Consider the following 143,505-nt stretch of genomic DNA (forward strand, 5'->3'; position numbering starts at 1 on the left):
TCCTGCGTCGCTTGTTCCCACATTGCTCAGCACTATAGTGCTCTCATTCGGAACACGCCCCCTCCCCTCTTTGCCTGCAGAGGGGACAAGGCCAGCTCACACCAGGAACTAAAACCCCAAGGATGACAGCATTAGCAGCAACATACACTTAGCCTGAAGGGACTAGCCTAGTTTATGTAGCAAAATTGCAACATAAGAGATTGACTATTTATCCTGCTCCTCTGCTTCAAGATTTTCTATTGTTTACTATCTACCTTCCCATTTCCACAAATGTTGCTCACCTAGGCTATAAGCAAGGAAGACTGCTAGGAGACATATCTTTTCTTCAGCTGAGGAAAGAAGGGTGAAATAGGCTGGAAAAAAAAGGCACCGAGTTAGTTTAGGTGCTGTATGCCTTTTGGAGTCTTACTAGGTCAGCATGAACTGTCATGCATCATTTCATATTTAATCAACAACAAAAAGGCAATCAGATGAAAAGGTATAAATGTCACTTGCATCATCTTTGCTGCTGGGAGGAGGAAGATATCTGAGTTTGCACAACCAACAACTGTACACACAAAAAATGGCTGCTGGTACATTGAAGATAGGAAATGAGAAATAACCTGGAATCTTTCCCTGTCCTGACCTTCTGGATTTTTTTTTCTTACTGTAATCCTTTTTTGAAATGAAACAGTACCAGAAGTCATTATGAAAACACAAGAACATTAAAACAGTCTTTTGAAAGTATTGAAGCTGAGGAAAGCTGCTATTTCTTTCACTGTACATACAAGACAGCACAGATGACAAAACTGTTCGAACTTGTGAAGTAGTATATTTCCAACCAGACTATCAAGCTATAGCTTACTTTCAAATCCCAATATTGCAAAACATAAGATCTAGTCCTGTGACTCAGTGGCCACAACTACTCAAGAAAAAAAAAATACATGAATTAAAGGCTGGCTGTTCAGGATTTTTTTTTTTTTTTTAATAGGCATAAGCATGCTATGAGTCCAGTTCCTTAAGTGCAAAAATCATATTTCATTTGTTTCCACACAAATGTTAGAATACAAGATCTAATACAACACTGAGATTTTTCAATTTAGAAGATTCCAAAATGGAAAGCAAAAATAAACATCAGATGTGTAGTTTGTGACTGAGCTTCTCTGCTTTTTACGGTTGTCTTTAACACCCATGCTACCTTAGTTAGATAACTTGAGGCTTTTAGTTAAGAAGAAACTATGCGAGTTTCTTCACAGTAACCATGTGGCATTAAGACATCTGATTCAAAGCATGTTCAGGTTTTTCTTAGCGAATAACTTGTTTCAGTAGACTTTAGAATAGGTCCTGAACAGACCTTTCAGCATAATCTTGCAGTATTTTCTTCCTGTTACAAAACTCCCAAAACAAAGACAGCAACGCTACAGAACCATCAAGGAAAAAAATATATATATATGAATGGGGGAAAAGCTGCAGAGCACTAGCACTTATAAGCAAATGAAAGCAATTGCAGTACTTTTCTTAAGAAAAAAAAAAACAAAAAACAAAATACACACTTCTCTGATCAGAATTTAAACTACCAAGTAGATGTTTAAAGTAGAATTATACACCCCTGAAAATAGGGGGTATTTTGAAGTGCTTTCATTTACTAACTGTAATAACTAGTCATTGTATACATAGTTGCCACATCTCTTACAACCTTCTAAAATAGATTTCCCTAATGTATAATACATAACAACTGTAGCAACCATAACCATTTTTCAACCTAATATTGCTTGTTCATAGTTAGTGATGAGCTCTAACAATTTCAGAATAGCAAACATCCAATTATTTAACAATATAAATATTGATTACTAAAGTTTTAATCTTAAGTATAAAATCTCTATGTAAAACCACATGCTACAGCCTATCTATACAAAGGCCAGGAAAAAGGTTATTTTTCTCATGTAACAAAGTGCTACTGCAGAATTGACTGACTTTTGTGGCCATTTCTGAAGAAATACAGGTTGTTTGGCTCGGAATATTTCTTAACAAAGAATTTAAGGTCTTCCCAGAAGATTGCAAAGGTAATTTTAGGCTGCCTAATGAAAAATAAACCAAAAAAAAAAAAATCTGTTGAGTTATGGCTATGCAACCAAACAAGTAGGCATATTTTAATTTTATCTAAACTGTTCCCAGATTTCACTGTTACTCTGAAAGTATCCATCTCCATTTAGTTTAGACAGAGCACCATCAGGTAGTGCCAGTGTTACAGCTCAAGCAGTTTATGAAGTCAGTGCTCTACGGTAATGGACTGTTTGATTATTCACAGTCCACTAGGTTTTAACTAATCTGATTTTGTATCAAATGGATCAGGAATGCATGGCCAGTTATCTGGGCTTCTCAACTCAACAGCTTCTTAAACAGCTCCAGCTGAAAAGTGGCAGTAGTCCACAACCCCCTATGAAACCCTATTTTAAATATAGTATTCCTGTCCTCTTCTCCCTTCATCAGAGGCATGGGATGGAATGAAAAGGGGGGAGGGAGGAGTTCTAAGGCAAGAGTCCAAAAGAGGTGCTCAACTCCCACTTGAGCTTTAAAATACCTCTTCTTTTACATTATAAGGCTACCATGTCAGATTTTCCGAGACATCCTTTTCTTTTTTCTTTTCCTTTCCTTTTTTTTTTTTTTTTTTTAACCTAAGTACTTTCAAGTAGAAAGAAGAGAACTTGTCCATTTGTTTGGATTTCCAGATATGAGGCAGTTCAGAGCAAGAGCTGTATTTTACAGGCTTACATACCTGGAAGCCCAGAATGAGTGCACAGACCAACTATATGTTTGGTATATCCCTGCACAGAGAGAAGCATGTCCAAAATGCACTGATTTTACAGCACACATGCTGCAACCTCTGTTCCAGATATCAGGAAGACAAGTCAGAGCAATAACGGAGCTACCTGACATCTGACACCTGCAGGACAGACAGCCACTATAATGTCAGGCACAACCTAGACACACAGAACCATGCTGCATGTGTATACACCCACATTATAATATGAAATACATATATTAAGTAAGTTACAGTTGGGAAAAGAAAAAGACACAGAGAATGTTCCCAAATATGCCTCCATATGCTCCAGGTCAAGCTCCGATATTCTGCATTATATCATGGTAAATATAACATTCACTCTTATACCTTTAATTTTTCCATACAAAATTTAGCTATTCCAATTTGTATGGCAAAGACAGTATTTTCATATTGGTCCATAACACTGAAGTGCATCAAAATCAGATTTTAAGCATTTGTTCAGCAGCTGCTAAATGAATAAGGAAGTTTTCTGTAGCTGGTGGAAATCGTTTTTGCTTCAGAGCCTCAGAGTTAAGGGTTGGTTTTTCATTGCCATCAGAAACTTCTGTGAGTGATGCTAAAGTAGTCAAGATTTCTTTTGTCTTCAGTGAGATATCCTTGAAGAACAGAAAAACAAGCAAGCATGAATATAGTATTAAGTATTATAATGTTTTAACATCTACTTATTTTTAACATTTAAGAACAAAAAGAAAATAATGGTAAATAATTAGTTCAAGTTATGAGTGCATTTATTTTAAGGAAAATTTGCAATAGCTTTTTAGTTTGAATAAAGATGCAGCTGAGAGAGCACAGCCACTGTAGAGGTCCCTGTCAGTTGCTTAACTGAGCTCTTTGGCCAAGCTGTTCAGTTGTGAAATGTTGTGAAACAGAATCTATTAGCTGCGGGATGAAGTGAAGAAGCAGCATTGTAAAAAAACATCAGACCTTATAGCTGAGAAGTCCTAGCTCAGTAGGACTTTTTCCAAGGCATTCACAGTACTATTGAGAGGGTATTGAGCAACATACATGAAATATAGAATAAAACTAGGAAACTAATTTTACAGGAATTTTTAAATTCAAGACAATTCCTGAAATTTATTCAGCAGTGTGATTATCCAGGAGATTATATAATCCTAATATCCTTAAAAACTATGTGAAGAATAAAAATGCTGATTCGTAATAGGGCAGAAATCAGGAGAAATCAACTGATCTCAGAGACAACATTCCTTATGCTTCCTCCCCGCCTTAAGTTTTCCTGATAAAACTAATTTAAGTAAATAAAAAAAATAAAAATGACCTTAATGACTTGGCTGTCCGATTTATCTGGGTCTTCTGCTGACTGAACAATTAGTTGTCCTATTTCTTTGTGAAGTTTTCCCATTGTCATTGCCTCTGAATAGGAAAAAACAAAAACAACACACACATTCATACTCATACATCTATCTTTATTTCAGATATAGAGAATCTAATATTTAAAACCTGTAGCATCTTTCTTCCAAAAGCAGGATACTCATTTTTACAAAAAAATACCCCTAACTCATCTACTTTCCTTAATGAAGTTCTTTGAAACTATTCCCTTAAAAGGATTAAGGCTGCTTGTCTTACTGACTGTAATGGATGATACTAATTTGATGTTCTTACATACTCTCAATCTTTATTGTTCTTGTTGGGCAAAAGCCAATATTTGAAATGATATAAAAAGATTTAACATCTTACAACAGCAATATATAACTGGTTTATAGCCAGAATCCAGAAGCAATGCCAAAACGTGTTCTGTAGAGATCTTTGCATAAAAGAGAAATGAAGTTTAATAAAAATGAAGCTTTTTTTAAATGCTGTAAAAGGATTATTCTTGTGATATCTAGAAACACAGAAACACACATGAATAGCAAGCCAAAATGAGGAGGCACTTGATAGTCAGAGGCAGTAACCTGACATATGAACAGCCATGCCAGCACAGGCCAACAGTTGATCTCACAGTCTACCTCTAAAGCGGCCCTAAGCAGATACCCAAGGAACAGCAAGACAAGTATATACACAAGATTTCCCATGAAGTAGTCTCCAAGTATTGTTAGTGTAATGCTTTTCCTCAAGATTCTCGTGATATCTGTGCATTCAGTAGTCCTCCGCTGACTGTCTATTCCGCATAATAGACAAAAGCAAATGAATGCTTTGAAATATCACTCGTACATTTGTTGAATGTGAAGGCATGTCTTTCCAAATGCCAAGTTTCACTGGTCTTTACAGGTCTCAATGAAATTGAAAGACAGAAGCTTATACCTTGCCTTTGCAGAACCAGGTTCTAGATTGTTCAACTTAGCGCAAGGTTCAGTCCTTGCCATATCTCTAGAATAAACATCCCCAAATCCTAAATATTAAAGGCAACAAACCTTTCACTCCAGGGGAAATAGTGATCTCGCTATCTGCCAAATTCACATATACATCATAGAGGTCTGGTCTACTGCTCACTTCAGAATCTGTAAATCCAGCAACATAACCTGGAGAGTAAGGTTTTGGCAAGATTATCAGGCAACAACAAGGTTTTCATAGTCAAAAAATCAAAACAAAACCAAGAGATCATGGAAAACTACAGTCCTAAAGTCTGGTTTTAGAATATTTGACTGAACACAAACTGTATCCAAGAGGTTGTTCTCTTGATATCATCAGACATTTGATGAGAAACTCATTAACTCTCTTTGCTGGAATTCTTTATCTCTGAGGAGCTTAAAAATCAGCTTCTGAAGTTGCTCTGAACATCAAAGAATCCCTAACATTACATATAATACAGAAGATTATCACTCTGAAATTTGAAACACTCTTGCCACTTAAACTATACTTTTGCAAGTAAATAATCTAATGAATTTCTTTTTTAAAAGAAGCTCCACTCAGGAGCCCTTTGTTCCAAGTCAGCATTAGATTGACAGCAGAGCAATAATATGAGCAAATTTTCTTATCTATACCATGCCAATTGAGCACATTTAGAGCAGCTCTCCTCTGTGGAAGATGTTTGATGAAACAAGTACCATTGGTAATTTAGCAGAAATACTGAAGACAGCTTCAGTATGAAGCCTTCTTCCTCATTATGCTGTATAGAGGAACCTTGGTCCTTGGTTTTGTGTTAAATACTGTGTGTACACAGTGATGTCACACACGGAAATCACACTCCTATAGCTGACGAAGTCTACCTTTAATTAGGAGCCAAAGATTTCACTCACAGCAGTCAGAACAAAAACTTTGAAGTTCAGAGTTAGGAACAGAAAAAAAATCCTAAAAATAACATTATTAACCACATAAAAGGTTGAAAACAAATCTTATCTAAAGTGAGTTTCTTCTGTATAACAGTAAGGCTTTCAATCCATCTGATCACTACAATCAGATGCTTGTGTCCAAGATGCTTTCCATACTGTAACAACTATATCTGCAATTAAGGGTAGACTGGTGATAATCCACTCAGAACCACTAGATTAGGTATTAATCTTCCAATGCTTTTTTTTTTTTAGTTTGTTTTTTCCAAAGAAAAATTAGTGGTTAATTTTTAAGCGATGGCATTAATGGTAAAATAACCATTTTTTCCAAAGTGTGCTGATGCAAGACATTGCGTCAATAAAAACTAAAGTCAGATTTTCTTTGTATTTTTATGAATAAATTATCACTACCTGTGCAGGCTTTTAAGGCTTCTATTTCCTCTTCATTTAGATGAACATATGAATGAAGAATTGACCAGTCTTGTCGATGCCACACTAAAGCAGGTAGAGTCCTAGGGAAATAAGATTGGCATTTGATACATAGTAGATTTTTATCTGTACAAATTAGAAGTTTCACAGTATGAAATGCGTGTCATAAGGAAGAACAGATATGATTGAATCTCACTCAGTACATGTATTCATAAGCTACATAGAGATTTCTGCTATCTGTTCAAGCAGTTTATCATTCATTCTACTCTTAAATTTCTAAGTTTTTCAATAAATTTCAATACAGGCACAAAATTAATATTGTACTATTTTTCCCCCAAAACATAGATATCTCTCTCAATGAAGGTTCAACATTTATTGGACTTTTGCAGGTGGACAAGGAGGTAGGGATTGAAGGAGTTATTCTGTACCTGGTAAACTCCTGGATAGCTTCTATTCTAGGATGGTATACTACAATTCTTTTCTTTAACATCAGTGCTGTATAAAGGATAACTGCTTCCATTCCAAATTGAGACACTACATCTAGAAAAGAGGGGGGGAAATTATTTTATATAAGATATACATGGTGATATTCTGATCAGTTTTTGAAGAAGCTTAGTAATAATAATATTGATACTACCATTCATACTATTTACTTGAACAATACATCAATACTGGATGTTATTTTATATGATTGGATACACATACTTCATACAAATGAAATCAGGATATAAATTTCTTGTATTAGTTAACCTTTGATAGAACCAGCAAGGTAAGCCTTCCGAGCATCAAAATCTTTACTGAGGAAAGATCCATTTTCTTCACTTTGGCAGATCCCCTTTGTAAGGACTGCAATGTAACTCTCCATCATTTTAACTGGAGTCCCATGCTTCATGTAGATTCTATACAAAAAGAAAGAGTCTAGTATTTTGACTGCAACTAGTATCAACAAATACATGAAAAGATCACAATATCACCCATAAAATACCTTTGGGAAGAACCCTTATTTTGAACACCCAGTTGAGCTTTAAATACTAAACTGGAAGTTTTCCAACATGCACACAAAAACTTTCCATTTTAGCTATGGTACAAAGCTTTGTCACATTTGAGGCTCAGCTATTGTTTTTAATTTAGAAATCCATCTTGGATTTGAAAAAAAAACAAAAAAAAAAAAAAAACAAAAAAAAAAAAAAAAAAAAAAAAACCACCACCACCAACAACAAAAAAACTGTCAGTATTAAAGTAAGCCACAGCCAACCTAAATATTTTAATATCAGTGGAACAGAACAGTCTCAGTTTTTCAATACCCCACAAAACTTCTGTTCAGCTTCTGCTTGGGATAGCCTTCCCAAGTCTGTGATACAATAATCTGACAATCATCTCAAATTAGCTCCAAAATTTTAGGGAATGAACTAGGTATCAAGAGCCAGACCCCCATCTGATTTGAAGGGAAAGCAGAGAAAGATGCAGAAAGAGATCATGAGAATAGGGACATGAAGGAAAGTGAGCAAATGGGGTAAGGAAAAGCAGAGTGGAAGATGGTAGCCTGGCTGGAAGAAGGGAGAAAACAGAGCCATTGATCTGGAAAAGTAAAAGACCCTCTTTTTCATGGAAGAAAAGTAAAAAGTTCATGGGTGTTGCGTCTAGTTCAGAGGAGCTGCAGGAGATGTTTGTAATAGCGGTGGTGTGGAGGGGTATAAGCTGTCCACCATACAAAGCATTGACCTACAGAGCACTGACCTCTTCCCAAATGTTAGTTTTTTAAAAAACGTGTCCTTGAAGAAAACGTGCATGTGTGGTAGAGGGAAGAGCTTCATGATAAAACATACTGGGCATCTGGCATTCTTCCAATACTTACTAAATGAACTCAAGACAACTATATCAAATCAATAACCAATTTAGAATTCATATAGTTTGATTCACAGGTTGTAGGACAGAATTTCCAGCAGATTGTAAGACTAAATGAAAACAATAGGTTACATTAGTCTTTTGGCATGACAAGATCAAAATACATATACAGTAATATTCAAAGACAGCTTTTATACAGACCTACACAGTATCCTACTAAAGGCTGCGTATTTCTCTGGGTTGAAGTCTTTGGCCACCAGAACAACAGAGAAGTGGGTCACCTGAGCAAGACACAAACACAGAAAACCCACACAGCTTGTTTTATATGATCCCATATTAACAGAGATGTTTACATTATTGAATTTATTGCAGTATTCAGACAAGACGTCTCAATGCTAAAAGAAAAAAAGTGAGCTGTAATGGCAGATCCAAGATATTAACTGCAGAAAAATCTAGGTAATGAATTTCTGATGCGACTCACTTTCACTGAGTCAGATCCAGTATACACTGTATTTGTTTAATTTATTATGTAAGATGTATTTTTCCTTTAGTGTCATGAGATCGATTCAAAACAGATATATCCCTCCCCCCCAAAATGGGTAGCAAATTTCTGCCCAAGGATGTTGTGGAGGCACACAGAATTGACAGATTCAAGAAGAGATTAGACTAATCCATGGCTACCAGGCCCATAAACAGACATATCCTTTAACTTCCTTATTTGTGAACTGTGAATACTTGGAGAGTATGAAACTAGAAGTCTGCAGATGATGACCAGGCTCACATGTCCTCCTTAAATAGCATCTCCCACTGTCACGGTCTGAGACAGCACTGGGCCACACCTATCACTGATATGACCCTCAAGGGCATTTTTTACACTTTTAAACTTAGGAGACATAAAATTTCAATGAGGAAAGTCAAACGACATGCTTCTGTGGGCACATAAAATTACCAAATTATATTTCTACTTAACCGTATAACATGGAATATGAACATTGAATAAACTTAACTGACAATGATCTTCCTCACAAAGAAAGTATAAAGGATACAAGCATATTCAATTTTCCAGTTATCAATGCAGTGGAAAAGAAGGTATATATGCAAGTATAATTTAGCCATTTGGAAAAAAAAAAGAAAAAGAAAAAAAAAGAAAGAAAAAAAAAGTTCTACAGCAATAAGAGTTCAGATGCTAGACCCTCTACAGAGATTGTTTGACCAAACAAAACCAACCAGTCAGGAAAACCTGTTAGACTTAAAATGCAAAGTAATTAGAAATAATGGTGTGAGAAAACCATTAATCTGTTTAGTCTGTTTTTATACTCAGTATTCAGTTAGGATCCTATGCATCTGAATCTCCCTACAACTCTGACCAGCATGTATCTTCAAGAAAACTGAAATAAATGGACTAGGTAAGAGTAACAGCTCCATGAATGTACCATGGATCCATGAATGTACAAAACTTTCAATTGCTTCACTTCCTCACAGCATATAATGATGAATTTAACGCTGCTTAGATTACAAAAGAAAAAAAGGGGAAAAAGGAGGGGAAAAAAAAGCCCTAGAAAACTATACAAAAATATTCCTTGTATGCTGCTGAAATACAAACAGGAGGTATGACTGCAAAGTCCTACCTTTTTCAAGGCTGGAGAATCTTGTACTTCCACAGTTGTGATGTAGAACCATGACCTTTTGTACTGGCCAAACACAAAGGTATGAAGCAATTTATTTTCATCTGTAAGGCAGCATTTTCTCAGCAACAGATCCCTTAGTTCAGCTGTTATGGATGGATAACACCAAACCCACAAAGCATCTCCATTGGTGTCTTTTTCTATGGTGGAAAGATGTTCACTGTGAGAATGCCAAACAGCAGCAAGGAAGTAAATTGTTTGGTTAATCAGACTTGTTTCCTGGAATCAGATTAAAATTCCACTTTACACTGACCCTAGACATCCAGTTACGCCACCACTGCTTAAGCTGCGGGCAGTGTTTACGCTATGAGTTTATTTTTCAAGTGCTTATGAAAAATCCACTTTCGGCCTGCCTTGTGAGGGCCAAAACCGACTCGAGGAGTCTGAACACACATGTGCACAAACAAGGCGCGTAGGAAGCAGATCAGCATATTTACCGCGTTTCCTGTTTTTCCTACTTCTGTTCGCGTAGCCGAAACCTGGGAAGCCACGAACCGAAGGCTCCGGCCGCCCTTTGCCCCGCGGAGCTCTGCCGCGGAGGGGCCAGAACCGCGGCGCCGGCGAGCGGGCGGCCCCGGGCGGCCCCGCAGCGCGCCCAGCACGCACGGCTCCGCTCCGCTCCGCTCCCGCGGGGCGCCGGGAAGGGGGCAGCGCGGCAGGCGCCAGCACAGCGCCAGCCAGCCCGCGCCCCGCCGCCGCGCTCGCCGCGCTCGCCGCGCCTTCCGCCCGGCGCCCCGGCGCCCCGGCCCCGCGGCCGCGGACGGCAGCGCGGGCAGGGCGGGAAGGGCCCGCGGTGCCGCCGCCGCGCCAGCCCGCCCGGCGGCGCCGCGGTCCCGGGCCCCGGCGCGGCCCTTACCGACCAGCCCCACGGCCAGCAGCAGCTGCGCCTCCGGCTCTGCCATCTTCCGCCTCCCGCCCCGGCCCCTCGCCCGGGCCCGGGCCTGGGCCACAGCCCTCCCCGCCGCCGCCTTCCGCCCGCCGCCGCCGCAAGCCCCGCCCCGGCCCGGAGGGGCGGCGGGGGCAGGCGGCGCCCCGTGTCCCCGCTCGCGCCGGGGCCGGGGCGCTCCGCGGGCCGCCGCGGCCGTGCCCACCGCCCACCGCCCACCTCCCGCCGCCCTCCCGGCCCCGCGCTCGCCCCGGCTCCTTCTCTCTCTGCTTCCGCGGCCCCGCAGCCTGCCGGCATCCGCCGCAGCCCATCTCCCCCCGGCACTTTTTCAGCTGCTTTCCAGCCTGCTTTCAGACAGCAAACGAACCCCCCAAACCTTGGTCCATTACTCTGTGTCATTATTTTATAGAATATTTTTTTTTCATTCTTTAGCTCTTAAATCATAGGATACAATTTATGCATTTTAAATCATATGCAAAATACATTACAACTTATGTAATTTATTTATATGCGTGTTACACAAAATAAGGCTGTATTGCTTACAGAATTTTCTTACTTCATTGTCAACCGGTGCAGTTACATCCAGAAGCTGTGCCTGATTATGCTTAGCGCTGAACAAAGCACAGAATGTACAGGCCTTGCAAATGCTTCTGTAAAGTATTCATAAAGGCTTGTTTATGCCTGAAAGATAGTCTGATTAAGGCAGGGAATATTCATAAAGCGTAACAGCTATTTCTGAATAACCTCATGCATGGACTTGTTTATTTGAGAATAAAAGCATCTTGCTTTATAGTTTGAATTAACCAAACTGAATACACCTGAATAGCCCATATATGAAGCACAGATATTATTAATGCATAAAGTGCACTAACAATACAGAGCAGCAACAGATTTGGAATAATTTGTCAGACTTCCAAAATACTCAGGATAACTAGTGGAGCAGCAGAAGAAACAGTGTAGTCCTGGGAGAGGGGCCAGAGTTGGCAAGGATCACACCTGGCTAGGGAAAGCACCAAAAGGTAGTTGCTCAAATGATTTTCATTAAAGGTACAAGCTTAAAGCATAAGCCTTTAGCATGCTTATCCACCATTCAGCGAAAGACATAAATAGTCAGACAGTAAAAGTTGTTCCTGATACAAAATTGTCTAAATCAGTCCTGCAGGGCTTTCAGGAATTTCAGAGAGATTCAAGAAGTGAAGAGAGTGGGCTACATAATAGCAAACGATGGTATTAAGTAGCAATAAATACAAAGTATCACACCTCAGATCCACTACTAGAGGGTGCAAGGCCCCAGGACAAGCACTGGCTGCTGTGACGAAGGCACAAGTGGCCTTCAGATGCTAGGATGCTGCCCATTCAGATCTGGGTAGTGCACTTATCTTAAGGACTTTTAAATTAATTTTATCAACACAAGAAAAGGACTTGTTCAACACTGCACATAGTTTAATGAAGATTCTGCTGCGGTTTGAAACAGAACCACCTAGGCTGCACGAGACAGCACAGAATAGACTGTATTAGAACAGCTTCATATAAATCAATAGTGTGTCCTCACAGACAACATGGTGTACAATACTGTTCACCTGATCTCAAAAAGATACCAAGAACATATGGAGAAACTCTCAAGAGAAGGGAGACAGAAAAAGCTGATCTTTTTTTTTCTTTTCTTCAGAATGGAGACACATGCAATACAGTGAAAAGGGATCAGTGAGGAGCACTGCGAGGTTGAGTTGAACGGATATACTGATGACTCTAAACCTCCACACAGTGATTGTATCTTTTTCCTTTTTATTTTTAATTAATTTTTTGTTCAGCCATAAACTCAGATTACAAGATAATGTTAAAAATAATTTTCTAAATGTGTGTTATATAGTAGTCACAAAACTTTTTGGGTGGCCATGCAAAACAGAAACAAAAAATACACAAAAAGAAACCAAACAAGACTTCTTGCTTGTACACAGGAAGTATACAGGAAGAAATGTAGTGAAACAAAATCAATAGACTACAGTAGGTTGTCTTTAATCATCATACTTCAGCTTATTTTGGAAAATCATACTTAGTCATACTTACTTAAGAAACTGGTGCTAGACTGTTAGGTCTGCTGAGGGTCACAGCTAGTCATGATGTATTATCAGTGCTATTCTACTGGCAAGATCTGTATTTCTGCTGAAAGACTAAAAAGTCCTTAATGTTAAATGCCTTAAATGGAAATTCACACTTCTGGTATTTACTAAGGCAAAACACTCCATTTGTCATACATTTAATTGCTGTTGTTCTACTGAGTATTTTTGCTGTTATAGGACTTTTGATTATAATTAATACACTTTCATAGCTTTTTTTTTTTTTTTTTTTTTTTTTTTTTTTTGCAAATGCCAAAATAGAATTTTTTGATGAGGAAAACAGTGTTATTTCTTGAAAAATGTGCACTGGCACTAGTAGCTATCACGTGTAAACTCACATTACTGCTACTGTGCCAAAGTAAATTCATTAGACTGCCTGAGTTCCTCTGAAATAACTTCCAACATTTTGAAGAATAAAATTTTCATCTGATGAATGAAGACATGGACCCAGAAGAAGGGCCTTTGTGCAATCGCTTAACCACCTCAGAAGTACTACTTCTGAACGGGCTGGACAAATGAACAAATGCTCAGTATGTATAAAGGCTGCTTTGCCAAAATAACCTTCCGTGTTAAAACTATTTAGTTAACGCCAAAGCGTAATTCTAAGTTAGCTTAATGGCTTCATAGGGTGCCACAAGCCAGTCCTCCGACGCGTGCGGCCGGTAACCCGCCCCGGAACACCTCCTGCGGGCACTCCGCTCAGAAAGCGCGGCCGGATCCACCGGAGCTCCCGCACTGCCACCTCCCCACGCAACACGGGCCCGCTCCGGGGCGAGCCGCCGGCTTCACGGCTCCCCGCGCCACGGGTCCCGGCGCAGCGCCGCCGGGGAACCGCTGCCGAAACCAGCCGCCTCAGCCGCGCGCACCGCGCTGTGCTTCCGAAACACGGCTCACGCCGCGGGGCCGCCCCGGACACCCGCCGCCGCCGCCGCCGCCGCCCCGGCCCCGGCCCCGGCCCCGGCCCCGCCGCGGAGCCCTCGGCGCCCACCCCGCCCGCTCCGGCGTAGCTGGAACTTCCGCTTCCGCCGACGTCAGCGCGCGCGCGGGTCACGGGGCGGCCTCCCTTTCCGGCCTCGCAGGCTGCCTGGCTGGGCGCACGGAGGGAGCTGCCGCTGCCGCCGCCCTCGCCCTGTGAGGAGACGCCGCCGCCGCCGCCGCCATCATGCCGGTGTATTTCCAGCGGCCCGAGAATGCCCTGAAGCGGGCGAATGGTGGGTGCGGGCCGCGCCGCGCGCGGCGGGGGCTCCTCCCCTCCCTTCCCCCCCACCCCCATAGCGGGCAGCGTGCGCCGCTCCTCTCCCCCCCCCATCCCCGGCCGGGCCGGGCCGGGCCGCGCCCGCACCGCCCCCCGCGCGCGCCGCCCCCCGGCCGTTAACTGCCCCCCCCAACGAGGGGCCGCGCCGCGCCGCCTTGCCGAGAGGGAACGGCACAGGCCGCGCCGCATGGCGGAGGCGAGGCGAGGCCCGGGCGGCCAGGGGAGCAGGCCCGGCCCCGCCTCCGCCTCCCCGCGGGGCCCCGGGCCGCCCTGCGGGCGAGGGGCGGGCGGTGGGCAGGCCCCGGCGGCGGGGCGCTCCTGCGGCCAGCGCCGCCGCCGGTACGCGCGGTATCGCGGCGACGCCGCCGCCGCTGCCGAAGGCGGCGAAAGGCTCTGCTCGCCGCGGGGCTGGCTCCCCGTGTGTGCAGGGCGCTGCAGCGGCCGTTGGTCCGCTGTGTCCCGCTCGGCTTTTACCTGGGCTCCGGGAGGAGTTCACGCCCGATCTCGTCCCAGGGCGTGCTTTTCCTCGTGGGCTTCGTATTTAATAACCTTACCATTCACCCATTATCGACCTTGGCGAGAAGGCACCTTATTAAACTCTTTAAATGTTATGCAGGCTGAAGCCTTTCAAGTTAAGTGTAGAGTTTTAGCATTACCTTTTTTTAGCAACCTATTTAAGTGGTCAGCAAGAGATCACTTAGAATTCTCATCAATAAAGGGCTGCTTGCAAAATGCAAATTTAAAGACATCCCAAAATTACAGACAATATGTGGATCTTAAAATGACACCTGAAGAAGCTGAGCAGTCTGGGAATTCTATTTAGCTCAGGTATTCCATTTTCTATCAACAAAAAAAGTTAAATAAAATACTAAATATCCTCAAAATTTCTAATTTTAAGTTATTTTTGAAATAACATCTGCCTAAACAAAAGAGAAAATTTGGTCTAGTGTATCCTGTGAGGAAGTTGTATATTTCTTACTGGTAAAGATGTATATGTCAAAGTAGTCTGTACTCTGTTTGGACTTGAAACTTCAGAATTCCCAAGTTTTACTTCCTTGGTGAGCAAGTCACACCAGTCAGTATATCGTACTGACTATAAACTGTTCTTTAAATCTTAGATTTTATTTTCTCTTTCCTGGTTTTGAAGAACAGTGCAAAGTTGCTGTAGATCTGTTAAATTCTAATGAGTTGGAGGACTGGGGAAGAAAAGTGTACTCTTGACAAATAGAAGAAATCTAAGCTTAAGTAGACTGACTAGAAAAAATGACAGCTTTAAACTGCAGAAGCAGCAATCTAGCCATGTCTGAGTATAGTAAAGGGTGAGAAATTGTTCCTAACCTAAATTACATGTCATGGAAACCACTTTAATGTTAAATTCATGTTTCAAAGTTAGGAAACTCAGTGCAGCTTCCTGAGTGTTAGTTTTTGTATTTATACATACAGCTGAAGTCAGCATTTAGATGTGTTTTATGCTTCCTTAATGACCTCAACATACATACAGGATGTTTAGAAGCAAAAAAAAAACAGCTTGAATGATTTTAGATGTGTATTTTTTTAAGAAAAAAATGTTTTTCCTCCCAAACAGCAGATGTAGGTCAAAGCCAACCTGTAGCTATTGTTAGTATCTGCTATTGTTTTGTAGTCAAGGAGGTAATGCAACTTCTGGCAGTTTTGCTGTTGCAGATATTTAGCCTGCTCTGTAATAGTGATATTAGATCATGTGTGACATCTTAGCTAGCTTCTGTAACAACTCATTTTTTTCACATTGAAACTTTAGCTTACCTAAGGGCTTTAGTTAACACTAGATTAGTTGCTTGTGCATATCAGCTAGTTCATGTCCAGTCAGAGCTTCAGTTCTTATTTTTGAATACCTTTTAACATATGTAATGGTATCCATGATATAATGGATGAGAAGGAAAAAAAGGCATTCAGGTAGCTAGCTATTCAGGAGCTAATGCTTTCAGTTACAATTTGTTTCTGTAGCTTACAGTTTCAGCTGTAAGATAAGGTGATGTGTACTGTATTTGACTTTTCAGGTTCACTTTGTACTTTATGAAAATCTTTGTTAAATTAGCTTTAATTATTTCACTTACTGACAAGAATTTGCTTGACTAGAATTAATGAAAAGTTTCAAAACAATTGAATTAATTTTGTACTTTGTCCAGTTGGTTATCAACCACCGAGAATCATGGTTGGAGCAGCCTAGCATTGTTGCAAGAATTCAACTTGCTATTCAGGTTTATTTTCATAAATAAAAGGTTGTAAAGCTGAACAGTAATTGCTTCCAAAGCAGCCTGGAGAGAGAACAGCATCATAAATTACAGGATGGACTATAGCTTTATTAAAACTCTCTTGTGGGTAATTAAAAAAACCTGCTGAACACTGTCACATAGTGATCTTATTTATTTTTAAATGTAACCCTAAACTTCATCTATAAAGGAACAAGTTCATCCTATGCAAGCTCATTATTTAAACAGAATTGCTGAATATGTGGTATTATGATTCATAATTAAAATACCACTGCTGTTTTTGGACTGCAACTTTTAGCCAAGTTTAGCTTCAGTTCTAACATTCCAAATTCTAGAACTCTTGATTATATTTTTTTTTGAAACATGGATGATGAGTGCACAGCAAGCTCCCTCCTCTTTTTGAAGCTCTGTTTGTATGCATGAATGCTATGAACAGGGCCTTGCTTTTCCTCTTTAATCCATTTTGACATTCTTTCTTTAGGAATGTAGTCATTTCTAAAGCACTTCATGGAAAGTATTTCATACTTCTTCTTTTAAGAGTATATTACTTTTTAGTTAAGCGCTGATCTTTAGTTCATTTTTTTTTAATTTTCTCGTTCTCTTTTCTTTTCCCATTCTCGTTCTTAATCTTTTTTGCTTTCTGTTCTCAGCATTCTCCTGTTTTACCTTTGTGCAGTTAAGAATGCTCCTAGTGTATGGCCTGTATAAACGTTGGTAACTGACTGTACTGCTTCAGTCCAAGCTGGGAGGAGTGGCTGACACACCAGAGGGTTGTGCTGCCATTCAGAGAGACCTGGACAGGCTGGAGAGCTGGGCGGACAGGAACCTCATGAGGTTCAACAAGGGCAAGTGCTGGGTCCTGCACCTAGGGAGAAATAGCCCTAGGCACCAGTACAAGCTGGGGGCTGACCTTCTGGAGAGCAGCTCTGCAGAGAAGGACCTGGGAGTGCTGGTGGATGACAAGTTGACCATGAGCCAGCAATGTGCCCTTGTGCCCAGGAAGACTAATGGTATCCTGGGGTGCATCAGGAAGAGTGTTGTCAGCAGGTTGAGGGAGGTGATCCTGCCCCTCTACTGAGCCCTGGTGAGGCCTCATCTCAAGTCCTGTGTCCAGCTCTGGGCTCCCCAGTCCAAGAGAGACATGGAGCTACTGGGGAGAGTCCAGCATAGGGCTACAAAGATGATCAGAGGGCTGGAGCACCTGCCTTACGAGAAACGGCTGTGAGAGCTGGGCCTCTTCAGCCTGGGGAAGAGAAGACTGAGGGGGGATCATATCAATGTGTACAAGTACCTGAAGGGAGGGTGTCGAGGGACAGGGACAAACTCTTTTCAGTTGTCCCATGTGACAGGACAAGAGGCAGTGGGCAGAAACTGAAGCACAGGAAGTTCTGCCTGAACGTGAGGGGGAATTTATTCCCTGTGAGAGTGACGGAGCACTGGACCAGGTTGCCCAGAGAGGTTGTGAAGTCTCCTTCTCTGGAGATCTTCAAGGCCTGCCTGGATGCAACCCTGTTTAACATGCTGTAGGTGACCCTGCTGAGCAGGGAGTTTGGACTGGGTGATCTTCAGAGGTCCCTTCCAACCTTACCGATTCTATGATTCTTTTTGCTCTGGGATCGTTTAGTATATTTTGTACTGAGGAGAACATGTGGTGTATCAAGGATGGGAGTTGCTGTGATGCTGAGAGATTGTGTTAGTAACAGCAGCTACCTAGGGCTGTCAAAAAGACTGTTTTCAGCAACCAGGATGGTGTAAAAAATTACTGCCTCTTTGTTTAGGCTGAAAAGCTGTAAGTTAAACTGTTCTATAAAGTGAATTACTAAACTGGTCCGAATTAATAAAAATAAAATCCAAAACAACTTTGCAGAGTGCTTTTTAATTTTTTTTTTTTTGTCAGGATAAGACTGAAGGTTTGAGGGCAGGACTTGTGCCAGATTCACTTTCATAGTTTGGACCTTGCTAAATGGCATTAGTAGGCACTGTGCTACAAGGCTCATGGTGTATACTCATTGACCTTCTTGATGAAAATAGCTTTATAATTGGATACATGTATTTTATTAATATGTATGAAGCGCTTGATTAAGTACTGATGGATAGACATCTCTATATCTACTTGAAATTCTTATATTAATGGAGGGGTCTGCAGTTGGTTTCCAGGAATGTCATTGAAAAACTGCTACTGCAGTTGCATCTGCCAGCAGTTTTTGTGTGGCCAACTAAATCAAGCTATCAATGGACTTTGGTTAGAGTTGTTTAAATTCCAAAAGTGTACAATATTAAGCATTTAAATCTCAAATGTTTTGGTTTGCAACTCTCCTATTAATTAGACTTTACTTTCAGAATTCCTTGAGGTTGGCAAAAAGCAGCCTGCCCTTGATGTTCTCTATGATGTTATGAAAAGTAAAAAACACCGAACATGGCAAAAGATTCACGAGCCTATTATGCTGAAGTACTTAGAGCTCTGTGTGGATCTCCGCAAGAGTCATCTGGCAAAAGAAGGACTGTACCAGTACAAGAATATTTGTCAGCAGGTATGGCTTTTGAAATGTATTTATGATTTTCAGCATGGTATAGGTCATCTGATAAGACCTAAAAAATAACTAACTAGCCTTGAATTAGAATAAATCTACTTTATAGATGTTCCTGTTTTTATTAAATACATGCTGTGTATTGCAAAGGAAACTATCGTAGATGTTCTGCCGTTGCTGTAGGTGAACATCAAATCTTTAGAGGATGTTGTTCGAGCCTATTTAAAATTAGCTGAAGAGAAAACAGAAGCAGCTAAGGAAGAATCACAGCAGATGGTACTGGATATAGAAGACTTAGATAACATTCAAACTCCAGAAAGGTAGGAGACCTTTCTTTAAAGTGTAAGCCCTTCACAGCAAAATATTTGTGTTTGTAAACTACTGGCATAAAGATTTCTAGATCGCCAATGGATGTTTTGAATTTGAATATATAATAAGACAACAATGAAAACGGCATTGTAACATTTTCGAGTTGAGACTTAACTTGGTTCTTTCAAGTTGCCTTAAAATAATTTCCAAACTTATAATTCTTGAACTATGAAATTCTTCACTGATCTATATGAGCTGTGTGGTGCAGTTAAATCAGCAATGTTAGGAAAATTAATTTATTATATAAATAACAGATCACATTTTCTAAATTTTTTGGTGTGTGACTTTATTTTTGTGCACTTTGTTTTTTTTTAACATAGTTGTATTATAGATAGTATAGTTACGGGGTTTTTAAATGCAGTAGAACTAGGAAACAGCTCGGGAACTTTTAGAAATAATTTTGGAGTGTTGTTTTTTCTTCTGCCACATCTCTTTCTTTAAAGGTAGGAATGAAGTAAAGAATGAAAATGAAAACAATGACTGAGGGAGTGGAGGAGAAGATTCGCAATATTGACAAGTCAGAAGTAGCTGGATAGAGAAACTGCAGACTGGATGTTATACTTAAAGGGTACCTAGTAAGAGCTATATGGATGCAAAATGTTTTCTGATAGAGCACACAGAAGACTTGAGGATTAGAAATGCAGCTGGAAATGACTGTGGATAAGGATATGATGGAAGAGGGAGACTGTGTAATTTCAGTTTTACATGCTAGACTGAAAGGTGAACTGCTGTATGAGGCGGGTGACCCATAGAAATGTGGGACTGCTGGAACAAGCTGGCTAATGGAGGAGACACAGAGTTGAGAAACTGATCTGCTTCACAGAAAATTAAAGAAAAGAAACTAGCAAAAGCAGAAAGTGAATGGGAAAGAAATGGAGAAGCCTCTGTACCCTAGAAGAGAGGAGAAGTGGTGGACAGAGCCAGGGGTCAGTGTGCAAGGAGTATAGATGATGATATATAAGAGCAGGAAGGATCCCTACTCAGAAGGAAGAATAAGAGTTATTTGACTAGCTGCTTTTTAGAGTTGGTTGTGTGGGTGGAGACATCTTTTTAAGTGGACCTGAAGATTGGTCAAAGCACCATGTCCAGAAATGGATAAAATGAATTTCCATAGGTAGAAAGATAGACAGCAGGATAAAGGGAATGTGAATGTATAGGATGAAAGTATAAGAGTAATAAAAATGTGGTAGAATAGCAGTTGCAGTATGTGCCGTTCAGAAAACCAAGAATAAGATTGAAAAGATTGACTGAGACACTAATGATGTTCTAGAGGTGGAGGAAAAAAAAAAAAAAAGGAAAATGGAATTAGTAGCCTGAATTGAACAAAAATCAGTGAATCAGAACCACTATAGAAAAGAAAATAAAAAATAACTACAGTGAGAACTGTTCTGGGAACCGGGCCCTAGCTTTCTAGGGTCTGCTTAGATCTACATAGATGCACATGTAATGTGTTGGACTGTAAACTGTTCATTATCGATTGCTGAACAAATGCTATTAATTATACTAGGGCCAAATTCATTCCTGACTGTGATAATCTTCAGACTTTTTCACCAAATTGTGCATGTGTAAACAAAAGCTGGTGTTATTTTACACTTGCTTAGGTAATTGATAAGATAATAAAGGGTGTAAAAAGGTTCTGAGTGTTATGGTTAATTGGATGGAAAATCATCTAAAGAGGGGAAACAGAAGAACTTGGAAGAATGGAAAAGAGGACTGAACTGATCAGTAAATACATCTACTTTAGCGTATTGACGTTCACTTAGCATTTAGCTTAAGCAAGCAGTGCCAGATTACGGTGTAAGCACTCTCCAGTTACTGGTTTCTTCTCTGCCATAAATGTTGTCAGAATGTTTTGTGGGAGACCTTCCTAATCGGCTTCAGGCAAAGTGAGATCAGCTCAAAGTGCATATATATATCCTTCAAATTAATCTATTGATTTAGGGAATGTTCACATTACCTCTGCTGATAGCGCTATGTATGTGATGCCATCTGCAGAAAAGAGGTGACAGGTGGGGTGCAAATAATGTTTTCAGTCTTTCTAACTGAGTTTGGAAGAAGATACGTGTTCCATATCCTTAAGAAATCAAGAGGTGTGGGGAATAAATTAAAATCTCCGTAAGTCAAACCAAATTAAACCTTACAGAAGATACTAAAAAGACATAAAAAACGCAATACTTTGCATCTGTTTTTTTGTAAGAACGTTGATGCTGGAATAAAAGGGGAGCAGTTTTGGGGAGCAAGGAAATCACCTTGTCTGAGGTGGAGGGAAAGGTCAATTTTCTCTTCGTCTTGAGTGGAAGGATGATTTCTACCCTAGAGTTTTGAAAATACTAGCAGATGAAATTTCAGGTACAATATGAAATAATTCTACTAAAGATGTTGCAGACATCCGTCTATGTAGAGAGTATATTTTTCTCATCATCCCTATGTAAGCATGAGTAGTGGTTTGAACAATTGTGGATTGGTTATCTTGGTCATAACAGCTTTTAGGTCTTTAGAATGACTTTTGAAGGAAGTAATACATGGAGTTAAACATTAGGGGAAAAAAATCAGCACAAGTTTGCCAAAGGGTACATGTCATCAGATTAATTTGGTAGTTTTTTGGGTAACTGAATTTTTTAGATTCAAGAAATGTCAGAGAGCTAACCTGAGACAAAATAAAGCTGATGATACTATGCCATAAGGGGTGTTTTCAGTTGAGTTGGAAGGTGACTAAGATGTTTCTTAGTGAGAGACTGACAACATGCAGCGATGAAAGGAGAGATGAAGTAGGAAGAATTTTACTGTGAATTCTTTGAAGAAAATCCTGGCATAGAAACTAGAGAAGTTTACAGAAGATAAAAAAATTGGCAGAAACTGTCAAAGTGGAGGACATTTGTCTTGTGTAGGTGACCATGAGGAATGGAGTTACAGTAGTCAAATAAAATTCATAAAGATATGGAATAGAAGGCCATAGATTAAATGTTAACTGTAAGACTCTGGTATAAGAGGGCTGTTCACTTGTTACAAAAAAATGAAAAGGTTATAATACTGTCCTTAGTGGCTGTTTCTGGATGACAAAGCCACATGGCAATGAAAAGGCAATTTCAATACTAACATATTTCAGGTGGTATACTCTGTTGAAGACCAAGATCTAAAAAATCTAGTCTTAAAAAAGATCTGAAGAGGCTATTGAATCTTTCCATCTACACTGAGTCATGATAAATTGTAATTTAAAGGCTTCCTGATGGCATTGTCTAACCTGCTCTTTAAATCCTTCAATAATAGCAATTCCTCAACCTCCCTTGCCAATCCGTATTTTGATATTTTATTGTCCTCAAGAATAAAAAGTTACTCTCAATGTCTAATTGAAATAATCTTTGTTGCAGAGGAATCTCATCAATACCTAGACATTGGAGATTGACTGACTGACTCTTCCTTTCCTTGTTACTCTTTTATGTATCTGATGTCTAAAAAATGTCTCAGTCATTTCTTCAGATGAACCATTTGAGTTTTCAGTGGTTTTTGTTCATGTTTTCTAGACTTCTTGCTTTTCTTTTTCTCTACGTTCTCTGCTTGATTTGTTGGGGGAGTCACTGGTGAAATTCCATCTTTAGTGGAATTAGAACTGGAAGCAATGTAGCAAAAAGTAGTTAGAGAGTTAAAAGAATTGAGAGTTGTTATTAGAAGTTGAGTTCAGAAAGGGTTTTTAAAAATGAAAGCTGAGAGAAGGTAAAGATGCTTCTTAATTTTATCTTTGGCATGAGTGGGGAGACGCAGGACTACATAGCGTAAGGGATAATGTTGGTGGTAACAGTGAATTTGTCTTAGTAACTCAGGAATTCTTTGCAATTCTTTATTTTTTGTGAACAACGGAACGTAGAATGAGGGACCAGTAAAAGCAGAATTGTCAGATCTTACTTCTGACATTTTTAGCAGACCATTTTTTTCATATCAGAATTTTAAAAGGATTTCATACTTCTAATGTGAATGTGTTGTTGTTACCAGTGTTTAAGCATTTAGGAAAAATAGTTGGTTGAAGTGATGGCTGGAGGGATTTTTATTAGTTGAGCAGTGAGAAAAATTGACATTTAGTGTGATTGGCCTACAGTTTGTTACTGACAAAATTTTAACTCAGTTCATCTTTTTCTGTTTTTAATAAAAGGTAGAGGGTGTGTTGAACTGTTTATATGTGACAGAGGCCTTTTTGGGGAGGAAATGCAAATCATAAGGTGATGGAATATCTGATTTCCGCTGTGTCATATGTCAACAAGCTCAAGTGAGCTCCCTCTAGCACTGCGGGTGACTGAAGAAGGAAATTTCAGCAAGCAGGAAAGTATCTGAGTAGATAATGATATTTGAATCTAACAGAATAACAGTCAGCTGCTGCTGACTGCTGCTCTCACCTGAGGGAAGGTGAGAATCCCAGAGTTAGTTTCCTTTGGCTTACTCATGTGAAGGACACGCAGACCCCTGAGCCCTCTGTTATCTCTGGAGCATGTATGTGTCAGTCCGTATACAGGGGCCTAAGTTTGAAACTTAGCAAACAAGCAAAGATACCTTTGCATCCTTTAAAGGAAAAGTTTAAGGAACTAATTTGAAAATAAGCAGTAGATTTCTTTTCAGATGTTCAGATTCCTTTGGTCTCATCTTAGATCCTGAAAAACTGGAATTCTGGGGAATAAAGTACTTCCTTGTTTTTAATCCGTCCTCTCCTCTCAATTGTAGTGTTCTTTTGAGTGCTGTGAGTGGAGAAGACACTCAGGATCGTACTGACCGACTACTTTTGACACCTTGGGTTAAATTTCTGTGGGAATCATATAGACAATGTTTGGATCTTCTCCGAAATAATTCCAGAGTGGAACGTCTGTACCATGATATTGCGCAGCAAGGTAAGTTAAAAAGATGGAAGCCAAAGTATAATGAGATTTAGAACGCCGATGTTATATATTGTAAAACTACAAAATTGCAAGTTATTTTTATTTAGATACTGCCTCAGAGTTGAAAATACGTTAATTTCTTACATGTGTGTATGTATGCACATCATATTCTTAAAATTATAAAGGTTCCCTAAAATTAGTGTGGTTCTCAATCTTTTCATGTAAGAAAACATTCAAGGAAAAGTTATTTTTTCCTGACTATACTGACATTAAGAATTGGTAGTGCTGTGTCTCTTATTTTCTGTTACTTATTGATCAAAATTGTCTTGTCTTGTTTTTGCTTTATCTGGAATGACAAATGTGCTTTCCACTGATGTATGCTATATCAACTGAATTCAAGAGCTAGCATGCATAAATGGGTACTCTAAAATTACCATAAGCTATACATTTTGAAACAGACATAACTTAGGAAAACACTATTTGGAAGATAATAGGAAATGGTTTCATCTGATTCTTTCTAGCATTATTCTGCAAATATTGAATTAGTAAGAACAGATTCTTCTGTGCTGTTTGTGGCAGATTTTTTTTTTTTTTTTTTTTTTTTTTTTTTTTGGATAAGAGATGAGTGGAAAAAATTTTCCTGTATGTATACCACTTGGGGCTCTGTATTTTTTTAAAAAAGAGGCTGTTATATTTTTTTACTGGACTCAAATTGTGCAAGTACATTAGGAAAGGTGACGGTCAGATGAGTTCTAGATGCCTTCGTCTCCATTTTTTTCTGAAAGCTTCATTTAGCTTACCATATTTAAATGACTTGAGACTTTTTCCCCACATTTTACAGAATCGGAGCCTGAGTTCCTGATAGCCACAGAATTTTATTTGCACTAAGTTCAAAATAAAAACAAGAAACCTTGCTTAAATTAGAGCATTTTAAAGAGATGCATTGAGCTTAATTATGTAGAAGCACATCGATTTTTTGAGGTCAGGATGTTAGTGCTCTGCATTGTCAATTAATTATACGTGAGAGTTGGATTATGTCTTTGTATTATATATATAATACATATATAATATATATAGATAATATATAATATATAATTATCTATATATATATAATATATATAATTATACATATGTTTTTTATATATATATATTATGTCTTTGGACTATAAATTAAGATCTTCAAATATATTAATTTTAATATTTGAATGCCATTTAGGATTATAGTGAAATCAACATTGGTTAACATTCCTAATTTATATTGTTCGTTTTTGCAGCTTTTAAGTTCTGCCTACAGTACACGCGTAAGGCTGAGTTCCGTAAACTCTGTGATAACCTGAGAATGCACTTGGGGCAGATCCAGCGTCATCACAACCAAAGCACAGCAATCAACCTCAACAATCCTGATAGCCAGTCGATGCACTTGGAGACCAGGCTTGTGCAGCTTGATAGTGCTATTAGCATGGAACTGTGGCAGGTATGCAGCAGGGCTACTGTAATCACAGCGTAATCTTCAGCTTCTCCAGAATCTTTCCGCTCAAGTCATGTTTCATGCTATATACTCCTTGATAAAGATAGGATTATAGCGGAAGAATAAAATTTATATATCTGGACTGTGATACTACATGCATACTGAATATTTAAAGTCTGATGTTCCTAGAATTGCTGTTTTCACATAGCATTTCAAAGCAAGCTTCTGCTGGTAGTATTTAATAGTGAAGTGCTTGAAGTCTGTTGAAGCTGTGAAAGTGAAAGTTGTATGTCTTCTCTTCTGACATTTTGTGTTCCCATGAACTAGGTCACTGAGAAGTAGCTGGTAAACAGTAAAGTCTGTTAGGTTGGGGCCCCAGTACTGCTTTTTGAAGAATGCTAATGTCTACCCAGTGAGAGTACTGTCAAGGAAACTTCTCCAAGATGTACTTTTCTTTTGGAATCTTTCTAATGTCAAATTAGTTCAAAATACAGAGATGTGATTTTTTGTTTTTGTGAATCTGGAGAACTTTCTCTGTTGCATAATTTCCGTTTTAGATGCGTAAGTAATTGCATGTAAGACATTTCTAAGATGATTTTGTATGTTTTTAGGGAAACTGCTCATTTTTGTTCACAAACATGCTTTATACAGAAAACGGTGAAAAGCTCAAATAGCAGATGTAGTCTGAAAATTTCTGATATTCTGAGAATTTTCTTGGTTTTTAGCTTGAAAAACTGAAATAATTCAATTTGCAGAAAATTATCCAAATTAAATAATCTTTAACAAATTGTCACAGGTGAAATTAAATTATTTGCATTTACTGCGGATCTCTTTATTAGTGGGAAATACTTGATTTCATCAATGTAGATGGCAAAGCTGATGTTCTCAGCTTTTAGAGGCACTTATGTATTATAGTCATATAAAAGCCTTCAGAGAATGCATATTTTTCACTCTTTTGGCAGTTGCAAATAACTTCCTTGAAGTAGTGTATTTGTTTCTTTCTTTAGGAAGCTTTTAAAGCAGTGGAGGATATTCATGGGCTATTCGCACTGTCAAAGAAACCACCCAAACCACAGCTGATGGCAAATTACTACCACAAAGTTTCTACTGTTTTCTGGAAATCAGGAAATGCTCTTTTTCATGCATCCACACTTCACCGACTTTATCACTTATCAAGAGAAATGCGGAAGAATCTCACACAAGAGGAGATGCAGAGGTGGGGAAGGATAGTTAATGTGATCATAGATTATATTTTTAACTTCTTAAGTTCAAAAATAAATTGTACCCCCAATTAAATTGTACTGCCATATCGATGGCATATGCTTGGGTGTAAGCAGATTTGCTTAAAGTGGCCAGTACTGATTGTCCCCCCAAAAAATTTAGAGCAAGAAGGATATTTTGCAAAGCTACAGTGTAAGTAAAGTAAACAACGGGATCGCCTGAGTTAAACTTCCTTTTCTGTCACTGTCTGGAAATCAAAGCAAGTTAATAGGTGTCTGTGTTTTGTTTTTTTTTTTTTTTGCAAAATGGCTAGTATAAACTTTTCCTGAAAGATAATATATACAGGAGTGTATGAGTTCTTAAGACAAATAAACTTTGGTTTTTTTGGTGATAAGTATGATATTGGCAAGGCTTTTCAGCCATGCAGGATTACTGACTGCATTAACCTCTGAAGTTCATTTACAGGCCTTTATAGAGTCAGAATGTGGTGGGAGTAAGTATTCTGTGGAACTTCTTAAATTCTTGCTCATCTATGCGCTGATGTCAAAATTTAAATATATCATTTGCGCTGTAACATCAAAAAATACATCCAACTTTTTCAGTAATGTTTAAAAGTCAGTGCAATTAGAATGATTTCTATGAATTTGCAGGTAAAATAAGTCTGAAAAGTCTCTGCTTTCTATTGTTTTAATTATTTTGTAATATCTTGATATATACAGTGGCGTCTTAGGTTTCTTATTCTACACATATGTATGTACATGTGTACACATGCGTACACACAAGTAGTAAAAACATGTTACCAAAATCTCTGAGTACTGAAGAACACTTCACACTGTTCTCTTACTGCACAGATGTCATCTTTTCTGTTATTGCTGGTATTTTTACAGTTTTTCAGCATCAGTGCTACTTGTTCCCCATTCTTGAATTAGTGTGTATATGAAAAAGAAGTAATTACTGTTCTTATGCATTTCATATTTGTGGTTATATTTTGTCAACAGAATGTCTACTCGAGTCCTTTTGGCCACTCTGTCGATTCCTATAACTCCTGAGCGAACTGATATTGCTCGCCTTCTGGATATGGATGGAATTATTGTTGAAAAACAGCGGCGTCTGGCAACCCTGTTGGGTCTTCAGGCCCCACCAACACGTGGCAGTCTTATTAATGATATGGTACGTAGTGACACTTGGGTGAGAAGCTTTTGAATAGTGAGTTTGTTTTCCTTATAGAAGCACTGCATTTAGGTATGAGGCATCAGTTTGAAAATAAAACAGCCTTATGATTAATTATATGACTTATGCTATAGTATGAAAATTTCAGATCTGTGAGAAGGACTGTTTGGTAAGAGCAGCAATAAAGAGGCCTGAATCTTGGTGTGAAGTAAAGGTTAACATTCAGTGTTGTCCAACATATTAACCAAAAAACAGATGTCTTTGAATCTTTTAGAGGCTCTCTGGAAAAAGTTATATTTGTGTAGAAAAAGAAAAGCTAGAACTTTGTTTTTTCTTACGCTAAGGGGAAGTGTAATTAATTGAACATAAGTTTTTTCTCTTTTCAGTTTTAAGTAATTTTGGGGAAGAGTAGAAAGGTCAGGTACCAAATATTGGACAGTAAGGACTTAAGTAGTTACGAAAAATCTCTTGCCTAACTTGAAGAAATACTAGTCGTAGCTGTCTGCAGACCCTTCTAGATGCATATGTGCCTGAAACTTATATTTGTAGTTCATTTTATAGTTTGTGTTTATTGGCCTTCTGGGAGTTCTGCAGTTTATCTTAGAAACAGTTTAAAAGTTTAAAGTTTACTTGTGAACTGAGATACTTGTTTTAGTTCAGGTGTAGGCCTAAATCTACAGTAGGACAGTAGGTCTTCATTTGTGTTTTAGAAATTTGTAATAAGTTGAGAATGATGCGCTAGTCTAAATATTTTCTTGTTTGTGTTTTTTGTCTACTTTTCCATTTGTAAATGAAGACAGTTAAATCGTGTAACGTAGTTATTGTCAGTGTAATTAAGAGTGTTTTGTATCTTAACAAAAAGTGTCTTGTATCGAAAGGTACCACGTGCCTTTTTAACTTGAATATAAAACTCTTAAAGTATAATTATTTGTAGTTATTTGTTCATGTTATATTTATTTTGAGGGATTTTTGTTTGTTTGTTTTGACTATAGGTAAGGTTCAATGTAGTGCAGTATGTTGTTCCAGAAGTGAAAGAACTTTACAATTGGCTTGAAGTAGACTTTCACCCACTAAAGTTATGTACTCGTGTCAGCAAGGTAAGTTTTATAGCTCTGCATATGTAATCGTTGATCAGGACTACTAGAGTACTATTTGAGTGTTTGATGGTGGTAAATACCAGCTAATTGTCTGTGTGTTGGTTTCTTCTCCCGCTTTTCCCCCTCAATTTTTTAATGGTGGCCTTTATTTGGCCAAATGCCTTTACAAGTATGCATACATAACAGATGATATAGATAGCACACCAAATTATTAAATTGAAATAAAAATTTACCTAGGTCTCTGAGGTACTGTGTAGAGGGCATACATAAAGATGCAGAGTTTTGGGAGCTTCTCAGAAGTTACTGTGGGTGGAAATGATAATGAGTTGAATTTTATTTAATGATGTAGGAATGAGAAAAAAAATTGTTAGTGAATAAATTGTGTGGGAAATGGAAAATTTGACTGTAGTCTAATTTTATTATTGATATGTAGAGTCTTGGAGGTGAAATAATATGAGATGATGTTGATTATGTTAATATATATTCTGCAATTGATCAGCCACATCGTACTCTTCCTTTATGGGAACAAATGCATTTGAGTGGCAAAGAACTTGAAGGTAAATTAGCAGTGTGGTTACTGTTGACACTGCTGTTAGTCACCTTCATACAAAAGATGTTAGCTATCCCTTATAAATAAGTGTTCTAATCAAGATTTACCTCAGTAAAATAACCTATCATCTGGAGAGGAGTGCTGTTGTTTCGTGAATTGTAAAACAGAAGTGTTCAAGAACCACGCTTCCTGCTTAAAAGTTGAAGTTTTCTAGGATTGTTGCAGATAGAGTAACTTTTAAGAATTGTGGTAGGTTCTGAACTGGGTGAAAGATCAAGCTGAAAAGGAGCCTGAACTGCAACTCTACGTTCCTCACCTGCAAAACAATACCATTCTTCGACTTCTGCAGCAGGTATGAATAGGGAAGATGTACGTTCATAAGTATATGTAAGTTAGAAAATGCTTTGGAAAAATCCTAAGCTGGAAACTTTGGTGTTAAAGTAAATTTTTCCGTCGGATAGAAGACCATTCTGACTTTAAAATATTTTTTCCAGTGTGTATCTTGCACTTTCAGTTTTCTGCATTGTGAAGGTACAGCCATAGCAACTACACTTGATTTTTAATAGTGATTGCATACAGTAGTATGTTCTTTTGCTTAGATTTTTTTCATATAGGTCTGTGAAGTCCCATGTAATGAAATTCATTGTTTCTTAGAACTTTATTTGGAGTAAGTTTTAGGTGGGATTTTTCTGAGCATATTTTTTTGTTAGCTGTCTTACAAAACGCACATTTCATTGACCTGCTTTCGTTACAAGTGAGAGCAGTGTTATTTCTGATGTGCTAAAGAAATAGTTGAAGGCTAATTAGCAGCATAGCTGTATGTAGTTACTGCTGCCAGTCTCCTTCAAACAAAGAACCCATTCAGGAATAATATTTAATCTTAGGTTAAGTTTGAATGCTATACAGAAGTAAAATGCTGAAGGAGTATTTGTAGCTTTATTAATATGTATGCATCATTATTTGACAGTGTAGCAAATTCGCTTTTATTGCCTTTAACAACTTCTATTTCTGATCTCTTTCTAACGGGTACAAAAATACTTAACACTCATTTTTTTTACATACAGGTGGCCCAGATTTATCAAAGCATTGAATTTTCTCGTCTGGCTAACCTGGTTCCTTTTGTTGATGCCTTCCAATTGGAACGAGCTATTGTAGATGCAGCCAGACATTGTGACTTACAAGTAAGCACTTTAAAAAGACTTCTGTGAAATGATGTGTGAATTTAATTACATTGGATGATAAGTGGTTCAGCAGTGAACTCAGAGAAGGTAACTGGCTCTGAAGAAGGAGGAGATAAACTAGAATAAAAAGGTGCAAGTGGTAATGCATGTAATTAACTTCTGGTTCTTAAATCCAGTGTGATTTTCTGATTTAGGTGAACAACAATTAATATAAGAGCAACATGAATATAAGCGCACTGATTACATATAAGTGAAGTGCAACAATTAGTGTAAGTGTAGTATAAGTGCAGAGTAGAAGTTGAAATGAAATTTGGTGAAACTTGTCCTGTGGGCTCTAGTCATTTAGTCCAGAAAGTTCTGAAGCAAGTCTAACAAATAGGAACGCTTGAATGTGAATGTCTGGCTGTGCCGAATTAGATCACTTTGGAAGACTGAAGGGCTAACAGTCCTGGATGTTGTTTTTTTGTCCAACCAAATAACTGAAATAAAACACCAATAAGCGAGACTTTTCAGCTGCTACTGAAGATACTATTATGGCTAAAGCTATCTGTATTGAATGAGCCATAACCTGTAATGAAATATTTACAGTATTAATGAGATACACATAACTTTTAGTTCGTGTTGCTAATAATTATCGATTCACTTTTTAGATAAAGATGAGCTAATTCAGTTAGGGTAACACAGCTTTGGCTGATACTTTAGACCTGTTGAAGTGGGGAACATTAGGGGCAGGATTCTTGTTTCATGTATTACTAATGTGGAGGAAGAAGCAAGAAGGATTCATCCTGCGATGTTAATTTCATAGAATTATTGAAAGCTCAGCCTTTTCTAGTGATATTTATATTTCTTTTTATAAATGCTTCTATGGAGATGAAACATTTTATTCACAGTGCTATTTTTCTTCTGTTACTTTGTCATCTCTATTAGCCTGATGTGCTTAAGAGGTTTTTTGGATATAATTCCTGCTTAGAGCTGGTGTACATGTTCTAGTTGCACCACTATTAACTTGTTTTAAAGCTCATTTGGGGTTGAACTGGTAAAACACCTAGATTGATATATTTTTGTAACTGAAAACTAACTTCTGATTTCAAGCAATTATAAAAACCACCCTTAAAACAATGCTCTTTTGATGCATTGATCAGAAGAATTATGTGTGATAACCTTGCATACAAGAGAAAAAAGGAGAGAATTTTGTTTTGTCTTACTACTCAGTAAGTACTTACAAATGGGGAAAAGTTGAGAGAGAACTCTGGTTCAATTAGTTACTGGTTATTGGCAAGAGAGAAGTTATTTAAGTAATAAAATATAATAAAAATAAGAAGTAGTAAAATATAACCATTTTTTCTCTTTTCATTTTGCAAAGGTTCGCCTTGATCACACTTCTCGAACACTGAGTTTTGGTTCAGATTTGAATTACAGCACTAGAGAAGATGCTCCATTAGGCCCTCAGCTACAAAGTATGCCTTCTGAGCAAATTAGAAATCAATTGACTGCCATGTCCTCAGCTCTGGCTAAGGCTCTTGCAGTCATTAAACCTCCTCACTTACTGGTAAGGTGTTTTTTGTTGTTGTTTTTTTTTTTTTTGTTTAAGTCTTCTGAAATTGTTGACTAATTTTGATGTTTCTTGAAGTACGCTGTGTGATGTACACTTGTGGTCCTTTAGTCTTGTTAGCTTTTGCTTGTCTGATCAACTGTTCATTCAAGTAATCTGCTTTCAGTGCAGTGGAAATAAATATTGTTACGGTTGTCTACTCCCCTTGGAAGAAATATATTAGCATCTCAATGTTCAATTGTACAAATGTAGTGTAGCATTAATCTATTTACTAATGATAGAGCATTCTTCTGCATCTGTTATATTCAGCTCTTCTGATCTAAATTTTCTGGATTAACAAGGTAAATGTGTTTTGAGGTAGTTTGTGGTAACTGATATAATTTGACAGTAATGATGAGCTGCATTTGTATTCTTTTGGATTAAGTAGAAATATAAGCTAAGAACTTGATAATTTATAGCTAAGTTTGTTTTAAGGAATGCTTTTTCTCAGATTAGATACATCTTTTTGTTTTTTTCTACCTAGTAGTAGTTAGATATTTGTGCTTGTGAAAAGAGCAAAACATTTATAAGTACACCTGGCTTATTAGTGTCTGCTCATAACTAGAACCTTCTCAAAATGTATGCGAGATGCTTGAATTGAAATTTCTGGTCTTGCGTGTGTCAAATTCAGGTTATACCAAATAATAACTTACCATTTATGAGTTTTCAAAGGTAGCATTCATTTAAAATTTTATTGCATTTGTGAAAATGCAAAAGTCTACTTTCTCTATTCTTTCTGGAGAAACTGTTATCATAAAGCACCTGGAATTTAACTTCAGAGTGAAATCTAAAGACATGAACAAAACCTCACACAACTGAAGAATTCACCTGTCCATTTCTCTTGCTGGGGCCATTGGCTTTCAAGACTGGATTCACCCATGAGCTCACATTTCAGGTTCTCCAGAACCTCACAGGAGCAAGATATTAAACAATCTGGGATTTCAGGTGTGCCTTTCATGAGCTCACATTCTCCAGGACCCCATAGGAGCAAGGTATAAGTCAGTTTGGGAGTTCTGGCACACCTTGGTTGTGATGAGTTAACCTTCACTTTTCTTAAAAGAGCAGTGGTAATCTTTTTCTTTTATATTTTTCTTTGAAAAATAGATTTTATACCAAATTTATATTTATCTCAAATAACTTTTTCTTATGGAAAAAAATGCCTCTAGCAGTGTGTCCATGTTAGATGTTTTATCCTGTTAGAACTGTTAAGTGATATTCATAATAGAAACACAAGAAGTAGCACTGTATCATGATATCTAATGCTAGGTTAATTACATTAACTAAACTAATTCTGTAGTGCTTAGGCTCAAAATATTCCATGCAGGTTTTCTCCCCGAAAGATTTACTATTGATTGAGGTTAGACATTGCTGACTTAAAATAAAAAGCATTTCTTAACTATACACTTGTAGGGAGAACTGTCATTTAGTCTTGTTTGATGTAGAGATGTAACTAGCTGAAGACATACAAATGCTTGTAGTAATTATGCTTGTAGAACTGGAGTAGATACTGAGTAGATACAAGTTTAATGTCGGTGGGTGCGTGTGTGGTTAGAGAAACTGTTCACCAGGTTGAAACATCCTCTTTTTTTTTTCTTCCTTATTCACATCAAAACTTTTTAAGTGCTTTAAAAATTCTAAATGTGTGTCAAATTTGTTATAATTTACAAAGTTGTTAAATTTTCCTTAAGCTTTTTATTTTTGTGTTGCTTGCATTCTGATACCTTCCTTTACATCAAGCACTTGCAGATCTGAAACAAATTGTGGATGTTTCAGTGTTCTTATTTAGTGTCTTAGAAGTGACGAGTTACTAAAAATACCTCTGAGCTAGCTCAGATTTCAAGAGCAGCATGAGTGAATGCAGTGATCTGACTGGGCTTCAAGGCTTTGCTTCTTGCTGGAGTTGATTAAAATGGGCAACTCGCTGAGCTGGCACAATTGCACCTTTTCATGTGTAGGGCATGAATCTCCACAAGGAACTGTGTAGGTATTCTGAAGGAGAATGGTGGGAAGGATGCTTAAAGGATATTCTATATGCAAGCTAATACTTATAAATTAAATAATGTTTATAGTGTTCATGCCTAAACTGTTTGTTATTTCTCAGCTAGCACTTTGTGTCAGTTAGGATATTTTCCTCTTCTGTTAGTGTGTACAAAAACAAACCATAAAGCACCAAAAATAAGAGAGCTTTGGTGGAATATGACACTGATAGTGTTATACTTGCCAAAATATGTAGAGGCAAACAACATAAGCATTGCATTCCACTCTTCTTCACTAATGCAGTCTTAAATACCATAGGCATATGCATATGCAGTGTTTTTGGACAGAATGTGAAAGTATGATACCTAAGATAGCTACGTTGTCTGATGCAGACAACTTTCAGCTCCATGTACCATCTGGTGCTGTTGAATTGACTGCTTTGCATGCCACTTGGATGCATGATTAGATTTGCAATTACGGTTGTATTTCATGAAGTTGTCATTATTTTCAATGAAAGTAACCGAGTTTTCTTTCGGAAGTATTTGCTATTCTTTGTGCCTTTTTAAAGAGGTGCCATATTATTGTCTTATCATTATTATCAATTCAGCAAGAGAAGGAAGAACAACATCAGCTGGCGGTCACTGCCTTCTTAAAAAATTCAAGGAAGGAGCATCAGCGTATTCTTGCACGTCGTCAGACTATAGAGGAAAGAAAAGAGCGCCTTGAAAGTTTAAACATTCAGCGTGAAAAGGAAGAACTGGAGCAGCGGGAAGCGGAATTACAGAAAGTTCGGAAAGCTGAAGAAGAAAGACTGCGCCAGGAAGCAAAGGAAAGGGAAAAGGAGCGTATCCTGCAAGAGCATGAACAAATCAAAAAGAAGACAGTTCGTGAGCGCTTGGAGCAGATTAAGAAGACTGAACTGGGAGCCAAAGCATTTAAAGATATTGATATTGAGGTACATATTGTTGAAGTACTAAGTTATTTTTTATGTTGTGTTGTTGCACTGCTAGGCTGCCTGAATTTCACGTTCTCTACTAGTCTTACACTGTAACTGGTTTTATAAACAGTCTCTCTCAAAAATGAGACAGTCAGTTTGATGTTTAAATGTTTAATTTGCTCAACAACATAAGTAAACTTTGAGACTGAATTTGGATAGCACCTATTTTACCTGGAGGAGTGATGTCCAGCTATTTTGAGAAAAGGCTTACATCTGTATTTTTTTTTCTTTATTGCTTATACAATATTTAAAATAATGAAACACTTCATATTTGAAATATTCATTTTCATTCAGATACTGTTCATTTACATTCAGATCTCATTTGTGGATATCTTGATTATATCTTTATTAAAAATCCTTCGGAAAGATTTAAAAATAAAAAACATTACACAAAGAGTAAAAGAAACTGAGAACACTTCTAAAGCAAATTAGTTTAAAAGTTGAGAACTGCAGAGAAGCTTAAATGAACAGTGGAAACTGTAATCGTGACAAAATGTCCACTTTATTTTGCGTTGATCACATGGTTGAAGGATCTTGAAGAGTTGGATCCTGACTTTATTATGGCTAAACAAGTTGAACAGCTGGAGAAAGAGAAGAAGGAACTCCAGGAACGTTTGAAGAATCAGGAGAAAAAGGTACAAAGTAAAAAGAATATAAAAACATGTCTGCACAAAATTTTACTGTTAATGATTGTGAATGGCTGTATTGACATATTATTGTGTTGATGTTGAAAATATTATTAATTTGGTTTGCCCCCATGAATGTAAAAAGAGGCATTGCATGTCTAACAATCCAACTGAGTTACTAGTATCAGTGCACAAATCTGTTCTAACTAATGCAGTTGGTTTGAGACTAAACTGTATGTGAACTGGCTCTTAGTTGTGAAGACTTGTATTTGGGGAGGATTCAGAGAAGGTGAGGCTGTTACAGAGAAGCTAAATAAATTAATTGTGTTAGTCCTTCTGAAACAAAGGAACTTCCTTTGCTAGAATCCATCTTGGTGGCAGAAGATCTGTCTGAAATTTGAATGACCATAAAAGTATAAAGAACTGATTGCTAGAGTAAATAGAGATATGTGACAAGGACAAGGTGATACTCACCGAGGACTTCCAAATGTACTCAAAAATGAAACACAGATTGTGTGATACATTTGGTAATTCAGCTCCTTTAAACTAATTTGATGACAAATATGAGGCTAATTACTTAAAAGGTTCCAGTGAAGATCTGTGGTGCTGCAGGCCTTATAAGCCTGATGTTCATACTGGACAGGTTAGCAGAAAATACAGTAAAGAATAGAATTCATAGACTCCTGGATAAATATGATCTACTTGGGATGATTAGCACTGCTTCTGTAAAAGGAACATAAGGCAGGACTTCCTCTTGGAGTTCCTCAAGGCAGTCAAAACATATACATGAGGTTGGTGTAAATAACTTGGATGTTCTCAAAAGATTTCTACAAACATTCTAAGAAAACTTAGTAGCAATAGGGTAAAAAGAAAAGGCTGTGCATGATGTTCAGTTTAGACATATATAAAGTATTTTATGTAGGAAAAGTGGAGAAAAAATCCCCAATCTTTAGCTTTAAGTGTAAAATGATGGACTGCAAACTTAATCTTATCAATTACCATTGAGATCTTGGTTCTTCTGCATCTTAAGCATTGTGTGCAGGTCTAGTTTCTTTGTCTTAAAAAAGAGCAGTTGAAATGGAAGGTTGAGAGAAGGCTAACAAGAGTTATCAATGATATACATTGGCTTCTATGTGAGAAATGTCTAACTTAGTACTCCTATGTCTGGAAGTGATGGCTATCATATCCTTTTTCCCCCAATCTATGAGATTGTACCTGGCATAGCAGCTGTGGGTAAGGAGCAGTGGTTCTTGTACTGACTGCAAGGGATAATGAACTAGGAGACTACAGCTGCAGTGAGTAGAAGCCAAGTTCAGGATAAATAAGAAGCTAAATCTTTATGCAGTGAGTCATGAATTTCTTGCCAAAGTATGTTTTGTACTCAAAATGCTTCTGAGTTCCAGGGAACAAGAAAAAAGGCATCCATTGATACCTTCTAAGTATACAAAAACTTCATCTTACTCTGGAAATGCCTGAAGCTAACAGTTCTCGATGCTAAGAAAGTATTAGAGGGAGTGTCATATGTGTGCGTGTTCTGGTCTTGCATCCTCTCCTAGGAATGTGCTTATTTGACGATATTTAGTCTTATGGCTGACCTTATGTAACAATGATATATCAGCTATATTGAAAAGTCTGCAAATACCAGATTTTTCTTTGGGAGATGTTAAGGACCAAATGTTCCATATTTGGTGTTGGCATATAATGTGCTAAAGTTATGGTATCTTAATGTAGATTGACTATTTTGAAAGAGCGAAGCGCTTAGAAGAAATTCCATTAATAAAGACTGCCTATGAGGAACAAAGAGTGCATGATATGGAGTTGTGGGAGCAACAAGAAGAAGAAAGGGTAAGAATTTTTTATTCAGATAATAAAAGTCATTGATAATGAGTGTAAAAAAACAGTGGTTTTGCATTGTATATAATTTTCCAGATCAATTCAGAGGAGATGGGAAAAAATTGTTATGAAGAACAAAGTGTTAGCTTTGCATTTCCATTGGCTTGGTTGTGAAGGAGGGAAAAATAATTTGTCTTCCGGTAGCAACTGAGATGGATTGAATGCAAATATGTAGTAAGGTTTTATTTTGTAAAATGTTTTTATTATTTATTTTTAGATCACAACTTTGCAGTTGGAGCGTGAGAAAGCCCTTGAGCATAAGAACAGACTGTCAAGGATGTTGGAGGACAGAGATTTATTTGAAGCCAGGCTCAAAGCATCAAGACGAACAGTTTATGAGGTACACAAGATCTGGTCTTGTAAACAAAACTCTTCCTCTAAAGTGAGGATCTGAACTTGTCACCCTGTGATTCTGCATGAAAATTAAAAAAAAAAAAAAAAAAAAGTCTGCAGTAGTTTAGAATTAGGAGATTGTTTACTTCCTGCTTTGACTGAAAAAAAGTTCTTCTTGCACCCATTCCTAGATTTTATCATTTACAATTTTTTCATATCAAGTTCTGAAATAGATTATATGGAAAATAGTTGTCTAAAAAGTAGCTAAATATTTTAATAAAGTTCCACTGATAGTAAGAGATCATTGTGTAGCATGTGACTAAACAGCTGTTTGTACAGTTACTTGGACTATGGTAGAATAATACTGAAAATAATTTTGAAGTCAAGAAATACATGGGAGTAAATGCTTGTGTGAGAGAGGGATTAATCTTTTTGTTTAAATCTGGTAATTATTTTGATAGTCAAAGTACTTGGTACCTGAATTCATGTTTTATGTCTGCAGAGTTTCATAACAATTAGACTAAGAGGTCAGAAAGAGAACTGTTGATTTGTTTCTTGCTACCTTTTATTATGTGCTTATGCTGCAATAAGAAGTAGGATGCTTTCTTCTTAGCAAGAAAGTTTAGTTTTAACAGGTTAAAGAGCTATGTTAATATGTTACCCTTAGCTTGTGATACTCTGCAACTTTATTTAGTAATCTGTGACTATTTAGATCTTAAACATCTAAGTTGTGATGGCTTTATGTGTACTCTTTGTATTTCAGGATAAACTCAAGCAGTTCCAGGAAAGGTTAGCAGAAGAGAGGCGTAATCGCTTGGAGGAACGCAAGAAACAACGCAAAGAGGAGAGACGCGTTACTTATTACAAAGAAAAGGAAGAGGAAGAGCAAAGATTACGAGAGGAACAACTGCTTAAAGGTATAATTATGAATATGGTTATTTTATCTTTTGTGTCCTTGAATCACTCCAGACATGTATGCAGTTAACCTCAGGTTTCGCTGTTTCACAATATTAGAGGAAATCTGTTCACCTTCAGTTAATGGAAAAGACTGTGTTCATCACTGTTAGCTGCTATACCTTTATATTCTATCTAACGCATGTTCTGGATGTGTGTGTGTGCAGTGTGGAGAAGGCAGCAAAAGTTTTTAGGAGTGGAAAATTAAACAAGTATTGCCTGCCCTTCCCTTTCTCCAGACATGAATAAAGTAAGAGATGAGGGACACTAGTGAAGAGTTGAATCTTTGATTCTACTCTTTTAATTTGAGTCCTGGCCACTTATTTATGCAAATCTCATACAGAATACAAAGGGAACATTGGTATTAGACCAGCAACCAAAAAATTGTTAAGACTAGTGCAGCTTTGTGATGTTGAATTGCTTTTTCTGGTAACCAGTTCCAAGTGTTTGAGAGAGAAGAACTCATAGACATCCCTTAAGGTAAATTTCTACCCTGCTTGTCACTTGGTGGTTGAAGGTTTTATGTACGAGAGTTTATAACTGTGCAATATTAAAAACAAAAGAAGCAGAAATCTTTGAATATCAAAATTCTGATATGGCTGGTCTTTAACCTTTTCTAAGGAAGGGCTCCTTCACTGTACTTAAGTCAATTATTTTAGCTGGCATATCTGTGGTCTGTACATGAAATTAACATACAGGTATTGGGACATTTGTTTTCTTCCATATCTAGCAGCAGTTAGCCCAGATATCAAGTTAATAGAATGCATCATGGTTTCTTTTCCTATTGCTTTGGAGTTAGGACACTTCCAAAAAATAGATCATGCTCTTAACATGACCTGTAAAATGCTTGCTTGGATTTTTATTTATTTATTTATTTAATGGAGTGGAAAGGGAGGGATTGTTCGTAATGCTTTTTTGAATACAGTGAAAAAGTAGTGTAATTATATTGGTTATATGTGTTATTTATTTTTGAAACTCTGCAGAGCGTGAGGAGAAGGAACGCATTGAGCGAGAAAAACGTGAGCAGGAACAGCGTGAATACCAGGAACGTGTCAAAAAACTAGAAGAACTAGAGAAGAAAAAACGTCAAAGAGAAATGGAGATAGAAGAAAGAGAGCGTCGCAGGGAAGAAGAAAGGAGGGGCCTGGATGACCCATTTTCAAGAAAGGTAAATATTTGCAGATTTTTTTTCTTTGACTCCTGTTGCTCTTGTTTCTGTAGATGGTTTCTAAGTAATTGAAAGTTCAAGTTAAGTACTTGAGTAACAGTAGCAGTAGTAACAGTACTGTAGGATTAGTTGTAGCAGAAGTGGCTGATTTAGCAGTTAAATATTTATTTATTATTGCTTATTATTATGTCAGTTTAAAAATAATATAAGAAAACTGCCAACATCTCCAATCTGTTTAAAAACTAAAAGAATACAGCCTAAAAAGAACACTGAATAAAATTATCTTTAACACAAATAAGAGAACTATGTTAGAAGCAAGTGTAATGACTCATGCCAAAGTTAGGAATGTATTGAAGGAAAATCGCAGTCTAAGCATATGTCTTCTGAAATTTAACGCCATATTTTTATTCAATAAAATAAAATATATAAATGAGGTATTTGTAGCTTCCACTTGCAAATACAATTATTGGGAAAAATTACGATCCTAATACAACAGGAAACAAAGAAAAAGAAGTTATTTCCGAATTAAACACTTAATCATTTTAGAAATGCAACTGAGTGCTACAAACATTTTAAGCTCCCACTTTTTCAAAACTTACTAGGAAAAGAACTATGTTTAAATTTCATTTGTCTTAGCCATTATCCTCCTTCAGTGCAGACTTTATTGAATAACACAGTGAAGATAAGAAATCAGAAGTTTGCATAAATTGCTTCAAAAGTTTTTAGTTTTAGTGATTGTTTATCTGGTAAATTACCATCACCAGTATGTTTCACATAAGAGGCACTCTTAGCTGTAGGTACTTGATATATATGGAAAAGCTGACTCAGGTTCTGAAAAAGATATCTATACTACTAGAAAAATGCCATTTGCTGTTGTGTGGATTTTTTTTCCCCACTCTGGCCCATTGTTTTTTGGGATCATTTCTACAAGAACTTTACCACAAATATTTAAATAGAAACTCATAGAATAAAGCATATATGAGTTCCTGTTTGACCTATATATTTCCCTGTACTGAAATGTAAACTTCAGCAAATACAGTTTTCAAGGAATGGTTTCAAATATTTTGTTTGATAAAACTGGATTATGCTTTTTAAAGAAGTCATGTGATTATGTGAAGTCAGTTATTTTGTATTGCTTACCTAATTTGCTTTCTCTGGTGGAATTAATGAATAAACCATTGTGTCAAAAACAGTTTAAATGATTTGTGTTATGTAGTAGTGGAGCAAGATATTTTTACCTTTAGTGAAAGAAATTACTGATTATTACTTTGCTCTGCATATAAGCAACTTGTGTGAATTGCAAATAACTAAACTGTTTTGTGTTGAGGTCTCAGGTGAAGTGCTGTATAAGCTCAGAACAAAATAGTCTCTGCTTTAGAGTCCTTAAGTTAATCAGAGTGATATCTTCTGATATGCTTAAAAAGAAAAGGATTGTATGATTGAATTCTTTTTGTCCTATCCAGCAGGAAGTAAAACTGTTAGAGCATCTTTTTATGTTAACAGCCATAGCTATGGCTCACTCTCATATTGTTCATGTACTTAATTGTAGTAAGCTTTTTAGAGTTTTAACTTTACATATACTCCACCCTGTTAGAACAGTGTGTAACACGAAGGGAATTCTGTTGTTTTTTAGCACGGCCAGAATCAATAAAACTAATCTTTTGAGACCATATTTAACTTATTTGACCTCCTGATCATTTAGTATTCTCTACAGTTTAAGAAATGAGTTTTTGGAGCATAGTATGCTCTTAGAATAAATTATTAGTTGGAAAGCTGTTTTTTAAAGTATTCAAAGAGGATGCTCCTAATTTGCTTTGACATACAGGAATCCCGTTGGGGTGATAGGGAATCTGAAAGCTCCTGGAGAAGAGGTGGTGAGACAGAATCTGAGTGGCGACGAGCGCCTGTGGAAAGGTAATTATTGGGTTACTAAGCACCACTTGTATTGAGCTCAACTTGTGTGGATACCCTTTTCATTACTACTGCTGAAGTTGCACTAATTTTGAATTATATCTAATGCATTTCTATCTATGAAAATTTTCTTATATTAAAAAATTCCTTCTTAAGGATCCCAAAATGAGAGAGATTTTATCTGGGAATTGTATTTAGATAATGTTCTGATTGTATTTAGCCAAAGTATGCAAAGGCTAGCTGATGCTTTCAGCAGCTGAGACACAGCTGGCACCACTGTTTGAAGGGGGCAGAAATTTTTGATTAAAAAAGAAAGCAAGTAAGCAAATTTGTTAAGTACAGAATGGAGAAGGATGACAAATAGATATGCACTTCCTGGATGATGAAATTATTTGAGATATTTCATTTAGAAAGCTGAATGTAATGTATAAAAATGTTAAAGTGAAAACTTGGAGTCTCAAACTATTCAAATCCAGAATGGCTCACAGAGCTGGAAATACGTGCCATAAATTAAAGCAAAGTTCTGAAAGGCTCTATGGTACAGAGAGGGAAGGATTTTTGAAGGAAGAATATTCTGAAAGTACTTTACACTTTTTTAAAAAGCTTGTTCACACCTATGTCTTTAGGGTATTTGTATATGTTCAGTAATAATGAAAACTGTGTATACAATTGTAAAAAAAAAAAAAAATTAAATTCCCTCTGCTCAACAACAGGATGAGCTGTACCTAAAGTATCACTGATGATGCTCATCCAGTTGTCTTTAAAATCCTCTGCTGATGGAGATTCCATTGCTTATTCCAATTGGCTGTATGTTTTATTGCTTAATTAGTCTTACAGTTAGATAGATTTTTATAAATATCTAACTTTAATTTCTAGTGGAGCAATTCAGATCAATTACAGTGCACTTTGTCTCCCCTGGAAGCAAAGATGAAATTATTTTTTCTCTTGCTAGCAATTTCTTTTACTATATTTGAAGAGTGTTACCTTTCCATAAATGAAATAGTCTTTCCTTAAAAACTGTACTGTCCTTCTTCGTTGTGATCCACTTTCTCGTGAATTGTAAAATCCAAAATTGCATGAAGCTCTCAGCAGAAACCTTTAACTATTTAGCCAAAAAGTAACATTTTAGATATCTTGTAAGCATTTAATGAGTCTATCTGTATTCTTCAGTGTGATACTTTTTTCACAGCAGAATGGCACTAGAGACTTATATTCATTTTTGAATCATTGTAGCCTAGAATTTTGCTGCAAAACTGCTCTCTTAGTCATTCCTTGTTCAACTTATGTAGAAATTAAACTGAGTGATTGCTGAGGAAGAAAAATTTTGGATTCCTACAGAGCTTATTTGGTAAAACTTTTTATCTCTCTTTTACCAAAATGTTCAGGAGAATCAAAATTAATACCTCTCTGTAATTTTAAGTAAAACTATTGAATGTTGTTCAATTATTTTTTTTCCTCAGCTTAAAAAAATAACAAAGTAAAAGATATATTCTGACATAATTGAATAAGAAGGATGTAATTGTGCATTTTTTAGAAGCCACAGGTGTAATTGGAGTTTGACTGTAAAGGAAAAATGTGTGTTGGATACAGACATAGCCTTACAAACTTAATTGTAACTGAATAAAATAATTCTGAAATCTATTTTGGAGTTAAGTGGTAAAGACAGTAATATAGAAGATAGAACATCGGGTTTGATTTGCAGTGTATATCTACATATAAGTACAGCTATTGGGTAGTTGAGTTAAAATGACCCTATGAATGCCAGTTTGAAAGAAGCTGTAAAAGTTGTCTTGCAAACATGAATTTCTCATGGCAATGATATAGTTAATGACATATGTGCCAGGTTAGTACACCGGTCTTTACAGTCATGGAACAATCAATTATATTATACAAACAGCCTTCCCCTGGTTTAATGGATTCCAGATGATCAGCATGTTCCAGTGTTCTCAGTCTTTTTCATGCGATGATTCCAGTTACAAGAAAAACAGATTGTGGAAAGACAAAAGAGTCCAGCAAGGAGAGAATGTATTACTGACCCTCTCTTGGACAGTTGGTGGCTTTGTTATAACTAGACTACAAGTATTTGTTTCGCCCCTTCACTATGCAAAAAACATAGGTGTGATAAGAAACAAAAGAGGAAAATTAATAGTCTTTCTGTGATAGATGTAATAACTTTTCTTTAAGGAGAATTAAAGTCAATTCCTATACAAAAATGTGTAACATTTCTTCTAAGAGGCAGATATCTCCTTCTATCTTTGCAATGTACTATTGCTTATTCTTCTTCATTGTTGAGGAAGCTTTAGGAAGATAATTTACCTGAAATAAAGAACTTAATCTGATGATAAAGGCAAGGTTTACAATCCAAACATGTATGCAGAAGTGGTCCTGTCTTGGCTGCATACAATGGAATTGTGAAAATGGAGTGCAGAATGCTGTCTATGGAGTGTCTCTGAATGACCTATAAACGTTACACTAAACAGTAAGTCCTGAGAAATCATAGGATAGAAGGCTCTAAATGATATTCAGTAGTTTCTGATCTTTTCAGTGTTATAAAACCAAGCATATTTCAAAGATGAAGTGTTGTCTTGATACCCCTGGGAAAATTCTCACCAGTTCTTTACTTCCCACATATATCTTAGTAAGGGGAGTTTTTGCAAGCATTGTCAGCCTACCAGAGCCTAGTGAACTCTATATGCAGTCAGTTAGTACAAGTAGGGAGAAAAATTGGATTGTGGCATGAGCTTTGTAAGTTGTCCTGCCTTATCTAGTTGTGGGTATTTGTCACTGACAGTGTTGCCAATCTGTTGAGCTGGAACTGTGCCAGAGCATATGGAAGCAGAGATTAGGTTATAGGGTTGTTATGTAGGTGTAGAAGGGGGATACTTACTTGATGATTGTGTTTTTCTAATACAGATTTTTTGAGACTTAGAGTTTTTCAAATTAGGCTTAGTGTGGTAGCCAAACCTGATCTCTGTTGTGTTGCAGCAGATGGTCCACCAGGGGTGATTAAACAGCTGTGGTTTTGAAGGGGATAATAAATGGTTCAGTCTTTCGTGAAGCTGTAAAAAAAGGTTACCTATCACTTTACAGTAGCGGTGAAGGCAACTAAAAAAAGCACATATGAAAACTGCGAGCTCTATAAATGTGTTTGCAACCCCACATCAAGTGGATGCTTTCAGAAATTGTACCCTTGAGGGGTTTGATGCCATTGATCAAATATGTAAAGCTTTCTTGGATGTCATTTTCTTCTGTTTGCTCATTCCTTATGGTTTTACAGAGATTGGCGTAGAGGAGAAGCAAGAGATGATGAAAGACCTTTTCGGCGAGGGGATGATCTGCCCCGGCGAGGGGATGATCTGCCCCGGCGAGGTGGTGCTGAAGAAAAGGAACGTCCTTTGGAGTCAGCTGAAGACAGGCCGCCTAGGCGTGAAGGGGAAGAGGACAGGCCGCCTAGGCGTGAAGGGGAAGAGGACAGGCCCCCCAGGCGTGGTTTGGATGAAGACAGGCCCCCCAGGCGTGGTTTGGATGATGATAGAGGAAGCTGGCGAGCTACAGATGACGACAGGGGTCCCAGGCGTGGCTTGGATGATGATAGGCCACCCAGGCGTGGCTTGGATGATGATAGGCCACCCAGGCGTGGCTTGGATGACGACAGGGGCAGTTGGCGTGCAGCGGACGACGACAGAGGACCCAGACGTGGGCTAGATGATGACAGGCCACCCAGGCGGGCTTTGGATGATGATAGACCACCCAGGCGTGGGCTGGATGATGACAGGGGCAGTTGGCGTGCAGCAGATGACGACAGGGGTCCCAGGCGTGGGATGGATGACGACAGGGGTCCCAGGCGCGGGATGGATGACGACAGGGGACCATGGCGTAGCACAGATGATGACAGGCTCTCCAGAAGAGATGATGACAGGGGTCCATGGCGTAGTGGGGATGATTCAAGGCCAGGTCCTTGGAGACCATTTGGTAAACCAGGTAAATATAATAATAGTCCTACCTCCGTAGCACATGTTAACCAAGTGGATAATGGTTATGACATACTTGGTGCCAGAGGTAGGAGGATCAGCTCTGAAAATACCCGTATTTGACATATGGATCCTTTTTTTACATGGTATAATTAATCCTTTTTGTTTGGCTGAATTAAAAAAAAATGCAGCAGTGTTTATTGGCTTCCTAGAAGATATCTAGAAGTTGCATAATGATTCTGGGAAACTTACTTATCTGATGTGCAGAAATAAAATATACAAGTTTAATGACCTGATGAGAAAGACACCTTTCTACTAGACAGGCTCACCTTCTTTTCTTTCCCTGTGTCCTCCACTTTTAAAAATATACCTGAACTTAACCTCTTTCTAAGAAGGATTTTAGATAAGTCATTCAAGTGGCTCTAGTTTTGATCAGGTTTTTTTTAGTGTAGAAAAATACTGGTTTTACCATTCTATTTTATTGGTTTTAGGTATACCTTTCTTGAAAGTCATGTTTTTAGCAGGCGTTTGAACTCAAACATGAACTGTCCTATGATTCTATTCCTATAGTTTTTGTGGTCCTACATCTCGTTGATGGTGAATACTACATCTGTTTTGGGTTCTTTTCAGAACTGCTGCTGATATTTAAATGTTTTTCCTCATCTCTTTTGTTCAGATTTATGTATTTACATTTACCACATCAGCTGCAAAAAGTAGACAGTAAATGTGTGAATCTCAGTACTCTAATAGCTTTCTCCTCTGTTAAAAAGGGCTATATAGTACAGAATTCCCATTGCTAAGTATCTGTAAATTAAGTTGTGTAAGTAGATGATAATTGATAGTTGCATTTTAAAGTAGAACTTTAAAAAGCAGTAAGTTCTTATGAATTTGTTTGCTTAAAATCTTCTCACTTGTAGATTTTCAGAGGAATCTGCTCTCTAAGCTACTGTATTTCTTCTTTTGCTTATTTCGCACAAAGTCTTAGAGGAGCATGGTATTTTCTGACTGAAATATGGAGGATATAATCAGCTGTATGCTGTATTGTTACAAGGAGTCCTAGTATAGGAGATATATGCTTCGTGTTAAACAGTTTCTTCACTATTTTTTCCATGTGGCTTCTATTCAAATGTGCACATTTTTTGAAGAACTTGAGTAAGATCCTTAGGGTATACAGAACTAGAAGAACCAGTATCTATGAGGGAAGTAAATGATTCTTTGTCTATATAGAGATCAGAATTCAGTCACAAATTACTTTGTTGCTCATAGGGGGATGGAGAGAACGAGAAAAGGCTCGTGAGGACAGCTGGGGTCCCCCCCGAGACTCCAGACCTCCAGGAGACCGTGAATGGGATAGAGACAAAGATCGTGATGAAAATGAAAAAGACCGTGAATTTGACAGAGATTTTGATAGAGATGATCGTTTCAGGCGTCCCAGGTTTGACTTTTTTGTTTAAAAATATGTGGAATTTTTATGTTTAAGAAAGAAAATAGCCTGACATTGCCTAGTGAGAGGAACGGTGGTATGAAATTGAGTAGTTTTTTAAGGCAGTAAATGGATTGTGGTGTTGTTTTTTTTTTTTTTTTTTTTTTTTTTTTTTTTTTTTTTAAGAAAATGTTAACTGTACAGAATGTTAAATGTATGGAAGGAATCCCAGAGTGCTTTACTCCTTTTAAATATCTTTCAGTCTCTTTGTGGTTGAGTGTGTTTCATGTTAGGGTCTAGAAAAACAGAAAGGATTTTTAGAAGTATGTTAGTATATTAAATAGAAACCCAATGGGCCTTAAAATACCTGTATATTGATTTACTATATCAGAGGTAAAATGTTAACATTGAAACTTACCTAACGTTTCAAACGGCAAAAGGGATGATGCTGGCTGGCGAAGAGGACCAGCTGAGGAAACCTCTAGCTGGAGGGATTCAAGCCGTCGTGAAGAATGGGAAAGAGGTGGTCGTGACATGAGAGATCGACGTATTGACGACAGAGATCTACCCCTCAGAAGGGGACCACCACTCAGATCTGACCGTGAAGAACGTAGGTTTATTTCTTTGTTACTAAAAGCTTACCTTTATTTTAGGTCCTTCATGTTACTCTGACAGTGATAAGTGTTAAAGTGGGAATAAGTTACATTCTTGGCCAGCAAAGTAATACACAGAAGCTTTATTGTAAATGAGAACCTTTCTGTGAATCTTAACTACTTTTTTTTTTATTGTACTCTTTACTATCATGGTAGCATTTCATGTCTGCTATAATAACAACATTTTAAGTATGCAGTTTTCATAGTAACATTATGTTCAGGTGTATTAAGTTCTTATGCTTTAGCATCCTTTAGTTCTTTTTTTTTAGTATCAAGATAAACATCCCAGCAAATCACTTCTATCTCATTTATACTCAGAATATCTGATAAAGTATTTGCAAGTAGGGCCCTATTGGTTCCAAACTACTAATGATACTGATTTTGATTAATAATTTGCTTTAATTATTTACATTTAATAATACTGTATTCTAAAAATACGGTAACAGAAAATGCATTTGACTGAGATATCACATGGTCCAATTCTAATGAGTTCTCATGTTCAGAATCTCATTTCATTTTGGTTTCAGCCTTCAGTATCAATATTTCCTGAATATGGGTGCTGTCATGCATTGATCTCAGTGAATAAACTGGAATAGAACTTCCAGCTGGATAATGATTTGGTTTTCAATGTGCATTTTTTTTTGTTTTTTTTTAACATCAAGGACTGTTTTGTTATTTGACTGTTCTGGTATTTGATACAGCTTTGTTCATAACTACATAACAAACAGAACTAGGGTAAAACTCTTAATCTCCTTTTGATGGAAATGAGCAATTCTTAGTATAAATAAAGAGTTTCTGAATACTGTTACCAGTGGAGTTGTATAATCCAGTGCCATTTCTGCTTTTGATTTCAGAAGGCTTGAATGGGAATTTGATGTATTTTGAGACAAATGAACACCAAAAAGTTTTTTACATAGTTGTTTAAAGTTAGGATTTTTCCATTTTCAGGATTCAGTCATTTCTAATGAGATGCATTCTGTGCTTTTTATAATTCTGATATTAATATTAAATGAGAATATATTTTACATCATAAAACTCTGTACATCAATAGAACATTCTTATTTCAATCACTGTATTTTAAAGATGACGTTATTCAGTTGCTCATATCAATGCTGAATCTGAAAAGAGGCTTGAGAGTAAGTTGCTGTCCATTACTTTACTGTAAAATTAAACTGTGCATTTGGTTGTCATCCTTGTACTACTTGTTGCCAAGATAGAGAACTACTGAATCAGACTCAGTATTGGGTGTGCTTCTTTCAACTTTCGCAAGCTGCAAGTTGAACCTAACAAACATTTCTTAATGTCCTTCTGTATTTGTAGCAACCTCATGGCGGCGTGCTGATGATAGGAGAGAAGAACGTGGAGAAGAACGTGAACCAGTGCGGCGATCTGCTCCTGCTCCTGCTCCTGCTGCTTCTCCAGCTTCTGCTCCCCCACCAGTATCAAAAGAACGAGAAAAAGAAGGGGAGAAGGAGAAGGGTTCCTGGAAAACAGAAAAGGAGCGCGAGTCTCTTCGCCGTACTAAAAACGAGACAGATGAAGAAGGATGGACCACTGTACGACGTTAAGTGAAAATCAAAACAGAGTTTAACCAATGTTTTAGCTTTGATTTGATTGAATCCACAGGTTATATTTGTGCTTATAAACATTCTCAATTGGAATTCTTTAACGAATATTTTGACGTAACATGAAAGCATGAGCCTGAATTACTTACTCATATAGATTGATCATGCACAAAACTCACAGCAGAAGTTTGGAAATTGAATGCCAGTTTTTGAAATTTCAAATATTGCTTATTTCATGGATCACTTGTTGCTAAAATAAAAAGAAGCAAGCCCAATAGCTGTCTTGAGTAATACTTCTATCTTGCACCAAAACAAGCTGACCTTTTTATTTTCAGTTGTTCTTAATTTGGAATGGGGTATTATCATCACAGAACGTGTATTTGAAAACACCTCTGTTCACACAGTGATGGAATTATTGAAAAGCAGAACTGGATCAATTTCCATAATTAGCCAAGAAAAAGGTATTAAACCCTCTCTTATTTAGGTATTTCTGAGGGCAAGTGCTTTTGAGAGACATATTTTATCATTATCTAAATTCAGTAAGTTGTTGAAATTTGAATTAAATACAATAAACATTATGAGCATTAGCTACACTGGGATATTTTCTGTAGATTTACTTGAATACATATGCCTATAAAGCCATTTTGCAGTCATTGTTCCAGTAATATATACTGCTGCAGTGTACAACCACAAAACTGAAAGCTTCCATGATTCAAGCATTTTGGTAAGCATATTGCTATGTATTTTCTGTTGCCAACAGCACAACTGCTTTTTCCATTACTGGATAATTCATGCCTTTCAAGGATTTATAAATATTGTCATATTTAAAATGTGTGGTTTTGGAGAAATTGTTGATTCTCCCCTCCCCCCCCCCAATTCTTTGTCTTCAGGGTACATTCTTTCCCTTTCCAAAAAAGTGGTTTGTAGTAATGGCTGTGTTGACTTCAATTTTGGGGTGCAGTAACAATGATTAACTATCTGGTCATACTGAAGCCAACACAGAACTTGCTGCTGTGTGTTTCTTCAATGATAAATAAACAACTTCTGGAATTAGCTTCTGTAGCGTCTTGACTTAATAATTTGCTGAAATGTAATTTAATCCAGAACAGGACTTTAATAACTGTGTGTATGTCTACCTATTTCTGTACAGTTGAAAGAGAATGTGACCACACAGGAGACATAATTTCTTCCTGAGAAACCTTATTGAATTTTAACATGTAAGAATATAAGTAAGTTTTAATAATCTTCTTTCTGTTCTTTTTCTGCCATCTCCTGAGTTTTCCAGATCCTAGTCACTCCTCAGGAAAAACTCTTGCTCTCAGTCATCTTCTCTGAGCACCAGATGTTCATCTCTTTGGAGCCTGTCCACTTCTTTACTTGCTGAATCATAGAATTCCTTCAGAACATTAGTGTTTTTCTAAGCAAGACAAATCTGTGGTTTGTGTGCCTCATGCAGTCCTGTAAAGGAGGGAGTCAGAGAATGGGATCTATCCAGTAACAGAGAGAGCTTATTAGATGTGGGGTAGTGGGTGCTGCTGCTATTAGAGCTACGTGTTGCTGTTCTTAAATTGTGTGTTGTAGGATCATAGGATAATTCTGGTTAGAAGGGGCCTCAAGAGGTCTCTGGTCCAACCTCCTGGTGTGAAATTGGACCGTGTTAGTCAGGGCTTTAGTCTCCAGGTCTCTCCGTGGCCAATCTGTTCCAGTGCTTTAGTATCCCTATGAGGAAAAAGGTTTCTCCTTCTATCCAGCTTGAGCTCCTGTCTTTTCAGCTTCTACCTGCTCTCTCATTCTTTTGCCCAAGCACCACTGTGGAGAACCTGGTTCCAGCTTCTTGATAACCTCCCCACTTGGTGCTGGTGGGTGCCCCTCCCAGGGCAAGTGTACCAGCACCTGAACATTTTGGGGGTCCTCTGCTGCACTTGCTCTAGTTCGTCAATGTCTTTTCTGTCTTGTTGGGGCCCAAAACCAGGTGGGGTAGCTAGATGTCGTCTAAAGAGTGCTGAGTCGAGGGCCCTGAGGCTCCCTCAATCTCTAGGCTTTGCTGCTGTCCATACAGCCCTGGGTGCTTCTGGCCTTTGCTGCCAGGGCACGCTGCTAGCTCATGCCCAGCTTGCTATCTACCAGGACTCTTGGTGTTACTCAGCAGAGCTATCATTGCAGAGGGTTCTTCCTCCACTGTGCAGGACTTTGCGTTTCTCCATGCTGAGTTTCATGGGGTTCCCATCAGCCCATTCCTCCAGCCTGGGTAGATCCCTCTGGATGGCAGCCCTGCCCCAGTGTATATTGACTGATCATCCCAGTTTGGTGTCAGCTGCAACCTTGCTGAGCATGCGCTCTGTCGCTGCGTGCAGGTCATCGATAAAGATGTTAAAGAGGCCAGATCCCAGGGTGGACCCCTGTGGGGTCCACTGCAGGTTGAGTATGATTCATTAACCACGACCCTCTGAGGCTGAAGGTCCAACCAGCTTTTTAGCCACCTGATTGCCCACCTATCCGGACTGAAACATCCTAACATGGGCACAAGAATATGGTGGTAGACGGTGTTGAAAGCCTTGTTAAAGTCAAGCTAAATAACAGACACTGCTCTCCTCTTGTCCACAAAACCAGTTATTCTACTCTAGAAAGCAGTCAGGTTGGTAAGGCGTGATTTACCCTTGGTAAATCTATGCTGACCACAGTCACCTTCTCCTTTGTGTGCCCCCCAAAATGCTCTGAGATGACTTGATCCATGATTTTTCCTAGGGACTGAAAAGAGATTGGCTGGTTTGTCATTTCTTGGATCACCCTTTTGGTCTTCCCCCCCCCTTTTTTTTAAGAAGATACGTGCCACATTTGCCCTTTTTCCAGTCAATGTGGAGATATGAAAAGTGATTATACCTCATCATGTATCATCATGTATTTTTAATTTTGTCCAAGCAAAACCATGTTTATGTGGGGATAAATGCATTAATGGTCACTACACCCCATTATAAAACTGTTCCATTAACTAAATTATTAAATTTTCAAAAATATTTGAAATTGTCACAGTGCATATCTCAAGATATTTGAGCCTATCACATGTAGAATTCTCAGGACCAGACTGCTTAAGAAAAGATCTGGAAGATGTGAACTTTGCAGACATGACAGTATTTTGTCTAATATGGGGAAACAATAAAATATACTAATTTCAGTGGTCAAAAATTACTTCTAACCAACTCTGACAGATAAACCTCCATGTATTGCTATAATTATACAATAATAGTGTTTGGATTATAGAATGTTGAATGTTGATGAAGTCAAATGAACTCTACATCAAGCTGTGTTTGATTCATGTTTAATTAAACTTTAAAATTTTCAGTTAAACTGAAAAGAATAAATCACAAATTATAAAATACTATGTTTAGATCATAGAACTAGTCAGGGCTGGTGCTGCTATTTAAAAAGATGCAGATGTTGCCTGATTAAAGCAATCTCCAGGAATAAAACAGTGTAGTGGTTAAATGGTATGAATGTGTCCATTTTCTTCTCCAGGAAAAGCTCAGAGACTCACCCTCCTGACTTGTGAGAAAGGCTGAGGATTGTCAACATGCTCAGCTGAAGTAGGGCCTACAAGAAACCTGTCAGTCTTCATGTGGGGGGCAGATGAACGCAGTAAGCTGCTTGCATATAGACTTTTTAATTGTTTCCTCTAACGTGCTTTTGTTCTGGAAAAAAAAAAAAAAGTTTAATGAGAACTGCTGACTAAAGACAGGGGCAATCAGAATGAAGGGGTGTTGCTCCAAACTGGGGACAGTCACAGCGCAAGACAAATCATGACCTTGGCTTCATGAGCCTTAATGCAGTCATGAAAGGGATCAAAATACACTTGCGAGCTATACGTTGGATGCCACAATACAATCTGAAATAGGAAAAGTACTAGAACTTTTATTTTGCTTTAGATGAAATGTATCTTGATTTTTTTCTTTCAAAAATCCGTGGGCTGTAGTTACTGGCAGGAATCATTACGTTTAAGCAAGCTTTCCTACTGTAGTAAAAAGGTACTGTTAAACTATGTAAGCCTACAAAATAAAATTATTAGGTCAATGAAATGTAAGATTCAAAAGCTACCTGTTATTCAGAAGTTAATAAAAATTATACGTAGTTTACTGAGCATCCACTTCTTCCTGTTTTGCCAAGGAAGGACCAAAATGTTCTAAACATTGTCTGATCTTAAGTAGAATTATTAATGGCTTTAATTATGGTGTGATGAAGATTCTGCAAACTATTCCAATGCTTTTTGCCTAATCAAAGCCTCCTTTGCTGCAGTTTAAGCTTTGCTAGTTCTTTCACTATTGGACACAGGGACAATTTATTCCTTTCTTCGTCATATTTGAAGATTTACAAATATCTCTCATCATTTCTGTCCAGATGATAGCCACATTAGCAGTAATATCTCCTTCCTTATGACTGCTCTCAGACTACTTCCAGTATATAATAGCTAATTTGGTGGGTCAACCAGGCATGTCTATAGGAAGTAGAGTCATTGTGTCCATCAGCGTTCAGTCACATGGCAAAGTTGCTGCCCAAGGCAGTAGGATGGAGGGCAAACTATGGCACTGATATAGGACTTTCACTAAGGACATGTACAGATTTACATAGAGAATTCAAAAGAGCTGAAGTCAGGTATCTGAAAGTAGCTTTTAATTAGAGGTATTTTCCTTTTTGCTCAAAACTAATGTTAATTGAGGATGTGATATAGCTATCCAATATTTGGTTCATTCCTCTGATACAAATTACATCTTTAACAAAATACCACTATGTGAAAGACTCACTTGCATGCTTAGAAATATTTCCCCATAAGGGAAGTGATTCTTTGAAGATAAGATATTTGATTTAAACCAGTAATTTTGATTTGCAGATGCCTGTAGTACAAATGAAAATAGCATTAGGCTTCATTTTCCTAGTCATCTGTGGAGCACATAACAGTTTTCAACATGGGCTTTCTGCTTAAACTATTTGTTGCTATATGCTGTAGGACTTAAATTACTCATTAGTAACTTAAATTGTTTCTAGTAATTTAAGAAATCTACATAGGACTGTAAGCACTATCATATTTAGCATTTATGAGTGACCAAGAACAAGCATGTTTCTGCCTACTTAGTACCACAAAGAATGTGCTGGTGCACAGGAAGTGGTTTCAGAAGTTTGCTTCAACACTCACCCTCCTGCCCCCACCCCCAAATTCTTTAAAGGTTCAGTCTTTATAAGATGAATCACATCAACTTGTAAAGCTTTAAATGACAAATCATTCAGAAGAATGCAGTACAGTACAGATCATGCTAAAGTGACTTGTTTGAAAACCTTGCTTTTAAACTGTCTTTTGCCAATTCTAATTCTTACTATCTTCTCTGGAATATATATATTTTTTTCCTAATTGGTCTTTTGAAGTGAATTCTGTATCGTCTTACCTGTTAATACTTTGATCACGTGCTTAATATTGTGTAGTGGCTATGACAGGCAGCTCTCAGCCTTTCCCCCGCAAGCCTGTAAGTATGCACGTAGAACAAGAGAAGGGTCAGGAGTCATATGCAGGAGCAGAAGCTTTTAAGATACAGTAGCAGTGTTCTTACGCAGGCGAAGGGGAGGAGCAGGTGCTGAAAACAGTAGCAAGGGGATATTTTGCTGTCTTGATGAATTCCGGGCATTGTCTTAGAACAAGGGAGCTTAACTTCTAGACCAGAGAGGAAATACAGGTGCATTGCAAGCACTATCAGAAACACCTCCAATACAGCCCTGTCAGTATTTCCCTTAAAGGGAAGTTTTAAGGTATTTTCCAAGGATGTTTCTTTCTTGCTTCTGTCTACATTAACAGCCATCTGGGTTAAAATACACACAGTGAACTTCAGAATTTTATAAAAAGGCAACAAAAACATGAAAGAAAATTCTTTGTATAGCACTATATTCAAGCTTGATTCTAATTGGTGGCAGATACAGATTAAACCTATGTGGACTAGACGTTACAATATCTAATTAAACTTTAGCAGCTTAGAAGTCTGTAATGCAAGCCCTACAGAACAAATACAATATGCAATTTTAGGATAAGGAAAATGTAGCTACTATAAGGTCAGCTGTAGCCACTACAGTGGTATTTAATAAAAGTCCCTTTACATTTAGAATTAATGCTACCTTGAGATGAATTTGGGAAGATTCAAGAGAACACTGCCATATAGATTCAATTTCTCTATCCTCAGAGCTGCAGCTGTGCCAGTCAACAGTAGTTACAGGTAATGAATCTTAGGCCTTCCTTTCCAGCTTATTTTGCACACCTTTCGAATTGATTCTTGACTGTCCTGCTTCCTGCTATCCTCCCCCCATTCTCTGTTGGGCAGCTGCTCAAAAGGAGTCCACACAAACACCTATAACCTGACTTCCCTAGCTCCCTTTTTTCTGTCTGCACTCATTCCCCTTCATTTTCCTAGTGATTCCCTGTTTGTGCTTGCATAAATTTTTCTTCACCTCCCTTGTTTGATAACAGCTGTTTGGCAGGGCAACCCCTGGGTTTCCTTCTCTATCCAAACTCTAGGTGAAGTCATCTACAGTACAACCTTCTTTGCACTGACAACTTGCATACCAGCCTTTTCGAAGCCAAAGCTCTGGAGGGCTCGTTCTACCCAAACTGCAAATCTACTGCTACTTCTTGTCCAGCCATCTAGCCACAATAAAAACAATTCCTGGTCTCTTGAGAACTAGCGGCAACACAGTCCTGCTGGTCAAGGAACTGGCACAACCTAGGATTCATAACTGTTTCCTAAGCCTTCAGCTATGGTCTTACATTTTGTATAGTCTATGTAGCATTAGGGATATTTGTTAATTGCATAGGTAGATCTCTCTCGTATCTTACAGTGACTTAAAGCTATAACCTGCTCTCTGGCCTTGACAAATATAACCTTCCCTTGTTGATATCTGTCTACAGTTCTGCTAGAGACTGCTTTCTGCTTTGACCATGTCCCTTTTCCTTTCAAAGGCCTTCCATCAGTTTCTCATTCTCCATCACAAACAAGCTGTATTATAGCTTATTTTCTGTTATATCTATTGCCTTCTGTAGCAAGGGCTAAGTTCCCACCCCTGCCTAGACCTATTACATATTCAAACAAGTTATTCCACACTTTCTCCTCTTAGACTTTCCCTAAAACTTGGTATCAGACACAGAAGCCGATACCTGCCTGCCTGATAGCGGTCTCGCAAGATCAGAGCGAGCCACGCTCACTAGCAGAGCAATTCAAGCATTGTCACGGGCCACTTAGGATGCTGTGACTTAGTGTGCGTGTTGGGGGGGGTATTAATTATCAACTAAGTAACTTAATACGGGTTTGATCACAACTAGCTACCTGGTTTTAAGCTCAGTGGAGGAAATTGCTCCTCTGTTTAGTTTAAGATCTGAAATGCACTGTGTCACACCATAATAACCACCCTGCTCCTGGCGGGGAAAACACAGCGCATCTGCACACAGCCCAGGTGCTGCCGGACACGGCGGAGGAAGAAAGCGGGGACCCCCCCGGAGGAAACCCGCGGGGCGCCGAGGCGCCCGCAGCCGCTTTTCCCCTGGGGGCAGGCAGAACCCGGCGCGGCCGGGCGGGCGGGAGGGCGGCAGGGGGCGACGCCGCCCCGCCGCCGGCTCGGGGGCTCGGGCCGGGGCCGCCTCCCCGCGCCGGGCTCCGGGCAGCCCCGGCCGCCGCCGCCGCGCACTGTCGGCCGCTTCCCCGACCCCCCGACCCCCGGCACGCCTCGGCGTTACATCTCCACGTAAAACCCGTTCTCTTAAAAAAAAAAATCGTATATATATATTTATACAACAGTCCAATACAGTGCATCTGAACGGCGCAATTACCATGACAAGGCGTTAGGCTCCGCGCTGGGCTCCCTGCACGCCAAGCGCACAAACTAGAAGCTATCCGCTGCAAGACACGGGCCCGGGGACTCGCACTCTAGTCTCCGCGTTTAACATATCAACGTGTTAAAGAACAAAACGTAATCCGCTTTTAAGACAATCTTTAAAAAAAGGAAGGAGAGCAGGAGGGGGGTCTGCAGGGCGGCGGGGCGCCTAGCGCGCCCTCCTGCCCAGCGCGGTCCGGGCGTGTTTGAGCTGCTTGGCCGCCTGCATCTTGGAGAGGGGGCAGTACTTGATGGTGTGCGCGTTGTCGCCGCTGGCGCCGCACAGGGGGCAGGTGTAGCGGCGCAGCACCGGGCAGAGCACGCGCCCGTCGGGTCCCTTGAGGATGTGCGTGGTGTAGAGGGCCACGGCCTCCTTGTTGTTCCGGCAGAAGACGCAGACCTGCAGCTCGGGCTTGAGCAGGCGGGCGGCGGCCCGCGGGTGCGCCGGCAGCCGCCCCGCCACCACCAGCCCGCCCCAGGCGTGCGGCGAGCCCTCCCGGCCCGCGTGCTCGCCCGAGCAGCCGAAGACCACGGCGGCGGGGCCGCCGCGCCCGGGGAAGGGGCTGAGCTCGGCGAAGCGCTCCTCCAGCAGCCCCTCGCCGTGGTGGTGGTGCCCGCACAGCTCCAGGTCGTGCAAGTCCAGCGCGCCCTCGAAGTACGGCCCCGCCGCCTCCTCCTCTTCCTCCTCCTCCTCCTCCTCGGGCGGCGGCACGGCGGCCGCCACCACCACGGAGGGCGGCTCGGCGCCGAAGCCCTTGCCGGGCCCCACGGCCTTGGTGATGAGCGTGGCCAGCCCCAGGTAGTCGTTCCAGGAGTTGAACACGTTCCCGCAGCCGCCGTGGCCGCGGGCGCCGTAGCGGGCGCCCGGCAGGCGCTCCCCGGGCGGGAGGTGCCGGTGCTGCTCCAGCGTGCCGCCGGGGAAAGCCTCCATGCGGGCGCCGCCGCCGCCGCGGGCGGCCCGGGGCCGCGCTCCGCACAGGGGACTCCGCTCCGGCGGGTCGGGTCCGGTCGGGTCCGCTCAGGCCGCCGCCGCCGCCGCCGCCGCCGCCGCCGCCGCCGCCGCCGCCGCCGCCGCCGCCGCCGCCGCCGCCGCCTCTGGGAGCGCCGCGCCCGCGCGCCGCGCCTCAAATAGGGGAGGCGGCGCGGCGGGGCGGGGCGGCGCGGCCGTCGCGCTCCCATTGGCCGCTGGCCGGAGCCGCCTCCCGCTCATTGGCTGGCGGGGCGGGGGCGCGTTCGGTGCCCGGCGGGGCGGGGCGCGCGCAGGTGGCGGCCGGGACCCGGGACCGGGACCGGGGCCGCCGTGGGGCCGCGGCCGCCGTGGGGCCGGGGCCGCGGCCGCGCAGCGCAGCGCAGCGCAGCGCAGCGATGGAGGCGGCCCGGCGGCCGGGAGCGGGGCGAGGCGGGCCGGGCCGGGCCGGTCCCGCGTTTCCGGCAGCCGCGCCCGCGCCGCGCTCGCTGCGGGGGAGGCGGTCAGGAGCACGCCAGGTTTGCCGGCCCGCAGGTGCGCCGGCGTGAGCGGCCACGGCAGGCGACCTCCGTGCCCGCGGCGCCCAGCCGCTTTGGAGAGCTGGGAGCCGCGCTGGCCGTGAACACCGCAAAACCGGCGTGAAGGTGCGGCCTCCGGTTGCCTTTGGTGCTGCCTGGGTGCCTGCAGCGACAGGCGTCCTGCGGCGGGGGTGGCTGTTAGCCACGCCGGGGCGCGGCGCCCAAAGCGGAGCAAACGCGCTGCTCCTGGAGCATACGAGCGCACGCAGTGTCTAGGTGTCCCGCAGCAGCGCTCGCTTCCTTTGGGCAGGTTGGTGGCGGCGACTCGAGAGTTAGGCGCCTCACTGCCGGCTGCTACGTCCCCGAAAGGGCCGTGTCAGGCTCGGTCGCGGCACGGTGCAGAGCGCGGCAGGTCCGTGTCAGGCTCGGTCGCGGCACGGTGCAGAGCCTGCTGGAAGGGAAGGCCGTGGCGGCTCCCGCCAGCCAGCTGCTCAGAGCCCGGGCCCGAGCAGCGCAGCTTGGAGCGGCCAAAGCACGAGCGCTCGCAGCATCAGATCTTCTTCCCGGTCTTCGGCAGAGCGATGTAAGGATAAAACAAGTTTGCGAACATAACCCCCCAACACTGCAAGTAATTAGTACCTGCTAAGCTCGTTAAGGGCAACAGATGCCTTCCCATAAGTGCTAATATGTACGGGGCAGGGATTATTTCTTCTTCAAACTGCTCTTAACAAGTAACAGGAAGTTTGGCGTCAGGTCTCAGAGGAGGCATGGTCAAGCGTTGCCTCTGGGCTGCTGGATGTGGGGCAGTGGTCGGGAGACACAAGTGCTTTTACTGCTTCTGACAATCATGGCTGGTCCAGCCCCCAGAAATCATACTGTGCTTTAGGAAGTATTACATGCATATTCTTCCTTTTGGGCAACAAGGGTTAAAAATGCAGCTGCAATTAAAAATCCTATTAATTTCCAGCCCATGGTAAGCTGCTGGGCTGAGCAAGGTGGGTGGAGTTTCCTGTCAGTAGTAAATCTGTCTGCCTAGTGCACAGCTTTGACTTGTGAGCCTGACAGGCACTCCCCTGGCAGGAAAATCTGCAATAGAATGTGGCTTGTTTGCAGCTGAAATTGGCAGATTTCATAAACTCAGGTATCAGAAATATCTCCTGAGAGACTGATTTTCCTGCACCACAAGGCCTTTTTACACCTCTCCACCTGTGAAAAGTAACTGGGAAGTTACTTTACTGGGAAGCACTGAGTGCTGGAGTGCCAGCTCATGGTTGGACACGGTTCTGTACCAGTTGACCATATGGACATTTCACAGTTGCGTAGCATCAGGCTTGGCCTTAGAGCCATTCTCTGAGACGTAGTTACATTACAAGCTTTCTGTTTTTTCAGTGGAGCATTTCAGGGCCCGTCCAGCGAGTCACAGAGATAACCGTCTCTCTGAACACGAATGGATAGCCTGATTTTCCAGTGGGGTGAGCCCTTGCAAGTCGAGCTGGAGCCAGTGGGGAAGAGGTAACAAAGAGGTGAAAGAGTGCAGAAAAATCAGTCAAAATGTTTGAATATCATGTTTTGGGGCAATTGCTGCTCGTCTTCTTCTGTAGATATTTCTGAGAGGAGGTCTTGTAGAGTGAATGATATCAAATCACTTTATACTGTAGCAATTGAAGTAGCACAAGCAAAGAGTAACATGTTCCTGTTCCCCTCACTGCCAATGCAGGAGTGCAATGAAGAACATAGAGCAAGGTGAAAAATATCCGCACTAGAAAAATATTGTGCAAGGATAGATAGCTGTTATTAGCATGGCAGTAACAGTACCCTTAATTTCACAGATGGTTCTGGTAGACCTAGTGTACGTTGACAATATAAACATACAAGATGTGTTGCAAAATTTACTCTGCTCCTTGTTCAAACGTTTGCAAATAACCCATCATGCTCCCTGTGGGGAGCAACACTTCCACTGCGAGGATTGCCTCCTCGGAGACTGGGCATCTGCAGAGCTCTCAGAGGTCCACGGGCTCCCTACTGCCCTGGCGCATGCTGGTTGTCTGGCATGTTACAGAGTTGGTGCAGGAGCAGGAAACACCTTTACTGACATCAGGACAGATCAATGTCTTAGTGAAACTGTTTCATCAGACAGTTTCAAACTGTAAACCCAAATGTTATGAAGAATAGCTGATGAGGATATGGCTGGATCTTGGAAGGGAACATCTCCTCCCCAATCTTGGGTATTTTGGTGTTCTTTGAACACCAGTTTGGAAAACTGGTACATGCTAAAGGGCAGAGAGATGTTGAGAACTGTATTAAAAATAATGCTTTGTTCTCCATGTCTGCTTTCCAACCAGAGCTTAGGGCTATTTCTGAGACTGCCCCAAACTACCCTTTTGCCAACCTGTGTAAAGATTTCGATAGTGCAAGACCACAGCTGTCTTGGTGCCTTGTCTCATGGGAGATTTAGTGGCCAGGTTGCACAGAAACCCTGGAAAATTGGAGGCTGGAGTGGAGGTGATAAATAGCTGTCGGCACTGTGAATTCCACACCAGGGGCCAAACTCTGCCTGGTGAAGGGGAAAGTTTGGCCAGGAGAAACCGTGTCGCAGATTGAAGCAGCTCTGAGCACAGAAAGCTGGGAATGAACCATCTGCAGGGGAAGGTCAGAAGCGGGACTTCTTCTGGCTGCAGGAGTTTGTCAGGTCTGGCCTTGCCCTGCCCAGGTCGCTTCCGACCAGGCTGTGTTGGGAGTAGAGCCCGGGCACGTGGTGCCGTGGTGTGCCGTGCCTGTGCTGGCTGGTGCTCATGGCAGAGGGGGCCCAGCCCCTGCACATGGGCCCTGGCACGGTGTGAGCGTAAGGGCTCAGGGCACGGAGCCTTTCCTCGCGTCAAAGGCAGCGGCTGTGCCATGGAGCAGCAGCTGAGGAAACCAGCATGTGGTGCCACCCTGCTCCCCGGGGCCGGAAGGGCATCGTGCGGAGTCCCCCAACCATGCGCTTGGCTTTAATGCCACCTCTCAGTGCCGTGGCGAGGGGCCTGTTCAGGCAGCACTTCCCTGCGTGCCGCAGGTGAGGTGTCCCTGGGTATTACTGACTGTCTGGGAAGCCTTTGAAAGCTGCAGGGCCAAAGCAAAATGGTGCCAGTCTCTTGCACACATCAATAACAGGCCAGGGAAGTGCTGGAGGAATGACTTACGTTAAAGGAAAAATGATCTAACAAACCCTTTAGCTAGAACGATAGAAGGATTTAAACACAGGGGGTTCTGAGTGCATGCAGGACAACTGTCAAGTTCAGAGAGGAGATTAGGGGTTCATTAGAGAGATACTCCAGGGAGCTGCTCGTCCTCTTTGGGCTGAGGAGGATTTAGTGTCTGTATGTGTTAATGTATTGTGCATGTTATGAGGCTCCCAATCCCAGCAGCTTTGATATGTTCAAGCTTTTCTTTAAAACCCCTATGGATAATAAAGTGACTTTTATTTAACATGGATGATGTTGACAAGCTCCCCCAGGACGCTAGAGAGTTCTCAGAAGGGTCTTTTAAAATATTAGCTTGACTCTCACTTTCAGATTTTTTTTTTCCCTTGGAATGTCAAGAAGTGGTTTGTTTCTGACAGCACCAAAAATACATTAGGTATCCACTGACATAGGAAAGATATGCCCTGTGTTGGTTGGTCTCCTAGGTTAGTGTTCACTGATCCTATGTAAAGCTTTTGGCTCAGCAGATGATGCTTTTGTTTGGAAAGCCTGAAGTTTATAGTACGGAGTTATTCTGCTTCGGAGACTGGAGGCAGGTGGAGGGACAGGTTAGGTTGTTATGTAAACTGCAGACACAGAAGAGTCATGAGAGCAAAGCATCAGCTCAGAGGCTGAGGCTGGGGTGCTATTGCTCCAAGGGGCTAGCTGCTCTGCTCAGTTTTTCCTTTTGCTGCGAGGGTGGAGGAGCCCTGGGGTGGCTGGGTCAGAGGGATGGGGTTGTGCAGCGCGCGCGTGCCGCTGAGTGCCGTGGCTCCCAGGCGCAAGGAGGGAGTGACCTGGCATTGAGGCTTCAGTAAGAAGCACTGTAAACTGACCCTAGCCCTTTTTGCTGACAAAAAGCACTTGGGCAGAAGATTAGGGAAATAAAAGCCAGCCATGAAATATAGCTTCAGTTTTGGAAATCTTTCTTTGAAGATGTGCTTTTGTTTTTGTTGTGTGGAAGCAGCTGATGTTTCAAGGTGACTGAAGTCTGTTTTACTGTAAAGCAGACAGTGTCAGTCTCAGCTGTTCCCCCGATTCGTGCCGAGCCCGGTGTGTTATTTCTGTATAACCAAGCATGTTAGGTATTCCTGTACCAGGGAATCATAAACTTTTCTATAATGTAAACCACATCTTTTGTGCACCACTTTGAAGGCAGGAATGACTGTTTGGATCCATCTTCTCCAGCCTTTTTGGAATTACATAACAGTTCTCTGGCAACAGCAGCAAATGTTTGCACAGGCAAACAGAGCTGATGAAAAACATCATTTATTTTTAGCTGTCTTTTAATTTCAGCCATTGAAAACACAGAGTAACACACAGCAGTAGCCAGCTCTCTAAGAACTGTTGCTCCACCTCTTTGCAAAGAGACAACTGAAAAGAGCTGAGGGGAAGAAAAAGGGTGCTTCCAAGAATACATCACTGCCTGGTGAAGAAATAAAGAAAATGGCCCTTCCATTTGATTTGTCATCTCTGCAGCAAAGCCAAGCACCTGAGTGAAGCAGCCAAAATTTAGTTTGCCTGTGCGGTCTTGATTAGCCCCTCTGTGTACATGCAGTATGATGCTGCTTTAGTTACACTGTCAAATATTTTCTCATACCATAGATGCTAAGCCCTTATTTTGCTGGACATTCAGCTGTGGCATATACATTAATTAACACAGCTGGGCTTTCCTCCCCTGCTGGAGTCAAGCAGAGCAGTGCTATGCCTGATTTTGCGGGTGTGAAACCAGAAGAGACAGTGGCAGGTTGCTAGTGAAGCAGGATTAGAGCTGCAGTCGGTCCGCTCGCTGAGCACCGACTGGCTCCTGGCAGCTCCGAGTCCCCGGGTGCTCAGGAAGGGCAGTGCTCACCGGGTGCCTCTGCGTCGCTCTGGGCTGCCGGGCTCGGGCCAGGTGTGAGGCTGCAGGAGCTGGCGTTGCGATCCTGGATCCGCTCTATAGAGCGTCACGCAGGAATGAGTAATCCTGGTTAAGTGCAGGCTCTGCCAAGGGCCGCCGACTGAGTGACCTGGTGTAAAATGCTGGGGAGCTAGCTCGCAGCCCGGGTGCTGTCCAAGCTGCGCCTTGAACGGGATGGCAAACACAGACAGGACAGGATCATACAGGCAACGTGCACATCTTAGCAGAGGGTTACACAGGCCCTGCTTGACTGCCAGGCGCTCGACCTAAACCAAACGGCTTCCTTTTCCCTGCTTCGAGCAGGTCGTTCCATCTCTGATGGTGACGGCTTCTGCGCCCTGTCATCTGCACCCAAGCCTTCAGCAGAGCCCGGACTGCGGCTGGCAGCGTCGGCCGGGCTCTGGCCACAGGGCTGGGCACGCACGCAGGCGCGCTGAGGCTCTCCCGGACTGGCCCTCCTCTCTCTATTTCCCTTTCTTCAGTAACCTGAGATCTCCATAGGAAAAACAGGCTTCTGGGTGAGTCAAGGAGAGGATGAGAGGTGAGAAGAGAGATGTTTTTTCCCTCATTTTTGTGTTCTGTCAAGCCTATAAAGGCTGGCTCTTCCTGGCACTCCCCGTGGCAGCAAGCAGGAAGGTGATGACATTTTCATGCTCTGGAGGTCCCCAGGATGGAGTGGAGGGGAGATGATTTTTCTTGTTGACCCCTCCAACAAGTTTGTCGGCCAAACCTGAATTAATTTTCAGGAGGCAAAGGCAAAGTGCTTTCTAGAAAGAGAGCTTCCTCGATGTTCAAATTCAAAGCATTGCTGAAAGTGCCTGAAATAGTAGCTGTTCACAAAAACATAAATTCATTACAAAAATCTTTCTATAATCAAACATGTATCCACTCTAAATATAGTGGCTGATAAACAGTGGACGCTTTCAGCTCTTTCTTTTTCATCTCTTTCAAACGCATTGAATTTGAAGAAGAATGTATAAGCCTTAGAAGACTAGCCAGACTTTTGATGTAGCCATCTAAACTATTGCAGAACGCAAAAAACCCCCATGAATCTAATATTTATCAGCAGAAGCATATTTTTCCTGAGGATATAATAACTTACATTAGTATCTCAAGGAGAAGAATGTGAAAGTAGCATAGAAATTCATATATGCTATTTAAAAGAAATCATTTGATTTTTATGAAAACTGAAAGGGCTCTTTATTTGAGAATAATTTGTGTTTGTTCATTTTGAATTATATGTCAGAAAAGTGTAACAAATGCTACAAGCATGCCAGTGTTTAAGTGAAGAATAAGGTATCCCTCTTAAAGCAAATCTGGTTCAGTTTGAAACCGAGAAATTATGTATCTGTCCATATTTTGTAAGGATACTGTGAATTTGAAATACCAGAGTACGTTTTTTATTTTACGATTTTATAATGAATGAAATTAAACTCTATTATTGGAACTGTATATTTCTGTTAGCTGTGTTAAGATAACTGAAAGATACAGCAATGTTTTTCATTGCATATTTTAAATGTTACTGTCTTCAGTGTAAAGACTCAAATTTTTTGCCTCTCTCGTTAGGGGCATGTTTAGACTGCTGTATGCACCGAGGCCTATCATGCCCAGAGAAAATCCTCTCAACCAGTAAACTGGTATGCATGGTATGCTCAGGAAAGAAAGCTGCTGTCAAACTTGACTTCAATCAACCAAGGCTGTTTCGGGGCCCCAAAGCTCACTGATCTGTGGTGAGTTACTCCTCTGCAGCTGATGCAACTGTGCCAGTTGGCACTGGCCTGGGAGGTGGCCTGGGAGTTTCCAAATGCCACAGCTGGAGTCCTGACTCTCAGCGGAGGTGGGTTTCAGCAGAGGAGGTTGCTGGGGCTGGCAGGTTAGTATCGCGCACCTCTGCCAGGTTCTGCCGCAGCAGCAGCAGCAGCAGCAGCAGCAGGGCCCAGGAGCTGTCTGCAGCAGACTGAGGCTGTTCGCGCCTTCTGGAGTTTCCAGGAGAGAGCCTGGCATTTTGGAAGCTTCATGTGTCTGAATTTGGAGTGTCGGTCAGCTCTGTTTGCGTGTGATGCAGTTTCACGCTTTCTTTTAACTCCAGGGTAATAAATGAGAACCCAGTTCAGCACATGTGCTGTGTGTTTGTTAAATGCCTTACTACAGTATTTGCAGTTTTTTCTCAAAGTTGGCAGATTCTGTTAGAATCAGAAGATTGCGGAGTTTTTAAAGCACAGAAAGATGTTTTGGTGACCTGCAGCTGATATCCCTGACAAAACTTCTACTGACTTAGAGAGGTTCAGGTACAGACGTCACAGGGACTCGCCTGCGTGCCTGCACTTTGTCTCCTGTGCAAGGTCAGGCTGATCTGTATAAGAAAAAGCACAGGATTTCAGCTTTGGAAAAATCTTTGGATTCGCTGAAAAGAGTATTTCAAATAAAATTTTGGCTAGACACTCTACATTCCTTTTTTTTTATCCCTCCTCTCCAGAAATTACTGCCCCAGGACATACTTGGGAAGGCTTGATACCTACATGAGAATTTATTGCTTTTAGTTTCTGAATCACTTTTGGACTTGAATAAGCAAATAATAATGCATGTTTTTAATAGCTGCAAGAGCTCCAGCAGAACTTCTGGGGCCTACCCGGCTGATCAAATAGACCGAAGGCCCAGTGAGGGCTCTTGCTAAGTTCCTAGGCAGAGCCAACTTTTGAGAGGAACGCAGATTCAATTCTGAAGACCATTTACTGTGTGAAATTTTATCAAGCAGAGGACTGCTTGATGAAATATATGTATTAGTTGATCCGTATAAGTTTCATATATACCAGCAATATAGTAGATACATTTCTGATTACGTTAATTTCACATGGTGAGGATAATATTTCTCCTGGCTACTTGATTAATTTTGTTAAAAAATTCCTAATGAAAGAAATGTCATTGCATTTTTTTTTTGTCAGGCTGATAAATATGATTTAAGTGTAAGAGAAAAGCAACTGAAAACAGGTTTGCACTGGAAAACTAGTGCTCTCATTTTCTGTTTTGTTCTGTTGTAAAAGGAGTAAAGTCTGGGTTTTCATTACTTTGATTATTTTCTTAATCTGAAATTGAAGTTGTCTCTGCCGTGAAAAACTGTGCTGGCCAAAAAAATAGTGAAATATCTGAAGAATATTGAAGTTAAGAAAATAAGGAGAAATAATTTTTAATCAGTCTGAATGTTTTACATTTCTTATATCTGTGATTTATTTTTGTCTTCTCAGAGCTCATAGTCAACTTCAGCAGAAGTTTGGGGAAAGCAGGCCTTTGCTAAAGATTCAACACCTGCATCCTGAGATTTCCTAATAAACATGTTCGGGAATGGTAGGTATGTCCTCTGACTAAACTAAAGGAGACCAAAGCAGATTGTGAGTGTGACTTTTTCAGATTGTATGGAAAAGAGACAAAATCCAAAGAAGTTGTTTCTCAGAACTTTGTGTGCTGTAAAAGAACATGAATGCCAGACAGTCTTTTAAAGTAAACTTCTCTCCTGGGCTGCAATGTATCTTGGTTTCGGGGAGAGGTTGCAGAGTGTCTGTGGGATGTGAGGGCTCCGTCTGCGTTGCGGCGGTGCGGTTGTGCAAACCGTCACAATTCCCGTGCTTCCCAGACTACGGCACCTGCAGGGCACGTCCCAGATTGGAGCTGGGTCCTGCCCACACTCGCTGTGCCCCGGTGGACACAATACCGCTGCGTAGGACTGATGTGTGTTCCAGGCTGCAGCTGGACATGGCCACATGGTCCCAGTCTGGAGCTGTTCCTGGATGCACCCCTGTCTACCATGCTCGAGGTGACCCTGCTTGAGCAGGGAGGTTCTCCAGATCTCCAGAGGTCATTTCCAACCTCAACCATTCTGTGATTCTGTGGTCTCAATCTGAGGAGAGGAGAAGGTGAGCCAGCAAGAAGATGCTGGCTAGAGTGCTCAGCCGGGAGAAGGGACTCAAATTTTGCTCCCTGGAGAGCCTGCGTTGTTTTTACATTAAATAGTAATTGGCTAAAAGACTAGAAACAATTCAGGAAATAGGGATGTGCCCTCTGGTCTCCTCCTTTCTGGCACAAAAGTGTCTTTACCACGAGGCTGCAGAGTCAAATTCCCTGCTGCTGGCCCACATGTTCTCTCTCCCTCTCTGCAGCTTAGCTGGTGCCCTTTGCTGCTGAGGGAGAAGGCGTCAGCAGGAAGGGTGAAGGGTGCTCCACTTCCGGTCTAGAGACAGCTAGCTGCTGAGCCTGGGCTGTCTGACACATTTGGAGAAGCGCACTCACGATGCTTCAGGAACATTGTTGGAGAAGCAAAGAGCCTGCTGAGACTGGCTGCTGCGTGTCTCTGTGCAGGAGGATGCAAGTGGATGGCAATTTGCACTTAGTCATTTCAAGTCCCCTGAGATCCTGTGTTAAGTTCCCAAATTCTCATGTAGGCTTCCACATCCCGTTCTGAGTCTGACCCTGAGATCATGATTTCATTTGTGCTTTCAGCAAGAATTATTTTGTTCAAACCTTTTGATGCTTTTGATTTTTTTTTCCTGAAGGGATAAACCACTAATTATACACAGAAATTGTACCTCAAAGATCCATCTTAATAATATAATTGTAGTAGTAAAGCAACTGATATGATTATGTGCATCGCTGCACCTTTCAGCCATTAACCAGCTTTTCTTGGCTAATGAAGTTAGTAAAACCTAGAATGTGCTTTGCTGGAATATTTCCAGTGGAATCTCATTATCACCTGCAAGCCTTTGTAACAGAGGTGATAATGTTCAAAATGTTACATCGCTGATAAACAAGATAGGAATAAGAGAGGACCAAGTTCTGCTATCAGACACATGTGACAGAACTTGAGATTCTGGTGTGTGTTGGGGGCATGCCTGTGCTCTGGTGTCCAGGTTGGGGGGTCACATTTCAAGCAAGATGAGGTGCAACTGGAGTGAGTCCTGCAGCAAGACTAATGAGTGTTGTGACCTCTCAGGAAACATAGAAAGAATTGGTGCAGTCTAGTCGAGAGGAGACTGCAGTGAGGCATGAAAATGGTCTTAAATACCTTCAAAGAAGTAGGGAATAATCTGTTCTCCATGATCCTTTTGGATAGGACACAGAAGAATGGCTTTAAAGTACATTGAGGCAGGTTTACATGGGGTATTAAGGAAAAAGAAAGGGTGATTAAGGTCTGGTTTAGATTACTTGGAGGGGAGTGTATTGGATAAATCTCCATTATTAGAGGGTGGAAAGAACAGGTTAGAGAAGCATTTAGTGGAGGTCTTATAGGTACAATTGCCCCTGGCTTCAGGCAGGTGGGTAGCCCCGCTGAAGTTTCCACCACAAGGATATTATCTTTTTTAACATACAGGGCACATGCAGATGAGAGACTGTTTCCACAGAGACCAGAGATCTGCTTGGTGCCTGCACAAGCACAGACAAGTCTGTGGTCAGAATTATACTCAGGCCAGCTACACATTTGGAATTATTACCACAACTCTTGATAGAAAGAATAGAAAAATATTAATATTTTATAAAAGCATATCGGACCATTATTTTTTGTTTCCTTGAATAATACAAATTGCAGGGCTACCTCTACTTGTTCTTATCTAAATTCCAGCATGTTTTTTAGAAAAAAAGATCCAAACATTACTCAAAAGAATCTGCAATGAAGAATCATCCTATCTGCTCCAGGTTTGGCTTTGGTAATAAATTCATTATTTGCTCTGTTAGACACAGATTCCATCTTTGCAGCCAGAATTTGTCTACTTTCAATGTCAAAATTGTCCTATGCTAACTGAGGAACCTCATTTCAAAATTCTATTCTGCTTGTAAACATTGATCATCTTTAACCAAATCATCCCTTAACCGCCTCTCTTCAAAAGCTAAATAGATTGAGCTCCCAGATCTGTGGCTGTGACTATTTTTCCACCCTTCATATTTCTCTCTGAACTCTCTGCAACTTATCAACATCCCTTTTGAATTGTGGGCTCTAAATTTAGCTGGCTCTCCAGTAGCAATTATACCAGCAATGCCATGAGCACAGAGATGATATTTTGCATTTTTTTGCTACAGCACAGTACTGCAATATCAGGTATGACTGAGTAAGAACATAAGAAAATTAGGTTCAGACCCAAGGTTCACCTAGCTCAGTATTTTGTTTCACAGTAGCTTGTAGTGGGTAGATACTGAAGAGTGACGTTTCCCTCTGTAGGACCCCTCTCATCTGCCATCTTTTTAAAATAAAGAAAGCAAGGCAAAGCCAAGCAAAATTAGAGAAAAGTAAAGGCATAATCTGAAATTATGTGTACAGCCTCTGTTATTTATATATTTTGGGTGTCTGTATCAGCGTTTGTATCATGTGCTGCCCAAGGAGTTAAGCTGTAAGCCAGGGATCCATATCTTTGGTAAGATTCTGGGAAAGGATATTTTTAAATGAGAGCAGGAGCTTGCGAAGGCAGGCTGGGGGCTGTGGTGCAGGCAGGCAGACAGCGCGTCCCGGCTCCCTGGAGAGGGTGCGGAGCAGCACGCCGGCTCTGTGGGAGCGGGGGGACCGGCCGCCTCGAGCCTGACGGCAGCGGACGCCGGAGCCGCGCGCCCCGGGAAGGCAGCCGGAGCCGCCTGCGGGGCTCTCTCCGGCCGCAGGAGCTCCGACAGCATCGCCTGGGTGCCAACCGCGGAGCTAGCACGGCAGCCTTGACTCCCGGGCGTCCTTGCAACGCGGGCGTGACGGTTGTGCCTGTCCCTCCGCAGCTTCCCTGGAGAACGATTTCATGTTTTCTTCCAGTAAAGGTGTTACATAGTGTGGGGCTGAGAATAGATCGCCATGGAGCTTCTTGGAAACTACGGGGTGATGATTTCTTGTTTACAGATACATTTTGCGATTTGTCAGCCGGTTTTCAGGTTTTTAATATGTGCCAGGATAATTTTGCACTGCTCTAGTTCTAATGCTCTTCATGCAGCATTTTGTTATATCAGTGTTAGTGCATATGTCAACACACATCTTAAACCCACAGTTAGAAGATATCAAGCTAGTTTAAGAGGATATACTTTCTGTGAACACATGACGTATTTAGGCACTGTTGTCTTACTACAGCTGTTGGGCTGCTAGAAGGATGAACAGGTCACTATTTTGGACCATTCCAGTAACAGACTAACTGAAATAAAATCTGATTGAGTGTCACAGAGTTTTGATTGTATATGTATTTTGATTACATATGTATACCACATGTATATAGAGAGAGAGAGTGAGAGAGAACTTTCACAGGAGAAAGCAAGATTTCCAAAGACACAGTCAGTGCTAGACAGAGAAATGGATATTTTTCAAGGCATTGCTGGCCTTCACATAATGCAATGCATACCAATACCCTCGTTAGTAGTGGGCCATGTTGGTGATGAGAAAGTGTGTTTTACTGCTGTGGAAGGAGATCAGGAAAAGCCATTGCTTTCAGGATCTGAAAGCGAGAGGGTTGCCTAGGGGAGGCCAGCAAGAATGCAGAGATGAGACACAAGGAAAAACTGATTTGAAAAATACTCAAGTGCTGTTTTCTGAACAGGTGGGAAATTATGGCATAGGCTACTTAGAGCAAATGCAAAAGCACAAATATAAATGCAGGTTTCCAATATGTGCTTGGATCCTCGATTTTTTAATAAGACAAGCTCATGAAATTCTGATCCTATGGAAATTAATGAGCAGATCCTGCTAACTTTATACTTATTCATTTATAATAATCATATTATTGAGATAATTGTCATACGAAGAGCCATACTAACAAAACATCTCACTTTTGTGTCTCACTACTCAGGTACAAGGTGCAAAGGCACAGTCACTCATAATTTCCCGCTGCTAGACAAGGGTAAGTGCCACTGAGCAGTGTATTATTTTCCCTGGTATAAGGAAGGAGGCCAACTGTTCCCCTAAGGTGCTGGATTGCTGCTGCCATTTTGTTACTTTTTTGTGTTTTCTGTTTTTTTGTATAAATATTCTTCATATTTTCAGTATTTTTTGATAATTTGCCTATTCTGGGCACCTAGTTTTTTGTTTGTAAGGGTAACTGAAGAAAATAAAAATACTTGATCTTCAATATGTTTGATTATGAGAAGACTCCTCTACCATACATATTTCTGGGGGGTTACCTTGATTTTGTTAGCATTTTTATCTTTGTGCCACATTATTATGGCTTTTGAGATTAATATGAATGCTTTTCCCGTTTGGACAAATAAGAATGTCAATAAGCACCATTATTTCCCTAAACTAATCAACAACTTCCCTGGATGTTTAACACCTAAGTATTATAAAAATCAAAAGTGAATACTATTGAAAGCCAGTATTTTCGAACTGATTTTGTGCAAGCTAACAAAACAATAATAACAGTAAAAAGTGAAAAATGCTGAGACTTGGTTGGATTTTCCTTTAAATGTGTGATGCTCTGGTAGCAGTGATGCTTATTACAAGTATATTGGAATCTAATACTATCCTTTTGAAAACAATATACTTCTAAGTTTTTACTGAAATTGAACTGTTTCAGTCATGTGGAATTCATCAGTATTCAAACAATTTTAAAACCTTGTGGCTAGTTAAAAATGTTTCTTACTGTTGTTTGAACAAATATAACTTTTAGATTTATAAAGTTGGACTGTATTGGACTTGTTTAAATAAAATACTTCAATATACTCATTTTAACATTTCTGAAGATTTCCAGAAATTGCAAGGAATTCTTAAAATTTCACTATTTTATTCTGACAATAAATAGAGATGCCAAGTTGCTGTTGTTTATGAAAACATCACAACATAAATTCACCAGCGCGGAATCCAGATGGTTTTATTTAGGTAGTTATTTAGATCGTGGCTGTCATGGTGCAGAGGAATGCTGGTGAAACAGCAAAGCCTACAAAAGATGGAATGGGAATGAAAGACGTTTCATTCTTCGGCAGATGAAAGGAAAGGTGAAGTCCTTTCCAGAACAGCGTTGCTTTATGGTTATGGAGTCTTAACAGTGCTACGAGCCCTTCTTCTTGCCGTTACTGGTTAAGACAGCAGAGCAAGTAGCTGTTTTTCATTGCTGCTGCAGCTTTGAGCAGTGTTACAGAACATAGTAACACTGAAATGCAGAGATGTTCGACATGTTTTGAAATATAATAATATAGGAGGGTCAGTGTTACTACGGAATGAAACAAACAGGAATTTAAATCCTTAAATCCTGTCCCGTGAATACTACTCACTGTGGTTATAAAGTCTGTCTGGAACCTGTTACAGCTTTGCCAGAAACCCTGAAAGACAGCTGCTAATATTTTAATGTATAAAAGATCTCCAGATTAGAACTGCATAATCTGTGCACAGTAATGCAGGTGGTGGTGGTTGTTTTTTTCCATGTTACTTATTGACTCATTTGCTCACATATTTGCTGAAATACTGCTCCTACTCTTGTTTCCTCTTGGAAACACTTCAGATAAAATGTAACCAAACTTTCATCATTTTGAGCTTCATAAATGGGACAGGGTTAGTTAAAAAAAAACCCAGCCCATCTGTAACATGCTAATTGAAGACGTTTATTTATGTAAATACTATGTGGTATAGGAAATGACACCTGGGTCTTTGGAATTTTATTAAATGCTGCCTGAAACGTTATCTGGGGGCTAGGTTTTACACCCTTGTTCACGAGAATAGTGCCAGTGCTACAGATTGCAGCATCAACTTGAATGAGATATAGCTTTGTAAAATGCTCTTCATAACGAGAAAAAATAGGATGGGTTAGATTTCTAAGACATTTAATATAGATTTTTATTTTACTAATTTTTATGTCTTTGCCAAACAACTAAAATGTAACAGGGCTTCTGTTGCTTTCTTTCGCTGTTTGCTAACACGTTGAGATCAGGCACATTTTTGTCTCATTGTAAAGAAAAAAGGTCCATGGAAACTGCCACGGGTAGTTCAGGGAAGCCAATCAAGCAGTTTGGGATCAGAAAACAACCTATATTGAGAAAAGAAAAAAGGCACTCTAGCAAGTGAGACGCCGGGAGGACCCTGGCATCTGGCTGCCTGTGCCACACGCTTGTGTCCTGGGCAGGCCGGCTCAGCCACTTGCCTCCTCTGCCTCTCTTGTTGGCTTCAAGGTGCCGGCATGGGCTTCCAAAAAGGATCACTTAGCACCCGCAGCTGCTTTTGAAGATTTTGGCGTATTCAGCTTAACCGCGACTCCCTGGTGTCCTGCGCCTTGCGCGCGGTGATGTCTTTCCCCGGGAGCGGCGTGTGCGGCTGCGCCCTTTGGGCGTGCTGGGCGCGCTTTGCACCAGTGAAGGGTATCCCAAAGGCTGCGGGGATCCCTCCGGCTTTCTGCAAATGCAGCCCTGGCAGGAGTTACTACAGCTGTACACGGCGAGCGCAGACGGCCTGCATCTACGGCTGGCTTGTGCCGTGGGTGCTGTGCTCGCTGGGCGCACGGGTGCGGGGGGGATCCGTGGCTACAAACGTGTAGCAGCAGAGTCTGTGACCACAGACAGAGGCTTTCTGTCCTCCTTCCCCTCCCATGACTCTTATCCAACAGAAAGCCCTATTTTTATGCATAACCATAATATTTTTGTTCTCTGGCTGAAAAAAAAAAAAAAAACCCTCCCAAGTTACCTAACAAGGGCGATCCCTGGGCAGTGGGAATCTTGGAGTCATTTGTATAACAATGGAGCGTGAAACAGGAAAATCTAGGTTGGCTTTTACTCTATGGAAAACTAGAGGATAGTATTTTTAAAAAGAGAAGAGAGAGGGTTGTGACAACAAACCAGAGAAAATACAACGCAAGGCAATTTAAAACAGACAGGATAATCTTCCTGAGCAAGTACCAGGGGAGGACAAAGAGAAGCCCTCTGTGAACGGTGCTGGGAAGGTGCCCTGGTGCATGGAGCTGGTGCCTGGGGCTGGGTGCGGGAGGCCGGGGCGCTCGGTGGCCGGGGTGGCTTGGTGGCTGCCCCTGGGCTGTCGGTGGCTCCCAGCCAGTGGCTCTCAGTTTCCTTGGCAACTCGCAGGCTGCTCCGGCTCCGGCTCGCGAGGGGCCAGGTGAGACAAGGCAGCCCCGGAGAGACGAGGAAAGCAGCCTGGCTGGCTGGCTGTTGTTCTGCACCGGTGAAAGGCTCAAGGCAGGGGTCCTGCCCTGGCGACAAGGGCTGGTGAATTATTTAGGAGAACACTGTTAACTGGAAGGGAAAAATACATGCACCAAGCTGACAGTGTTGTTTTACCTGCTGCTGTTTGAGGCAAGCTCAGTCATTACGATGAGGGAGAGAAATAAGGAAAAATAATATCTCTTCAATGATGTTCTCCAGCCCTGCTCCCCTCCTCAGCCTGCTCACTTTATTCATTTCACTGACTTCTAGTTAGTTACCTGCTTTCTCTTCTTATTTATTTGTGACTTTCTCATGGCAACAGAGGAGAGAAAATGTTATTTCATTGTTTCATTCAGAGGCAAATTAGATAAAGGTGACACAAATTGCCAGGGGAATTTGTAGGATTGAATAATTCCAGGACACTATTCATCTGACTGAATTGGAAGAGTTTCCAAGCTCCCTGCCTGCTTTCAGCAACTGAAGGAAATCATGTTGCAATGGGGCCCTCTTTCTTCGGACAATTTAGTATCTTTAACGTGTAAATGCCCTTTGGGATATGCCTGCAAACCATGAAGAAAAATAGTAAAAAGATACTTTTCATGCCATTTTAGTATCCAAGCCTCCCAGTCTCTCCTTTTCCTCCTCACTCCTACAGATGGGGAAGGAAGAGGAAGCCATACGGGTACTGGCAGAAAGTCCAGCAGGAAGCCTGGGGGTCAGAGAGGAACCAGCGCCTGGTCTAGTTGGCTCGGTCTGAGGTGAGTCCCTTGAGCATTAGGGCTTTCTGCCTCCTTCTGAAGCTGCCGTTTCCTTATCATCATGATCATTCACTGGATGCTTGCAGAGTAACCTGGGATTTAACATATGCCTATATGTAACCCATAGACAGAGTCCCAGCAGTGGGGACCAAGACTTCCTTCCCCACCTCTCTCTCCACTCTACTCAGTGTCCTAACGAACAAAAACAGGTCCCAGGATGGCTGAGGCTGGAAGGCACCTCTGGAGCAGGGGCAGCTGCAGCAGGTTGCTCAGGAATGGAGTGCCCCTTGGGCCCTGTGTGGCCATGAAATGCTTTTACCGCTCTCCAGCCCATACTGCTTCTGCTGAGACGGCTGTACTTGAAGCACGGGTGGTTCTGCCGTCCTGATGTTTTCCGTGCATGCTGCTGTTAGGTAGGATGGGGCAGAGTACAGAGAGATGATGAAACTACATTTGCTGCGGGTACTGCTGGGAGGCCCAAAAGACCTCTGTGATTCAGCTGTTCACTGTAGGACTTTTAAAACTAGTGCAACAGGGCTTTCTCCATTTTAGCCTTTACATTTTGCAAGCATTACTGTCACACTCATCCCACTGATGCCTGAACCCATTGCAGCCTCTTGTGAGAAAGGGCATTTTTATCTCCTTTTTGTGGTGGAAGTCTAAGGCAGAGCATTGTTACAGAATTTATCCGCAATCACCTATTAGGACTGTGAAAGAGCCAGGAATATATCTGCTTCCCCATCTTGGGCCTTAATCACACACACAAAAAAAAAAAAAAAAAAAAAAAGGAAAAGAAAAAAAAGAAAAAAAAATCCTTCCTCTAGTGAAACAAGTCACATTGGGCAGCTGCTTTTGTGACTCAGTGCATTAGTCCGTTAGTTCATAGACCTCCTTCATTAAATGGTCACATGCTGCAGACTGAATGCCAAGCCAATCTTCCAGTGCCTGTGTTTGTACGCTGGAGAGGTGAGTGCTGGCGCTGAAAAACTCATTTTTCATTAGATGCTGTCTGAAATCAGCTAATCTCATTTGGGTGAACATAGGAACAGCGATAGCGTAAACAGGAGGGGGTTGGTGCTGGGGGTACGCCTGGGGATACGGCCTCATCAGAGACTGTCCTGGCTCCACTGAAGCTAGTGGCAGCCTCCCATTGGCTTCCAGGCTCTGCATTTGGGAAATCAAGCAAACCCGAGAGAGAGTGGAAACTGCCGAGTGAACAGCTACTGACGGCTGGTAAATAAGAAACCCGTTTGGAAATAGTAAACGAATAAAATACATCTGAGTCTTCCTTTCCTTCAGGAACCCTATGGTCCTCAGGTAGCAGGAGTTTAGGTGTCACCAGCAAAGCTGGGGGCGTGGGTATGTGAAGTGAAGAGCTAGTCTTGAAAAATTTCTTCTCATGTTACAGAATTTCTTAATAGCAAGTGAGCAATGTGCATTTTCTGTCTCTGATTCCCAGAGCTAGCATGTTTTTACCATGTGGCTTGCATTTCTGTCTCCCTTTTCAAGGCCGGCTGTGAGGACCTGGTTTTCCACTGCCATAGGAATTATGCCCACATTTGTGTGCATATTTGTGTGTAATTTGTTCCTGCCAGACACAGTCTTTCCACTTGGTGTATCAGCAGCACCTAGCACAATAGCTCCTCATCTGTATTTCAGGAGTTGTCATAAACCGAATGATAAATAGTGATAGTAATCTGTGCCTCTGTAGAGTAGTTGCAAGGAGCTTATAAAATGTCTCCCATCAGCCCAAGACCTCTTTGCAACCCTCGAGTTTGCCCATGGTTACGAGGTACATGGTAGAGGACCAGAACCATCTCAGTATCTCAATCCTTTGATTACCTACCTAGCAGCAAAAACTCTGAATTGCATCCATATTATGTTGATTAACTTACACCTTAATTCAGGTCCTGCTGCAATAAAAAAGGTTTCTCTTGAGGTTTCTAGCAGCTTCCAGATGTGTTGCTGGAGCTGATACTGGTTGCATCCTGCTTGTCCTGCAGCAGGTCCAGATATGCACCTCAGGTGTCCCGCCTGTATGTTGGTGTGTTTGGGGTGGGTGAGGGGAGAACAGGCTGAGACTGCCCTGATGCACATAGTCCCTTAGGTGCGGGGACAAGTAAGTCACTAGGATTCTGATTAATTTTGGAGTGTGGAGGAAAATAACTCAAGTGTGAAAAGAACATGTCCTAAAATGAGCATTTTGCTAAATGAGTTTGCTTTGCTGATTCATTGCTCCAGTGCAAGCTTTAAGCCTCCCCAGAGTAGCTCATTGTTCACTGATTTTTTTCTCTATTAATAAACATGCACAAGCACTTAAATGGAATAATGTGCCTTGTGAAAAAAAAGCAACACAACAACTTGATGCCCCTATGGGGGGAAAATCTCATAGAGAAAAACGCTGCCATTCCAGCAGATTTTTGTTTACCAAAACAGATTTGTTGCTCAAGCTTAGCTGTTGGGGCTTTGCTGAGTGGGGCAAGGGCAATGTGACTACTCCCCTGGCGTAAGGTACACCATGTCACTTTTTTGCCAGATCTTTCTTTTTGTCTCTCCCTTCAATCCACCCGTTGTTACATTCTATATCTGAGTCGAATCCATCATTAGTTTTCTGGGCAGCTTTTGTTTGAGTCAGGTTAAATCAGCATAAATCAGGGAAGCTAGGACAGGATCAGAGTCTTGCAATGTGCATCAGGAGCAGTGGGAGACGCAACGTGGTGTTGTTACTGTGGACTGTAGTCTGGAGTCAGCGCGCAGGGACCGCGACGTTGCGGAGCAGCTGGTGCTGGAGGCGTGCAGAGAGGGAATCCCGGCTCTCTTTGGCGCGGTCGCGGCCCCGAGCGGCTCTGCAATGCGTGCAGTCACACCACTTGCGTGTGTGCTTGGGGGTCACTCTTTCTGTCCCTCTCTCCCTTCTCTGCCTGCCGCTCCTCACACGTTACAGAGCTGTCTGCGTTCATCTTTGACACTGGAAAAAAAATCTCTCAGCAGCTCTGAAATTCCCTCACACCAGGGAGTGATTATAAGAGGTTTTCAGCTGGGCAGATAGCAGATCTCAAGGGAATAATCCCCTCTGAGCTCCCGGGTAGAGGTCATATTTGGTACTAATATTGGATTATGGTAATGATGCTACTTTTGAGGAGATTTTCGGTTAAGCCTCATGCTTTGTTTCCAGGCATTTGTGCGTGTTGAGGACGAGGGACAGCCCCTTCTCGAGCAGTGGGGAGCAGCATCGAAGTCCCTGCCACTCGGAAGGGCAGAGGAGTCCTGCAGCTCCAGCTTCGCCCTTGTGTTATCTTCTCCCCGTGCCGAGTCCACCCTGGCCTCTCCCCCCCGCAGCCCTCATGGCCGGGAATCTCCTGTGCCAAGGAAGGAGGCCTGCCTCCTCTTCCTCCCGCAGGCAGCTTGCGCAGGCGTCAGCGGGAGGGTGCGCGGGCGCGTTCTCGGCGCCGCGGGCTCCCCTTGCAAGGGGAAGGCAAAGGCCCTTTGAGTGAGCCCAGCGTGTCGACGAGCCGTGCTGCCCCACATAGCGGGAGTGAAAGTGGGACAGCCAGCACGCTGCTAATTTTACACAGGCCCAGAGGGACTTTTTTCCAGGAAGGCTGTTATCATTATTTTGTGTCCTGAAGGCCCTAAAATTAGTGGCTGTCAGAAGCAAGATGATACTGAAGGCTTCATCCCAGCCCAGGCCAGGGCAGAGCTGGCTCTCAGGTCCCTGTCCCAGGAGCTCCACAGTCCAGGCAAGAGCAGAGGAGGCAGAGGCACAGAAACGTGATGTCTGTGATACCTCCAGGTCTGCAGCCCATGTCATGGGCCTGTGCTGGTCCCAATCTGGCAGCGAGAGGGGTCCCCTGCCCACCAGTTCCCAGAGGGATCCAAGCTGCAGCAGGGCTCGGCTCGCTCTTTGCTTCCACTGAACCACACCGCCGCGGCAGAGCGGGAGTTGTGGCCGATGCTAAGTGAGGGATGTGCTTCTGAGCGTGAAGACTTTCCGTCAGTTAATTAAAGAGAACATTCACAGCCTCTGCTTAAATCCCTGCTCTGCTTCTCTGCACCCTCTTCCATGGGCTTGGATGCCATCCAGAAAGGGAACGGGGGACATGACAGTGGATCCCCGACTCTGCCAGGGCTCCTGGCTCACCCTCTGCACTGCCTCGGTCTGCCGGGCAGCAGCCAGGGATCCCCCGTGCGTGCAGTGACCTGCACGTCCAGCCCCCCGCGGCTCTGCCCTGGGAGGCACCGTTACCCCCACCACTCGGGCTGGAGGGCTCAGTCCTGCACGGGGCTCAGCATGCCCACCCAAGCAACACAGCGTTTAGTCTATGGGCTTGTTTGTGTGCTTCAAGTTAAACACTCGTTAAATGCTTTGCTTAATTAGGCCAGACTGCCTTGTTCCTTGTGGGATTGAGCTCAAAGTGAGACACACTAGATTAGACCTAACATTTTCAAGCAAAAAGCTGAAAATGAAGCACTTAGCCCCCAGTTCTGCAAATAATTAAGCACATGGGTAATTACTGATTTCAATCCATTCACCAGTTTGGTTGATTTCAGTAGGGCCATGCAATGTGGATAGTTAACCAAGTGTGTAAGCATATGCAAGGTCAGGCCCCCAGGTTAAAAGATCACAGAGACTGGGGAAGTAGACATTTGTACAGTATCTAGCACAAGGGGCCTGGCCCAACCTCTGGATAATACAGTAAGAATAATAATGCGATAATTAAGTAGAGAATACATAGAAATACGACTTGGGCTTTCTGCAGCAAGCAGAGACATATCACCAGCCTCATCACGTAACGGTGTGAAAGAAATAGCCTATCATATCTGGACAGGAAAACCTGCAGCCTCACGTCCATCTGAGCTATTCTTTTCCTAAATGTTAATGTTAAAATACTGTTCTCTCTGCTGCAGCCCCTAATCCAAAAGGAACAAACTGAAATCTGAGCTGCAGTAGATTTTGTCTCAACAAGCCCGTGAGAAAGACTTTCGTTGCTATTCTTTTGTCTGTTTACTTTTCCCTGGGTATGTTTTGTTTTCCTTTTCCTTTTCTTTTCTTTTTTTTTTTCTTTTAAAAACAGGCATAGTCCTTGTCTGCTAGAAAAGGTTTAATTCTTGGTAACTTTCTGTTCCTCTGTAGCTGATTTGACAGCCATGTTTGCTGAACTCATGACTTAGAAAAAATGAAAGAGCGAAAAGAATAAAGAGAACTGAAGTAAGCTCACCCAAGAGAGCCTCCTGCCATTCCATGAAGCAGCTGTTAATGATGCCTTTGATAATGTGCCATGCTGCAGGGACCGTTACATGATTTCTTTTCTGTATCCAGACGGCAGTGTTTTTAAGCCGATTGTATTTGCCCTCGGGAGGGTTACAATACCGTGTTTTCAAACAGAGCCACCATGAAGCACCTTGTGCCACAAACAAGGCTCATTACCATACTGCAGCAATTAAAACGAGCTCAGTCTGCTGTCCCGAGATAAAGAACTCCCAATTTATGGCCCGGCTGACTTTTGCTGGAGATGAATTGGCTGACAGCTTGGAGTGGTGACGTTTTGTCTCAGGAGTACAGCTGTTCGCAAGGGTGATCTTTCAGAATGTGACTTTTCCACAGACTAACCGAGGGTATTAGCACTAACTAATTACAGGGAAAAGCCAGGGGCTATGGATTTCTAGGAGTGGGAACATCACAGGCCCCAAACAGCTGGGTTGTGCTAGTGCTTTTCTCTCTTTGAAAACAACAGCCCTGCTAGAGGAGAGCTCCCCATCTGGCAAGCTTTTCTAATTTGGATAATAAATGCAAATTATATTTATCTTATTTATTTTCTACTAGACTTTAATGAAGTTTAGAAGGGACTGGGTGCATGTAGCAAGACACATGTGTCTTCTCTTCGGAGCAAATGTGTTGCAACATTTGATTAGTGATACTGTATTACAGGAGCTGTTTATATGTCTGCTTCCAATTTTATGAATATTGGTTTTAGGAATAAAATTTTCTCATGTTTATTTTCAGTCCAGTGGCTTTTGGCTTTTTGCTTTTGATTCTTTTGCATTGAGTTAGTGTACGTTGACTTCTAATAGCTTTAAGTATTGTTTTGGCTGACAATCACACTGTTGACCTTAATACAATAATATGTGTACATAAACATAAATAGTAAGGTGGCTTGATTCCTAAAGAGAACCCTTAACCCAGGGATTCTTTATATAAAATAGAGGATAAAGTATACTCTTCAGGATCCAACAGAGAAGGAAACACAGAGGAAGAGCTGTCAGGTGAACAGTGGAAAATCTGTCAGTGCAGAAGCTCAGAGAAGAAAAAGGATCTGTCTGTGATCAGCTTCTGCCTCAGATAGGAATTCAGATTGTGGAGAAATGTACTCCCAAAGCCCTGCTATTTAGACAAACACACCAGTAGATCTGAACTGAAGACTTTTCATCAGCATTTGATTTATAGCAGCTACAAGTACAACACAGACTGCTTACATCCAGTGCTGTCAAGAGCAAAAGAATTGCATCTTATTAACATTTCAAGGTTTGGTCTGCTACTAATGGAGATAGTGGGATTCCCACAGCAGTGAACAAAGTGTCTGTGTAGGTGCTCGGATAAAAGTGGGCTTGTAAGTAGACCCCTCAGTCTCTTAGGTTCTTCAGCTTGTTCTGGGAGTTTTTGGTTCGGATTTGGGGCTTCCAAGATGTTAAATACAAACCTTCTTTTGCCTGAGACACCTTGGTAAGGATGAAATGGGATTATATGTATATAATACACACATGTATGTGAAGCTGAATGTGATTAGAAGAAGAAAACTGAAGTGTAGTATTGAGGACCTGAAGGAGAGTTGTGCTAGTCTTCTGCAATCGCTGATGTGGTGCTGCCCACACAATTTCTCTCTGATTGTCATGTCAGCCTGGTTTCATCAGTGCTTAATTGCTTGGTCCAGGAAGGCATTTCTGGAGCTGTGATGGACTTTTCCATCTCTGTTGGCATGTTTTTAGAATAGCCTTAGTGTTTAAGAGTCAGACTTAAAACTTTGCTGTCTATTTTTTGGCAAAGGTCAAGGATACAGCAGTAAAAGCCTGAAAATCTAGTAGGTCAGCATTGCAGGAGGTCATCATACACTAGGCTAGTGAGTGTGCATGTGTGCAGATGCACCACACTGAAGGTGTGCTGGTTGCAGGAGAGGGGCTTATAGATGAGATGCTCTCTCTGGTTGATTTAGGTCTGTTTTGGGAAAGGATCTCTTTTGTGCTGTGAATGTCTATATATGCCTTTTTTTTCTTATTAATAAACTTTACAGTGAGTGTGTGGATCCGGATAGAACTAATTTAAGCCCGTCAAGAAAAAACTTGCTTTTCTTAATTACCTTTCTCAATACCATCTGAGGAGTCCCAGGCATCTTTGGGCCACAGGTTAGAGACTATTTGTCTATTGAAGGATAAGGTCTAATGGTGGTGGCTGGGAACGTGGAACACAGTTTCTGAGTTAGGAAGGACCTGTTGACATTTGTTAGAAAGGAATCTCTCTCATTTACTCTGACTTGTAACTCTTCAGGAAACATTGTGTTTTTAATGAGATTCTGTAATGTATCCACAGGCCAGGTGGCCACATGTAAGATCAAGCTCTGTATTTGCTGCAGGTGACATTGATACTGAGCCTGGACTAAACAAACCTGAAGTACCTAAGTCAACCTAAGATACATAATGGCCAGGAATGAGAACACAAGACATGGTGCTAGCTTTGATCCCTGTCCATTTGTGACCAAATAAATGGCAGCAGGATGCCTGCTGTGTCTTATTGATCTATTGTGTATTGTCAATATTGTCTATTGTCTAGTGTCTATTGATCAGCATAAGCTGATCAATAGAACTTCTCTGAAAACACTTACAGAACAGGTTTCTTCCTCAAGGACCTTCCAAAACACTGTCAGGGCCCTGAGGGCATTAACAAACCTTAATGGCCCCGAGCAGCCTCCCTCAGGGGCCTCCTCACACTCTTTCCCATGGTCCTGGACCTGATTTCAGTTCAGCCTGAGGCCATCAGCCCCTGCCTGAGCTATACTGGAGGAATGATGGTCTCCATCCCAAACACAGCCATGCCCATTCCTGGCCATGGATTCCATTGAATCAGACCCCAGCCAATGTACTGATGTCCTGGCTTGACCTTGGACCTACCTCATCACTGTGATATTGCCTTGTGATCTGGAGTCTTTGTTGGACCTGGTTGTTGTCTCTGGGTCTGCCTGCTCATGCTGCTTGGGTGCTGTGGCACTGGGCCTTGGCCAGTGAGGCCCCTTCCCTGCCAGCTGTGTTGTCCCTTAGGCTCACAACTCCTGTCTCTGAGGGAGCAGCCAGCCCTTATTGCTCCCTGACAACCATGAAATAAATGAGAAAAGTCTCAGTGCATTTTTTGCCAAGAAAGAGGTGGGTGAAGCCAGAGGTCTACCTAATCAGCTGGAGGAAGAATATTTGTCATTCTGAAGGCAAGGTGGAGGGGAAGGATGTTGTGTTTCTGCAGAGTCCAGGTAGTATTTATTGACACTGTTACTTCATGCTGCAGAGTAGGTATTGGCTTGCAGGAACGTTTCAGGGATTAACAGAGAGTAAAATGGAGACTAGCAAAGCGAGAGGTCTCAGCAAAATCTGTTGAATGCACATTTTTCTTCATTATTTTCTCATCGAAGCATAATGATGTCTAATGGAGCATTATGGATGGGAGAAGGAAGGAAATGTTAGCAAAGCCTGAAAACAGCAAACTACTGCTCTGGCTAATGAGGCAAAAAGGAAATTCTGGCTGCAGTAGCAATGTCCTGTGAGAGAGTTGCGCTTAAGCTTGGATGAAGGAGTGAAGCTTGCAGAGAGGCTCAGACATGTAAAATCTTCCACTTTAAAGTGTTTTCCCACCTTCTTAACTATTTAGAAAATGAATATTCACATGGGCTTAGAATTACACACACCTACTGCATGAATGAACCATGAATGTTGCAGCAGCACGTTTAACCATGATGCAGGTGACTGATACCATTTTTTGTACTTTCATTGAGAGGATCTTCCTGGTCTTTGCAAAACTGCTGCTCAATAATCTTATTTGAAGTATTCCCCTAATAAAAGGAACACTGGCAGTGTCTGGAAAAAACAAGATGGGTGTATCTGAGCCCTCAGACTTGCTGCACAGCCCTGTGAAAGGTGAGGATGGAAGCTTTGCCAATGTTGCAAGAGCCCTGGAGAGCTATTGGCCGAGGGATGACACTGTGAAAGAGATGTTGGATGGGGTCTTATGAAGTTTTTTTTTTCTCGTCCTCCTATTTTTCCTCCATAGAGTGGTCTGGGAAATTGGGGCCTTGAAAGAGTGGGCAGATCTGATCTTCCTTCTTCTTGTCTTAAGAAATATACCTGTGCATCAGCTTTTTATAGTACCCCTTTTGTAGACACCATCGGGAGCTAGGGGAAGAGCAATCATGCAGACATCTGATGCAAATATTTAATTTTTCACTCAAACTAGTTTTGTGAAGAGACTTCTTGGTCACTTAGCATAATCATGAAATCACCAGTTGGTGAATGAAGGCTAAGATGCTCTTCCCCTGTGCTGGTTTTTTGATAGCAGTTTAGACAAATATAGTCAAATTTTAATTTGTTCCAGATATCCTTGTATAGAGAATGATTCCCAGGGACAAGACATGCATCACAGCCTACCCATGTTTTGGCCCCACAGCTCCAGGTAGTGAAGATCACATCTAAGCAGCAGATTGCAGCATAGCATGAACATTTTCCTGTGAGCTTCAAAAGTGTCTGGTCTAGGGGGTCACTCACCACAGGCTGCGAAAGTGCCTGGAGATGGGATGTGCGGTGAAGTGATATGTCCGGTTTGAAGACTTTCTTAGTTCTTCTTCTGTGTCTCAGAAAACATACCAGCCAAAGGGATGCTGGATTTTCAGCTTATGTGAAAGAAAGGCAGATCAGAAATTCATCTGTGCTTGGGGGGCTGTGAGGTTGTACTACCTGGCCAGGAGCTGGTCACAGATGTGGTAAAACAGAATGTTACACTTTGATCATTTTTCTTGTCAGAAAAGGGAGAAAGGGAGATTGCTCTTGAATGAATATTATTTTATGTGGATGATCTGAGTGTTTGGTGCTGGTTGTTAGTGGACAAGAACTAAGCAAGCACTCATACCTGTTGGACCTATCAGCTAAAATGAATTGATTTGAATGGCAGTGCTGACCTGAAAGGTCACCTGTTTGGCCACTGCTATGACACTGCAGAGAGAAAGCTATGCTGCCAGCTTGGCATTGTTCCAGGTAACCAAATTTGTTTGATAAATAGGGTAGTGTCTTGAGCAGAGCCAGTTATAAGCTGGACAAAGTCTGACTTAAGTTTAGTGTACTCAAGCAAACCTAAGCCTCTGTATTCTAGCACTTTTGCTAGGTAGTTTTGGAATTGCATGGGAAAATGTATCGACAAAGATAGAGAGCAGTTGAGTGTCATGTGAAAGAAAGGGAGCTTAGTGCAACTCGACAGCCCCTGGATATTACTGACGGTCTTGAACTTCATATTTCTTTAAAATGGGAAGATCAAGAAGATCAAAGAGCTGTGATTTGGAAACAGCTAGCAGCCTGTCATGGTGGGTTAGGAGTGAACAACAACCCTGTGTCCAGGTGGAAAAGGCTTTTGTGTGGTTTGCTATATGGTTTCAGGGAGGGAAATCCAAAGTGGGTGAGAATAAGGCATGCACTACACAAGCCCTTTGTGAACTTAATTTTCAGTGCTCTGCTGCCTAGTGGAATTCACCACTGTGGGTTGCATTCCCCAAAACAAAAAATGAAGAGAGATGTGTCAGTGGGTCTGAACAAGCCACACTGGGATGGCCAAGGGAGTGGTGAGCTTTAATTGGTACCTCTGTCTCAGATAGGGGCTTAATTTGTGAGCACATCTGCTTTGACTTTACAGCTGTGAACCATCTCAAGGTGCTGAGAATGGCGGGGCTGGTCTGAGACCACTGAAAGAGGAGGAGGAGTTCCCCTTCCCCATCTGTGCAGTTGCTAGGTAAGTCAATAGGAATGCAGAAGATTTGGGTTCAGGACCCTCGTTTGCCTGGAGGAGACTGAGTTCATTTCTGCTCTGTCCCAGGACAGCAGGATGTAGTGTGTTTCTGTGTGTGCGCACGCTTTTCCTCCTTGCTTCTCAATCCTAATATCCTTTTCCCATTTTTACGTGCAGTTATTAGATACTCGGTTGGCCAGAGCCACCTGGGAGGTCATGGATGCGTGACTGTGTTTAGCCTGACTGATGTGCAGAGAAGCTGTACAGCCATGTTAGCACTGTCGCTGCCCTCGGCTTGCATGTCCCCCCATGTGGGTTAGGCTTCAGATATGGATAAACGCAGAACTGTTGTACTGATCTGTGCAATGACTTATTTCCTAAAGTCTCTTCTCATTTCTTTTCCATATGTTTATCCATTCTGTTGTTGAACCCATATACCCTATTTGTGCTCACAACTGTGGGACTGTAAGTGGTGCCGGTGTTTGTTACTGGGACTAGTGTCAAGCCCTGGATTTTCTGGGAGATTTCTGTGCTTCAGTTATCTCTGTCAGGGTGCCCAGAAATGCTTAGTCCAAAGTCTGAACGTACTTTTATTAGATCAGCAGGTGCTGATATGATCATTTAACAGAATTAAAAATAACTTAAGAAAAAGATGTGCTCTTATTAAGCTCTCACCATATCTTAGGTAGAGAGTTCCTATATTATAGGAACTTTACCCCATGAGTAATCTGGCATTTTATTAACAGTGTCTCTTTTTATTAACACCAGATACCTATACTGTTGTGCTAATCTGGGGAAGGCTCTCACTTTATATCCTATCTCAGGTCTTTGCTTTCAAATACCTGTAAGAGTATGGCATTTGGTGTAGGGTCCAGTTATGACTTTTTTTTTCTTTTTTTTTTCTTTTTTTTCTTTCTTTTTTTTTTTCTTTCTTTCTTTCTTTTTCTTTTTCTTTTTTTTTTTTATGGACATCCTTTGGTTTTGTTTTGACTTTTTTCTCCCCTATTGGATTATACTGCTACAGAAAATAAAACTGAATTACATTGGCTTCCCCTGCTTCCTTTCTCTGTGAGATGAGGTTACAACGACCTCATCTACCTAAATCAATAATCTGCACCCAAATTTAATAAAGATCTAGCAGGGCCTGTAAAATAGCAGGCAGTCCAGATGGAAAGGGAGGTCCTAATGTCCAATCCACTCATTAGCTGTTTATCAACCATTAATGATGAGAATAAGAGTAGTGTGTGGGGAAAAGGACACAAAAGCAAGACGGCAGCAAATCTTTCTGACTATGAGGAAGAGATGAAGACTACAAAACACCTGTTCACAGGATGCAATGAGATGCTGATTGTGGAGAGGGAGGTACCTAAAAAGTTGATTTTCCATGGAAATTTACTTGTAGAATTCTGAACTGAGTGTGTCTTCAACCTACTGTATGAGAGAATTTAATGAGGAGCTGAAATACATTTTGCTTCCTATCAGCTGACCCTGTATCCCTTTACAGATGTGAAAGCACTAAACCAACTAAACCTCTTTTTTCTAGACAAAGAGTGATTGTTTGGGTGATCTTGCACCAGTCACTTGATCTGTGGCAGAGTTAGGAAAATACTTCAATTTCCCAGTTATTTTCTTTAGTATCAAGAATTTTCTTTCCCTTGAAGGAAATAATTATATGAACTGGCCACCTAAGTTTTTTTTTTTTTTTTTTTTTTTTTTTTTTTTTTTGATTTGATTTCACCAGCACAGAATTAGGCAGGTAGCTAGAGCAAGTGGAGAAAAATAATTTTTCAGAACTCTTTTTGGACAGAAACTGGCATTGTCTCAAAATGGGGCTCTTTTATACCGTCAACAACATTTTTTTTTGTATTTAAAAACTAAAGCCTCTCTCTCTCTCTTTCTCTCTTTTTTTTCCTTTTAGCTTTAAATGGAAACAATTTGTTTTTTAGTGGTTAAACTTTTTTATACAAGCTTGAAGATTTCATGCTGTTTTTGGGGAGAACTATTAACTTTTATTGGAAATGGGAAATGCTTTTTCGAAAGCTGTAGCAGTAGAACAAAAAGGAATTCATGTCTCTTAAGTTTGTGGTATGCATAAATATAATAATGTTCCATGAAACAATATTTCAGATTCCAGCAATGCAGAACATAGTAGCAATTCCAAAGAAAACAGGAAGCAGAAGTAATTAGTCAGACATGAGGAAGAATCCCAAACATTACTAGGATACCAAATGCTCTGCAAAACAGTAGCCAAAACCCCTGTCTTTAAATCTGCTTTGAATATTCTTTGAAACTTACTCTGCAGGTGAGAAATCAAAATCAGCTGTGGTAAGCTTGTATTCCCTTTAATGAATGCTGACTTCAACTTTACTTACTAGACAGTTGCAGTCTATTCCCCAACTCCCCTTTCTGAGGAAGGAAACAGTCCCTGCCTGACACATTTTATCTAGACACCATGCACAGAAGGGAGCGTGGCCGTAGCCGGGGGCTCCTTTGCAGGACAAGGTGTGGAGGTGAAGTCCTCTCCCCCTGTAACAGCATCTCCTGCTGCTCAGGCTCTGCTGCAGGCTGGAGGGGAAGGGCGCTAGCAGAGCAGCTCGCAGGACTGGCACTGGCTGTGAATGGAGGCAGCTGCACAGTATTTTTCAAGGTGGTTGGAGGACTGCACCCTTTACCAGTTTACACTCACTGTTTAAAATCTAGGCCTTATTTTCCGTTTGAAGTTGTCTAGCTTTAGCTTCCAGCCATAGCTTCTTGTTAAGCCTTTCTCTGCTAGATTAAAAAGCCCTTTATAGCTGGTATTTTCTCTCCATGGAGGTGCTTAATACCTTGTAATCAAGTCACCCTTGGTCTTCTCTTTGATAAGCTAAGTAAATCCTGCCCATCAAATTTCTCACTGCAAGGAATTCCCCTTCCCCAGCCCTTAAATCATCATCAGCTGGTAGCAGTTTTCTTCACACTTTGGTTTTTCATTTTCTTGTGGAACAAGGTAGACTCTAGAGTTTTGCATGATCTTTCTGTGTTAGTCCCACCGTGGTATAGGGATAACCAAAATTGCACCCCCTCAACAACCGTGCAGGGGGAACACAAGCCGAGCTGTTTGACTGCAACCTCGGAGGTGCTGCTGGAGGTGCTTTGTTCCTGTGGAGTCCTGCAAGGCTGTAGGTATTGTCTGCATTCCTTGTACTTTGCTGAGTATATTTGTCTATATTAAAAGCACTTTTATTAATGGGCCCAGCTCACCAGGTGGGTCATTTAGCTGTACGTCCTGTAGTTTTCTAGGTAGGAGTGGGCAGGAAACTCTTCTGCTCAGCCATTATGTTTAATTTCTGCTCTTCTGCTTGCTTTTCCTTTTGGGTTTCCTTATATTTGTCTCTCCTTGCACCATTCTCATCTTTTCTAGATAAGAACTAATGAAGATGAGCTACTTCTGGTCATACTCTTGGGAGGGCCACAGAGTGCTCATAGCAATAAGGACCACTTTTATAGAGCTGTGGAAATAGCATCTTTTAAGGTGGGACTTCAGAGTCCGTGAGCACAGCTGGATATGGTTTGTTAGAGAAAAGTATAGTGCTGTTGGATACAGAAGGGAGAGCTTGACAGTCATCCTATGATGCATCAACCTTTATTCTGCATTAGTAAAACCATTTTGGGAACAGAGGTTCTCCAGTGGTGTTTGGTGAGGAAGGATGTGCTTTGTAAGTTCTGCCTTTGTGTCCTGGAGAACATACCCTCTTCTTCGACTTTGAGCAATATGAACTGTGTTGGTGCATCTCTGTACCTAATGGGGTTTGCACTCCTTGCAGAAGACATCTGGACAAAATATATTCACTTTCTTCTGTAAATATTTTCATGTTTGCATGATAAACTTTCTTCAACTATCTTTCCCCATCAGGGCTGCAAAGATTTTTTTTTTTTTTTTTTTTTTTTTTTTTGAGCAATAGGTCAACAGCTTGTGATTAAAGAATTTAAGAAGCTCCTTCATTTGCCAGTCCACAACTTAATTTATGGGAGTGTCTCTAACTAGCTGGCAGCTGAATCACACATTTTATGTTTCTCTTCTCCTTTATGGAGTGGGAGAGAAATACTATGTTCAAAGGCTTCCCAGGCTTCTGAGTTTATATATCAGCTAGAGATGTGTGTGGTTGCTTCCACTCCTTTCAGAGGAAGATCTTTCTCAATACATGGCTCTAGACTGGTATTTTTCCATTCACTAGTTGCTACTGTTATTTTTCTTTTCTTTCCACTGCCCCCTCCCCATCTCCAGCACCTCCCCAAAACCCAGATGGCTTTGGTATTGTTTACCCCAGGAAACATTTTGAGCATTCAGTAATAAAACTGGGAGGAAATCCTTCACTTCCTTTATGCCTCCTAGCAAGTAACCACATCAATATTTAGTGAGGATGTTTTTGGGTACTGACCTAGTGTCACCATTCAAAATATAGCCATAAATACTTTCAAGATGCAGTGTTGAATCAGGCGGGTAGATGAGGGGAAGCCACTTCTGCTTGGAAAGGAATTCTTTTCTCCTGCAACTACTTTCTGAATTGCACTGACATTTAGCAATTAATATACAAAAGCTTTTGTATCCGCAGGATCATTTTTCATGTCAATAAACACATTCCCTTGCTTTTCGGTGCAATGTTTAATAATTCTCATTTCCTATGGTGGAAAAGAATCCTTGTACTTTATTTGTATTACACAAATTACATGGAAGAAACAAAGCTGTATCTGATCACAGTTATTAAATTAAGAACATTTGCATAAATCCCTTTTTTTTCTAATCTGGTTTGCTGTCAGTAAACAGTGTGTTATCTAGGTTTAGCAAAGCATTTGGTTGCAAGCCAGATTTTTGCTTTCCTCCTATCCTTTCTGAAGTTCGCTTGGCAGGCAAGCTTCTCCTAAGCTATATGCCATGACTCAAAGTGGATTCCAGCTTCAGACAATAAATGAGTTGCTATTCTAGAGCCACGGGCTGAACTGTCAATAAGTCACCGCTTCCCTGCTCTGGGTTTTCAGGATGTGTCTCTGTTCCTGTCTGAGGCGCTGGTCTGGGAGCTGTTCTTAAATTGCAGAAAGTCCAGTGGTGCTCGCTGTCTCCACAGGGGGAGCGGGCTGGGAGATGGCTCGCTCTGCTGACGGCTGCTTGGTGCTAGTGAAACGGAGCAATGATGGTTTTGTCTCTGTGGGGTCCACACATGCTGCCAGGCCCGAGCAACACTATTGCAGTTAGGACTGAAGGGAGGAGAGTAGGGAAGTCAAACTGAAGAATGAATCTGAGTTCTTGGTGTGGGGTTGTTTTTTTCCTCCTCCCTGCCTAGAAGGGGGTACATGTGTTGAAAGCAATGATACTTCAAGAATGTGGATACCTGGTCCTACAGAGGAGGAGATACTACAAATGCCTGAGATATCCCTGATATTTGTGTGCCTGGTAGAGCAGAGGTCTGGTCCATGGCTTAGGCTTCCAGTACTATGAAACTACTGACACATCTTTTAACAACATGAGTGGCTTGTGCTGATGCAGTGCAATTTTAGCAATGAATGTATAAGTGTCTCTGTGGTGTCTGTGGTTCTCTGGAGCTGGATGAACCTGGTGCTGCATTCATGGCTCTCTGGGCTTTTTGTGGGCTGCAGCATCATTGAGAGACTCAGCTCACAGGCTACTGGTGAATGTGTGATGCAAAGAGTGATCTCAACCATGTGGGACTTTATGAATCCTGGAAAAAAAGAGTTTAAGTGTGTGCAAACGGAGAAGTTCTGCATTTGTGGAGTCTGGTCCAACTGCCACCAAAGGCAACAGGCTTACATTGATTTAAATGGGATCTGGATTAGCCTTTAGTAAAAGATATCATTAAACCCAGATTTCTCCCCCTTTTAATCAAACACAAGGCCAAATTGGAGCCTTTATTTATTCACCATGATGAAGCCTAACTGTTGGTATAGTCCTGAAGACAGAGAGCCAGGTACTTAGCTTGGAAATGAATTTACTGTGATAATGTCATTACATTTTATTGATGAACCATTTCCACCAGTGATGAAAGGGGAATACTGGGAAATTGGGATGAGTACGCATTATGTCACTTTTGAATCATATCCTGCATGCGTAGAACATGTGAGCCTCAATAAAGTAACCACCAGGCAGAGAGGGTTTGTGTGCAGTATCTGTACTACTTAAGGCATGGGAGCTGAGGGCTGCTGTGATGAAAGATTTTTGGAGGGAAACAACAAAGCCATATTAGAGGAAATGCTTTCAGAATATCTAAACCAAGATGTTTGGGGTTTTATTTCTGCCTGTGTTACAGAGCCATGAGTTCTTTTTGGTCAACTGATAGTCATTAGACAAAGCTGTGTGGCTTTGCGATTTACTCATCACAGGGCTGTGACTTAACTGCTAACAGAACAATATTTCTCCTCATATGTATCTTATAATTTTCTGGATGTGTGCTTAGCTCCTGTCATGGATTATACTTCCAGAGAGGTGTGTCACTGCTTTCCAGCCACTTACATCCTTCAACTGGCTGTTGAGCACAGCCAGATGCGACGTGTTCACACAATTGTTTGTGAAGGCCTTTTGTCTTGCAGCTACACTCAGCTAGAAAAAGAAATATAAGATCACTGTAACATCAATAAAACATGCCGTTAGTAAGACACGCAAGTTACCTGGAAGCTGAATTCCATTTACAGAAGTCAGTGGAGAATACTTTATGCATTTTTCTCTAACAGTCAGTTTTTGTGATTGACTGTGTCAGTGTTAGGTGAATCTTGTTCCAATTTCCCAGCATTTTTATATGGCTCATGAAAATGAGTGATATTACACTGGGACAATAAGGAGAATAGCTTTTAGGTAGGAACAATGAGACTGGATGAGATCGCCTGTGTTTGTTAATATTCAGCTGGACTTGGGTCTTTAGGTCCTAGTACTCTGTATTGGAGGCTATTCCAGAGTTTGCTGCTCAAAGGAAACTCTTTTGGTGTATATGACTAAATATACCAAAATATTTCTGATTAAAACCACCTAAATATTTTTTCCAGAACGTTCATTACTTTGCTTGCTCGAATATGCACAATTTCAATGATTCTTTTACACAGATGTTCCTGGTACTTTTATCATAAGATGTATATTCTGACTCTGTAAGACTAGTCAAACAACCAGGATGAAGAACTAAGGTAGAGGTTGGACCAGAGCAGAGAGCCGATCTTTGCAGAAATGTTAGATATCTCATTTCAAAAAAATTTCTCAGTCAGTGCCAGGAGAAGCTATTCTCTCAGATAGTGCCATTGTACAGTAGTAGTGTTTTCATCTTCATTTATAATTCATGAGACAGAGCCACAAAACTCTCACTGACTTTATTTTTGAGGAAGAGGAGAATTTTCTCTTGTTTCTACAAGCTTTATCCAGCACTGAAAATCAAGTTCCTTTATTCGGGGACCTAGAATATTGGTTAAATGCCACGTTTAGGTAGTGCATTTGAATTTGGTGAATTTGAACAATAGAGCTTGTTGAACCTGGTGAGAACAGCCTTTCTGCCGGGGAACTAGTAGAGAGAAAGCTATCCTGTAACTGGGAGTTCCTGTTTGAGAAGATCATGAAACAGGGACCTAGATCCAGATCTGATGCAATCTTAAGCTGAAGGGTTTGTAAGACCTCTTTTTTTTTTTTTTTTTTTTTTTTTTCCCATGGCAAGTAATGATGAATAAATAGTGTTTATGTTCCTATTTCTTCTGCACTAAATCTCGTTGCTGAGACTTTGTCTCCCTGCCCAACATGAGCTGTCTCCTAGGCAGCCTGGAAGCAGAAGGCTTTGGGCTTGCCATCACGCAGTCAGCCTGGTGTTCCCACCCTGATCTCGCCTGCCCCTTCCTCGGTCGGAGCTGAACATCGCAGCCAGCTGGACGTGGGCGCACGCGTGTTGTTTGTGTTTGGCTCACAAGGGCGTGCATTGCCAGGCGGTTTGTGCAGTCTAATCTGTGTTTGTGGCAGGAAGTCACACGTCTCCCAAAGTGACCTTTCATTTAATCCATTCCTCAGTTTAAGCAGATTATCAATTTCTTTGACTGAGTTTGTTTTCTGAAAAATAAAAGGCTATTATTAGAGGAGTTTGTTTCTAAGATGTGTCTGTGCATGTGTGTTGAGGATTTATTCATTGTACTTCTAACCGTAAACAATTTAATGTTTTTGAATTACTGCTCAGTCTCATTTATTTTGGTTGTGACCTTGAGCCATGCATTTCCAGGACTATTGCTAATGGACCTTGTAAATGATGATAATGAAATACATCAGTCTGTTTGATAAGGGGACTGTTGCTTCACTGCATATTATTTTAATGTTATTCTACAAAGTAACCATTATAATATCGTTTTTTTTTTTACTCTGCTTTTATTTTTATCACACCGACATTACAACAGTCTACATCTAAAATATTTCCTCATTTGTGCAAAGCACATTTCTCTGCCAGGGGTAATGAAATGACCAAGCAGTGACCCTCGTTTTTATGTTTCTCCCACTGTGAAGAGGAATTGAAGATGAAACGTAGAAGCTAATAGCTGTGCAGCCCCAGTGAATCTAGCAAATCTAAAGAGCCCAGCCATGGGATGCATTTAAATATTAAAGCAGTTTTTATGTACTCTAAAAAATATTTGATGTTCCCAGTATGCTTAATCCAGTTAAATGGTTATTGTGTTATGTGTCCCAGCTGTAAAACTCCCTAGCTCTTTTGTGGTCAGGATACCTTTCCCCATTGCAAATTAAGTCGGACATGGATAAACGTGAAGGACCATTCTTCAAAACATTTTTTTTGTACAGGCTAATCCTGTTTGGAGCTGTGTGCTTTTAAATCATTCACACTTATTTAATACTTCCTTCCTGTTGGGTACTGTGACAGTTGTTTAGAGGCTTAGGGAGCATCTTGTTTTTTTTTTTGAGGGGAATAATTGAGAGGAACTTAGTATATCTTGGTCCTGCAAGGGAAAGTGGCATCTGGCAAAGTGATTAGTGTCTTAAACTTGCCTGGCTATGGTGAGAGTTGTGTGTTCGCATGTCTGAAGTGTCTTCTTGCCAGTTTCTGTGCTGAAAACCAGAAAATAATTTTTTTTTTGGTGGTGGTAGGGAGGTGAGAGTGGGGAGGGAGATTCTCCTCTCTGTTTTAATTTGATGGTTTTCTATTTGCTTCCTGGAAGCCAGGCTTTACAGTCACTTCAGCATCTTTTGGTGTCCAGAAGCTCCAGTTGCATCAGTGGTTGGTACTCAGGACCACAGCAGTGGCCACAGCGGTGTCCTCAGCTGATGATGTTGTCAGCCACTGCTGCCAGGCAGTGGCAAAGTGTAGGGGTTGAGACAAGAACACTGGGTCAGAAAAACCTTGACTTAGAACATTTTTTGATTGCTGGCTCACATATAAACAAAGGCCTTAGTCCATTTTGGCTGGTACATTTGCTTATGAAATGTTGGCTGCTGCAGGTGATGAGGTTTCTCCAGGTAGAGGCATGTGATTGAGAAAGTTGTTTGCATGCATCAGGACTAGAAAAAAGTCCCCCTCACTCCCCTTCCTCTCACAATATAGTGTGGTTGTAGCAGGCAGGGCTTAGTACAAAGGGGACCCCTCTGGGAATGGGGGTTCCTGAATTATCCTGAAGTATTAGCCGAAATTAGTTTAGTGATCTTTTACTCCCAAACAGGCAGTGATCCATGTTGTAAATGCTTCATACATAGTTTGACTCAAGTAGCAAATTTTGCTTCTAAGATTGTCTTGTGACTGGGAGAGTGAGTGCTGAAAACTTTACCTACAGAAAAGCTGTGGGTCACCTGGGCTGAGGGGTAAACAAAACAGCCATGTGGGAAAGCCAGTATTGTCCATCTTACCCTGGGCTAGGCCTATGCTGATTAAAGAAAGTCTAGTTTATCTACTCTCAAAGGAAATGTTTCCCTGTTTATCTTCCAAAAATAACATAAAGCATTTCATGCAATTCCAGTGCAGGTCTTTTCTGGATATTGGGCTGCTTTTTGTCTAAACCTGTTTTCCTTAAACAATGTGATTTCCTGATTCCTGCAACTGATCTTCCTATCACTACATCAAATGATCTCTGCCAGTATGACTCTTTTATGATCTTGCTAATGAACTTTCCTTTTTATGCTTCTTATCTGATTAGTAATGCCAGAGATTTAACCGAGCAGAGATAATTCATTAGTCTGAGCCATAGCTCTGAGGGCATGGTGTCATACCCTCCCTTACCACTCTTTGCACTCAATTAATTTCTGTGTGCTCAGAGATCTCCTAGATTTGCAAGGAAAAATGCGTAAGACTTTTCTCTACTGTATATTCTTTATGTATTGCTCATTCTTGACTCACTGACACTAAAATTCATAGGTCCATTTTGGAAACTCTTATGTGGTGATGTGGTTTTTTTAATCATATCATTAGAAATAAAAAAGACATTCATAGATTCTGACTTGTAGTGTAAAATAAATACATGATTAATTACAAGTTGTGGATGTAATTGTGATTATTTATGCTAAGTTTCTTTCTTTTTCGTTATTTTTTTAATTTGCAGCTCTTAAATTTCAGAAATTAAGTATCTTTCAACCTGTTATTGAGTAAGTGTTGAAGTCAACACGCTGTAGAGAAGTAGGGAGACTTCTCCGTGGTTTCCATGAGATTTTATGCAAGACTCAGTTTACTCGTTTGCTCTTGTGCTCCTTGTTTGCTGTTCTCATGAGGTTATTTCCTTTCCAGAATTGGTGCTAGTCCTTCTTGTAAATAGCGTGCAGGTGTTGGCAGAACATGCCAGAAAGAAAGTGTCAGGATCTCTCCGTGGTTATTTCCCCGCTGCTGGGTGTGTGCTCTTCTCACTTGTACCGCTGTTGCTGCAGAGGGTAGGCAGGATCTAATTAAAGTCGGGGGGGGGGGATGGATCTGCATATGCTGCATGTGTTTGGGGACTGGCTGGCTCGAAGGAGTAATAATTGGCTACAGGGCCTTTCACCTCTGTGGCATGGCTTTGAATACAGATCAGCTTAGATAGTGACTTTTAATGTTATTACCATGTGACAGCTCTTTTCCATGTGAAATTGGCTGGTAGTTTGAGTGCTCTTCCTACAGGAAGTCAGTATCAGTAATTACCACATAAAACGGTGCTAATTAGCACCATTTAAAATAAATGTAGTTTAAAGTTTAATGAATATGCTTCAAGTATACATATTGGCATGTTTTGTAACAACACAGAAATCAGTATAAATCCACTTAGCTCCATAGTCAAGACTGGGTATATAAATATATACTAGAGGTTAGACTTGGGATATAGTAATACTATCTAACTGAAGGCCTTTAACTCATTTTTTTGAAATTCCTTTTTCAGGTCCCATTCATTATATAGGGCAAGTAAAGTTGTAATACATTTAAAGTTGGACTGTGTTACTATCCCCTAAGTGTGTAAAAATTACCGTGAGGAAGAAGCGTGAACAGAACAGGTCAAGGTAGTTCAGGGAAAAGTTCTTGTTGATAAATTACTCTCATTTCCATGGTAAGAAATGTAAGGAGAGATATCTCTTATAAGACCAGTTGATACAGCTGCATGAAATAGATAAGCTTTTGGACACATAGACTCTTATTTCTGTGGCAGGCCTAGATTACGTCACCACCTCGGCTCTTATTAAAAGCCTTTGCATGTTTCCAGCCAGAACTGCTTTTTTTCAAGAGGTGTGGTACATGTCCTCCTGGTTTATGCAGCCCATGATGGTGGCTGTGGTCTGAACTACAACTATTTGCAGAAGGAAGTTTTGCTGCTTGTTCTGTGGGAAAGAGCAGCTTCATGAGTCAATAGGTGACACCATGTAAAAGTGCTGTGGTTGAAGATTGACCCCAGGTTCTCCATTGGAGTTCTCCAGTCTCTGGCAATTAGTGGTTCTGTTCTCCATCGCCACTCTAAAGGTGGCAATAATGCACCTGTGAATTGTAGTCCCATTCCCCATCTGAGAGGGAAGCAAAAGATGAGGCTACGAATTTTGACTAAATGTTTGTGCTGGAGAAAAATAGTTCATCAAAGAAAGTGTTTGATGGAGAAATGTGTTTTTAACAAAAGAGTGTTTTCCTACATGTCCCTCCAGTACCAGAGAGACAAACAGCTTCACCAGAAGGACCAGTAGTTTTGCAGAGCACTGGCAGAGTGGGAAACCTGAGTTTTTGTTACCGCTGTTCTTTGATTAGTATCATACCATATTAATGCAAAGAACAGCTCCAACAGAAAAGACTTGCAGAGAATGACACTTTCTGTCTCACCACACTCTGAGGGATGAAAATGAATATCTGACATCTTGACATTTTTCTTAATACGGAATTCTTTTTTTCAACTAGTCCTTTTCAAGGTGACAAAGAGAAGTGTTCTTAGGGTGACTATTTCTTGATTACAATCTTTGTGGATTTTCTGCTTGCCTTGTTTTATAGATTTGCATTCAACTCCTTCCTCTGCAAAATCTTATAATACCTATCTACTCACGCACTATTATGGTTACTTACTTTCCTCAGGGTAAAAGCTGCAGTCCCCCATAATACATGTAGCCCCTCTTATTAGGTAATGAAAACCTAATAAGCAAATAAACAAATTAAGCATGCAAGAAAGAAGGTCTCTTATAAACAGATACGGTGTTATCTGTTAGGGAAGAGGGCCTCTAGGCTATCACAGAAGAGTATAATTTACATAAAGTGAAGGATGTTCCTGAGATCCTGAGAAGACACAATAATTGAGACTATCTTTCTTTACAACAATAAGAGTGGCTTCTCAGACAATTCTTGGGAATCTCAAAAGAAAAAGTGTTTTTAGATTAAGCTAGAGATATATCTGTCAGAAGTGATGCAACTTGAATTTATTTCCCCTCCTGGGTGGGGAAAAAACTTCCCAAAGTCCCCTGCAGACCTGTTTTCTATGATTCTGTGATAGGCTTATGACTGAGCAAGCGAAGGAGCTGATCTCAGCTGAGGGAGTGGGAAGAGTTACCTAGTGCAGGATTACAGAGCAAGGATAAATCACTGGCTGATTCATGGCTCTGGTACTACTAGTAGAATGCTTTAGAGCAGATTGCCAACCCAGATTGAACAAAACCACCATATTGCTGAGGAGGTTTCTAGTTCTGCCACTTTGCGATCTCTGCTCCTGGCGTCCTTTCTGCATTGTGATTCACTGTATGTTAGATAGAAAAGGCATGATCAGTGGTGAAGCAAAATATTGGGACTACTTGCTGAGCCCTTCATACTGCCTGCTGCTGTCGTGCCTGCACTGTTGTGCATTTGGACGTTTTATCAGGCCTCATTGATGGGGGCTCAAAAAGACAGGTGTGTAGATGTAGTAGGCTGAGAAATACAGAACTGAGCTGTGGCTTTGACCTGGGCTTCAAAAGGTCTAATTTTGAAGTACTTCATGTGAAGTTCAGGAGTAGAGAAGTGGTGGTGATGGTGGTTTAGCAAGCAGGAACACAAAACCATGCCTTGTGCATAAGAGGGAAATTTAGTGACAGTAACAGGAAAAAGAAACCCAGGAACATGTTTCACTCGCCGACATACTGCATCTCAGCAGTGTGATGGTCTTTTCCATTACTGCGTCATGAAAGAAGCAGCCTGTCCTATTCCAGATGTATTTTACGCCTTCATCACATACCTCTTTCTGTGTGAAAAGCAATTCCCTCACAAATGGCCCTTCATTAGTCGTGAGGTCGTGTCAGAAACAGTCATCAGTGCATTGCTGATGTGGCCAGTGCATCTTGTGAACTCTCTGACCCTAGCGGTCGGCAGGATTTCTTTACGTGAAGCACTAATATGAAAAGCATTAGCATTAATGAAAGATCTCTCAACCTATTTAGTGTTAGGGGTCGGTAGAAGTTTACAGACACCTTTGCCTAACATTCTTAGCATGCCTGGCAGTTTGAGTTTCATCGTGTTTTTCACAGGCTCTGATTAATAATGCAATTCTTAAGTTCTACTATAGCCTTTCAGTACAGTAGGAATCCAGCAAATCTGGAAGCTACCATAGCTGAAAGACATCACCTGTTTTGGGGCTGTTCTGTCTGCTCACAATTACTCATTTATGGTGTTTCATCAAGTCATTACCCTGCTGGAAAAGGAGAGCAGTAGATAATGGTGATTTTGAACAAAAAATTTTTTTTGAGAAGCCTTAAAACTTCATGTGTCTTGCAACCTGGTTAAGAATCTCCTCCATGGATAGAAACACAGTTTCCCAACATTTGTCTTGATCCAGGATGCTCTTTCCTCAGAATGCAATGACAGGTGCTGAAGGTGCTGAACAGTCCTTAACTATTACAAAGAATATCTGAAGGACGCCAACAAATAGTGGAAGCAGAGCTCTTCTGAGGTGTACAAGAATTTTTTTATAAACACCTTTTTCTTTAAAAATCAGAGAAACCTATGAAATACATGACTGTAAACACCAGCCTAATTTACTTAAAAATCCAAAAACAAATTAATGTTGCATATACAAGTAAGTAAACAGTACAGTTTACTGAATCATATATAGAATAGTAGTGTACCTTAGCTATATTTCAGAGTCCCAGAAACACTCAGGTGCCACCTGAGCTCCACACCCTACTCCTTGTGAGCTTACAGAGACCGTGAGGGGTACTCTCCATGGCTGGTGACTAGGCAAGGTGTTGAAGGCTTGGTGCACCTTCAGGGATCTCTCAGCTTATTGAGCAGGGGAAAGGACTAGAAATTTTCCTTCCAAATGAATGGTAAACCAAAAATTACACCTAGAGAATGATGTTTATGATATGGGCAAGTGTAAATTGGAGTCTTGCCATCTTCTTGCTTCTTCTAGTTCTGCTCTTTACAGCAGTGACTGAATTTATATTCCATTTCTGCCACTTGCCTTATTCCAGCTACAGCATTGATTTACAGCAGAGATATGCCATTGTGAGTGGAAAAGTTATCTGTAACTGTTTTGTCAGCCTCACAAAAGTGATGAGATGTGTATAGCGAGAAGCAATGACTATGGCAATAACAAGACAATAGTACCTCTTCTGTTTCATGTCAGGAGTACTCTCCTCTAGCTGCCTGGCATCTCACCCAGCTGGTTACATTTCAGAGAAAAAAAATGTGGATGTTGGCTGAGCTATGTGGCTAACAGTTCATTTCGAAATGAATGGCATTTCAGCCGTCTGGCTCCTGGTAGGAGACATATTTACTTACTGCAGGATGGTGATTGTATCAGCTAGTGTGTATTTTCTGTGTTCTTAAAGATGTATTTCACTTTGATGGGAATAATATATTTGATTAGATTTCTTGGTTAATTTCTCTTCCCCCAAATGAACTTTTTCCTTGCCTTTGACAGGGCAGCAAAACCCCTCCTCTGTCAAAGACACAAGGTGACAAATAGGGAAGGTGGTTACTGCTCTCAGGTCAGCTCTGGGGAGGGTCTAACGGTGATTATGTCTGGCCTGTCACGTGCGAAGTGGATGGGACTGATATGTGCCTGCCTCTTCTCAAGAAGTCCATCTGCAATCAACCTGCAGTGGCTGCAGCCCTTCGAAGATCACTTAGAGTAGGCTGGAAAGTTGAACAACAGGGGTTCGAAGGCAGGAATGCAGCAATGGCAGTGGCTTTGGCTCTTTGATCCTTACCATACAGGGCATCATCATATCCTACCTTTGAGAACAGGAGAGGCTGCATGGAGGGAGGCGTAGAATATTTCATAGTCCGGTTTGGGTAAACATTAGCTTCTATGGGAGTTGCTTTATCTCTAGATTTTTATACTTCCTTTGTTTTGCTGAGTATGAATATTTCTACAAGTTACTAGAGATATGCAAACTCTCCCTTAAGGAAATATGGAAGGAAAAGGAGTAGCTGGAGGTACCAAAACTAGTCATTATCTTAATTAAAAATCTTACCAGGGAAACTGAAGAAATGTGGTAGAAGTACATGGAAGTAAATACTTTCCTCTGATTTGTGGAAAAGGTGTGGCTCTCACAGAGAAACTAGCGCTGTGAGTCTGTGTTTAAATAGCTTTATAATTTACATTGTCTTTAAAAGCATTCATTTATTTGCATTTAGACATACCAATGAGTAGGGAAAATGCTTGCAAAGTTTGGTTCAGACTTGTTGGCTACTGCTGCTCTTTTTGTTGTTAGTATTTACCTTGATTTTGGTAAAGATTTATAAAATGAATGATAACTTTTGGACAATTGTGCAGAGATGATCAGTATATCCTCTGCCCCATAACCCACCACTGGAGCAGCGTCAAAAAAATTCATTGCCATTCACATGAGGCAGCAAAATTAAAAATCACTCTGACTGTGGACAAGTTTGGGCAGCGTTGCAAGAATTAGAAATACCTCAGTCTGGGACATGCTGCCTTAACAAACACACTGTACCCTTTCTTACGTACCAAATCACAGGATTACATTTACAAGTGCCGTTCCTCCATGTGGAAATAAGTGGGTGCCTTTTAAATGAATTGATTCCTTCCCGTCAATGGCTACAGTGGAAGACGGTGCTTACTGAGAAAAAGATCTCTCATTCTGTCAAATGCAAAATCCCTGACAAACATATCTCTTGATATGTGTAGAGTAGCAGTGACAGTGAATAGCTTCTCAGAATGCAAGTACGTTGGGGTCTGTCTCTGCTAAAGAAATGCTCTATTATTGCTGGTACCGTAACTGCTGATTAAAAACAACTGAGCTGACAGTATTAATGGCATGAACACATTACAAAGAGAGAGAAATGAGAGAATATGCTTCCTGTAATGGCATTAACTAATATCTAAAAATCATTTTTTTTACCTCCAGTTTTCTAAATGGGGAAGGGATGAGAGTCTTCTAGTTTTGATGTAACGTTACTATCTTCCGGTAGAAAGAGGCATGACAGTCGAGTGCCTTTTTTGTCTTCATGACCAGTCTTGGACAATGAAAGACTTCCTGCCATGCAATGGAGAGCTTTTCTGATCTTCTTCTTCCATACCTGTTGTTCTTTAGAAATTCAGTCAATACCACTTTTTTTTTTGTTATGTAGGACAGAGGAAAACAGTCAACTAAGTATTACTTTCAGGCATTTTTTGTCTTAGGCTATGTTCTAGGTAAGGATTGGGAAGTAAAAGTCGCCCTGCTATGTTCTCAGTTCCCTGACCCACTAATTCTGCTATCTAGAACTATATTTTGATATTAATTATGTTTTTTTTCACCGTCTGCAGGCAGTTCACTGATAATTCTGTAGAGCGAAGGAAAGCCAGTTATCCCCTTATGGCAGTACATTGCTCTTTTCAGTTCTGAGCTCCAGTAGGAATCTCAGTTGATGCACCGAACTCTCCAAAGTATCAACATATTGTAAGCTGCAGCAGCCTCTTCTGTGAACAACAGCAAATCTTAGCTGGCAAATTCAAAACCTGCTGAAACTTGCTGCATAGGAAGTCAAGATATTTTCCAGCTCTGCCCTTGCAAAGCAGAATGCCTCTTGCAACCTCTCCATCTCAGTAGATGAGCTGGGCTTTATTCACTATCAGACATGCAAATTTTCTCCTAGGGAAACATGCAGGTTTCTGAAGAGAGCACTCAGTGGAGAGTACTCTGTCTTTTGGCTCTTGCTTCCAAGCGAATTTGTGAGCATGAGGAAAAGATGCCTTCAGGAGATCTCAAAATAGTTCTCATAGCTGGAATGTTTTTGCCATATTTCTGCATAGCCTTATCCACTCTGACTCTCCTTTTAAGAACTATGACTGGAAAAAAATAGCAGAAGCAGCAAGTGTTATTTGAGAACTATTTAACAACAGCATTACTACAGAATGTGAAAATGGTATCTTGGAAAATCTTAATTTTTAAAGCTTCATGTTCTGACAAACAGTTTGATGGAGGTTAATTTTGTAGTTATGATTAGAGTACACTGCATTATTCCCTGATTTTCCCTTTCATATAGCACATTATGCTAATCACACTGTATTCCATTTTTCAATAAAAGGTCAACAGTGCGCTGTTTGTGCAGAATGTGCGATTTAGACTTCATGTCTGTCATTAGAGATAATCTAGGTTTGCTGTATCAAGTGGGGTTGTCATAGAAACTAGACCTGAGATCTCTGTTTACAGCCTTTGGAGAATAAACACTTTGCATTTATTTCACCAAAAAGCAGTCGAACAATTAAATAAGGTTTGAAAACAAAACCATAATAGCCCAGAGAGAGATGTCATTCATCAAAAATCAATATATGTTATGCAGCTGGTAAACTCCAAGCATTCAAGCAGTTGACTGACAGCAATAGTGAAATATTTCCCGGGAGGCAAGGAAGTAACTGATAGTATATCATAATGCCTAGAGCAGAATTAATTTAAATTTACTAATACATTTTTTTTCAGGAATCACAACACTGAAGAATATTTGTTTAAATTTTGCTTTATGACAGATAAGGCTTTTCATACTGTCTCTTTGGGCATTTGTAATACCATAAGGATACTTTTATTCTATTTTGTTCTATTTTATTCTGTTCTGCAATGTTCTATATCTTCCTATTATAGCTAGACTTTTCTTTGTGGATTATAACAAGGTTTACAGGCATCCTAAAAGTATCTCTTGTATCTGTAGTTTTGTCTTCATTAGCGAACAAGTAGGCTATAGCTTCAAGCTTAATGCTAAGGTTTTAGCTTGCTCTTTCTGTGACGTATTATTAACTTGTAGAATGCACCTTTGTCAGGCAGTAGTATTTAGTAAGGTTTCAGAAAAGGATTAGAGAAATATGTGAACAAAGATGGCTTCTGTTGTTATAGTACAGTAAAATTACCAGGACTATCAATCTTTCTTCCTTACTGCATAATCATATTACCAGCTGGGTGTTTATGTAGGGGTTTTGTCAATGGCATAACATTACTCTACTGACAAGACGAATTATGGGGATTTTATGTCTTCTTCTGAAGTATCTGAATACTGCCTGGTGTCCCCACTCACAGTGTCTCTTAAGAGTATGAGTGGACTGTTTATCTACCATGTGCTTAGCCACGAAGGTGCATCCAAAACCAGTGATCTGTTGCCAATCATTGAGAAGAAACAGGAAAATTAACCAAGTCTTGAAATGAGACCACAGAGCTAGCAAAATTCACAGCTCAGATAAGCTGGAATGAGCTAAAAACTTTGATGTTTTACTTCTGTGTCAAAACAAACACTTGCCTCCCAGCAGAGAGGTGAGCCAAGTTCTTCAAGAGATGTTCCGCTTTGTGTGGTGTAAAACAAGACAGCAAAGCTTGATGGAAGCTGTGCACAGCTCTGTTGCAACTGATCTCTCCATTTCAGCCAGCAGTGCCTATGATCTGTTACTCCTTAAAAACTGTCCCTGATATCTCTTTCTACCGGGAAATATGGGGATAACTCTGTTAAGGGGTCACCTGCATTGCACTTATACCTCTGTTGAATTTGATTTCAGTTATCTTTCAAAAGTGCCCTAAATGTCATCTTCATTGTCCAAACCTAAGAATGATATTGCAACACTAACATCGGGGTATTTGTGAGGCTTCAACTGTGAGCAGAATTTTTTGGTAGGTGTATGTAGTTCTGTAAATGCAGCTTTTCTACCCTTTCTGAGCAGAAAATCTTCCCGTGCCGGATGTGTTTACTCAGCAACACAAACTTCTATTTGTAGTTCTTCACCTCAGCTGCATCAGTAACATAGAGCATCTGTAAATCAAATCCTGGCTTGCTGAACTGCCATTTGGACAATGTTTGTGATTCTGTGTAAAGTAAGCCAGTGTTAGCAGGAAGACAGGCCTTGAAAAGCACTTTGTTATGCCCATGCTGATGTTGGGACAAGTAGTTTTGCCTTTGGGTGAATGGCATTGTATTGGTCAAAATAACGAGAAAACCATTAACTGTAATAAATTGTTTATCCTGGTCTTAAGCTTCCCTCAGAGTTTTCACTGTAACTGCGCCACATTAACACAGGGACCCCAAGCATTTGGGGCACCTTCACACAGAGAAGCCAAAGCAATGACAGGGGCTCACAGACAGTGTCTACACTTCACCGAACAACCTCAAAGGCTTGGAAAAGCCCTGGGGACATCTGTCAGTGTATCTCCAGGCTTGGAGCTCAGGTCATGGTCAGTAAGCAGTATGCATGTGTTCCTAGATTTGCAGAGAGGTGTGGGTTTCATGCAGTTTTTGTCAGGTTTTAATAGATTCTGTTTGTAACCCCTTAATTCCAGCAGATGACAAAGGCTTAGATTTGTGGGCATATCACAAACCTTTCAACTGCGATGGGAAACCCTAGTCCAAAAGGAATTACCATGCAGATCCTAAAAATGGCTCTCCTTCAGCTAGATCTGGCCCGAGTCTCGCAGCTTATATGGCACCTAGGGAAAACGTCTTCTCTCTGGTTTTGTTTTTGCTTTTGTTAGCATTTTGCTGGGCTGATGCAGCTACCTTGGAAAGCCATGAGGGGACTGCACAGATTGTGCTGCTGATATACCTGGGTGGCTGAGATCTAGGCACAGGAGTGCGAGGGTCTCCAGATTGTAGAGCACAGTGCGCTCAGAGCAGCCAGAGTTGTGCAGGAGGTTGGCTGCTGTATTTGGCACACCTGTTCCCCTTTGATAAGAACAGCAGTGTTTTCCAGCACTGATGAAAATGCAGGTAGCTCTGCCTAAATCTGCCAGGGATATAAGGAGGTAATCTTGCCAGCTAAAGTGGAAGAAGACATTTTCCCCTGGTGTGATCTGCCTTCATGTATTTTGTAGCCTTGGCAAATGTATTTTGAGCCTTGGCAAAAGCCTAGTCACTCTTTTGAAACCGTGGGATGTTGGCATCCTGGCTAATTCTTTGGTATAAACATGTTGAACAGAAATATGTTCTAAATACCCTGGAGTGAAATCTGGGCTCTGATACTGTCTGTGACAAAAGTCCCATTGATTTCTGAGGAATACACGGATTACCTCTATGTATGTGTTGCATGATGTATGGCAATCTTCTCATTGGAGAAATATCTATCAAGCAATAAGGAGTGTTCTCACATAACCCTCTGTTACTAGAGTTTTTTTTAACGTATACAGCAAAAAATACCCTTTAATAAGAAGTAGTTGGTCAAGCAAACAGTTAGTTAAGAGGACTTCTTTCAAAGGACTTCCTAGGTAGGGTCAACTTTTTGATCGAATATCCAGGCTGCAATCATGGAAACTGGTTTTTACTCCACAACATGATTCCTCCTGTGTAACACATACTTGTTAGTGCTTTCCAATAGCTGATACTGGTTCTGTCAGTTAAAATAAACTGACAGAGTTTATTTTGAGTGTGAAAGAAATAAACAGGAGATTTGTATGAGGCTCTTGAACTCTTCCCAGGAAGATTGCAAGGTAAAGCTCTCAAACCTGGATATTCTCTGATACGCACTTCCTCACAACACACCATGACCACAGCTTTGTCATTTGAATTATTTTGCCTCTGCATTGAGATAACTTCATACAAGACCCTAATTGACTCCTACGAGCTGCTGAATCATAGAGTGCGTTTGGGTGGAGAGTGCACAGGATCAGCACTTGATGCTTGCAGTCCTAACTCGTGCCTACAGCAAAGAGCAGATCTTGCACATCCTCTATCATGTGAGTAGGACTACCTGACTGGACTCCGAAGTGTTCATGTATGCCATGGTGGGTTTTTGATTAGGTCTGATTCGCTTTGCTTTTCACAGGAGAGGGAGTGAATATCCATATCTACCTTGAAGTATCTTTTAGTTAAAGAAGAAATTCTGCTACTGTATTTCCCTTGAAATATCATTTTGTTTTATTTTAAGCATCTGTGGTCCTGTTCTCCAGGTAAATGATTTCTTTGTAATTTACTGTATAGGTAAGAACTCCATCTTGCTTGGTTTGGATTTTTCCTTTTCGATTTCAGATTTTTGCTCATTTTTATCCTTGAATTCCTCCTCTCTACCATGCCCTGGATATTTATAGGTGACTGTTACCTCTCTTTTTCATTAGCTTGAAAGCTTCATGCACCCTGATCTCCACACTCTCTTTGCTGGAAATACCTGTCATTGCTTCTATTGCAGGGAAAGATGTGAACAGAGTGGTGGTTGCTCAGGATATGCTGGTTTCATTAAATGATGAAGCCAATATTTCTCTGCTTCCATACACATTTGCCCTCAGTTTGTGCTGGACTGAAGTATGTTAAGTGGATTGTTGCTAGGGCCATAGATTTTGTTTATGTGGCATTTATGAAGTCTGAGGCAGTTTTGGCAGTTATCAGTAGTTTTTTAAATCTCAAAGCATGCTTTCTTTTATAGATTACATGAAAGATGGAGACATGTCATAGCTTCCTCATTTGCACAGTTCTCCAGACCTTTTTGACTGGGCTCTGTTTGAGATATTTTATAACTTTATCCCCTTGCTGGAAACAGTCCAGTGTGGAGGCTGGTAAGAGCCTTGAACCTCAGGCTTGACAGGCAGCCTAAATCTCAGCTGATGCTCTTGTGTTAGTAGTCCCCAGACATAAGACATTATTCTCCTTGATGCCATTTCAAACAATGGGCATACACTGAAAGATCTTAAGTCAGTCCTAGTGTGAAAAGTTGCTGCAAATATGGGTATTTGTTCTGGAGAAGAAACTTAATATGTCCCTTGGTCCACTACCCAGCAACATGTCCAGAGAGAGACAAATTCAGTTTTTCCTTGTTCAAAGGGCAAATTTACTGAAGTTGCTTGTACCTCTTACCCCTGATCTTTCCTGTAATTCTTGAGGAAATGAGTGAAATCATAGAAAATGCAAAGTACAACTGGAAGCCGACAACCAGAACTTTTCTGTAAGGATGGCACGAAACTTGTGATGGCTGTTACATTTTGACTCTTGTATTGCATGACTAGCTCAGCGTTTTGAGAAATTCAGTCAGCAGCTCTTGAAACTGGGAAGCCTGTTCAAAATGTACTGTAACTTTTATTATAGTCATTTTCAGTAGCACCCAGGAGTAGATGTAAGAGTAGACTCTCCGTCTCCACAGGCACTTAGACTAACTGGTTGATAAGTGGTGGTTTTGCTTTGCTCTCTGAGATCTGTCCTGGAGCCATGCTAAGAGCCTCCTTACACAGGAGAAGGCACGTGCACATGTGTTAATATGTGTGCGAGAACAGTCTCCCAAAAGATGGGGCTTGTACTTTTGGCAAGGAACCTTCCTATGAATATGCCAGTCTTTGCTTTTTTTTTTGGTAAGTGAGGAAGAGAAGAATTTGGCATCAGGCTTATTTGGCAGGTAGCACAGGGCTCTGGCACTGCGTAGGATAGGGATTGACCAGGCAGAGCCTCACCGTGCGGAGAAGGTGTAGCAGTGTCCACAGCGCTGCCTATGAAAGTCTGCTGCTGCAGCTACGCTAGCCTAATAATGAAATTTAATTACCCTCAGAGCATTCGAGCCTTTCCAAAAGGTGATACCTAAAAAATAGAGCGATTGTAATGGCTGTTCTGTGAGGAGCCAGGGTTGATCTGTCGAGGGTGATGTGTTAGTTGTCACGTTCACCATTTCACCGCGACCTGCTCTCCCTCTGTCTTTGTCTCTTCCTGCTCCTGCTGCCTAGTGAGGGGCAGCTTTCCTGAGTTTACACGGCACCTGCCACTACCTCCGCTTTGGGTGCCACAAAGCGTAATAGTAAAAACAGTAATAAAAATTCCAGTGCCTACTGACTTGTTCCCCCATTTCTTAAGGTTTTAACTTGATCACTCAAAAATATAATAAGAATGTTTGGATTCTGTTTCATGGTGTTTTTTGTTAAGCAGCTCACTGGAAATGGCAGGTCCTGAACATATAAACTGATGTTGATTTTTTTTCTAAGACTTATAATCTTCAGTTGACATTTTATTTGAACTAGCATTTACTGGAAATTTTTTTCAGTTCAGAAAAAAGGGGTTGTGAGACAGATGTCTTTACAAATTCTGTTTTGGAAGAACTAGGACATAATCTTTCAGCTTACTGCCTCAAATTCAAAAGTTTTGATCAGTTTTAATTTCTGGTTGTCTTTTACTTTCTTTCTTTCTTTCTTCCCCCCCCCCCAATTTTGAATTAGAAAAAAAAATCCATGAGGATAATTCAGTCTGTCAGTAGAGTTATTTTTCAGTAGGAAATAATTCCTATTTGGAATTGGAATTATTATCCTAATTGGACAATAGACACATGGCAAAACTGGCATCCGTGGTCTGAGCAGACAACAGAAAGCTCATAAGTGACTCCAGAGCTCATCAGTTAAATAGTTTGGTCTTCAGCTTGGGCCAGGGTATTCTGTATAGTGACTGTGGGGAGAAAGCAGTGGGGGAGGAGAGGGCAGAGGATGGTGCTAATGTTTTAAATTTCTCATTTTATTATACTGCAACATTATATGGAACAGAATGGAGCATACGGAGGAAAGAGGGATGGATGGCATTTTTCCCTTGAGCTTCTTGTGAAAAAGACAACAAAAGCGAATTCTCTGCAAGTAGCTTCAGCCTTACCAGGAAAGTGGCTTTTATGATTGCTAATGGTAGTAAGGACTTTTTTTAATCAAATGTGTGGACTTTGGGTTTTTTGTTGTTCTTAACAGGATGAGTGGGATTGACTTATGCCACTCTAATATTTTCATAATGTCAGTGCATTAATTTCTTATAGCAATATTTCACAATGAAATATTATTTATTTGAAGACTCTGTAGGATGCCCAGGCAGGCATCTGAATACTTCTAAAAAACCACTGCTGCTTTGACTGATTGTGCAACAGCACTTCTTCTCCCAGCTGCATCTCATAATCTCTGAGTGCCAACAGTGACTCTTTTCCCTGCTCAACCTCTTCTCCTCTGACAGAGCTCTTCCTCCCACAGGTTGCATCACCCTTCTCCCAGTGACTACTCAAAGGCAAAAGCATAGCATATGCTCAAAGGCCAAGGATTTTGAAACTGAGGAGGGAGAAGAGCCTGCCAGAAAACTGATGCCCTTTAGAAGGGAAGTGCAGTGACAGAAGTGTCACATCTCCTGCACAGGGGATGCTTGAGAGATCAAGCTCTCTCTTTGTAGAGCTTCTCTGTAGTGCTGGAAAGGTGCAAAAGACATGTATGAACAGAGGCTTGGGACAACAGGTTTTCCTGGAGGGCATGCAATCCTCCAGTGCTGCTACCCTCGCCAGGGAGAGGTAGCCCAGCCACACAGGTCTCACAGCCAGCTGCAAGAGGTGGTTGCTCTTCCTTAACACAGCCCTAGAAGGCTGCTTCAGGCACCTGACTGTGCATCCTGGAGCCTAAAGCTGCGTCAGGTATGTGTGAACGAGGCTGCTTTTTGTATTAACAAGGAAGGCCACAACATGAAGCCCTTCCAGTGCCTGAGCAGGCAAGATGAAAAAATTGTGAGTGTATGAGGCAGGAGATGCACAGTGTTGGTACAACTCCGCAGTACCTCTGCTAGCTGGGTGCATCTCGAGCTCTAGGGAGCAGTTGAATCTCCTGGCACAGCTACTCCAGCTCTCCTCCAGCCTGATGCTCCCTTGGCATACTATGTTGCAATTTTAAATGATTTAAAAAGCATTATTTGCCAGCTTCTCTCTTTAATAAGGATTAGTCTGTCTTCCATTTTATTCCATGTGCTGAGGTCATTGTTTCATAGCTGCGAGGCTATGCCCTCATGACTCCAGCTCTTAATTATATTTTAGGAATACTCTTCCTATCCATAATGGTTTTACAATGCAGTCAGAAATGAAAAGCAAGGTCTGTAAAACACTGGGTTGAGAATAGCTCAAAAACCCCTCCACACTCTCTCATGGGTCTGATTTTCAGCTCCCTCGACAAAAGATATGCATGTACATGTCAAAAATGTTCTTCTCTATTTGTTTTTGAAATGGAAAGATATTTGTCCTACTACTGATCTTTCTTTACAAGTTTTACCTCCCTTAATCCATTTGCAGAAGCCTCAGTACATTCTTCCCAAAAGTAAATGGACATTTGAAATAGGCACAGTGTATCTTTCTGTGCTGGAGGTCTTGGCTGTCCTGCACATTCAAGTTCTTTGACCAGTGGCATTCACCCACAAATGTTTGGAAAGGCTTTCTAATGGAAGGGGTAGTAAACCATTGTGATCAGGTTGCAGCCTCTGTTTCCCCATGCAGTCTCTGTAAATCTGAGTAACACACAGATAGCCCTCCGTCAGAGATGGGAGTTATCGTGGGTTGTCCTCGCAGGTACAGAGATGGATTGGGTTAAATGACTACAAGGATAAGGAAACAACCTGCTACGGGTAGCAGCCCTACCTTAACTGGTCCTGAAGCAGTTCAGACAAGATACAGTTCTTCACCTTCATTACAAGATTGAGATTGTCTCCCAAGGAGCCTGGGACATGCCTTGGTTGTGGTGGTTGGGCCTGCTCTGACTCCTCAGGACAGGAAGAGCAAACATGATCAGTGGCTTACTGCTCCAAAGCAGGCAGTAGTTAGTATGCTTGGATATTAAAGATGTGGAAAGCTATTGTCAAACTGCACATACACATACATGTATATATAAAAATGTTTCTTGCCTCTCTTTGGTAGATGTCTATTCATGTTTATGCATTATATCCTGGAGTTGGTATTAAGGAATTTATTCTTGTTATGCTAAGAGAAGTGTATACAGAAGAAACTATGTCTCTTGATCAAAGCAGAAGACCAGGATTCAGGGTTTCTGACTTGTCTTCCCTTTGAGATGACTTTTCAGTACCTCATCTTATGCCTGCTCTGCAAAGTGAATGCAGTCCTGGAGTGAGAACAGTGTGGTGAGATGTGCACTTTGAGGGACCCGCTCAGGTAATACACCAAGATACCTGGTGTGCATACTTCCGAAGATGAGAGAGACTTGAACTGAATCACTGAATATTTGCCAGTGAAAATCTGTTAAAGTTGCTGGGAAATTTTTAGCACACCCAGGAAGTTTTTAGCATACCTGCTCAAACTCTGAGACTTCCAAATCTGTGTAGAGGAAAGGCTTGTTCAGGCTTGCTGCTAATCTGTCAGAGGTGCTTGCTTCTCTTGTCCGGTTGGCAGTCTTCCCAAACTGTGAATCCAAGTTCCAAGGCAGCAGTCACAGATCATGTCATCTCAGGGAAAAGACCTGCCCCGCTTCCATTCTGGAGTGCACAAGGTTCAGGATAGTAATAGAGGAAAGGAGATGGGAACAGGGCTTACCAGGAACGGAAGAGGAAAGTGATAGGTGACCTTGAATCAAAAGGATTTTTATCCTATTTCTAATCTGAACCTCGCTGGTTCAGGACTGACTGAAAATGATTCTCTTCTGTTGATCGCTCAATGGCCTGTATGAAATGTGATTGACAGATTAAGCTGTGATGTTGCCAAATCTTCAGACTCCCTGTGAGTAACAATTCTGACCCCTGCTGTGTGGAGCCTCTCACACTGTGATGTGAAGAATTGCTTACTTTCCATGACATTTCTGGGGAGGAAGGCAGCTTTTTACCCACACAATGGCTCACAGCTGATTGGAACACAAAGCCATAAGCTTGCTGGCTAAGTTTGGTCTGCAGTTTAATTTGCTGCATGTGTCTCATGAGTCCACTTTCGTAAAATGTATGTTATCTCCCATTCTGCCTTAAGTTAGCACTGTGTTTTTTTATTAAAAAAACAACAGATTATGCCAGATAAAGTCAGGAATAGACAGTAGGAATTAGAATCATCCCATTTAACTTTAGGTGCACAGCTGATATGGCTTTCTTAGGGGCTTTGGCTTCTTAGAGGAAAGGCATTTTTGCTTTGAGAGGGTGACAGTGCTTTAGTGCTTGCAGACGGACATCTGGTTCTCTGTAGTCGACAGGGAGAGAAAAAGATGACCAAGCTTCGAACTCAGGCACCTTGGTGAAGCATCTGAAGTTACAATCAGTGAACCTGGGCTGAGATCTCTAATAAAACAGAGGTCCTTCTCTGACTCTTAAGCTCTCAGAGGGGAAGTCACAGAGTTAGGTCTCGTGCAGAAGCATGCAGATCTGTTGGTACTTCTCAGGGGATTAGATAAGGTGTTCACTCCCCTGCTATTGATGGCATGGCGCTTTTTAATGGGGCGAATGTTTAGGATCTGGCTGTTCAGTTCACCTGGAATCTCTCAGCCTTTTGCACGCAGAAGACTTGAATTCAGCTCCTGCAGATGATCCATCAGGCTTGCTGCATCTCACTAGCTACTCAATCAGTCTGCCTCCAGAAGCAGAGCAAAAGGATGACCACTGTCTTTGGTAGCTCAGTAGGTGTTTGCATGTCGTGACTCCTATTATAGGCTGGTTCACTTAGACAAAATTTCCCCAGAAGAGACTTTGATAGAAAAAGCTATATAATTCTGTGCTTCAGGCCCAGAGTTTGCTGGCGGCTTTTCTGTGTATTTTACAAATAAAATATAAAGGAGTGTGGCATTGTTGATAGGATGTTCTCATAGGAGCACAGGCAGGAAGGGCATGCTTCAACCATTGGATCCCTTCAGGTACTATCACAAGGAAAGAGCTGTATTTAAATAGGACTCTGAATATTGTGCTAATGTTAGTTTTACTGCAGTGCTTTCCATATTTAATGTGGCTAAATGAGACTATCATCTCTTTAGGAGTGTCTCTGTAGGAAATCTATTTCCTGTGTGCCTAGAAACTGCTTAGTTCTGCTTGTATATGATCTGAAAAACATAAGTCTAGAAAATAAAGATTATTTTTTGAGACAGCAGGATGCTTTTGGAAAGGTATAACATTATGCTTGGAAATGGGGCACCACGTATGTTTTAGGCATTACCATAGAGCCTCAGCAGTCTTCAGAGAGGGCTTTCTAATCTGAGCCTTGCTTGGTTCAGTTATGGTTAGAAGTTGTTTCCATCCAGTGGGTGAATTCTTTCTCCCAATGATGCTGTCTCTTTCATTCCCCTGATACATTAACATGACCACTAAATTGATCCAATCTCTCTTTAAGAAGGTGAGGCCTTGCTGCATTTCACTGGGGATCAAGTAGACCAGCACTTTCTCAGGGGTTAAGCATTCACTATAGCTAGGACGTAGGAAATGAACAACAGTTGCTTTTTCACATGGTGTGAAAATGCCACTTTCCTGACTCCAGGAGAACAACTCAGCTACTGCTTGCTCCTTGGAGCTCTGAATTTATTTGACAATGTGAGTTTCACGCTGGCAGTGAGGGAAAAGAAGTGCAGGTAGCAAAGCCTTGTTAAGCCTTTCTGCTAAAGCAGCAGAAAGAACAGCAGGTACCAAGCAGGGAAAATCACACTTGCCCTGCAGAGTCTTGGCATATCTCTGGATGCCATAAGAAGTGGCTGAGGAGGCTTAATGGTCCTGAAGACCAGAAAGTGATGTCTGGCTCCATGGAGCACTGCAATGTCTGGATAAAGCCCTACATACCTACCTGGTTGTTGACATCTTCCTCTTCTTCCTCTTCCCAAGACAGGGGACATGACACAAGTTGAAGTATTTTTCCACAGATGCTGTTATATTGATTGCTTAATTTAGCGGACACTTTGGCAATTCCTCAGTGTCCAAAGCTGTCAAAAGAAGCCTGGAATTCTCTTCCATGCAGTGAGGGGAAAAATAAGTAAGTCAAGGGCTTCATTAGAGAACTAGTCCATCGGTTGCGGCTTGGCGTGAAAGATGGAGCCCTTTGCTTTTCTGGAGCTCCGTAGCAGGTTTTCCTGTCTTGTATCCTTTGCATTGCCTCACTTTAGAGTTGTTTCTGTTGACCCTAGTATAGCTGTCACACAAGCATAAATTGGATAAGAGCTAATTAACTGTCAAAACCCAGGGCAAAAGACAATAAACCCCTGCTTCACCTCCTAGTGGGTTTTAGTCTTTTCTCTTTGATGTGACAGCTTGTCCTCCATTCCTTTTGCAAACAACTCACCATTGCAGAGGAAATGCAATACAGCCAGGCAATCACTTATCACCAGTGACAGCAAATAAACATGAAAAATGGGCTTTGAAATATTAAAGGACAATGATCAGAAAGGTTTCTTCTTTCATCCTAAATCATGATGTTTAGCACTCAGCTATAGTAGTATAAGTTATTTATAAATGCCTGGGTTTATTAGGAAAAATATATTTGTATATTAAGATAAAAAATGTTTTTAATCGGATGATAAATGTGTGTGTTCTACATGAGGAAGGGGGAATGGGGAGAGACCAACCTAGACTTAGTGTAATATACCTATATTTATGGGGAGGCATCTAACTAATGAAAATATTACAGAGTGACATTTGCTTCTAGGCATGAGTAAAACAAATGTTTATACCGCAAGAAAGCTGATCACAATTTCTAATGGATTTTTTTTTTGTCAGAAAATGCGGTTTCATCAAAATCAGAATATTTTATTGAGAGGTGTCAATTGCAGAGATATTTTCAAAGGAGGAACATTTTTATTTTGCTTTAATAAGGTAAAATCATTGTTTCAATGTTATTTGTTATATTGTTTTGACGTTTGCAAAACAAAATGTTCAAATGTATCCATATACATCTGATGGGTTTAAAAATGGATTTTTTTGGATTGTCACTTTCTGAGAAATTTTAGATTTTGTTCTAATTCAGTGTAAAAACATGCCAAGACGTCAGAATTTTTCATATGACAAAAATTCTGTTTTTTTCACTCTATTCCAATGATAGCTTTGAATTTTGAAATTCAAAGAAACAGAGAGAAACTGGAGACAGGAGCAAGATATGCTAAACCCACCTTTTTTTTCCCCATACATATATAAATGAATCAGCTTTGGCAAACTCAGCATTTTCCAATGTTACTATAGGAAACTGGCTTATTGTTGAATTGAAATTTTGGAATATTATTATTTTCATGCAATTGTTTTTATAGGTGCATTCATAGCCAGGGCCTTTGGGAACACATTTCTTCTGGGAAAGCTCTGTCCCTAAATCTTAGCATTTTGAACACAGGCTATAAATTCTTCATCACACTGAAGCAGTTTTTAATGGGTTTTAATTTCTGCTTCTCATGAGGGTTTTAGGTTATTTTGGATATTGACTATTTAGAAGAAATGGAAGCTGCCACTTTCTGCAAGCTCTGGAGCATGTGTATGTCTCTGGGGACTGTATTATAGAGTCTCAGGGTACAATAAAACAACTATTCAGGGGTGCCCAGGACAGCTCCAAAACTAGAAGTGCTGTAAATGCACTAGAACACTGCTGTATCTGTACACGTCTCTCCTGTGCTGGGCCAGGCAGAGGTTTCAGGTTCGCTGAAGACACCTCTTGCAGGATTTGTGTTTCAGGGACTTAAAAATTCTGAGATCGGAGAGGCTGGCTATGAACCAAAGTATAACCAGTCAAAGCATGTCCACTTCTGCTAAATGAAGTTGATTACAGAAAAGTGAAGTAATCTAAATACCCAGACAGTAGTAATGGTACGTCTGCTGTGCTAACAGCTTTTGTTTAAAAAAGATTCCTCAGTGTCCTCCATACCACTTAAGGATGTGAGCATGCTTGTGTGTGATTTTCTTTACGAAAAATTTGCAGTGCCTTTTGAGGCTGTGAACAGCTATTGGCTTACACAGTCAGGATTTGGTTTACCTTGCTCTGAGGTTAATTGATGTAACACTTTTGGAAGGGTCTTTTTGAAACATAAAATTTTGCCTCTCTGTAAATACAGACAAAACTGAAATGCAGAAGAAGGCAAGTTGAAAAAGAGATCACAGTATTCCCTCAGCACCCCCTTGCCACTGCACACACTTCTTGGTTATTTCAACTGTTTCAAGGCTAGGACAGGCTGGCTGGAAAAGTCTTTAAGGGGAAATGCAAGTAATGCTGAATATCGGGCTTTTAACAAATATAAACCAGTCTGAATAGGAGCAAGTTCCTATTTTCCTTTTCCTTAATCTGGGCCACACTATTTCACCTTATTCTGTAGCAAACTTGGGGCAGCGCTACTGACTCAGCTGAGTAGTGATTCTGGATTTATAGAGGTGGATTTAAAAAGTGATTTGGTCTGTTGTATTTTGATTTGTGGCTGATTCAGAGATCTGACTGCATTCTAACACTATTTGCAAATCTGAACTACCAGAAATGGATGTTTAAACTAAACAATGACATCAGGCAAGGGGTATGATGAGAGAGACATGCCTTTTTTTGAGAATATGCCAGGAATATGTTTTTTAATCGCTGCCTCCCGAGCAGCAGTGCTGCTGCAAGGCATTACTTGAGTAGCTGTCTAGCCATATTGATGTACTGTAGGTGGGAGCTAAGTCTAAGGCATGAGAACTTGTGCTACTGTATTGTTGTAGTTGGTGTGGGTGTAAGGCAAACTCCTGAAATAAGTGAATGGTACTACTTCCACCTGATCAGTGACAGGATGATAACTCGGTGAAGACTGCTGTGTGTTTCACTAGGGCAAATAGGTCCTTAATAGGATGTAGATATATGCATAAAGAAGGTGGCTCCTTATATGACCTCTGGGACTTATGAAATGAAGTCTTGGCCATCTTGGTGTTGTGCAACTCTCTGAGCGGTCCTTCTCCAGTAAGTTTGCTCTTGGTTCTGGTTTGTTTTTGGTTTGGTGTTTGTTTCTGCTTCTTGTAACGGAGCAGTATTTCACCACTGCTTTGTCGCCCATTTCCATTTGGTGAAAAGAGGAGAGCGAAAGGAAGGTCAGTACCTATATTGTTTTTCAAATGCAATTATGTTATTTGGCTTTTGCACAGTTTTCAGAGAGATGGCAGAAAACACACTTGGATTGCAATGCTGAAAACTGGCTTGTTGGGGAGTCCCTTCTGAAAGAAACCCTCCAACCTGGAGTAGCTTCACAGGGAGCATATGAGGAAATAATCCTGCAGCAGGAAAAAAGCTCTGCAGCTTTCCCACTGCCTTGCAAGAAACCAGCAGTGTGTGGCACTGTAAGAAACTCAGACACTGATGGTGGAAGGTGTGTATGATATTTGATAATCCTGAAAGCTGAAAACCTGTTTCTGGGAATTGTAATTGTTAGAAATCAGGCTTGTCCAAATTTTATTGGCTCTGTTGACTTCTTCAGGATGGATTTTAATAGGTACAATCATTAAATGCAGAGAGTGACTCTGACTCCCAAATGGAGAAGAGTGAGGAGAAAGCACAACAACAGCCTGTGAGGGTAAGGATAGGCCTCTGTGAAAGATCCTTTTAGCTAAATTGGAGTTGTATTAAGTTCTTCCCTGAGGGCAAATACTTGATTTTATTTATGACCCCTGAGTTGGAAGAAAGCCTTCCTTTTAGAGGGAGTTCAGAATTATTTCTCTTCTCTCTCCCACTTGTTTTATTTAACTAGTTGACTATCCTTTTACATGATAAAAATGCTCTGCTGTAGAAATCAAAAAAGAAATCAATCTTATACTCATAAATTAAACTATCCTCCCCTTTCTTGGTTTTCAAATCAGGTAGTTGTGGAAATGTTTATATTTCAGGCCTTTTAAAATTCTCTTTCTCCAGCACTGCCTTTTACATAATCTGTATGTTAAACCTAAGCAGTTTTAAACACAATTATTTTCTGAAGATAATGGAAGAGATTTTCATGCCCAAAATCTTCATGGCTCAACATTGCTTACAACTTCAGTAACAGAATATCCATGACAATTAGAACTCCCCAGTAGGACAAATATTTGAAGGGGTTCTAATTTTAACAAGAAGGAGAAATGCTTCTTTTTTCCAGTTATTGGTGACAAATTTCAGGCATTATTCCCTGCCATGCAGGAGCTGGTGTAAGAAAAATACTGTATGATGCTGATTGCAGTAGGCTGTAAGTGCTGCACTATGACAGAAGTTAGAAGCCAGCAATGCTCCTTATCTTTGTCTACCCACAGGTAGTCTGTATTGATATTACTGGGCCACGTAAGGACTTGATCACCTTCTTATTAAAATCTAACATTGATTAGAGGGTAAGGAGTACCAAGCCTTCCATGCTTTTATTATAGTGCCTTTGGTATCAGTAACATGCCAGGAATTGCAACAGACAGTCCAAAGTGACTACCAGTTGGAAGGAATGGGGATATCTGTTTTTTTCAGATAACTAGGGTTGTGTAAAAGTAACTCAGATTAGACTCTGAAGCCAGAGTTGCTGATGCAGATCCAACACCTTGGCATCATCAAGTGCTCTGACTGGGTCTCTTGGTTCTGATGTCTTCTGCTACTGAGGGTCTCTGCTTTCAAGAGATGACCTCTGCCTTTCTGTATGCTAATCCAAACCGAGTCTGATGACCAGAGAAGGTAACAATGATAAATAATATTGTAAACAGGAAAGATTTTGTAGTTGTGTTTTTCTTTAGGTAGACTTAAAAAGGGAGTTGGATTCGTCTGGGGCACTTAGATGACCTATTGGTGAAGTGTATCTGACAAAACAGGGCAGAGGAAGTCTCTTGTTCCTCACAGCTCCTTGCAGGCTCAGCTCAGCTTTGCTTCAGCTCGGTGCCTGCATGCCCCTGCCAGGCAGTTCCCATTTTAGATCCATATGGGAAGGACAGGTCCTTTGGTATTAATTCACATGCTGCCCTGCCATGTGGGCCCTGCTCTGCTTGCCCTACGCTCTTGTATTTAGCTTTGTTGTATGCACACTGAGCACTGTTCAGGCTGCAGACTGTAGTGTTAAGTGGTCAGCTGAACTGAGTGAAGATCTTGCCTTGAGCATCCTAGCATGGCATCATCAAGATGGGGTGGCACAAGTAACTGTTTCCAGCCTAGCTGAAATGCAGATTTTTAAACCTGTCCCTTCTTTCCCCTGCCAGCACACCCCTCCTTATTGACCTCATGAATGTTTCCTTTTCAGAGAAAATGGGTAAGATACCCTGCCCTTGGTTAAGACATCCACTGCCTCCCCAATGGCATGTCAATTATAATCATGGGCGTACTCAGAAATTAGATCTGAAAATTGCAAATGAGCATAACATAGATAAGGGCAGAGCTGGGGAAACTTTGTTTTACCTTCTTCCCTCCCCTCTTGCCAGCACCAGTAACATGAGGAGCCCAAAGGAGTGAGTTGCTGGTTGGATTTTGTCTTCCTCCTCCTTAAAACAGCCTTTTGGAGTCCAGATGACTGTTCTTAAGATACTAATTTGTGCTGGATTTTGTCAGATCTTTGCAAATAGCTCTACTGACCTAATCCTGCTTTAGCTGTCTGTCATCAGCACAACCAGAATAGGGGAGCACTGGTTCACCTCCCTGTTGGAGAACTCTCCTTTCTCAGTGCTGCAAGTGGCCACTGCAATGCAGAGCTGGAGGGAAGTGATGATCAAAAAAGTCAAATATGGACCTTATCTCCATAGCGAACTGATGAGTATGGTATGGACCAGTGATTTGGAGGACTGTGCTCTGCGCAATAACATGCTTGTAATAGAGCAGCACACCAGTCTGATTATTTGATGGCTTCCCTAATGACTTCAATTCAAGATTCCTCTCACCCTTCAGGAAACTGTTCTTTTGTCTCTGTTCAGGTTCATCTCCCTGAACTGGCCCTTGTGCCTTTCTAAGATTTAGCTTTCTGCACCATTTATTTGTTGTGTGTTCCCACTTAAATTGCCAGTCTTGGTGCCATATGGCTTACTTAACGGATAAATAAGCCAGTGTATGTGGTGTAAATATATCCGTATGAGTTAGATTGAAAATGAGGGAGCTGTTATTTCATAAGACGAAGTTGAGTTTTTAAAGTGAGTTCAACAAAAAAGAGGTTTAGTAAAGGACTTCACCATGGAGCTTTTGACTGCCTGATATATCTTTTTTTAAAAAAATAACTAATTGGATTTTTAATTACAGTAGCAATGTTTAAGCCTGCCCTTTAGTAAGACTCTCTAAGATCTATTGGGATGTTATAAATGGCTACAATAGATGCAGCTCTTTCTTCAGGGAGTGAATACAGTGTAAAAAATATCAGGTTTAAGAGTACTAAGATTATGTGATATACATGATATAATGGAAAATTCTAGGCAAGTTGCAATGCATTTCTGCTCTACAACCTAATGCCCTCAGTCCAAAGCTTAACAAAACCACAGAGACTGAAAAAAACAACTCCTTGCTCTCATGAATTTACTCTGAGAACAGCATGTAGCTTACTAAATCATTATAGATACTACAAAAGGATGTATGTCAAATATCCTATGTCAAATGTACTTGCATTTATGTATTGAGCTAATCTGCTGGCAGGTTTGCCAAGAGATGCATGTGGGAAAGAGAGGTGAGTCCTGATATTTACTGTCCTTAAAGTTCTTTGGGATAATATGGCCCCATCCATTTTTTGAACCTTGTCTTTTCCATAGATTGCTTCAACTTGAGTTTGGAAACAATTGTGAGAACAAAGGTCTTTAGCTGATGCTAAGAAGCAAATGGGAAGAAAAGAAAAAAGAAGTGAGCATAGAAGTGAGTTGCAGGCTTCCTCTCTTTGCACAAATCTGGAGCAAGATTGATTGTTCAAGATCCAAGTCAGATACATGCACATAGTTTCATCATTGTTTTAAAAGCATTTACTTAATACTCTTCCATCTTCCTGAGGATAGTGTTAAATACCTCCTCTTTCTTAAAAGTTCCCCTATGTTCATGACTGAGCACAGCTCCAACGTGGGAGTGCTCTAGGTTTGGTACTACTTGCAGTACTACAGGGTAGGCAGCAATGGTATGATGAGATACTGTGGCAATTCTTCCAAGGAGACTGAAATAACAGGGTTTCACACTAGAGACAAAGCACTACATTACAAAAAGGGAGGTGAGGTGGGAGTGGAATTGTATTTGAATCAACTAAAGAAAAGTCAAATGAGCTAGTTTTGAAACATGATGTAGCCTGAAGCAGGTTGTTAACATCTCAGCCCATGTGGGTTGCATTCAGAAAAGTCCTAACTCTTATCTACTGGAATAAATTGTTCCTAACACTAGGTAGTAATCATCATGTTGGAGTGGGGAATACAGAAATATGTGTGGGGAGCACAGAAATATGAAGAACATCTCTTGGAGTCCAAGGTTCACTTAGTCTTGTGGATTTTGCTGCCCTTGAAATTTAGGCTCCTACCTACACTATGGATTTCTGAGGCAGGCACAGAGTGTTTGCAGGGAGAAGCAGTTGAAATAGCAGAATTGCAAGTCTGGTCTGATCTGTCTTTGAGAAGCTAAGCTACAGCTGCCTGGGCTCCTGCAAAAACCCTGGGCTGCTCTTGGAAGTGACAGTAACTTTCTTTTCATTGGAGATGCAACCGTATGTTACTGGGATTAAATATTTAGGCCTGGTTTTGTTTTATTTGAAGAAGACATGCAGCTATTCTGTGTTTCTCAGGTTTTAGCTTTACAGGATTTTCCCAGTTAGACTTAGAAAATGGAGATCTTGGCAGGTGGCTGGGGCTGTGTCTGCAGCAGAGTAGCTGGCTGGCATGATACAATCTTTGTCCTCTCTGGTGTTAGGCTGAAAGCAGTGCCAGCTTTGATGTCTTTTGTTTCTTCCTCTGGCCATAAACTGCTTGCAAGTGCTGCAGGTACAAGGCACTGGCTTTTAGGTGTTGATGAGTCAGAGCTCAGCATAAGCTGCACTGACTCTCCACCACCTGGGAATGTGCAATTTGATGCTGAATTCCTGGTCCAATTGTTTCATTTTCTGAATTAAAAACACACTGGTGGGGAGGAAGAGTCCAGCACTAAACATTATCAGTCAAATATGAGAACTGAGTTCCCTTTCACCTAGTGGCAGGGAGGGTGAACAAATATGTTGTCAGAAATCCTGGCACTATATTCCTTTCATACTGGCTGGCTTTTCTCCTCCCCAAACCTGAAGATACTTGAATAACACCCTGGTATGCTGTGTTGACTGTAATATTTCACTGTCACAGTTGACCGGTGTGGCGTGCAAGGCTGTAGTTTTTGCTTTCTCTACCAATCAAATTTACTTTGCCACCATGGATTTTCCCATGTCATTTTGAAAAGATTTTAGACATTAAAAGCAGTATTTGCAAAATTTTTGTACAATCTCCTTAGAGCCCAGTCGCTAATCCACAGTGTCTCCTAGGAGTGCCACTGCTCCTGCTGCAGTTTTAGGAACTCAGAGTGTCTCTAGGTTGGAAAAAGTAGGTAAAGAAACTAATACTTCTGTGTTCAGTGTCATATGTGCTTGGACTGATCTGCTGGTAGAAATTTAATTTTGTTTCCAGTAATTTGAGGTTATAGATAGCATTACATCTCCCAGTTAGAGAAAGACATTAATCAAGAAATAGGCCTTTTAGTCCTCCTTTCAATTTTAATAAAACACTGTAAAAGTGCCTTTCACTGCGGGATGTCAAGTATCAGTTGTGCTGTGATTAACATGCTTTTGTGACAGGTTTACCGTTGTACTACGTACCAAGCTATTCAGCAACCTAATTTAAGCTGTCTGTCAAGAGGAAACGAGTACAAAGAGAGCATTATTTTCTCATTGTAGTTAGAATAACAGACTGGTGTATCTACTAACATTTTTTATTTTTTTTTAGTGCTGGGTACTCTGCAGCCGCTGTGACATTTTTAACCTTCAGAATAAATGGGGAAAGGCTGGACGTGACACAAATCACACTGTCTTCTGAATGGCAATTAGGAAAGAGATAAGAAATCGGAAATGTTGTTGTAGCTGATATAAACTAAGCACTTGTCTTTCTCACAGCAGATGGGAATTTGGAATAACTCTCCTGCAGTATAATGGGTGTAAATCTGGAGCAACTGAGAAGAGAATTGAGCTCTGAATCTATAATTCTCTCATCTTTTTCCTCTCCCTCTTTTGAAGTCAAAACACATTTTCAGTGGAGGCTTTGTGGTCTAAGTTGCATTTGATTTCTTATCTGCTCAGATCTTTCTAATGTGGCTTGATTATATTAGATATGAACTTCCTTGTGGCTGAAAGCCAACATCCAACAAACCATTCTCTCTCCTAGCTGCTGAAACCTGACCGGGGAAAACCAGGCCTTTTCAGAGCAGCTGGTTTAATTTTAGAGAGTTTTCTTCTACCTCTTTAAAAACTGACTTCTTGAAAAACAGTGAATCCAAAACACCTTAAAAAGGAAGAGTTGGAGTCTGGATACTTCCATGCAAATACAGCTTCTTCTAGCTAATATGGTACACTGCACTTCCTAACCTGACATTTGCTGAGTTTTAATGGCTCACTTAACTCAGAGAAATTTTGTACTGTATGCAGTACGGGTGCAATTACACTTACCAGCAGTGAAATATGGATGAAAACTTCATGGTGCACTGTCTCACATGTTGGATACTCTGTGGAAATAAGAAATCAATTGAAAGATGATGTTTTCCCTTTGTAAAGTTTATAAATGAACTCTAAGCATGTGGTGTCAAACTCCTTGCTAGGCTTGCTGGAAGGGAGGGCTGGTGGAGCTGCAGCACCTTGGAACAAAGCTCTTAAAAGGCTGGTGGGCCTTGCAGGCCACCTCTGTAAAAGTGGCCAGTCCTCTCTGAATCAGAGCACTCTTGTTTGCAGGGAAAGGATATCTTGCTGGGGTACACCCACATTTCCTTTTGGGAATCCTCTCCCAGCTGGCCAGCCAGTTAGGCTTTTGCAGGAGGGAAGCCTGTGGCATGTTCTTACTTATGGCAGCTGTGGCTTTGTATTTCCCATACTGCTTTGACTTGCACAGGTCCCTAGCCTCTACCTCCCTCTGCTAATCTGCAAGGAGTGCTTTATACACCATGGTGACCTGAGAGGAAGTTCAGAAGCCATTTGTAACATCTCAATGACTGTATTAACACATCTAATTGTAAATGACGGGGCAATTAGTCTCAGTACAGCAGCTTGAACAATTACGTTTGTCCTACTAAAGCGACAAAATATTAATTAATGCAATAAGAAAAAAATCATCTCCTTGGGATATGTCCCTCTAAGGAGACTGGCCTGACTGTTTATCCACCTCCTGTGGAATTTGCCTGGATGTACTCTGATGTCCCCTCTTCTAGTTTCTTCCCTTTCCCCTTTCCCTTCCTTTCCATTTCCGTTTCCATTTCCATTCCAGACTGGTGGCATGTTAGAGGCCAGTCACATTTCTGACTCTCTCCATTAGATTTTTACTGCTTTAAGGCAAGTATGTGTGGATTTGGGCCATGAGACAGTCTTAGCCCCTCAACTGAAACTGCAAAATAGCGCATCAACTTTCAGTCATCTGCAAGAAGGGTTTGCTGCTCAGAAGCGGCTGGTTTCTGCTGGCATGAGCTTTGCCTTGAGCAGCTTCCGTTAATCCCACTCCACTGAGCCTGCAACACTGGAAGAGCTCTACAGTCAATGGCTCTGACAAAAGAATTAGGTTTGTAACCCTCAAACAAGCTTTCTTTAACTCTTTCACGCAGTTACCTGCTAACTGTTTTTGTATTTTCCATTTGACATGGAACTATAGTAATTTTCCCTCACCTAGTGTTTCCATCACTGATTTGAAGGACTCCGTTGGATCTCCTTGGAGCTGATGTCTGCTCAAGAGATTGCAGTGGGACTGAGGGTGGAGGGAGGACATAAAGGCAATCTCATTTTCCTGACTACTTTCAAGTGATATTGCTATCAAACAACTTGCATAGTGAGGCTTTTAGGCTGCTGATCTCTTTTAAGGAGCCTTTCCATGCTTTCTTTTCTATATTCGGACCAATTAATATTCCTGGTACCATGGGCACTGGATGGCACTGTGTTTTTTTTGTTTGTTTGTTTCTGATAATCACATCTGAAGCCTAACTCATGAGAAGTTGTCATTGTTTCAGAAAAAAAGCTGCACTCCTAAGTGAAAGCTGTCATTGCTAAAACACATTGCAGGTGTGTTTTAGCTCAGTGAAAATACTAGGACTGTGTTTGGGCTGCAGGATCGTGACATCTTTTTAAGCACAGTGGGAGACAGATGGGTGAGCTGCCAAGGTGATGCAAAAACAGTAAGAACAAATGAACTTTTTAAAAATAGAACAACTGCATTTGGAAAGAGGGTTGGGGAGGGAAGTGGAGAGGAAAATAATTCTCCCATGTTCCTATCCTGGTTTTTACATTAAACAAAACATGTTGTAACACTGTCTTCATTGCCACTGAAGTGACAAACTGGATAGCTTCCAAAATGGCTGGCTCCAGACTGCTTTCATATTGACCTGAAAAGTCAGCTGCTATTATGTTCTGCTGACCACTGATTGCTACCAGAGCAGTATTTTCTTCTGTGAAATGAAAGAAGTTTCATCTCTGTGTCTCCTGGTGTTTGTGAAGTATGATAATCATGGGAAATGATCATGCTTTTATTTCAAACCATTTCTCAGTTCAGGTGAAATGAAATGTTAATCTCGAAGTTATTTATACTGTGCGAATGTGCTTTGTGGAAGCACATTGTATTTGCTCAGGTAGAACTCCACTTCACTTTCCTGTAGTCTGAAAACCAAAGTGTTAAGTACGTCTAGTTTATACCTCTGTTTTCATGTGCACACATGAAGTTGGGTTTTGGCATAGCAAAGCTGATATCATGTTCTGTGAGTTGATACTCAGCTTGAAAGATGATGGTTTATTTCATGGAGCTATGCTAAAAACATGAGTATGGAGAGATAGTACTTTTGATAGCAGTAGTTTAAGCTTTGTGTTCAGGTCTGTAATGATGTGATGGGAAGATTTTTTTTTTTTTTAATCCTTGTTATAAGAAAGGAGACTCTAAAGGTAATATTTTATTTCTGTTAACATACAGTGTTATGTTACATGAAAACCTCTTGATCTTTTATTGTCAGGGAAATGAACTAGGTGATTTGTAAGATCTTTTCAATCTTTCCCTTCTGAAAACCTGTGTAATAATTTATTTGAATTCATATACTCCATTTTCTCTGCAGTTATCATTTGGAGAGGATTCTTGGAAGCACAAGTAAAGGAACTAGGTCTGGAGCTTCTGAGTGGAATTTACGCAAAAATGTTAATTATAAGCATTTAGAAATGATAAGCAGTTCTGGCTAAAGGCCAGAATGAAATATGTAGTTCACATAAATCCACAGGATCTACTCTTGTAAGTAATGACAACTAAATTATCTGCAAAATGTAGGAAAACATTGATAGCTATTTTTAGAGATAGACATTTCATCTACTGGAAAAAATCTGACTATTTGATTGGGCAGCATTTGGCAGCATTTGATTTCCTTACTTGTCTTCTGTGATAATTGATCTCCAAGGGGAGGTGTGTTTGAAAGCAGTGGAAGTCTGCAATATTGGTCAGGTATTACTTGGGCAAATGAAAAAGAAACTAGCCTGTGCTTTTCTAATAACCAGTATTCCTGGTTTATTTTCACACCTCTTCTGAGTACTTTTCTCTCCAGGGAGAGACTGCTGCCTAAATACAACCGAGTCAGTCAGTAGACTTTCATATTATCTAGGTTGCAGTATAGATGGACACTACGGAGATGGACTTGGGCCAGTACCAGTACATACTCATACACTGTTTTTCTCCTTCCCCTTAAATTGTCCTACCCAACACTTGTATTTCCTCCTTTTATGAAGGAACTAGAAACTACTAGTTTCCTAAAAGGAGAATGAAGAGAAGGGTAAAGGAGAAAAAATCATGTTCTTACAGCAGGCTTTGACTTTCTTCTGTTTCAAATCTCTTAAAAAATTGAATTAAAAGATAACATTGCAACACTCTGACTACAATGTTGCACTGGGAAGTTCTGACAGTTTCGTCTACTGAGATCCATTCTTTCTTCCTCCATTACTTCTCAATTAAAAATAAACTTAGTTTATGGAATGGCCAACAGCTTTTATGGGGTCTTCTGTTCTACTTTTTTTTAAATAGTGAGCTAGTTCTATTAGCTCCAATACAGTCACTATTTTCTACACTACTTGTATTGACTGCTAAAAGAATGATGAGGTATTTCTAATAAAGAGAAAACCAGCTCCTTGCTGGAAATGTGGATAATGAGCTGAATATTGGCATGATAAGAAAACACTGCTGTTTCATACTTACTACATAAGGTTTGTGACATTAGTGAATTTAGGTAAATCACTGAGGTAAAAGTTTTAAAGATGAAATCCGTAATATGAAGCAAAAAAGTAAATAGTCCTCTAATGATTCTGACAGCGTATAGATCTGTATGGAGAAAGTAAACAAGGCCCCAGCCAGGAGGAGATTTCAGCAGCCAGGACAGTGGTTCACAGGGTACTGTGACTGGGACACCCGAATGACAGCTAGGAACATTTTACTTGCATACAGATAATGAGTTCTTTTGCTTGATTAATGAGAGTTTCAATGCCTGAATTTGTCACCTTTCAAGAACACTCGAATGACTGTTGTTGCATTTATTAAGTTAGGCAGCAACAACCTGAGATTTATGCAGACCCCACGGCTTTCAGACACAGTTGCAGTGCCACATGCATATCCCGCCCAGCAGCCTGTGTCTCCACCTGGCTTCCTCATCTCACTGCTATCTGCAGACCACAGCAGAGACTGAAATCCCAGGTCTGATTAATGCTGGGAAAGATGATCTTGGCAACTGGCTCCCCAGTCCCAGCTGAAGAGGAATCTAGGCCTGGTTTCCTAATTGGAAGACAGTATATCCTTATGAATGGTAAAGCTTTTTGATTTTCTACATCATGTACATATTAGCTTTCTCAGCAAATGCCTCCTTCTCCTAAGTCCTCCTACCCCTGGAAGTTGTCTATTCAATTTTAGCCATAATTTTTGATGATTACAGTCTTGAGGTCTGGGAATCTATCTGTACCACATCCCAGATATATGTTCTTCCTAATACAAATAAATCAAACCATTAACTGTTGCCCTAGTAGGAGTTAGGCAATCTTTTTGGTCTCATGAGAAGGCTGGGATACTAGGGAAGGTTTAGTGGCTGTAGAGTGAATGATTTGGATTGGAACTTTCATTATTTGTAGGGACAAATGTACCTTGGGAGGCTCCCCTGATACCAGGTATTGTGATAGACTTGTTGCAGCTTTAAGGTGTTCCAGGTAGTCAGGAAGGGGAGAAAAAAGATTGTTTAGATTTCTATTCATTTTTTTTCTGTTTATTTTTTCCCTGGCACTGGGTTAAAGGTTCACCCCTGTTAATACTGATATTAGTTTGGGTTAGAAGCAGTATTTGAGATTTTTATATTTCAAATTGCTTGATTGGAAAACTTTTGTTGTCACTTGCTAAGCTAGGATGACAGGAAAGGCTTGGCTATTTTTCACCACTCTATTGAGAAGAAATCTATTTCAGGCAGCTGCTGCTTTTATTGCTGTAACAATCTGCAGAGAGCACAAACAGAACTGCTTTGGAGGCTGGCTTCTGCATCGCGGGTTTCAGGAGATGACTGTAAAGGAAACATGAAGGAGTAGCCAGAGCATAGACATAAAGTGCTCTGCAGATCAGATGGCAGAGTTATCTGTGAGAGCACGTAGGTGAGATGGTTCCCAGGGTGAAGTGGCTCCTGGTGAATGAAGCCATGGCTAGCTGGTGACATTTGGAGAAGGAGACTGGTGCTTCAGAAAGGTCCCAGAATAGCATTGTTCACAAAACTTGCAAATAAATTGAAATACTAGCAGCATAGTTGAGTTGTAGAAAGATGGAACTGTTTTACTCCTGCTGTGATGATCCTTGTGGATCCACAGAAGTTTGCTCATTGGGAATTTCATTGCTAACCATATAAGCAGCAACACTTACGACGATTCAGCTCTCACATTTAACAGAAAACAACCAAGGCTTTGGTAGTTTTAGAAAATGTGAGTTAGTGGAAAGACAGGAGTACACTGCAGGGCTCTTGGCACAGCCCCCATCACCGCCCAGCAGAGAGCATACCTATTTTCCCCAAATCCTGCTGAGCCTTCCCTGCCTGTGTTGGAGCCTGTTTCCAGGCTGGTCACTTACAAATGTGCTCTTGAGCAGTTTCCCTTTCAAATGGACCCAAATCCTGCAGAGGACCTGAACTTAAAAACAAACAGCTACTCCAAATCTCTTCAGGGAAAGGCAGTCATAGAATCAATAAGTTTGGAAGGGACCTCTGGAGATCATCTAGTCCAACCTCCCTGCTCAAGCAGGGTCACCTAGAGCATGGTAGACAGGGTTGCATCCAGGCGGGCCTTGAAGATCTCCAGAGAAAGAGACTCCACAGCCTCTCTGGGCAACCTGTTCTAGTGTTCTGTTACCCTCACAATAAAGAAGTTTTTCCTTGTGTTCAGACAGAACTTCCTGTGCTTCAATTTCTGCCCATTGCCTCTTGTCCTGTCACACGGTGTAACTGAAAGGAGTTTGTCCCTGTCCCCTTGACACCCTCCCTTCAGGTACTTATACACATTGATAAGATCCTCCCTCAGTCTTCTCTTCTCTGGTCCCTTAGCTCCCTTTACTGATGCTCTCCTGAAATGTCTGCCCTTCAAACCATGCATGAAGAGCTCCAGAAAGAACAATCCCTAACTTCTGGGAAACAGGGGTGTCTGTACAGCAAAGCAAACTTTAGAGGTGTATGTCTGCTCCCTCTTTGGTTCAAGATAGTGGCCCTTTTGTTTAAGGGCAATACAGGTGAATAGATTCCTTAGGTCGATCTGTCCCATCCTGGGTTTTATCATTGGCTACAGAGCAGGCAGGAATTTTGTTGGATTCCCTTGTTAAAATATTAGCAGCACTTCACTGAAAAGCCTAATGCCTTAAAATCTGCTGTAATGCCCTCCCACCCTCTGCAACTGCTGAGAGGAGGGTGTGGAAATTCCAGCCAAATAAAGTATCTGTAAAAAGAAATATCTCTTTTATATGACACCCTGTTAGCCCTAATGACAGTTTTCTCTCTGTAAGTGCAGTAAAATATGGAAATATTGCCGTGCTCCATGGTGCAATTTTCTGACTGATTTTTCGTTGATAAAAGCCTTCAGAGAGCGCATTTCCCTTCCCAGTTATCTGCCATCAAAAGACAGAAAATACATGAAAAATTCAGCTGTCACTCTACACAAAATATACAATTACTCTGGGTTGACGTTTTAAGCAGAAATAATTTCCATGGCAAAAATCTGGAGCTATTTTCTAAATGCTATGATGTTTGCTTCTAGCATTTTGCATTATGCATGTATGACCTCTTTTAGATATTTGAATGCAAATATGAGATATTACTAGTTAAAACTTAGTCCTTGCCAAATTAAATATTTGCTGGGCTGAGCCCTAAGTTTATTACTGGACAGCTATTTTGTACTGGAGAAATAAAAAATATTTCTAACCTGCCAAAGAGTTATTTTAGGAAGCTGATGAAGAGGGCAGATGTTATTCAAGTGGTTGGATAAGAAAAGGAAATACTACATGTTAACTCTTCTGGAATAACCAGATAGACCAAAGAAAGTGGAAATATGCCTGAAATACACTAATTTGTTTGGACAAATCTAAGCACAGAAGATAGGATGGAAATTTGATATTTTACTTCAGCTTTTTGAACTTGAAATATTAAATGAACCTTTAAATTTTTCACATGTCCCATGCTGCTTGGCATGAATTCTTTTTGGAGGCATCTATGAACTTTTAAAGTACTGAAAATTCAGAACAGTGTTCTTGTGGTTTGGTTCCACTTTTTTTTTTCTTTTATTACCACTTATGTTAGCAAGCATGAGGAATGTGGTCTTACGGTAATAGTGTTCAGAAACAGAGATGTAAGAATAATCATTGCAACCACAGAGACATGGTGGGATAGCTCTCATGACTGCAATGCTGCCAGGGATGGCTATGTGTTTTTTAGGAGAGACAGGCCAGGAAGGTGAGGTGGTGGAGTCGCTCTTTATGTGAGAGAGCAACTGCAATGCATCAAGCTCTGCCTAGGGGTGGAGGAGGAGGAGGCAGCTGAGAGCTTATGGGTAAAGATCAAAGGGAAGGCCAACATGGGGGATACTGTTGTGGGTGTCTACTACAGGCCACCTGACCAGGAAGAGAAAGTTGATGAGGCCTTCTAGAGACAGCTGGAGGTAGCCTCAAGATCACAGGCCCTGGTTCTCCTCGGGGACTTCAACCACCCCGACATCTGCTGGAGGGACTACACAGCAAGGCACAAACAGTCCATGAGGCTCCTGCAACGCATTGATGGTAACTGCTTCTCACAAATGGTGGAGGAGCCTACGAGGAAGGGTGTCCTGCTGCACCTTGTCCTTACCAACACAGAGGGACTGGTTAGAGATGTGAAGGTTGGGGGCAGCCTTGGCTGCAGTGACCACGAGGTGGTGGAGTTCAGGATCCTGCAGGAAAGAAGTAAGGCAACAAGCAGGATTGCAACCCTGGACTCCAGGAGAGAAAACTTAGGGCTCTTGAGAGACCTTCTTGGAGGAATCTCATGGGTTAAGGCCCTAGAGGGAAGGGGGGGTCCAGGAGAGCTGGCTAGTATTCAAACATCACTTCCTCCAAGCTCAAGAGCGGTGCATCCCTCTGAGTAAGAAGTGCAGCAAAAGGGGCAGGAAGCCTGCATGGGTGAGCAAGGAGCTCTTGGCCAAATTCAGACAGAAGAAGAAAGTACACAGACTGTGGAAGAGGGGACAGGCTGCTTGGGAGAATTATAGGAATGCAGTCAGAGTACGTAGACATGCGGCAAGGAAGGCTAAGGCCCAGCTGGAATTGAGTCTGGCAAGGGATGCCAAGGACAACAGGAAGGGCTTCTTCAAATACATCAGCAGCAAGAGGAGGACTAGGGAAAATGTGGGCCCCTGAAAGGGGCGGGGACCCTGGTGACAAGGGATACAGGGAAGGCAGAATTACTGAGTGCCACCTTTGCTTCAGTCTTCACTGCTAAGGGCAGCCCTCAAGAACCCTGGAACCCAGAGATGAGACAGAAAGTCTGGAGAAGGGAAGACTTCCCTTTGGTTGAGGAGGATAGGATTAGAGACCTTCTGGGCAGGCTAGACATCCACAAATCCATGGGCCTGGAGGGGATGCACCCACGGGTACTGAGGGAGCTGGCGGATGTTGTTGCCAGGCCGCTCTCCATCATCTTTGAAAGATCCTGGAGAACTGGAGAGGTGCCTGAGGACTGGAAGAAAGCCAGTGTCACTCCAACCTTCAGGAAGGGCAAGAAGGAGGACCCAGGCCACTATAGGCTGGTCAGCCTCACCTCCATCCCTGGAAAGGGGATGGAACAGCTCATTCTGGGTGTCATCTCCAGGCATATGGAGGAAAAGAGGGTGATCAGGAGTAGCCAGCATGGATTCACCAAGGGGAAATCCTGCTTAACCAACCTGATAGCCTTCTATGATGGAATGACTGGCTGGGTAGATGAAGGGAGAGCAGTGGACGTTGTGTACCTTGACTTCAGCAAGGCTTTTGACACTGTTTCCCATAACATCCTCCTAGAGAAGCTCAGGAAGTGTGGGTTAAATGAGTGGACAGTGAGGTGGATTGAGAACTGGCTGAAAGGCAGAGCTCAGAGGGTCATCACCAGTGGTGTGCAGTCTAGTTGGAGGCCTGTGGCTAGTGGCGTCCCCCAGGGCTCAGTACTGGGCCCCATCCTGTTCAACTTCTTCATCAATGACCTGGATGAGGGGACAGAGTGCCTCCTCAGCAAGTTTGCTGATGATACCAAGCTGGGAGGGGTGGCTGACACACCTGAGGGCTGTGCTGCCCTTCAGAGAGACCTGGACAGGCTGGAGAGCTGGGCGGAGAGGAACCTCATGAGGTTCAACAAGGGCTTATTTGGTTCCTCTTGCCCTCAGGTCTGAGGTGTAGCACCTGATCAGTGTTCCCAGGTCTGGTCACTTGTTCCTATTCCTAGGAATAGACCATTCACCTGCTCCCTCTCCTTGGGCTGTTAGAGTTCCTCAGCTCCCCTTGGTCTCTTGAACTTTCAGACCTCTTCTGCCTCAGTATCGTGATGGCTATGGCAGTTTTAGTTTCTTTGTGGTATCCTACATGGTAGCGCAGCAAGGGAAATTTCTTAAATAGTTATGCTTCTCTCTCTCTGAGCTGCACAAGCTAGAAAAGCTGGGAACACCACTGTACCCCCAAAGCAAGTCCCTCCCAATCCTCTCGCTGCTGCAAAGACTCCAGTGCCAGCCTGGCCCAGCTGTTACTTCTCGCTGTGTAATTGTAAACTCTACTTCAGAGCTCCTGCCTTTTCCAGGCATGCCTAGGTGGGAATGCCCAGATTCTGATCCCTCTGCTTTTCAGGTCCCGCTGTTTATTGCACATCAGTGAGTGATGTCACTGTGAAAAGTCCTCTTGCAGCTGCTGTTGTGGAGGCCACTGTGTTGTTAGCTCCTAGACACGGTTTTGTTATGTATGCGGTGTCAAACCTAAGAGGACAACTAAAGCTGCGTGAATCTCAAGAAGAAAATGGCATCACAGCCTAGCAAAGGATATTGTGTTTGTAGCACCTACAGAGGAGTTAAATATAATTGCATTCTGACTTAAATGTTTGATGTAAACATAAGTTACCCCATTGAAATAACACAGGTTTCCAGTGAATTCATGGGGAACTGTTGATTTGAAAAAGATGCATTGAAGATTTCTGTAATCTGCACTTATCTGAATTGAAATCCAAAAGTAAAAGAAAGGGAAATACAACTGTAAGTTAAAATGGGCTTAGCTGCTTTTATGGAAATAGTCAGTCTGAGTCCATGATAGGCTACATAGTGCCTAGGGAGGCAGCAACAAGCCATCCACAGTAACTTGCACTCTCCAGGTGTTGGAGCTAGAGTAAGAGAGGTAGCAATGGACCAGGTCATGTAGGATTTGGCTGCTCTAATCCCAGGTACATGCTTGATCTACCAGACCACACTGCCTCAGATTTCTAATGATGATTTAAGTACTGAAGCTTGCTGCATGCTGCCCAGCTGGGGTGTCCCAATTAGTAGTAGCAAAGAAATATGCTGAAGTCTGTAAAGTTTCAATTGCAGAAAGTTTCTTGTTAACTCAACTGGATTTGAGAAATTACCCTAATGTAATCTTTATTAAGAATTGCTTTTTATGCTTATGACAGAGAGAAATTGCAGCCAGTGGTGTCTTTGCTGAAAAGATTCCATTAGATTGCCATTGATTGCTAATAATATATCATAATCATTTTTACAGGGTTAAGCTTGTCTCTTTACTCATCCACCTGCCTTGAGGAGATAACCTCTAAGAATACCCTGAAGGACTGTCAGACTGCAATTCAAAAGCTTTTACCCTAACTAAATTTTCTAAACAAGTCATTACCTACAAAAGATTGGTGAGAATGCAGAGATATGGCCCTTTTTCTCCACAATTTACATTCTCATATAACTCCACTCAATGCTTAGTTAAATTCTGGAATAATTTCATTTTTCTTCTATTATTACTATGCAAAGATATTCTGCATATTAGTGCAGTATTCATTCATTCTTCAGAACATCTCATTTGCAGTTAGCTACACAAGCACTTGACCGTACTTAAAGAATTTCTAGTTGTGATTGCATTACATGTCTCATTTAAAATATCAATTTTATTTGGTCTATGTGGCAGGATTTTCAAAAGGTTGAGCTTAGAAATATATATTTCTACTAAAAGAATAAACTTACTCTAAATATGTATTGCCTGTTGTGTGTATGTGTATGCATTGCTGGAAATATTCAAAGTCAATATTTTGTTTTCTTCTTACGAGCTTTTCCTGGAAGTGAAGCTTATCAGTGAATCTGTCAGGTCTCGTGGCAGCATCTGGTGCATGACCTTTATACAAGTGTGTTAGCTGATTTTAATTGTAGAGGTGAACAGCACTGCTGTAGAAATATGAACAGTAGGGCAGCTAACCTAACTAAATCTCTCCAAGAGGTCTGTTTTTCACTTTGCTTAAAATCCTGCTTTTGCAGGCTAAGGACTGCTACTTGTACTTCTCTTAGGAAGAAGATTTTCCCCTGGAGTACCAAAAGCAGATCCCTGCCTGAGGATTCTTCTAAATAAGATTATTATGAAAAACTTGTGGAAAAAAATTTCTGTACTAAGTTTTATTTCTGATATGAAGCAAGCTGACATGGCCTTACTGAGGGTGTGCATATCAGAAGCTGTTGGATGGTTTCACCTGACAAAGAGGCAAATGCCTTCAAGATAATTGTGTCACTGCAGGCTTTGTGAAAAGAGACAGCTGGACAGAGGACACAGACCCTATAAATACCTCTACAAAATCAGTGGCAGGGTGAGGAATGAAAAAATGGAATTTGGGAAACTTATCAGCCAATAAAGTACCTCATGCACAAAGTTTTAATCCATAGCTCATTGCTCATGGCCTAAAAAAGATTTACCTAATAATTGGAGAAGGAGCAAAGGAGGGGGAGAAGAGGGTAAGGACAAAACATTAACAAAAGTCAGGGCACATTACATAGTCAGTTGGTAATTGGAGCTCATTATCTGCTTAGCACTTTTGGCTGGGCCTCTTCAGGATGAATTTTATTAATATTAATGTCTTAAGAAGATTGTATCAGTCATTATCTTTGTTGATTCTTGTGATGTTTGAAAGTGAAGCTGTCCCCTTGAGAGCGAACAGCGTCAGGACTCCCTCTGAAGCCCTGTTGTTTGGTAGCAGAATGGGGATGGGCTCAGTGTTCTGCTGATTTCCAAGCAACCCAGCTATGCTGGCCTCCATCGCGCCTTCTAGCTTGCATCCTTCCAGCTCTGGTTATCTTGCAGCCTGTGCGCTAGGAGAGCGTTTTGCTGGCTGCTCAGTGCAGGCCTAGTACTGGGGTGCACTTGAGATGTTCTGGGCTTGAGATGCTCTGGACAAACTGTTTCAGCATTCAATCACCCTTATAGTAAAAAAGTTTTTTCTTAGGTTTAAATGGAAATTCCTGTATTTCAATTTGTTTCCTTTTCCCTCTTGTTCTTTCACTGGGCACCACTGAGGACAGATTGGCTCCAGCTTCTTTATACCCTCCCATAATGTATTTATAAAAACTAATAAGATCCCTCCTGAGCTTTCTCTTCTCCAGGCTAAACAGTCCCAGCTCACTCAGCCTCTCCTTATATGCCATCTGCTCCAGTCCCTTCACCATCTTCATGGCCCTTTGCTGAACTCACTCCAGGAAGTCCATGTCTGTCCTGTACTAGGGAGCCCCAAACTGCACCCAGCACTTCAGACGTGGCCTCAGCAGTGCTCTCCCTGCTGGCAACACTTTTCCTAATGCATCTCAGGTGCTTCTCTGCACAGCTGCTCTCCAGGCAGCTGGGCCCTAGCCAGTGCTGGGGCATGGCATGGGGTTGTTCCTCCCCAGGCACAGGACTTGGCATTTTTCTTTGCTGAACCTCATGAAGCTGCCCTCTGTGCATTTCTCTGCCTGACAAGGTCCTTCTGAAATGCAGCACAGCTCTCTGGTGTATCAGCTGCTCCTCCCAGAATTGTGTCATCTGCACATTTGCTGAGGGTGTGCTCTGCCCCACTCTTCAGGCTTGCTGCAGGGACTGGCTTGCAGATGAACTTCGTGGTGCTGATCACAGCCCTCTGATCCTGGCAGTTCAGCCAGTCTTCAGTCCACCTCACTGTATGTCCATTTACCTTGCCTGTCCTTCTTCAGCTTGTCTGTAAGGATGTTATGGGAGAGAGCTTCAAAATCTTCCTGAAACTGAGATTAAACAGCACCCACTGTTCTCAGTGTATCAGGTTGGTCAAGCTTAATATATCTGTGCTAACTATCCCTGGTCACTTTTTTGTCCTTCAAATGTTTGGAAATGGTTTCCAGGATTAATTGCTTCATCACCTTCCCAGGGACTGAAGTGAGGCTGGCTGGCCTGCAGTTCCCTGGATTATCCTTCTTGCCCTTCTTGAAGATAGGAGTGACATATGCTTTCTTCTAGCCCTCAGTAACCTCTCCTGATTGACATGATCTTTCAAAGAGAGTGGTCTTGCAAGGACATCCAGCAGCTTCCTGAGCATCTGTGGGCTCACCTTGTCAGGTCTCATGGACATGTTTATTATAATTTTGTTTAAATGTTCCCTAACTTGATCCTTCTCCACTGCTGGTCACAGGAACCTAGGATTGCTGAAAGTTGGTTTTACCAGTAAAGACTGAGGCAAAGAAGGCAATAAGTATGTTGGTCTTTTCTGTGCCCCTTAGGACAGACTTCTGCCTATGTTTTGTGGTGCTCATGCAGCTTCCCCTTCTGAGTCTTGTGTACATGGTGCCTTGATCTGGGGTTAAATCTACCAGGCAAAATGTCCCAAGAACAGGAGGCTGAAGACTGTATTGCTCTCAGCATCCCCAGTCCCACATGGCACATTTATTCCAGGTCTAAGGATGTGGTGCTGCTGTTATCTCTGGTCTCAGGGAAGATTCATTATGACTCTCACCTCCTCAGCAGGTCTCTCACAGCTAATCCTGAGAAAATCTCACTGATGAAGGATGTGTGGTACTTGTACTTTTTCCTTCAGAAAACAGAGCGTGGGTTTTTTGCATGAATTCTGACCATCTTTTCGTTTCATTCTCTCCTGTTTCTCTGTTTCCTTTTATCAAGTTCCCCAATAAAGTGCAAGAGTTTGAGTTGCACTGGGCCCTTGCAATAGGAGAAGAAATACTTGTAATCTTGCAGAAAGACATTCTTTTTACATTTCCTCTGAAACTGCTAGGCAAAAAGGATTGTGTGCTTTAAAAGTGAAGGCAGAGCAGAGACCTTGGAGTGATAATGCTGCACTCTATCTTCTTCAAAACATTGATGTCTCGAGGAAGGGAGATCATCAACAAAAGAAAAAAAGACCCCTCACATACTGGGGTGGGCCCATTAGAGGAATGCAGGCTCATTAGTCCTACTAAATATGATACTGTGTGTGTCAAAAAAGCAAAGTGAGGTCTGGAAGACTTGGCAGGAAATCAGCCGAGATCCATTGTATTATCTTTCACATGGTGTATTAGTGGTGACACTAATTGAAGGCTGGGACCTCTTTTCTGCTGACTGTTTAACATAGGGCTATTTTAATTTCACCTGATTATGTTGCTCTGTTGTAAGAAGTCTAACAAAAACAAGATTTGTGGAAACTCCTGCCAATGAGTTCTTCCTGCCCAAAAGCTCTCTTTGCAGCTCGAAAGTTTCTGTTAACAAGTGGACTGACCCATTTTTCATTTTTAAATCTCCCAGATAAATTGGCTGCTGTACTGCTGCATTTCAGTTAAAGAAAACAGATTTATGTAGCTTATCAATCTCCGTTTACTAGTGTGTAGAACTGGAAACATTAAAAATACTACAGTTCTTACCTTCTCCCTTAAGAAAATGACATGAGCAAGACTGTGCCCACCTGAAGATTGCCTAAGAGTGAGTAGATGAAGTAAATGCTGTTGTAGGGAAAAGACTATACAATAGTGGAATTGTTTTGGGAGAACTTTTATAACACACGTGGATAAGAACTGTGATTCTTTTGTTGCTTTTATTAACTATATTTGCCATTTCCTCTTATGATTTCCTTGCACTTTCTTTGCACTTCCTGGAGCAGACAAGCTCAGCTGCATAATAAGGAACTGAATTTTACCTCCCTTGCACCAATGTAAATCTAAAGTGACTATGGAAGTCAAAAAGATCTGACACTGGTTAGAGGAGAAGTAGTCCCGTTAAAGACACTGCTAAAGAGAAAAGATTCCCCCCCAGGTGTGAAACAAATTAACTATTAGAAGCAGCCAGCTGGATGCACATCTCTGGGGCTGATGGCCAGAGAGAATTAAAAGTCCATTAAGCTAATGCTTAAATTCATTCTTTGCACACAGACTACACAGAGGAACTGTCCTTGCAAGTCAGGCTGTGGCAAGGTCCTGGGATTCCATCGGGGGAGGAATTTACATCAGTGAAAAAACATTTGGTGATTATGACTGCCAACTGCATTAATCATCAGCTTGAATTAAAAGTCACTGACAAGTTGATTGGGGATTCATGCGACTATGTGAGGGAAAAGAACCAGAATGAGTATTTCTGAGCAAATTACATGTGTCAGTGATGGATCATTTTTTCCTCTGTTGACTGTTGATGTATCACAAAACAACGTGTGCAGCCTCAGAAATGGGGCTGCTCACTGGGGAAGACTCCATCGGAACAGGGCAGACTCTTAGGCAAAATCATTCCTTTCTCCTTTTGAAACAGGGTATTACAAAAGACAAGCCGGTTTTGTGTGCTCAGCAGAGAGATATGATACTGGTTCCTGCAAGTTTGTCCAATGGTGTGGCGGATAGTGTCGTATGCAGGTGCAAAGGCTGACAACCACGTCCACAGTGCCAGCAGGGACACGTGTGCAAAGGCGGTACCTGTGGAGATGTCGCTAAGGCTTGCAGTTTGAGAGCTAAAGGTCTGTCGTGTGCTCGGTGTCTGCAGTTATCATAGCACCTCCGCAACCTAGGGCAGCTCATCCCACGGCAGGTGCGTGGAGGGGTGTGTGTGCTCAGTGCCGCCGGGGCCATGCTGCTGGACGCCTGACCCAAACCAGGGCAAAGCTGAGTCCTGCCTCCTGCCGCCTTATCCGTGGCTAAGAGAGGCTGGATGCACACTGCTCTCGCAGAGATGGAGAATCCCACTTCTCTGGGGACACCGCAAACGCCCTGTCTACATACCGCTGTGAAATAGTTGCAGCCTACCAGTCCCTTGGGCCATCTAGTGGTGCTTTCCTTAATGATTGAATATAATGGCTCACTGGAAAACATGAATAGCATCTAATTGATCTAAAAAGAGCTAATAGTAATTAGTGTCAGAAGAAGGCCACCTGCAATGAAAATAAGGCAGTCTGTATTTTGGTAGGTTACCAAAGGAATAGCAGAAAAAATCTGATCTGGAAATGGTAGGTAAAATAAAGAAGTATCTATCAATGTAGAGTGTTAAAGAATAAGGAGGTTGGTCTGGTATGGTGCATATTATGCTTTTTTCCTGGTGTTTGCAGTACCTTAGGGATGCTCGCTGAAATTGACTATGATTTTTAAAAGAAAATTTGAACTTTCTGACCCAAACCCTCAAATTCTTTTCTGATGATTTTTTTAACTGAAAAGCAGAATTAGTCTTCAGCAATCCAAAAAAAGATTTAATAATCAAAGCTGCAATTAAGTGTGATGAGTCATCTCACAATCGTCCATGTGCTAGAAAGTACGGGCTGTGAGAGATCATGCTGTCATGACTGGTTTTGCTCAAAGAGGATATGGGAACTGCTATTACTTCCAGCTACAGAAGCAATCGAAGTTCCACAGACCTATGTTTATAGAGCAGAAGAAGAGACAATAGTCTTGGCTCCTCCACTGGAGTATTTTATTTAGTAGCCCTGTCTACAGCAGCTGAATTCTTTATTGTGCTTTACTACTTTTTGCCTTTTTTCCAGAGCTGCTGCTCTCAGTAGGAATTTGATTTATTTTTTTTC

At 41.3% G+C, this 143,505-nt stretch overlaps 3 protein-coding genes, 1 long non-coding RNA gene and 1 other non-coding gene across 8 annotated transcripts; 3 read left to right on the forward strand and 2 right to left on the reverse strand.

Moving 5' to 3' along the window:
* Nucleotides 1–535: 535 nt before the first annotated feature.
* On the reverse strand, nucleotides 536–10,955 carry DENND10 (DENN domain containing 10). 3 transcript variants are annotated; one of them, XM_062580471.1, is made up of 9 exons: nucleotides 10,861–10,955; nucleotides 9,948–10,144; nucleotides 8,521–8,600; nucleotides 7,225–7,373; nucleotides 6,903–7,014; nucleotides 6,457–6,557; nucleotides 5,191–5,277; nucleotides 4,098–4,192; nucleotides 536–3,417 (listed from the first exon to the last, which is right to left on the reverse strand). In XM_062580471.1, exons 1-9 carry the CDS (start codon nucleotides 10,904–10,906, stop codon nucleotides 3,241–3,243), a joined length of 1,044 nt encoding a protein of 347 aa, XP_062436455.1. In that variant the 5' UTR covers nucleotides 10,907–10,955; the 3' UTR covers nucleotides 536–3,240. The 3 variants fall into 3 exon arrangements, with proteins under 3 accessions (XP_062436455.1, XP_062436454.1, XP_062436456.1); XM_062580470.1 differs by having other exon boundaries at nucleotides 5,191–5,298; XM_062580472.1 differs by lacking the exon at nucleotides 10,861–10,955 and adding an exon at nucleotides 10,442–10,556 and having other exon boundaries at nucleotides 538–3,417; nucleotides 5,191–5,298.
* A 3,110-nt stretch (nucleotides 10,956–14,065) lies between these two features.
* EIF3A (eukaryotic translation initiation factor 3 subunit A) lies at nucleotides 14,066–51,069 on the forward strand. Its single transcript, XM_062580739.1, has 22 exons — nucleotides 14,066–14,218; nucleotides 18,852–19,042; nucleotides 19,223–19,359; nucleotides 24,116–24,279; nucleotides 25,542–25,741; nucleotides 26,743–26,951; nucleotides 27,955–28,126; nucleotides 29,119–29,223; nucleotides 30,027–30,125; nucleotides 30,838–30,954; nucleotides 32,318–32,503; nucleotides 35,130–35,477; nucleotides 36,050–36,154; nucleotides 37,877–37,990; nucleotides 38,256–38,378; nucleotides 39,135–39,288; nucleotides 40,309–40,493; nucleotides 42,319–42,407; nucleotides 45,682–46,385; nucleotides 47,642–47,810; nucleotides 48,239–48,408; nucleotides 49,772–51,069. The coding sequence occupies exons 1-22, from the start codon at nucleotides 14,170–14,172 to the stop codon at nucleotides 50,017–50,019; spliced, it is 4,038 nt and encodes a 1,345-aa protein (XP_062436723.1). The 5' UTR covers nucleotides 14,066–14,169; the 3' UTR covers nucleotides 50,020–51,069.
* LOC134143104 (small nucleolar RNA SNORA19) lies at nucleotides 30,496–30,627 on the forward strand. Its single transcript, XR_009959037.1, has one exon. It is a non-coding gene; the product is annotated as a small nucleolar RNA SNORA19 (small nucleolar RNA).
* Nucleotides 51,070–53,401: 2,332 nt separating the features above from the next.
* Nucleotides 53,402–58,840, reverse strand: NANOS1 (nanos C2HC-type zinc finger 1). 2 transcript variants are annotated; one of them, XM_062580741.1, is made up of 2 exons: nucleotides 57,866–58,840; nucleotides 53,402–53,702 (listed from the first exon to the last, which is right to left on the reverse strand). In XM_062580741.1, the coding sequence occupies exon 1, from the start codon at nucleotides 58,838–58,840 to the stop codon at nucleotides 58,079–58,081; it is 762 nt and encodes a 253-aa protein (XP_062436725.1). In that variant the 3' UTR covers nucleotides 53,402–53,702; nucleotides 57,866–58,078. The 2 variants fall into 2 exon arrangements, with proteins under 2 accessions (XP_062436725.1, XP_062436724.1); XM_062580740.1 differs by lacking the exon at nucleotides 53,402–53,702 and adding an exon at nucleotides 55,446–55,521.
* Nucleotides 58,841–71,237: 12,397 nt separating this feature from the next.
* On the forward strand, nucleotides 71,238–76,350 carry LOC134142977 (uncharacterized). The gene is made up of 3 exons (XR_009958990.1): nucleotides 71,238–71,353; nucleotides 72,309–72,359; nucleotides 76,253–76,350. It is a non-coding gene; the product is annotated as an uncharacterized LOC134142977 (long non-coding RNA).
* Nucleotides 76,351–143,505: the final 67,155 nt, after the last annotated feature.

This window comes from Rhea pennata, chromosome 7, assembly GCF_028389875.1.
Source record: "Rhea pennata isolate bPtePen1 chromosome 7, bPtePen1.pri, whole genome shotgun sequence".
Taxonomy (NCBI): Eukaryota; Metazoa; Chordata; class Aves; order Rheiformes; family Rheidae; genus Rhea; species Rhea pennata.

Excerpts from the sequence above, each read along its gene's own strand:
- DENND10 (XM_062580470.1), bottom strand. The coding sequence starts at position 10,906 with ATGGCAGAGCCGGAGGCGCAGCTGCTGCTGGCCGTGGGGCTGGTCG. Across the intron at positions 10,145-10,860 it reads GCTGGCCGTGGGGCTGGTCG|AAAAAGACACCAATGGAGAT; the intron begins GTAAGGGCCGCG and ends TTTCCACCATAG. Across the intron at positions 4,193-5,190 it reads TATTTCCCCTGGAGTGAAAG|AGGCAATGACAATGGGAAAA; the intron begins GTTTGTTGCCTT and ends TTTCCTATTCAG.
- EIF3A (XM_062580739.1), top strand. The coding sequence starts at position 14,170 with ATGCCGGTGTATTTCCAGCGGCCCGAGAATGCCCTGAAGCGGGCGAAT. Across the intron at positions 24,280-25,541 it reads CCATGATATTGCGCAGCAAG|CTTTTAAGTTCTGCCTACAG; the intron begins GTAAGTTAAAAA and ends TCGTTTTTGCAG. Across the intron at positions 32,504-35,129 it reads TTAAACCTCCTCACTTACTG|CAAGAGAAGGAAGAACAACA; the intron begins GTAAGGTGTTTT and ends TTATCAATTCAG.
- NANOS1 (XM_062580741.1), bottom strand. The coding sequence starts at position 58,840 with ATGGAGGCTTTCCCCGGCGGCACGCTGGAGCAGCACCGGCACCTCCCG.